This window comes from Enhydra lutris, unplaced genomic scaffold (assembly GCF_002288905.1).
Source record: "Enhydra lutris kenyoni isolate GAN:26980312 unplaced genomic scaffold, ASM228890v2 scaffoldscaffold7, whole genome shotgun sequence".
NCBI classification, from domain to species: domain Eukaryota; kingdom Metazoa; phylum Chordata; class Mammalia; order Carnivora; family Mustelidae; genus Enhydra; species Enhydra lutris.
This window is the reverse complement of record NW_019154091.1, coordinates 14427512-14571690: the sequence shown is the minus strand read 5'-3', so window position 1 is coordinate 14571690 and position 144179 is coordinate 14427512. Positions and strand designations below refer to the sequence as shown.

The 144179-nt window shown below is 38.4% G+C and overlaps 1 protein-coding gene across 1 annotated transcript; it reads right to left on the bottom strand.

The window, feature by feature from the left end:
• Positions 1-34708: 34708 nt before the first annotated feature.
• LOC111142191 (KIT ligand) lies at positions 34709-118087 on the bottom strand. Its single transcript, XM_022495203.1, has 10 exons — positions 117882-118087; positions 84722-84835; positions 72204-72266; positions 57696-57866; positions 54801-54960; positions 54067-54150; positions 44563-44672; positions 43842-43909; positions 42721-42797; positions 34709-35391 (listed from the first exon to the last, which is right to left on the bottom strand). The coding sequence occupies exons 1-9, from the start codon at positions 117894-117896 to the stop codon at positions 42758-42760; spliced, it is 825 nt and encodes a 274-aa protein (XP_022350911.1). The 5' UTR covers positions 117897-118087; the 3' UTR covers positions 34709-35391; positions 42721-42757.
• Between the last annotated feature and the right edge of the window lie 26092 nt (positions 118088-144179).

Here is a 144179-nt window from a genome sequence, read left to right as displayed (position 1 = left end):
TACTTCCTCAATTTTAGTAACATTGATTTTTGCTTTTGTTGTGATCTTCCCTATTCCCAACTTATTTATTATTATCTTCCAGTTTATTAGAATCTAAGCTTCATTTTCTGCTTGTCACCTTTCAACAGGAAAGTACCTGTTCTCTAATGCTGTAAACATCCTCCAAGTTTGTTGGATAACATGCCACATTCTACTCCAGCTCCCCTAGATTTCTGAATTTATCACTAATTTTCACATTTATAGCACTTTATTACTCTCTGGTCTTGTGGCTCAGCCCTGCATTTAGTGTTACAACTGTGGTTTTCGTCTTGGATCATAGTCTGGGCTTTCCATTGTCTGTGCTACCTATAGGCATCTGGATAAATATCTTTCCTAGAATTGTTCACTCCTGAATCCTAGCCTTGCTTCAGCCTTCTAGGCGAAGCCATTAGTGATTCCACCCATCCCCATGTATATGATCTAGAGAGCTCCCTACACAGGCAGAATCCCAGGGTTCATCATGTCAAGTCTATATACTCATTGGACCCTTTTCAATTTTTTACTCTCTTGACTGTTTAGTGGAGATGCTCCATTAATTTCCAAACCCTACTGATTCACATTCTCTAATTTCATTCCAAATTTTTAAATACTCTTAAAGAAATTGCATAATCATCTTGGTTGGACTCCATTAATGTTTACAGTTGTCAGCTCCAATGAGATAAGCAATTCTTTTACTCATTCTTAGTTGATCCCTTACATATGCCTTTTAGTAACTGTTCAAAACAAAACAAAAAAACCTTTATGGTTCTTTTCAAGCCTCTGATTAATAGAAATAACCTACTTTTTATGTAACCCTAGAATTCATATATCTTATAAGAACATCCTCAATTTCACGATTTACTGTTTCTAACATACGATTCTTTCATCATCTTTCTCCCTTCTGTATCAGCTAGGATGACACAAATGGATTCTCTGAAAGAAAAATGGAATTTACCAGAAATTGTCATATCATGTGCCAGATAATAGTATCAATAGGAAGCTTAAAAATGTGGATTTGGAAATCTTCAAGAACCAAGGAAGCCCCAGAAGAAATTATAAAACCGTCTCTTGAATGACAAAAATAGTTTGGTGTTTCAGTCCCGACATCTGGGATGAATCCAGCTGTTTCTAGTCTCTTATTACTCTGCCCAGTATTAAACTTCTGGGAAAAGAACATTCAAGTGGCTTAGTTTGGATTATATAAATTGCTTCTTGGCTAAGTAGAAGTAGGACTCTCAATTACACATCCACCAGACTCTAACTACCAGAAAAGTGATAATTACCCCAAAGGGAATTGGAATGCTCTGAAGAAAGGAAAACTGAAGGCTGAACAACTGAAACACAGCAGAAATCCCTATCCTTCCTATCTCTGAGAAAGAATTTGTTCTACTCTTTTGCAATTCTCCCACTGGGCTCTGATTCAATCCCTTGTAGGATTTAGTCATGACTTTCCACTCCAATATACTCCTTCAAATCCTGGTCCTCTTTGTATCTGTTGAAAACCATTTTATGTTCCAGTCCTACAAGTCTTTCTCCAGTTAACTGTACCAACCATCATCCAGTTAACTGATGTGAAAATTACATTGATAATATGTGAAAAATAGCTCTCCACTTAAGTTTCTTTTTACCTCAGTTGAGCCTATCATAGACTCTTACAATAACATCTTACTTAATTTTTTAGGTTTACTGCTTTCTCTTTTATTTTTAGTTTTTTTTTCTTTTTTTTCAAATTTTTACTTAAATTCTAGGTAGTTAACATACAGTACAATGTTGGATTTAGGAGTAGAATTCATCAAGTAGATTTATCACTTACAGACAACATCCAGTGTTCATCACATCATGTACCCTCCTTAATCCCCATCACCCATCTAGCCCAACCCCCACCACCCTCCTTCACCCCTCAGTTTGTTCTTTAAGAGTCTCTTATGATTTGTTTTCCCCTCTCTTTTTTCTTCCCCCCAACTCCAGTATGTTCACCTGTTTGGTTTCTTAAATTCTATGTATGAATGAAATCATGATATTTGTCTTTCTCTGATTGACTTATTTCACTTAACGTAATATAGTCTAGCTCCATCCATATCGTAGCGAATGGCAAGATTTCATCTTTTTGATGGCTGAGTCGTATTCTATTGTGTGTACACACCACGTCTTCTTTATCCATTCATCAGTCAGTGGACATTTAGGCTCTTCCCATAGTTTGGTTACTATTGATATTGTTGCTATGAATATCAGCGTGCATGTATCCCTTCAAATCTGTATTTTTTTTTTTTAATCCTTTGGGTACCTACTTAGTAGCATAATTCCCAGATTGTAGGGTAGTCCTATGGTTAACTTTTTGAGGAACCTCCATACTATTTTCCAGAATGGCTGCACCAGTTTGCATTCCTACCAAAAGGACAAGAGGGTTCTCCCTTCTCTGCATGCTTTCCAACATCTGTATTTCCTGTGTTGTTAATTTTAACAATTCTGACAGGTGTGTAGTGGTATGTCATTGTGATTTTGCTCTGTATTTCTGTGATGATGAGTGATGTTGAGCATCACTTCAAGTATCTATTAGCCACCTGAATGTCTTCCTTGGAAAACTATTTATTCACGTCTTCTGCCCATTTCTAAACTGGATTCCTTGTGTTTTGGGTGTTGAGTGTAATAAGTTCTTTATAGATTTTAGATACTAACCCATTGTTAGGTATGTCGTTTGCAAATATCTTCTCTCATTAGGTAGGCTGCCTTTTGGTTTTGTTGATTGTTTCCTTCACTATGCAGAGCTTTATTTTTTTTTTTAAGACTTTATTTATTTGACAGAGATCACAAGTAGGCAGAGAGGCAGGGTGAGAGAGAGGGAGAAGCAGGCTTCCTGCTGAGCAGAGAGCCCGATGTGGGGTTCGATCCCAGGCCCCTGGGATCCTGACCTGAGCTGAAGGCAGAGGCCTTAACCCACTGAGCCACCCAGGCACTCCATATGCAGAGCTTTGAAGTCCCAGTAGTTCATTTTTCCTTTGGTTCCCTTGCCTCCAGAGATGTGTCTAGTAAGAAGTTTCTATGGCTGAGGTCAAAGAGGTTGCTCTTGTGTTTTCTGTCTCACATTTAGGTCTTTCATCCATTTAGAATTTATTTTTGTGTATGGTATAAGAAAGTGATCCAGATTCATTCTTCTGCATGTTGCTGTCAAGGTTTCTCATCACCATTCACTGAAAAGACTTTTATCCATTGGATATTCTTTCCTGCTTTGTTGAAGATTAGTCAACCATATAGTTGTGGCTCCATTTCTGGGTTTTCTACTCTTCTCCATTGATATATGTATCTGTTTTTGTGCCAGTACCATACTGTCTTGACCACTACAGCTTTGTAATATAGCATGAAATCCAGAATGAGCATGCCCTCAGTTTGGGTATTCTTTTTCAAGGTTCCTTTGGCTATTCAGGGTCTTTTGTGGTTCCATATAAATTTTAGGATTGTTTGTTCCAGCTCTGTGAAAAATGCTGGTGGTATTTTGGTAGTGATTGCATTAAATGTGTAGATTGCTTTGGGAAGTACACACATTTTAACAACATTCTGCTAATCCATGAGAATGGAATGCTTTTCCATTTCCTTGTGTCCTTTTCAATTTCTTTCATAAGTGTTCTATAGTTTTCAGAATACAGATCTTATACCTCTTTGGTTAGATTTACTCCTAAGTATTTTATGGTTTGGGGCATAATTGTAAATGGGATCAATTCCTTGATTTCCTTTTCTGCTGCTTCCTTTTTGTGTATATAGAAATGCAACAGATTTCTGTATATTGATTTTATAGCCTGTGCTTTTACTGAAATCATATATTTGTTCTAGCAATTTTTTGGTGGGGTCTTTGAGTTTTCTAAATAGAGTATCATGGTATCTGAAAATAGTGGAAGTTTGACTTCTTCCTTGCCAATTTGGATGCCTTTTATTTCCTTTTGTTGTCCTATTGCTGAGGCTAAGACTTCCAATACTATGTTGAATGGTAATAGTGAGTAGACATCCTTCTCTTGTTCTTGAATGTAGGGGAAAGGCTTTTTTCTCAGTTTTTCCTTATTGAGGATGATATTAGTTGTGGGTCTTTTGTAGATGGCCTTTATGAAGTTGAGGCATGTTCCCTCTATCCCTACCTTGTTGAGGGTTTTTATTAACAATGGATGTTGTATTTTGTCCAATGATTTTTCTATATCTATTGAGAGGATCATATGGTCCTTACCCTTTCTTTTATTAATATGGTGTCTCCTATTGATTTATTTGCCAATATCAAACCACACTTGCAACCCAGGAATACATTCCACTTGATTGTGGTGAATGATTCTTCAATGCGCTGTTGGATTCAATTTGTATCCATGTTCATCAGGAATATTGGTCTGTAATTCTCCTTTGTAGTGGGGTCTTTGTCTGGTTTTGGAATCAATGTAATGATGGCCTTTGAGAATGAGTTTAAAAGGTTTCATTTCTACTTTCTAGAACAGTTTGAGAATAGGTCATAACTCTTTTTAAAATGTTTAGTAGAGGGGAGTCAAGATGGCGGAGAAGTAGCAGGCTGAGACTACTTCAGGTAGCGGGAGATCAGCTAGATAGCTTATCTAAAGATTGCAAACACCTACAAATCCAACGGGAGATCGAAGAGAAGAAGAACAGCAACTCTAGAAACAGAAAATCAACCACTTTCTGAAAGGTAGGACTGGCGGAGAAGTGAATCCAAAGCGACGGGAAGATAGACCGCGGGGGGAGGGGCCGGCTCCGGGCAAGCGGCGGAGCAACGGAGCACAAAATCGGGACTTTTAAAAGTCTGTTCCGCTGAGGGACATCGCTCCAGAGGCTTAACCGGGGTGAAGCCCACGCAGGGTCAGCATGGCCTCAGGTCCCGCAGGGTCACAGAAGGATCGGGGGTGTCTGAGTGTCACAGAGCTTACAGGTATTAGAACAGGGAAGCTGGCTACAGAGACAGAGCCGAGGAGTGAGCTCTAAGCTCGGGGTTACCTTGAACCAGTCGCAGGCTCCGTCAGCTCGGAGCGCGGCCGGAGGCCAGGGTGACGGGAGTAAATCGGCGCTGTTCTCAGAGGGCGCACTGAGGAGTGGGGCCCCGGGCTCTCAGCTCCTCCGGGCCGGAGACCGGGAGGCCGCCATCTTCATTCCCGCCCTCCGGAACTCTACGGAAAGCGCTCAGGGAACAAAAGCTCCCGAAAGCAAACCCGAGCGGATTACTCAGCCCGGCCCCTGGTAAGGGTGGTGCAACTCCGCCCGGGGCAAAGACACTTGAGAATCACTACAACAGGCCCCTCCCCCAGAAGATCAACAAGAAGCCCAGCCAGGACCAAGTTCACCTACCAAGGAGTGCAGTTTCAATACCAAGGAGAGCAGCGGAATTCCAAAGGAGGAGAAAGCTAAGCACGGAACTCATGGCTTTCTCCCCATGATTCTTTAGCCTTGCAGTTAATTTAATTTTTTTTCTTTTTCAATTTATTTTTGTTCTTCTGCTAAATTTTTTTAACTTTTACCCTTTCCTTTTTTAACATTTTTTAACTAGTTTATCTAATATATATATATTTTTTTCCTTTTTATATTTTTTTTTTATTGGTTTTCTTTTTTTTTTTGTTTCTTTTTTTTTTTCTTCTTCTTTCTTTTTTTTTTTTTTCTTCTTTCTAAAATGTTTAGTAGAATTCTCCACAGACACCACCTGGTCTGGGACTTTTGTTTGGAGATTTTTGATTACTAATTCACTTTCTTGGATGGTTATCCATGTGTTCAAGTTTTCTATTTCTTCCTGTTTTAGTTTTGGTAGTTTGTATGTTTCCAGGAATTTACCCATTTCTTCCAGCTTGCCAATTTTTTGGCATGTAATTTTTCATGATATTCTTTTATAATTGTTTGTATTTCTTTGGTGTTGGTTCTGATCTCTTTCTTTTCATTTGTGAATTTATTTATTTGGGTCCTTTCTCTTCTCTTTTTGATAAGTCTGGCTAGGTGGTTTATCAATTTTATCAATTCCTTCAAAGAACCAGCTTTTAGTTTTGATGATCTGTTCTAGTGGGTTTTTGGTTTGTTTCTCTATCATTAATTTCTGCTCTTATCTTCATTGTTTCCCTTCTTCTGCTGGCCTTCAGCTTCTAGCTCTGTTAGGTGGAAGATTAGGTTGTGTATTTGAGATGTTTTTGCTTCTTGAGGTAAGCCTGTAATACTGTATACTTCCCTCTTATGACAGCTTTTGTTGTAGCTCAAATGTCTTGGACAGTCATGTTTTCATTTTCATTTGCTTCCATACATTTTTGAAATTTCTTCTTTAATTTCCTGGCTGAACCATTCATTCTTTAATAGGATGTGCTTTAACCTCTATGGATTAGTGATCTTTCCAAACGTTTTCTCGTGATGAACTCCAAGTTTCATAGCATTGTGGTCAGAAAATATGCATGGCATGATCTCAGTCTCTTTGTTCTTGTTGAGGCCTGATTTGTGACTTCCCATGTGATCTGTTCTGGAGAATGTCCCATGTGCCCTTGAAAAGACTGTGTATTCTGCTGCCTGAGGATGAAATGTTTTGAATATATCTGTTGAGTCCACCTGGTTCAGTGCGTCATGCAAAGCCATTGTTTCCTTGTTGATTTTCTGCTTAGATGATCTGTCCATTGCTGTAAGGGGGGATGTTAAAGTCCACCACTATTACTGTATTGTCATTAATGGGGTTTTTTTTTATGTCTGTTATTAGTTGTGTCATATATTTGGGTGTTTCCAAGATGGGGGCCTAAATATTTGCAATTGTTAGATCTTCTTGTTGGATAGACCTCGTTTATTATGATGTAGTGTCCTTCTTCATCCCTTGTTACAGTCTTTGGTTTAAAATCTAGTTTGTCTGAAAAAAGTATGGCTCCTCTGTCTTTCTTTTGATGTCCATTAGTATGATAACTGGTTCTCCATCCCCTCACTTTTAATCTGCAGGAGTCTTTATGTCTAAAATGAGTTTAAGCAGCATATAGATGGGTCTTTTTTTTTTAATCCGTTCTGACTCCCTATGTGTTTTGATTGGAGCACTTAGTCATTTTCATTGAGAGTGATTATTGATAGATATGAATTTTGCATCATTGTTTGACCTGTAAATTTGTTGTTTCTGGAGATTTTCTCTGCTTCTTTCTAGTCTATTGCTTTTGGTCTTTCTTTCCCACTCAGAGAGCCCCCTTTAATATTTCTTGCAGGCCTGGTTTTGTGACCATGAGCTCCTTTAGTTTTTGTTTGTCTGGGAAAATTTTTTTTTTTTTTTTTTTTTTTTGAGAGACAGAGAGGGAACACAGGAGGGGGCAAGGAGTAGCAGAGGGAAGAGGATTTAAGTGGGTACCATGCCCAGTGCAGAACCCAGGACAGGCCTCAGTCTCACGACCCTAGGATCATGTCCCAAGCGGAAATCAGGAGTCAGACACTTAACCAATTGAGTCACCCAGGTACCCCTCTGGGAAAACCTTTATTTCTCCATCTATTCGAATACCAGCCTTCCTGGATAAAGTATTCTTAGCTGCATGTTTTTCCATTCAACATGTTGAGTATAGTATGACATTCTCTTCCAGCCTGTTAAGTTTCTGTGGATAGATCTATCTTCCTTTTTAGTTCAGGGGTTTCTTTTCCCTTGCTACTTTCAGAACTTTTTCCTATCTCAGTATTTTGCAAATTTAACTATGATATGTCTTGGTGTTGGTCTGCTTCTGTTGATTGTGGTGGGAGTTCTCTGTGCCTCCTGGATTTGGATGCCTGTTTCTTTCCCCAGATTAGGGAATTTTTCAGGTATAGTTTGCTGAAATAAACATTCTGTCCCTTTTCCCTCTCTTCTTCTTCAGGGTCTTCTATGATATGAACGCTATTACTCTTTATGGAGTCATTGAGTTCCCCAAGTCTGCCTTCATGATCCAATATTTTCCTCCCCTCTTCTTTTCAGCTTTGTTATTTTTCAAATTTTAATCTTCTATATCATTTATTAATTCCTGTGTTTCTTCCATCCTTGTAGTCATTACAACCAGTTACAATTTTGTATCTCATTTATAGCATTTTTTTATTTCAGGTTGACTAATTTTTAGGTCTTTTTTCTCTGTGGTTAGGGACTTCCTGGTGTTTTCTTTGCTTTTCATAAGCCCAGCTAGTATCCTTATGATTGCTGCTTTAAATTCTGGATCAGTCATATTACTTATATATCTTTTGATTTGATACCTGGCCCTGACCTTTACTTGTTCTTTTTTGGGGATGAATTCCTTGGTCTTGGCATTTTGTCTCCATTGCTGTCTTCTGTATGTCAGGAAAGCCTGTTATGTTTCCTCTTTCTGAGAGTAATGGCTCTATAAAGAAGAGGTCCTATACTGTCCAGGGCCTGGTGCTTCAGAAAGTGTTTCTGGCATATGCTGAGTGCACTCTGTTGTTGTGTTTCAACTGCTCTTTCCTTCAGGTCCTCTCCAGAGTTTGCCTATAGTGGGGAGTGTTTGGACCTTGTCCAGTTTGTAGTGAGTTTCACTAGGTGTGTTTCGGTCTTGCTTATTTGAAGAGGCTAGATCCTATTTCCACTAGAGCAAAGCTTTGCAGAGCTCTGCGATCAGTAGACTCGGTGTGTGCGGGAGGTCTGTGCCGGTCTTCTGGGCAGGGTCCGGCTCTTGCTCTGCCTCTGAGGCACACCTGCCCTGGTAAATAAGCACCTGCAGATGTGGGTGGGGCTGGGTGTAAGCGGCTGAAGCCTCCACTCAGTGCTCTGCTGCTCACTGAAATCCGTTTGTGCTGCTGGGTGGGGAAAAATGATGACAGTCTGTTCTCTGGTCTGTAAGGCGGAGTTTGACCAGTGGCTGTTCAGGAAGCTGTCTCAGGAGAGTGAACAATCTCTCCTCATGTGCCCCACGCAGCCCTCACCCTGCCTTCCCCCTGTGTCCAGAGCATCTTCCCACCTGGGGGCACAGTGCTCCTGGGTTTCATCTGAGGGTTATGGGTTTCAAATCTCCACGTTTTTGGGACCTGGCATGGTGTGCACTCACACTGACCCTCTGGGGTTTTGCTGGCTGTGGCTGGTGCTGGCAGTCGCATGCCTGCTTAGGAGCTTGGAGTTCTTGGGAAAGTGCAGCCAAGCGCCGATGTCCAGGTTAACTGCCCTCAGCTTGTTTGTCTGCTGCTGTGCTACTGAATGGAGCAGAGCAATGGTGTCCACTAGCTCTTTTGTCCCCAGTGTCGCCTCTCCCAAATGCACTCCCAGAAGGGGAACTCGCTCTCCCGTTGTGACCCAGGGGATCCTCAGACGACACAGCTGGCTCTGGGCCGGTCCTCCTTCACAGGAGCACCTCTCTGCTCACCGGGCTCCACCCCAGCTACGAAGATAACTTCTGAAACTTCAGTCTTTTGTTTTTTTAAAGATTTTATTTATTTATTTGACAGACAGAGATGACAAATAGGCAGAGAGGCAGACAGAGAGAGGAAGAAGCAGGCTCCCCGCTGAGCAGAGAGCCTGACGTGGGGATCGATCCCAGGATCCTGGGATCATGACCTGAGCCGAAGGCAAAGGCTTTAACCCACTGAGCCACCCAGGCACCCCATGAAACTTCAGTCTTTGAGCTCCTTTGCTTGTAAAAACTTGAAATCATCATCCTCTCTCATTTTCCCAGTCAGTGGTTTTGGGGACATGTTTGTCTTGTGCAACCCCCTGTGCGCTGCCTCCACTCCCTCTCTCTCCTTCCCCCATGTCCCCCCATCATCAGGGCTCCATCCCCTTTGCGGCACTCAAAAGTCTTTTCTCTCCCAAACCATGTCTCCATACCTCCTACCTTTTTTTTCCCCTCTGGTTGTACAGTTTGTTCTCAGTCCTCAGATCAATTTCTTGGGTGTTCTGAGTGATTTGATCTTTATCTAGCTGTTGTCAGGGATGAGACAATCATAAGGTCCACGCACTATTCCACCATCTTAACTCACTCTACTGGCTTCTCTTATAGACACGGAAACACAGAAATAAGCAAGCTGACAGAAGTCTCAGCCCTCCTGGAACTTATTTTCTAGGGCGGCAAAACAGAAACTAAACACTAACGAAATGGTAAGGTGTAGAGTGATATAAAGTATTATGGAGATAAATAAATCTCAGGAAAGGTGACGGGGAGTGCTAGGGAAAGACTATAATGTAAAAACAGGGTGGTCAGGGAAAGTCTCATTAAAAAGGTGAAATTTGAGCAAAGATTTAAAAGAGGTAAGAAAGTAGATGGATATCTGGGCGGGGGGGCGGTGATCAAGGCAGCAATATATGCAGCATGTTGTGTCAGTGTGTCATGAAAGAATAAGTACACCAAGGAGCCAGGAGAGGAAGAAGCATTGCAAATTAAAATGAGGGCCAGACCATACAAGACCTTTTAAGCTATTGACTCTGAATAAGGTGTTTGGGCAGAGAATTGCTAGGATCTATCTTCTGTCTCCTCCCCCACTTCTCTCTCTCTCTCTCTCCTCTCTTTCCAGTTACTATGTGTGTGGTTTCTTTTCTTTCTTTAATCAAAGTATAGTTGATACACAATGTTACATTAGTTTCAGGTGTACAACATAATAAATCAGTACGTCTATACATTACACTATGCTCACCACAGGTGTAGCTACCAAATGTCACCATACAATGCTATGACAATACCATTGACTATCTTCCATATGCTTTGCCTTTCATTTCCATGACTTGTTCATACGTCTCTTTATAAAGGATCATTCTCGTTGTTGGATTGAAATTAGAGTTTGGTTAAACATTATCACACAATATAATTATTACTTGTTTATTCATCTCAGATCTCTTCCCCCTTTGAGTACAAAGTTATATCTTGTTTATCTTACTATGCTTGTGACTTTTAAGTGTTTGAGAGACTTAACAGGTAATTGTGTATCTGCTGAATTAGTTCCATTTCTTTCATCAGGCATAAGAGAAATGTTTGTATTAAATTCAATCTGAAAAGATTACATTAAGCTTAATTTCATAGGAAAGCAACACTAAATTGATAAAGACAATAGAGTGTAAAAAGGGAAAAGAGAAGAAAATTAACCCCACTTGTAGATAAATAAATATAGGGTGCAGTTTTAAAATAAGGAATAATTTGTCTTTAGGTTTTTAAATGGGTTAAGAGCTAAGGGAGTGCAGAATTCTAGCTTAATCAAATATATTAAGCAAACATCTAGAATGACACTAACTAGACTATCATGGTGTATGTCGCCATTAAAATCAAAGCATTGGTAGAATGTTGGAAAGTTAGTTATTTCTCGAATGGCTGTGTAACAGTAGCATAGACAGATCATCAGATAAGTATCTCATAGTTAAACAAACTTGTCCCTTGAATCTAAATCAAATTATGTGTTTGAGTCATGTGTATTGCTTCCAAATACGAATTTGCAAATTCATTCAATTTTCAGACAATTCCTAGGTTTCACTAAATGTATTCTTTTGCACTGTCATTTGTCTGGTATTTGAAAAGCCATATTCACAAGTTCAGCTAGAAAATATTTATAAGCCCTATGGTGCCAGGCATTGGCAAATATCCTCCCTGGACATGTGCTGAAGGGAACGAGCCATGCAACTGCTTCCCTCCCACATAATCCCTCTGGCTCATTGAAATTGGATGACCTTCCTGGGAACTCTTTACTGTGGCCTCTGTGGGTGCCAAAAGCCCAAGAAAGCTTGCTGGGTTGTTCTCATTCAAATACTGAGCTTGCTGGGTTCTCATTCAGACATCTTTAGACACACTTCCTTCTTGCTCCACGACACTACTAATTGGCACAGGAAACATCCCAGCTTTGTCCATTTTCTATAGAAGTTGGAAATGCTTCTCCCTCACTGTGCTGACAGAATTATATTTTCAATGGTGTGAATGCCCCGGACATTTCAATGATAACTTTGGGAATAAAAATAAAACACATAATGCTGTTAGTTAGTCTTCCACAGTCTCATGCCACAGAATAAGTGGTTACAAGCAAGAGTCCTCAAAACCAGGAGCTAAAGAAATGTGTGCTTGAGATATAGTTATTTAACTTTGATAGAAGCTGTACCTAGTGACTTTGTGTTGCTGTGCTCTTTACCTTAATTGACCCATTTGCACAATTATACATTTAATCTGTTTGCCACTAGTTATAAATAAGAGGTTGTTGTGGTCTGTTTCCAAGGAATTTTTCCATCAGTTCAAGAAAGTGTGTTACATTGCCAAGAGTGAAGAAAATTGTCCTTGTATTTTTCATTGGCTAGGAGCCTATGTCTCCCATATTGATAAATGGGGGGAAAAACATCTCTAATCTGTATTTTTAGGTCTTTCCTGCTTGTAATGGACTTGTGTAGAGTGATAGGCAGAAAGGAGATATAATTACTTGTGAGAGCGCTTGGGCTGGGTGTTGAAATTACTGAAACCTTTTTAAGCCAGTCTTAACATTTTGTAAGTTTGTTTATGTCAAATGGCCAAAGGCTACCTTAAAGTTTTTGCATATGTGTACACATATGTGTCTTCTTTGAATTCAAATAGATGCATGAAGGTTTTGTAAAGTTTTTTGACGCTAATGATCCTCTTTAGTTGTGATATTTCACATTAAATATATTGACATGAGCAAAATCCATTCAAAAATATTGTTAAATAGATTATTAATGTTTTGCTTTGTGTTTCTAATTGCATATAGTGAGGTTTTGGAGTATTCAGTAAGAATAAAATAACAATTCATGACATCACCGTCCTTGTGTTTTAAAGGTCATGACAGGGTGACTGACCAGGTTACTAGTCATACACGGAAAAATCCGGCCATTTCTGGTTTTTACTTCATGTATAAGGTTCATTCATGCTGCCTTGTTTCTAGTGCTGGAAGGTATTTGATTCACTGAAATTCTATGTGCCCACAAAATGTCTGGAACTGTGATAAATACTTGAATGGATAAAAAAAGAAGTAGAAGTCTCCTGGAGAACTATTGTTTAGATCTTTGAATTATGATTTTTAATCCTTGCCAGTTGTTTTGTTGGAATTAACTTTTAAAAGATAGCTTCAAATTTTCCAATTTTCTAATTTTTCCAAGTTTTCCAATTTTATTAATTCTTTCAAATATTTTATGCCTCCCCAGATTAAAGATCCACTAGTTTGTGAAACAAAACTAAAAACAATTTTTAAGATCATAGTAAGTCAAAGAGGCTGAGGCTTGACAAGGAACAAAATGATAAATAAAATAGAATTGACATTTCCAGAAGTAGAGCCAAAATACACATAGGGATTTAGTGTGTGGCAATGTTGTTATTTCAAAGCAGTGGGGAAAGATCAATTATTTAATACACACTGTTGAGACTGTCAGCTAGCCATTTGGATGAAGATCAAGCTGGATCTCTATACAGGATCTCTAATAAATTTTTGGTAACATAATTTTTAAAATAATAAGAGGAACCCTAATAAATTGCGGAAAAATTGAATACAACTTTTTAAATTTATTTAGGAACATGAGATGGGCAAAGTGTATATAAACATGAAGTATCACTTAAAGACTATAAAGAAAAGGAAATGACAGAATTGCTTATGTAAAATTTTAAACTATTTATGCAGAAAAATGTATCATCAAAATGTAAAAAAAAAAAAGGGAAACTGGGAAAAATATACATTGAACATATAATAAGTAAAGGCTGATATTCTAGATATGCAAAAATACTCAGAAACCAACATAAAGGTAACACCTGAAAGAAAACTGACAAAAACATAAACTGTTGGGGCGCCTGGGTGGCTCAGTGGGTTAAGCCTCTGCCTTCGGCTCAGGTCGTGATCTTAGAGTTCTGGGATCAAGTCCCGCATCAGGCTCTCTGCTCAGCAGGGAGCCTGCTTCCTCCTCTCTCTCTCTCTCTGTGCCTACTTGTCATCTCTCTCTGTCAAATAAATAAAATCTTTAAAAAGAAAAAATATATATATAAACTGTTTATCTAAAAATAAATGATCAATAATCATTCATGTCACAATCATGTGCTGAAAACCTATATGAACCAGTATTATTCAATGTACTTAGAGTATATCAAAGAACAAAAGAGACACAAATTCTTGTGCTTGAGTTCATTCTATCATGAGGGATGGTGGTGAAGAGGACAATAAACAGTACACCTAAAAAATAATTATATAATGAGTTGGAGTCATGGTTCCCAAACTATGCACCAAGGCATCTTGAGGTACTGCAGCAAAATTACAGAGGTGATGCAAGTTATCTACATTTTTAGGGGAAACATGGCAGCATCTATCAGAAAATATACAAATTTCTAGCTCAGGCAGCTCAGAGTTTCAACATCAATTCGTGCTAAATTTCCTTTGGTGACATCATATCTTTTTTCAGTGATTGCTGTAATAACCAGCAAATCCCACACAAAATCGTTGTGTATCAGGAAATGAGGATGGTGTTGTCCTTTATGATTCCAAGTGTTGACAAGCCATTCAGGTCCCAACAGGCACACACATCCTATTAAGTAACTAATTATGATGAATTAAGAAAGAAATATAAATATTATTACTTTTTAAAATGGCTATTAAGTTGTTTAGACATCAGTACTGTTTAGTTGTTTGGATCTATCTGTTTAATGAATGGAGTTAGATACATCTTTTGGCTAGAGGTGCTATGAACATTTTTTGAGAAACTAAGGGTACTGTGGACACCTCTATGTTAGAGGGTGATAAATGCTATGAAAAAAATGCAGAACCCCCTTTTTTTATTATAAGACACTCTTATAATTGTTTCTATTTCCTTGGTGTTGGTTCTGAACTCTCTCTTTTCATTTGTGAATTTATTTATTTGGGTCCTTTCTCTTCGCTTTTTGATAAGTCGGGCTAGATGGTTTATCAATTTTATCAATTCCTTCAAAAAACCAGCTCTTAGTTTTGATGATCTGTTCTAGTGGGTTTTTGGTTTGTTTCTCTATCATTAATTTCTGCTCTTATCTTCATTGTTTCCCTTCTTCTGCTGGCCTTCGGCTTCTAGCTCCTTTAGGTGGAAGGTTAGGTTGTGTATTTGAGATGTTTTTGCTTCTTGAGGTAAGCCTGTAATACTGTATACTTCCCTCTTATGACAGCTTTTGTTGTAGCTCAAATGTCTTGGACAGTCATGTTTTCATTTTCATTTGCTTCCATACATTTTTGAAATTTCTTCTTTAATTTCCTGGCTGAACCATTCATTCTTTAATAGGATGTGCTTTAACCTCTATGGATTAGTGATCTTTCCAGACGTTTTCTTGTGATGGACTCCAAGTTTCATAGCATTGTGGTCAGAAAATATGCATGGCATGATCTCAGTCTCTTTGTTCTTGTTGAGGCCTGATTTGTGACTTCCCATGTGATCTGTTCTGGAGAATGTCCCATGTGCCCTTGAAAAGACTGTGTATTCTGCTGCCTGAGGATGAAATGTTTTGAATATATCTGTTGAGTCCACCTGGTTCAGTGCGTCATGCAAAGCCATTGTTTCCTTGTTGATTTTCTGCTTAGATGATCTGTCCATTGCTGTAAGGGGGGATGTTAAAGTCCACCACTATTACTGTATTGTCATTAATGGGTTTCTTTATGTCTGTTATTAATTGCATCATATATTTGGGTGTTTCCAAGATGGGGGCCTAAATATTTGCAATTGTTAGATCTTCTTGTTGGATAGACCTCGTTTATTATGATGTAGTGTCCTTCTTCATCCCTTGTTACAGTCTTTGGTTTAAAATCTAGTTTGTCTGATATATGTCTGTCTTTCTTTTGATGTCCATTAGCATGATAACTGGTTCTCCATCCCTTCATTTTCAATCTGCAGTCACTTGTAGGCAACACATATATGGGTCTTTTTTTTTTTTTTTTAACCATTCTGACCTCTTCTATGTTATGATTGGAGCATTTAGGCCATTTGCATTTAGAATTTTTGTTTAAAGATTTTATTTATTCATTTGACAGAGATCACAACTAGTCAGAGAGGCACACACATAGAGAGAGGAAGCAAAGTAGGCTCCCTGCCAAGCAGAGAGCCTGATGCGGGGCTCGATCCCAGGACCCTGGGATCACAACCAGAGCCAAAGGCAGAGGCTTTAACCCATTGAGCCACCCAGGTGCCCCTAGAATGATTATTGGTAGATATGAATTTGATGCCATAGATTACCTGTAAAGTCATTGTTTATGGAGATTTTCTCTGTTCCTTTCTAGATAGAGCTTACTGCTTTTGGTCTTTCTTTCCCCCTCAAAGAGTCCTTTTTAATATTTCTTGTGGGGCTGGTTTAGTGGTCACGAACTCCTTTAGTTCTTTTGAGCAAAATCTTTTTTTTTTTTTTTTTTTTTTTTGGGGAGGGGGGGGCATTGGAAATAGGTGGGGGGGGGGGGGGGCGGGGAGAGGGAGTGAGAATTTAAGCAGGCTCCATGCCCAGTGCAGAGCTTGATATGGACCTCAACCTCATGACCCTGAGATCATGACCTGATCAAGGGTCAGACACTTGACTGACTGAGTCTCCCAGGAAACCCTGTCTGGGAAACTCTTTATCTCTCTTATTCTGAATATTAGCTTTGTTGGACAAAGTATTCTTGGCTGCCTATTTTTCCATTTCAGCATGTTGAATATATCATGCCATTCTCTTTTGGACTATCAATTTTCTGTGATATATCTGCTAACCCTACTTGTCTTCCCTTGTAAGTTAGGGATGTCTTTTGCTTTGCTGCTGTAGGATTTTTTTCCTTATCTCTGTATTTTGCAAATTTACCGTATGTTTTGATGTTGGCTTGCTTTTTGCTTCCCAGATTTGGATGTCTCTTTTCCCATATTTGGGAGGTTTTGAACTATAATTTGCTCAAATAAAACTTCTGCTCTTTTATCCCCTCTCTTCTTCTGGAAATCCTGTGATATGAATGTTATTATGCTTTATGGAATTGCTGAATTCCCTAAGTCTACCTTCATGAACCAATATTTTTCTCTCCCTCTTCTTTTTAGTTTCATTGTTTTTCATACTCTTATCTTCTATATCATTTATTCATTCCTGTGTTTCTTCTGTTCTTGTGGTCATTACATCTATTTGGTTTTTCATCTCAGTTTTAGCATTTTTTATTTCAGCCTGACTAGTTTTTAGGTCTTTTAAGTCAATAGTAAAGGACTCCATGGTGTCTTCTCTGCTTCTCCCAAACCCAACTAGTAGCCTTATAATTGTTGCTTTAAATTTGGATCAGGCATATTTCTTATACCTCTTTTGACTAGATCCTTGGCCGTGACATTTTCTTGTTTTTTGCCGGGGAGAGGGAGTTTGAATTCCTTTCTTGTTTATTTTGTCTAGGTCTCTGTCTTCTTCTGTGTGTTAGGAAAGCCTGGTTTATTTCCTATTCCTAAGCGTAATGGCTTTGTAAAGAATAGGTCATATACTTCCTTCTCCACAGGAACACCGCAGTGCCCTCTGGGCTCCACTCTGGCCATGTTTCGGACCTCTAAAACTCCAGTCTTTGAGCCAACTGGTTGTAAAAACACACGAATATCAGCCCCTCACATTTGCTTGTCCAATGGCTTTGGGGAAGTGTTTTCCTTGCCCAATCCCCTGTGCATTCCTCTCTCTCTCTCACTTCTCTCTGTGACCAGGCCTCACTCCCCACTCTCTCACCTGTGATTCATTTCTCCCCCAAACTATGTTTCTGCACCTCATATCTTCTGCAAGGTGACCTCTCCCTTTACTTGTGCAATTTATTCTGTCAGTCCTCAGATTATTTCCTGGGTATTTGGGAGGATTTGATATTTATCTGGTTGTGTTCAAGATAAAATGCAAACCTAGGGTCCTGCTCTTACTTCTTAGCTCCTCCCCCATATATAATTGGTTTTATGCAACATCTGACTCTTGGTAAAAACAATCAGGTACATGAGGAGGTAAGACAATAAGATCAGAATTAAATGAAACATATGATGACACAATGAAACTATATCATGAATTTTATATTTTTATGTTACTCATTATGGAAAATTCCAAACATACATAAAAATAGAAAAATAAGGGTGACTGGATAGCTCAGTCAGTTATGTGTCTGACTCTTGATTTCAGCTCAGGTCATGATGTCAAAGTTGTGAGATTGAGCCTATCATGGAGCCCCTCTTTCCCTCTGTCCCTCCCCTCTATCTCTCACTCTCTTTAAAAGAAAAAAAAAAAAAGACATCATAGAAAGAAAAAGGAACACCTTTCTATCTATAACCCAGGGATAACAATCAACATAACTCATAAACCCTCTTTTGTTTCATCTATCCAGCTCTCCCACCTTTGAATTATTCTAAGAATTTGCCATAATTTTTCACCTGTAAGTATGTCAGCATATATCATTAAAAGGTAAAGAATCTTATTTAAAATATGTCATGGACTAAGTGTGTCTCTCCAAAATTTATATGTTGAAGCTCTAAATTCTAACGTGATGATATTTGAGATGAGGACCCTGGGAAATATTTAGGGGTAGATATGAGGAAATGAGGGTGCTGCATTCATGATGGGATTAGTGCCTTTCTAACAGGAGACACCAGGGAGCTTATTCTCTTTCCTCCCATGCAAACACAGAAAAAAGGGTACATGAGCATATAGCAAGATGGCAGCTGTTTACAAGCCAGAAAGAGAGCCTTCTACAGAATCTCACCCAGTAGTCCCAGTAGGTTATTTTTGCTTTTGCTTTCTGTGCCTGAGGAGATCTATCCATAAATATGTTGCTAAGGCCAATGTCTAAAAGATTGCTATGTTCTCTTTCAGAACTTTCATGGTCTCAGGTCTCAGATTTAGGTCTTTAATCCATTTTGAGGTGATTTTTGTTCATTGTGTAAGAAAGTCTAGTTTCACTCTTTTACATATAGCTGTCCAGATTTCCCAGCACCATTTATTGCAAAGACTGTCTTTTCCCCATTATATATTCTTCCTTCTTCTATCATTGATTAATTGACCATATAGATGTGAGTTTATTTCTAGGTCCTCTATCCTGTTCCATTTATCTGTGTCTATTTTTTGTTCCAGTACGATAATGTTTTGATTACTAAAGCTTTGTAGTTTATCTTAAGATCAAGGATTTTGATACTTCCAGCTTTGTTTTGCTTTCTCAAGATTGCTTTGGCTATTCCAAATCTTTTGTGGTTCCGTACAAATTTTAGAATTTTTTGTCCTAGTTCTGTGAAAAATCCTATTGGTATTTTGAAAGGGATTGCATTGAATCTGTAGATTATTTTGGGTATTGTAGACTTTTTAAGAATATTAATTTTTCCAATCCATGAGCATGGAATATCTTTCTGTTTGTTTATGTCATCTTCAGTTTCTTTCATCAGTGTTTTACAGTTTTCAGAGTGTAAGTCTTTCACCACTTTGGTTATATTTATCCCTAGGTATTTGATTCTTTTTGTTAGAAGTGTAAATGGGGTTGTTTTTTTAAATTTCCCTTTCTGCTATTTTATTGTTAATTTATACAAAAACAACAAATTTCTATGTATTTTATAACTTGCAACTTTACTGAATTTATTTATCAGTTCTAATAGTTTTATGATGGAGTCTTTAGGGTATCATGTCAACTGCAAATAATCACAGGTTTACTTCTTCCTTACACATTTGGATGCTTTTTTTTCTTTTTCTTCTCTGATTGCTACAGCCAGGACTTGCTGTGTTGAATAAAAGTGGTGAGAGTGGACATTTTTGTTGTGTTTCTGATGTTTGAGGAATAGCTGTCAGTTTTTCACCATTGAAAATAAGAAGAAATTAATGTTAGCCATGTTTTTTTATATACGTCATTTTAAAAGTTTAGGTATGTCCCCTCTAAACCCACTTTTTGAAAGTTTTTATCAAGAATAGATGTTGTACCTTGCCAAATGTCTTTTCTGCATCTATTTAGATGACCATATTGTTTTCATCCTTCTTGTTAATGTGACTGATTTGTGAATATGAATCACTTTTACCCCTGCAACATATCCTACCTGATTGTGGTGATTTTTTTTTTTTTTTTTTAGTGTATTGTTGTGGATTTGATTTGCTTATATTTTGTCGAAGATTTTTGTGTCTATCTTTATTAGAGGTAATGTCCTGTAATTTTGTTATAGTGTTGTCGTCTGGTTTTGGTATCAAGGTAATCTGCCTTGTTGAATGAATTTGGAAGTTTTCCTTCCTTTTCTATTTTTTGGAATAGTTTGAGAAGAATAAGTATTAACTCTTCTTTAAATGTTTGGTAGAATTCATCTGTGAAACCATCTAGTCCTGGACCTTTGTTGAGAATTTCTTGATTATCAATTCAGTTCATTCCTAGTAATTGGTCTGTTCATATTTTTTATCTCTTCCTGATTCAGTTTTAGAAGATTGTATGTTTCTAGGAATTTATCCATTTCTTCTAGGTTGTTTAGTTTTTAATATGATTTTTTATAATCTCTTATAATTCTTTGTATTTCAGTAGTGTTGTTGTTATTCTCCATATCTGATTTTATATATTTGAGCCCTCTGCTTTTTCTTAATAGGTCTGGCTAAAGATTTATAAATTCTGTTTATCTTTTTAAAGTACTAGCTCTTGTTTTCAATGATCTTTATGTTCTCTTTTTAGTCTCTGTTTCATTTATTTCTGCTCCAATGTTCAATATTTCCTTCCTTCTACTAACTTTGGGTTTTGTTATTCTTTTTCTAGCTCCTTTAGGTGTAAGGTTAGGTTGTTTATTTGAGATTTTTCTTTTTTCTTGACGTTGGCCTGTATCACTCACTATAATTTCCCTCCTAGAACTACATTTGCTATATCTCAAAAATTTTGTACTATTGTGTTCTTATTTTCATTAGTCTCCATGTATTCTTAAATTTCTTCTTTTACTTCTTTGTTGACTCATTGGCTTGTAATAGTATATTATTTAGCCTCCATGTATGTCTGTTTTTCTCTCTCTCTCTTTTTTTTTTGTAATTGATTTCTAATTTCATACCATTGTGGTCACAAAACTATACTTGATATGATTTAGATCCCTTTAAATTTATCAAGACTTGTTTTATTACCCTGGAAAATATTCTATGTGCCCTTGAAAACAATGTATGTTCTTCTGTTTTTAGACAGAGTGCTATTTATATATTTGTTAGGTCCATCTGGTCAAATATATTATTCAAAGCTGCTGTTCCCTTGTTGATTTTCTGTCTGGTTGATCAGTTCATTTATGTTAGTGGAGTGTTAAAGTCTCCTACTGTTATTGTATCACTGTCAATTTCTCCCTTTATGTCTGTTAATACTTGCTTTATATATTTAGGTGTTCCTGTGATAGATGCATAGATATTTATAATTATTATAATCCTTTGTTGGATTGATCCCTTTATCATTATGTAATGCCTTTGTCTCTTGGTATAGTCTTTCTTTTAACATCTATTTTGTCTGATAGAAGTATCTTTACCCCAGCTTTCTTTTTTTGCTCTGTTTGCATGATATATGTTTTTCCATCCCTTCACCTCCAGTATGTATGTCTTTAGGTCTGAACTGAGTCTCTTGTAAGCAGCATATAGATGGCTCTTGTTTTTTATCCATGCAGTCACCCCATGTCTTTTGATTGGAGCATCTAGTCCATTTACATTTAAAGTAATTATCGATAGGTATGTACTTAGTGCCATTTTGTTAGTTGTTTTGTTTTTGTTTTTTTTTTTTAGAAGTAGCTATTTTTTTTATTGAATTATAATTAACGTATGGTGTTATATTAGTCTCATGTACAGCATGGCAATTCAACAATTTTATACATTACACAGTGCTCATCACAATAGTCACCATCTGTCACCAAAAAATGTTATTATAGTATTATGGATTATATTCTCTATGCTGTACTTTTTATCCCTATGACATTTTATAATTGGAAGTTTGTACCTCTTAATTCCCTTTTGTAATTATTCTTTTCTTCTCTTGCTCTCTTCCTTTGTGCTTTGATGGCCTTCTTTAGAATTATGTTTGGATTCCTTTCTCTTTTTGTGTGTGTGTGTGTGAATTTATTATAGATTTTTGGTTTGTGGTTACCACTGGATTCAGATATAACATCTTACATGTGTAGGAGTCTGTATTTGAGCTCATGGTCTCTTAAGTTAGAACACATTCTAAAAAGATTTTTTTACTTTCCATTTCACATTTTATGATGTCATATTTTACATCTTTTATTTTGTATATTCTTGACTAATTTTTAGTGGATATAATTGATTTTTACTACCTCTGTGTTTTAACCTCTATACAGGCTTTTTAAGTAATTAATCTAGTACCTTTACTGTACGTTTGCTTTTACCTGTGAAATTTTTTCCTTTCATAACTTTCTTGTAGTTATGACTTTTTCTTCTCACTTAAAAAATTCTCTTTAACATTTCTTGTAAGGCTGGCTTAGTAGTGATAAATTCCCTTAACTTTTGTGGGTCTGGGAAACTCTTTATCTCTTCCTCTATTCTGAATGATAACAGACTATTCTTTGTTATAAGATTTTTCTTTTCAGTGTTTTGAATATATTATGCCACTTTCTTCTGGCCCACAAATTTTCTACTAAAAAAAATCAGCTGATTACTTTAATATGGTTTTCCTTGTATGTAACTGTTGGTTTTTTTTTTGTTTGTTTTGTTTTGTTTTTTGTTTTTGTACCTTTAAACAATTCTCTCTTTATTGGGGCACCTGAGTGACTCAGTTGATAGGGTGTCTGACTCTTGATTTCAGCTCAGCTCATGATCTTGGGGTTGTGGGATTGAGCCTTATGTCAGGTTCTACCCTCAGTGGAGAGTCTGCTTGTCCCTCTCCCTCTGCTCCTTCCCTGGCTCTCTCTAAAATAAATTAAAAAATTTAATCTTAAAAAAAGTTCTCTCTCTTTATTATTACTCTTTGCCATTTTAATTATTATGTGTTTTGGTCTGGACCCCCTTGGGTTCATCTTTTAAGGGGTTCTCTGTGCTTGATGGATATCTGTTCCTTTCCCCAGATTCGGGATGTTTTTAGCTATTATTCTTCATTTAAGTTTCCTGCCTTCTTTCTCTCTTCTCTTTTTGAGATTGCTGTAATGCAGATGGTATCACACTTGATGATGTCACAGAGTTCCCTTAACATATTTTCATATTTTATTTTTTCTTTCTGTTGTTCAGCTTGGTTATTTTCCATTATCCTGTTGTCCAGATCACTAGTTTGTTCTTCTGAATTTTCTAATTTGCTATTGATTCCCTCTGGTGTATTTTTTGTTTCAATTATTGAATTCTTCAGCTCTGACTGGCTCTTTTTTTTTTTTTTTTTAATATTTCATGAGTTTGGAGAAACTCAATGAGTTTCTCCACTCTTAGGTCCAGTGAATATCTTTATGACCATTTTTTTGAATTCTTTATCCAGCATACTGTTCACCTATAATTTTTATTTTATTCATTCATTCAGGGCATATTCTCCTGTCTCCTCATTTTTTCTGTCTGTGTTTGTTTTTTATGTATTAGGTAGGTCAGTTATGTCTCCTGGTCTTGAAAGTAGTGACCTTACATAGAAGAGGTCCTGTAGGTCCTGTGATGCCCTGTAGCACAATGCATTCTGGTCGTCAGAACCAGGCACTCCGAGGGTTTCCTGCATGTGGGTTGCATGCCCTGTCCTATTGTGGTTGAGCTATGGTTGCCTTCAGCCCAGTTAGCTGCAATGATCTCCTTTGCTTGCTGTGAGCACACTTGGGCTCATTGGTGGGTGGGACAGATGTTCACCCTAGTTCTCTGCAGTTAGCCTCTCTGCCATAATAGCAGGTACACCAAGGCAGGGCTTGCTCCCTGCTGGCAACAAGATGACCAGCTGCAGGAACTACAGGTGCACTGGTGTGTGGGGTTATCTTCTTGCCCCCTTAGCACGGCTTGAGTCACTCTGGTGTGGTGTCAGTCATGGCTGGGGCAGCCTGCCAGTTACAGCAGGTCAGAAGCTGCTTTGGAGGGATGCCTGTTGAGGCAGGGAGTTGGATACAGTGGGTTCATAGAGGAATACTGGGGCAGGTCATGTGGTTCTAACAAGATAGATGGAGGGTGTTAGCACTGGTTCCAGAAAGTGTCTGGCTATCTAGATTGGGGGATCAAAAAGCAAATGGCATCCACCAGCACCTTTGTTCCTGGAGAAATCTCCTGCATATCCTTGCCCCTCCAGCAAATATTCTAAGATTAGTCAATGAATCTCCTTCACATACTCCCCAAGCACTTTTCAAACTGCTGCTTCTGAACTGTGTGTCTTCGGCCAAATTATTTAGTGTGTTGACTTTTTAAGAGGAATGACTCAGTTTTCTACCACCCTTTGGGTCTCCTGGAGTTAAGCATGCTGGTTTTTAAGCTGTTGATGTTAAGCCCCACTGATTTTTAAAGTTCCCAGAGTTGGGCACTTGGTGACTCAGTTGGTTAAGCAACTGCCTTTGGTTCAGGTCATGATCCTGGAGTCCTGGGATCCTGTCCCACATCAGGCTCCCTGCTCAGCAGGGAGTCTGCTTCTCCCGCAGACCTCTCTCCTGTCATGCTCTCTCTCTCTCATGCCCTCTCTCTCTCAAATAAATAAATAAAATCTTTAAAACAAAAACAAAAAATAAAATAAAGTTCTCAGAATTAAGTCCTGCTGTTTTTCAAAACTAGATGTTATAGGAATTGTATTCCCAGTGCAGGTCCCTGATACTAGGGATGCTCAGTGTGGGATCTGGTCCTTTTGTTTTTCCATGCTTGTGATGTCCTTCTTGTTTGTAGTTAGTCCTGCCAGGCCTTTGGTTCCCAGCTATGTCTCTATCCCTCCTACCCTTTTTGATGTGGCTTCCTTTCTATGATTAGCTGTGAAAGGTCTGTTCTGCAATTCTTCAGGTGGTTTTCAGAGTTAGTTGCATGGATGTAGTTGTAATGTATGTGTGTCCATGGGACAAGGTGAACTCAAGATTCTCCTACTCCACCATCTCCTTAAAACTCCTACATTTTTAATAAATAAATATAAAGATTACAGAATCTTTATACCCATTTAATACATTTGAATTAGGAGTTTACAATTTCTCGGTTGTTTTGATGAGCTATTCCAAAACATCTTTCCAGGTTGGAGTTAGATAATATGTCCGAGTTTTCTCTTTTTTTCTTCTAATGTGTTTTGATTTTTTCCTTTGAGTTTTTAAAACTGTATGTTAGATGTCCTTAAAAGTCAAAAGTCCGGGACGCCTGGGTGGCTCAGTTGGTTGGACGACTGCCTTCGGCTCAGGTCATGATCCCAGGGTCCCGGGATCGAGTCCCACATCGGGCTCCCAGCTCCATGGGGAGTCTGCTTCTCCCTGTGACCTTCTCCTTCCTCATGCTCTCTCTCACTATCTTGCTCTCAAATAAATAAATAAAATCTTTAAAAAAAAAAAAAGTCAAAAGTCCTTAAAATGTCATTATGTTCCAACAGCTTTACATTGGGCAGACCATCTTATTACACAAAATCTCTTCAGAACATTTTAAAGTAAGTTTAAAGAAATGCTTGAAGCTGCTTGTGAAAGCCATTCTTAGGAGAATGAAAAAATAAGCCACAAACTGTAGCAAATATGTACAGAACACATATCTAACATAGGATTTGTATCTAAAATATACAATAACATAATAGTAAGGAAACAACCCAATTTAAAAATGGACAAAAGATTTGACAAGACACCTCACCCAGGAAGATAAACAGATGGCAAGTGAGCTTATGAAAAGATGTTCATCATCATTTGTCATTAGCAAAATAATAATGATACACTATTACCCACCTCTTAGAATGGCTAAAATCCAACAAACTGACAATAAAAATTGCTGGAGAGGATGTGGAACAGCAGGACTTTTCATTCCTAGCTGCTGGGATTGCAAAGTGGTACAGCCATTTTAGAAGACAGTTTTGTGTTTTTTACAAACCTAAACATAGTTATACTAGATAGTCCACAAAAATATTCCTAGGCATTTACCCAACTGATTTGAAAATTTATGTCTCCCAAAAAAATGAATGTTTATAGAAGCGTAATTCATAATCACCCAAAAACTGGAAACAACTGAAGATGTCCTTAATAGGTAAATGGATAACCAAATTGTGACACATCCAGATAATGGGGAAAAGTAGAAACTGTAAAGAAAATTAAAAAACAGTGATTTCTAGAGGTATGGGGGAGGTAGAAATGTTGAATACATAAAGCACAAGGGAATTTTTAGGGCAATCAAACAGTTCTGAATGTTCTTTAGTGGTGGGTGTATAACACTACACATTTGTCAAGACCAGTACATTGAGAAACCTAAAACATGTGTTCTCATATACAGATTTCCTGGTTCTATAAACATAGCAATTTTATTAAATTCTATTGTGTTTCCTCACAATTAAGAGGAAAAAATGTATGATTTTGTGTATATTACTTAAAATTTTCTTGTTGGGGAAAGCTATCAAGGACTTGGGCAGGCATTAATGAAAACTGATTCTTCCACCTGTAATTTTACACATCAGGTGACTGTGATGACCGTGAGAATTTTCACAAACTGGCTTCTGCCTCCATTCATTTCAAACCTTGTTTCTCATCCATTACCCACATAATTCTGGTACCAGGTCCATAAGACACATTCACTAGGACATCCTAATGCAGCCTCTGCTCACACACATTTTTTGGTCATGGTGTCCTAGTGAACTGGGACAGTGGTCAATGGGAGTGTTTCTAGAAGCCATTTCCACACCAGAACACTAATACCTTAAAGATAAATGGAAGTGACTGCAAATTTTACAAAAACATATTACTACCTGAATACATTGCTAACTCCTTCCTATCATGTATAAAAAGATCTATGATGTATGAGGACCATAAATTTAAGTTTCTTTAATTTCACAGAAAATCAGCCTCCTGGTGTTAGGAATGTTTGGAAGTTCTCTTTTATTTATTTATTTATTTATTTATTTATTTATTTTCAATTTTCAAGGTAAAACAGCCATCAAGATTATGAGCTAAGAGTGAGAATGGGGAGTGCAGTGAGGGGTCGGGGAGAGAAAATGTATAAAATAGCTATGAAAATGGAAAAGCAAAAGTACTAGAGAAGAGCAATAGACAAGAAATGTAATTGTTGGATCAGCATTAAGACCCACTTGACAGGAAGGACTCTATAAAGAAACGAGTAAGCATGATGGTGTAATTTATACCAGTCATATTTAACCATACAAGTGCAGATAAAGAGTGGGTGGAGAACTATCATTTACCAGGCAAATATTAAGAACTGAGAGGGATCAAGAAGAAAGTATACACAAGAGAGTGATTATGATGCTGGACTGTGGATTTTAACCTGTTTAAGGAGAGGAAAGAGGACATTAAAGATTAACAGTTAGTGGAAAATGGTAGAATCATAGATTGACAGTCCCACTGGATCAAAGGGAGTAAATTGGAAAGATACAAAATCGTGGTCAGAGATGGAATATATGGAATTGAAATATGAATGGGTTACAGTTAACGGCAATGATAAAGTCTGTAAGAAGACCATCAGGCTAAGTGGCTAGGGGGGTGTTGAGAAGTGGTTCATTAGGAGAAAAGTTCCAAGGACCTGAAAAGACAGGATGTTGAAAGGATCACTTACGTGCATAACAAAATCCCAAGAATTAGGACAGGAATACAAATGAATTGAGTGACAGTGATCCAGGGGCTAACACCATTAAGAAATGAGAGAGAGGAACCTGGGAGTTCTACATGGAAGCAACACTGAGTGGCAGTGGATATATAGTCTAATAATATGAGATTCAAATCTGGGAGGGCTTAGGGAGTAGAAAATAAAACCGAAGAAGCAACAAAGAGCAGAGGACCCATTTCTGAACCCAGTGACAGTTATGGAAAGTAAACACCCCCTAACTGAGAGGGCTGAAGAGGTAGATATATTCTTAGAAGAGAGCCTCATATTAATTTTGAATAAGATGATGAAGGAAAAGTTCTAAAAGTACATTGGATGTTGCTAATTATGGACTGGAATTCCAAAGAGCACATATTATATTACGATCTCAATGTCCGTCTGTAATTTTCTGGCCATTATGGCACAGCGGATAAAGGTTTATGTGGGCTGATCCAGAGTGTTACAAATTCTTCTAATAAGTGGAAAAGGTAAGGTTAGAGAATAGTATTATACATATACATGTATACATATATACATACTTAGATACATATACAGTATGCTCATGCCAAAAAGTTCTGGAAGTTAACACCAAGTAGTTATTGGTGTTGATCTCTGGGAGAACCTAAATTCAATGTAAAAGGGAGACTTTGCCTTTAGTTTATGCCCTGCTGTAGTGCAATACTGAAATGTACAATGATATGAGAATTGAAATGTGAATACTTATTGACTCTTTAATATTAAGAAATTGTTCATTTTTCTTAGGTGTGACAAGTGTACTGTGGTTATGTTGTAAAAAGTTATAATTTAGAAATACACATACAAATACTTACAGTTCAAATATTCTTAGGTATTGACCTACAAATAATATGAAGGAGTACCTGGGTGGCTCAGCGGGTTAAAGCCTCTGCCTTTGGCTCAGGTCATGATCCCGGGGTCCTGGGATCGAGCCCCGCATCGGGCTCTCTGCTTGGCAGGGAGCCTGCTTCCTCCTCTCTCTCTGCCTGCCTCTCTGCTTACTTGTGTTCTCTGTCAAATAAATGAATAAAATCTTGGAAAAAAATGTTTTTTAAAATTAAAAAAAAAAATGAAAGGGCGGTGGAGAAGGGGTATAGATAGCAGACTTAGATAAAACAAGATCCTTCAGTAGTTGAGTCGAGTTGAAGCTAAGTTATGCTTACATAGGGTTTCATTATACTACTCTGCCCATTATATATATTTCAAATTGTTCATAATAAAACATTATAGAAAATAATTTATTAGACATTAGGTAATATCTGTTCAGTTCAAGTTTTTTTAATTATACATTTATTATGTATATTAAAATTTAGGGAATTACAGTGGTATAAATATTCATGGTCCTACCCCTCACAATGTTCATGACTTAAAGGGGAAAGAAATCAATTACCGATCCCACCCCTATTCCCCCCTCAAAATGAGATGGACCAAGCAGGGCCTTGTTAAGGCATTTGGGTTCTCTTTGAAAGTAATGAGAAATCATTTAAATGTTTTAACCAGAGAAAAGTAACAGCAGATTTCTCTGAATTATTCACTCTAACTTAAGGAACTGATTGAAAAAGGGCTAGTGATGTGTAATCAGGTAGGAGCTATTTAGTTGTCTAGGCTTATATTGGCAAAAGTTTGCAATATAAACATTGAGCAGAGGAGGCAGAATCAGCAAAGTTGGAAAGAAATGGGTGAAAAAGTATTGTGTCATAAAACTAGGGGATGTGGTCTCAAGAGTCAAAAACCAACCAGAGGTTAAGCAAGATAACGATTCATTGCCTAAATCGAATGAGCCACCATGGTGTTTCATCTCGCCATTCCTCTTCTCAGAAATACACATGGGAAGTTTCCCATGGTCCCTAAGGATATCTACTCTCCTTGTGGTATTCAAGGCTGTGCTCTCATCTCTCTTTCTATCTCTTTTTGTATTATATGCTCAGGGCATGCTGGGTTGTTTCGATAGAATAAGCTAAGAAGTTTTCTTGCTTCTTGCTTTGGAAAGTGTTGCTCAAACTGGGTATAATTCTGTCAAAATTTGTCTCACCCTTGTAAATCTTAGCCCAAATATCAACTCCTCCATAATCTTGCCTAATCTATATCCATTTCTTTCTTGCATGCTTTAAGGACATGCTCCAAGCTTTGCACTTAGGTAATTACTTCAGTGTTGTTTTATACAAAGTACAGTGGTTTTCACATCTTTTCCCCATTAGAAACAATGTTGAGATCAAACAATGTTAACTTAATGGGTCAGGTAATCAAAGACAGTAACTGGTTAATATTTATTAAATTGAAATAATTTATCTCATGTTCATATGGCAACAAAATCTAGATTAATGAGTTTTTGTAGAAAAATTTAATTTTAGCTTAATAAATGCTCAACCATTTTTTTTAAAAGATTTATTTATTTTAGAGAACACAAGCAGGAGGGGGAGGGAGAGAACAAATCTTAAACAGACTCCTTGCTGAGCATGAGTTCAATTTATTGACCTAAGCCAAAACCAAGAGGCGTATGTCCAGTTGACTGCTAGGCAAGGACCCCCCTCAACCATGTTTTAAATATGTGTGATAGCCTTGAGATATCAAACAACAGGGCAAACTTCTGAGAGTGCATAAAATTCTTTATTTAGAACAATAAAGTATATGTATATATAATGTAATTTCAAATTCAACCTGTATAAAAAGGGGTCAGGACATAAACCTAGTTTAAAAAGTACACATATAGTATATACACATACACATCACATTTTACAACCTTTTTTATTTACTTACACTTCAGTCATAATAAACTAGAATAGTGTTGACATACATTTACATTACAATATGCAAACTCCAATCTATGACTGAACTAGCAATATATCTATGCATCCATCTAAATGTTTGAATACTTTCAAGTCCATCGATTTAAAAAATAGTGACAAGTGGACACTATAATCACACATTAATCCGTAGAATATAGAATAAGATATTCTTATTGAAAATTTTTGAGTCTTATAGCTGAGAAATCAAGTAATTGAAAATACTATGGTTTTTAGTTTAAACAATTATCTTAATTATATTTTTAAAAATAACATCATAAGGACATAGTTGGAGATGGCAGTTATAAATTTACAGTGCTTAGGAAACATTTTAGGATTATGAATATCCACTTTAATATAAATTATTTCTAAAACATCTTGTTAGGAAATGAAAGTACCATTATTTTATCTGTAACAAAGGCATTTCCAGACTTGTTAATGGAAAGCAGCAACATCATAAATTGTGTGATCAAACACATAAATTACTAGACTTTCAATCTGAATGTTTATATTTTACTGCCAATCTCACAAAATAATACTGTTTCAAAGACAAGCTGGCTTAATTAAAATTCTTATACCACTTTCAAATTTTAAAATGTAATTTATGGATGACCCCTTTCCAAATGGATTATAAATGATCTCTTGGCACTCAAAAACTTCGAGCATCTTACATTTTGTGCTCTAAGCTTTTAATAAAATGAGAGCATTTAAATAAGCTTAATTTGGTGCAATTCTAAAAGTTACACATATCTTATAGTATCTCTTTCTAAAACGTAATTGTGGTTTTTGTTCTTCAGAGGTGATCCAAAAATGTTTACTTAAGCAAAGGAAAAAGCCATCTCTTGTGTAAATGGTTATCCAATTCACCCTACAGGAGACTGAATTTTACTTTTACTAATGGAACCTATTTACATTATAGATAAGAATAGCAATGACTTTTTATGTTCAAATTGCTTATTCACAGAGATCAGAGCTGAACATTTTATATGGAATAATTCCAGATCTCTTTTATAGTCTTTGTCAGTCACATATCAATAGGGCTCACACCTAAGGCAATGTGACCTCCAACTTCACCATAAAGATAAATAAAAAATTGAGATCCAAAGAGAAGAGGTGACTTAACCAACATCAGTTAAAGCAGAGGGGAGGCTTCTGACAATTTTCCCACACAACCACCTCGCTGTTCCAGACTCTTTTTGAAAAAGATTTCTTAAAGAATGGGTGGGAATGGCTAAAGCCCTCATATTGGAATTACATTTTGAAACCCAAACCCAGCTGCACAAAAACATTAAGAGATAGCCATGAATTCTGAATGCTTTTTCTGTTACTTTCAAACCTCAGTTGAACTAGAATACCAAAATATGCCACAGTTGCCCCAAAGTACTTTAATACTCAAAGAAATGTGTTTAATTCTTATTAAAAGCAAACACTGCATTATAAACACATACTTTCTCATACATTTTCATTCTTCACATACTTAATCCTTTTTTAAAGAGAATAGGGTACTTATGCTATTATCATGTTGAAAAAAAAAACATTTGTCTGACTCATTTAAAAGTGGCAGTGTGGTGAACATGTAAGATTTTAATACAAAATCCAGCAACACTTCAATATCACTGAACAGGCACCATTTATCATAGAGCTGGTCTCTTTATAGGCTTGTGTTCCACCAGAGGTGCAAAGCTTTTAGTATAATTTAGAATCTGCAGACTTCGGAGATCATTTTAAAAGGCAGTTTTGAAATGTTACACAAGAGAACTATCAGATACATGGCACCAATTTAAAAGGTGATTTCATGGTTTATAGTATCAGTTGTGAGTTTTCCATGATTTCTGAAGGATATTCAGCACATGTACTGGATAAAACAAAGATATATAGTTCTATATATATCTATATATATATATTTATCTCAAAGCAGATATGACAATTCCCAAGCAGCTAGCATCCAAAATAATGTTCAGCCTTTTTCTACTGTTCATGCATTTTATCATACTTTAGTGTTTTAAAAATTGATAATTCACGTAACTCTCAATGAACCAATATATTTAATTAGGCAGAATATATTACCCCTTGCCTACCATGCCATATTTCATAACTTGCTGAATTCGTTTATTTAAGTCTATTGATTAGAACCATCTCCTTGAGTGTTAAAACCCAGCTCCTAGCTTTGAGAACAAGTGTTTTTCTTGTACTCTCAAGCCCACTAAACAGCATTTTCTCATGCCTAAGCGATTCGAAACCATTGGTGAAATAAATCAAATTATTAAACTGAGAAGTACCAATTTTCTCAATCTACACCTGACCTACACATATAATTCATACATATTTATATCTATTTTTCTCAAAATAATCAATGTCACACACTGAGACAGGTCCTTTCAGCAAATAAACTGATCTCTGGGTTTATTACTAATCGATTGTATCGGGGGATATTTAAGGGCCTGAATAAGTCAATGCAGTTTCCCAAAGCACCTGGGTTGTATCTTAGAGAAATGACTACCTTTTAAGGAACCCCAGCACTTTAGAGAAGGAAGGGATCATAGAAAGCATCTGGGCTCTTTGGTACAAAAAAAGAGCAAAGGCCACTTCACTGGAGTTGATTTGGATCTGCTTTGAACATAATCTAAAAGCCAACTATGCTAGAAATTCTTGGACTTTTGAAATCAAAGGAAAGCTCACAGTTTTTCATGATTTTTTTTTTTTTAATCACTACACTGCAAATGGTCATCTGAGGGGGTAGAACATGACAACAATGTTATAACAAGAATTAAGTTACAATAGAGAGCTTTGGATTCCTTTATGTATCTGTTCATGATATAGTAAAAGTATCTTCATCAAAATAAACCGTAAGAATTCATTTCAGTCAGATGCTTATTTGCCTATAAAAAAATTGGTAATGGAAATTCACATAATGTCTTAACAACTTTAGTTTAAAAGCATGATGTCCATCTTTGGAATTCTTACCAAATTCACTCTTAATAGGACAAACGCTGTTACATGTTTTTAAATAGCAAACTGACATGTGTAACTACGTAAAGTTCGCTAGTTTTATTTCATAAACATTAATGAATATACAGTGACTGATTTTAAATAAATGGATCCTTTAAGCTGATAATGGTGATTATATGAGAAATAACTAAAATTTCCTGATTCCTTGCTGCCTTATAAAAGCCAAGTAACCTAGTTTTCAATACCCATATTATAATGTGGGTGTGGTTTTCTTAGATACTAAATATAATTTATTTTTACTTTCTCTCATGATGTAAATTGAAAATTGCACCTTCATATATTCAGCAATTTCTATGTAGTCCCTTTACATAACTCTGTAGTATTTTTAGAATATAAACATTTCATAATATATTTTGCAAGCACAATTTATACACTCTGATAGTGGCAGGGGAAAAGGGTGTTGAATGTGTTCCTCAGTGACTGTCCTGATATTCAGTGTTCTTAGCTTTGGGCCCTAAGTCTTTTGGAAATTCTCCTCTCTGTAAAGGCATCAATATTTGGGGGGGGGTTATTATTTTTATGTTTTTATTAAACTTAAACAAAAAACCTAGTTCATTCATTTATTACCCCACCCCATCCCTTGCAACCACCAATCTTTTCTTTGTATATATGAGCTTGGTATTTTTAATTGTCTTTCATTTTTTTAGACTCCACATACAAGAGATCATATGGTATTTGTTGTTCTGACTTGTTTCACTTAGCCTAATGCCCTCAAGGTCCATCCATATTATCACAAATGACAAGATTTCATTTTTAGAGCTGAATGATAATCCATTGTGTGTGGGGGGGTATGCACACACATATAGGTAAATGTACACATACACACATCTTCTTTATCCATTCACTCATTGATGGACACTTATATAATTGTTTCCATATCTTGGCCACTGTAAATAATGCAAAGAACATAGGGGTTTATACATCTTTTAGAATTAGTGTTTTCATTTTCCTTGGATAAATTCCCAGAAATGGAATTCCTGGATAATATGGCAGTTGTATTTTAAATTTTTTGAGCAAACTCAAAATTTTCCATAGTGATGGCACCAATATGCACTTCCACCAACAGGGCACAAGGGTTCCCTTTTTCTCCACATCCTTACCGATACTTACTATCATTTTTCAGATAATAGCCATTCTAACAGGTATAGGGTATCTCTCATTGTGGTTTTGATTTGCATTGCTCTGGTGACTAATGTTCAGCAACTTTTCATTTATCTGTTAGGCATCTGTAGCTCCTCTTTGGAAGACTGTCTATTCAGATCTTCTGCCCATTTTTAAATTATATATATTCTTTCTATTGAGTTGTAGGAGTTCTTCGTAGATTTTAATTATTAGCCCCTTATCAGATACATGATATGCAATCATTTTCTCCCATTCTGTAGGTTGTGTTTCATTTTGTTGATGACATCAATGTTCTAATTCAATACTGGCTCATAGTCATGGTTAGATCTAGCTAACCATGTCCATTTGTCTGGGGGGATACAGGTTTATGTCGAGAAGAGACCGAGATCAGACCCAGACCATTCATTAGCATCTACAAGGCTGACATGTTGCCTACTCCAATTATTTTATCCCCACTGTCTTCTCTATGTAGAGTTGTTGATGTTATTGACATTTGTTTTAAAGTTTTTTTCTGGATCCCTTTGAGAAAAATTATTACCCCCCACTATTCAGGATGAAATCTACTTGCAGAGGCCAAGATAACTATGCACTGCAGGTTGTAACTGAAAATCAAGCTATGTGGCTTTTCAGCAATTAGACACTTCTGGAGGCATGCAAAATGGTGCATGCAGTCTGGGACACGTGCTTTCTCTCCCAACATCAGTTGCAAGTTCTAAATGAGACCACAAGTCCCCCAGGTCCTTAAAATAGAGTCCTGCTCCATGCAAGTTCTTCTTTATAGATGATTAATTCAGCGCCAGTTTCACAGTAAAACACTTTGTTCCAATTTGTGAATCATCCATATAGAGTCATGGGTAGCAAGAACAGATAAAAATGCAGTCTGTCACTCCAGACAGAATATGAATTTGTTTAAAGCTGCTTCATTTATGAAGCAAACATGAACTGTTACCCGCCTAGAGAGGAAAGAAAAGAGAGAGAGGTTATGGTGTATCTGCTTTCTGCCGCCTTTTCATTCTCAATAGCTGAATTCATAGGACTCCATATTGAGTCATAGACTTAAAATAACCGCTTCACTTACACAGCCTAAAAGCACTTGACAAACCTTTCCCCAAATGCAATGACTAGTCACTCTCTCTGATCTTCCTGTTAACATTTAACATTATCTGAAATGATCTTACTGTTTGAGTCTCTCCACCCATTAGAACGTATGCTCCATAAGGACACAGAGTTTTGGCCACCTTTTTTTTTTTTTTTTTTTTTTTAAAGATTTTATTTATTTCTTGAGAGAGAGAGAGAGAGCAAGAGTGAGCAGAGGGGAGGGGCAGAGGGAGAAACAGACTCCTGGCTGAGCAGGAAGCCCTAGGCGGGGCTTGATCCCAGGACCCTAGGATCATAAACTAAGCCGAAGGTAGACACTTAACTGATGAGCCACCCAGGCACTCCATTTGTCTGTCTTTTTAACTGCTGTGCTCCAACACCTAGAACAGTGCCTGACACAAAGGAGATACTCAGTAAATATTCTTTGAACATAAGGATGGTTGAATGCATACCCGGTGGCTTTCACACCTGTTTACCGGTTTGCATACCACAGATTGTTTCCATTTGTGGTAAGAGGGTTATCTTGTAGCCTTGAATTTCTCTAACCAGGCCATGAGAAGGTAGTAGGTAAGGGGAGAGGCTTTGAAAGACCCAGACAGTGTCTAGAGAGAAATGGAGTAGCATGAAGGAGATAACCTTCATGGTTAGTGGAGAAGCTGATCACCACCAACAAAAAGCAGCCTTGTGGGGCGCCTGAGTGGCTCAGTGGGTTAAGCTGCTGCCTTCGGCTCAGGTCATGATCTCAGGGTTCTGGGATCGAGTCCCGCGTCGGGCTCTCTGCTCAGCGGGGAGCCTGCTTCCCTCCCTCTCTCTCTGCCTGCCTCTCTGTCTACTTGTGATCTCTCTCTGTCAAATAAATAAATAAAAAATTTAAAAATAAAAAAAAAGCAGCCTTGTGGTCACTGAGCAATGCTGCTGTGTCAACTGCCCAGCCAGGTTCAAGCCATCGCTTCTCTCAACTGAGGAACAGCAGCCGCAAGTTCACTTTCAGTACTGTCAGCCAAGGAAAGAAAGACAGAAATCCTGGCATCAGATCCTGACAAAGCCTCTGGGGAGGTTCATTTGGCCAAACAGAGCTTATTGTACTTGTTGAAACATGAAACCTAGACATTGTTTCATTTCTTCAGAACTGGTGTTAATCCACTGAGTTTTGGACTCGGCTTTAGGATTTTCAACTTTCAAGTCAAGAATCTATACTTCCTTAACTGTTTTTTTTTTTTTTCAGTCACAACCCCTAAATGAGTATGTATGTTGCTTTTTCTTCCCTACTCAATACTCTTTCTCTTTGTCCTTATCAATCCCAGAATCTCAGTTTTTAAATATTTGAGATCAGTGCAGAGGTTATATGTAAATTGTGTAAAATTCCACACTATAAGTGATAAGAAGTGCAGTATTTTTGTCCAGTCTCTCTAAATGAATATTCTAAAAACCATATTGCATGACAATTTACCAGAGAACTCCAGAAACTAGAGAACCTGCACCTGGGAAAAGAGAACTAAATCCTGAAAGAAAAATTAAGAAACATTAAGAAAACTTCAGAAATCCAAAAAATATAGCAGATATTTTAAAGCTTTATTTAAAAAGTAAAAGGGAATCACACACACACACAAAAGCAAAAGGATATATTTTTTTAAAAAGCTAACAAGAGCTTAAAATTCTAAACTTAAGTAGAGAAGCAAAAATGGAAATCTATTTCTAATTTTGTCCCTAGGGCTCTTAGCAAAGAAAATAAACTTGAAGGTTTGACAACTGTTCTCCCATAGAACAAAAACTACAATTTTTATAATGATACCCTAGATCCTAGCAACAACCTCATGAAATTAGCAGGGTGAGTCATATTATTCCCTTAACTATCTCTGAAAAACCAGGGGTTAAGACAATGGACATACAGCTTATCTAGTTGCAGAGCCAAGTTCTGAACCCAAGTCTAATCCCTTCTTATCCTCTATATTCTAATGTGTCTACAGAAGGGGTTCAAAAACAAATCCTCCAAAGCTCTGGAAATTCTTGGGAAACATCTGGTAAAGAGTCACAGATCTTGCCAAGCCCTGTGTGCCAAATGACTAAACCTGACTCAAGGTCATCCATATTTCAACTCTAGGATCTATTATCTCCTGTCTTAGCTCAGGTCTGCAGGAAATGTCCAGGCTGTGTTTCTTTTGTGAATTTCTCCACCAGCCTAATTGTAATAATTATTTTCAGCACTTACCATGCTGGGGAGTATCATTAAACACTGCTGTCCTAGTGTCTACAAAGTCACACTATTTACAGTCAACCAAACTGGGCGTGATGATGCAGTCCTTCTCCCAATGTCTCAATGAAAATTCTTTGTAGCTGACTCCCAAACCCCAAATCTATTACTTCCAGCCCTGACTATTCTTTGAATCTCCAGTCTAACAGATTCAGCCACTGGTCAGTATTTCTTAACACCCCCTTCCCTTATTTTCTTTTAATGGCACCACCACCTGGTTAGTCCCATAGGCCCCAAATCATCCTTGAATACTACCTATGATGTCAAGCCTCACATTCCACTAGTAACCAAAATGTGGTGATTCTTTTACTGCATATCTCCAAAGTGGTTCATGCTTTCCTATTTCCCTGGCCCTGACCCTAGTCCAGGTCATCATTCTCTCTCACCTGTTTGGAAGGCTGGCTTCCTAGGTAGAAGGAACTCTCTGACTCCAGCTCACTGCTTCCATCCATCTGTCTGGCCACACCAACTTCTCATTACTTTCCCAAACCTTGGCTCTGACTGTATATCACTCACATCTTTTCCAACCCTCCAACATCTCCTTACCTGACTCCATAAAGTATATGTCCTGTACTTGGAATTTTTCAAACTGATGTCCATATCCTTGTTTCTCAGCCTTTTAACCCTTCATGTGTGACTTTCCACTGGGAGTCTAACTAACTGTACAAATGAACTCTTGAACACACTCTCTGCATCTTCTGGCCTCCCTGACTCAGTTTATGCCATCTGCAGTATCCAGATGACTCCTTTCCTATTGCTATTAAAATTTTACCCATCATCCAAGATCTGGCTCAGTATATCTGCCACCTCCAACATCTAGCTTGTGATGAAGCCTTTCTCCTGTTGCTAGTGATTTCTCTCCTTTCAGATAAGGCAACTGTATATGGGTGTACCTGTGTATAGTTCTAGGAGATGCACCCATTCCACACCTATGTCAAGGACACATCCTCTACAATGTAAGCAGTGGTCTTGCCTTTGATCTCTTATTGCATTTGCCTTGTAAGCTCCTTCCATTGCTTTTTAAGTTCATAAACTTCTAGTTTCCTTTTAAAAGTAGGTTATTATGCATATGCCTTATTTCCTTTTGTAGGCATAAGCAATCTGAGGACATAACTCGGTTATATTAAGCTTTCATCCAACCATGTACCTACTTACTAGAGTGTGTTGGAATCACATTTGTGGGAAGAATGAAGAGCAAAATTTTCCTATAAATACTCTTTTATTTCTTTCTCAAATGGCTATATACTGCTAATAAATGAAAAATTCTTGTGGGATGCCACTTATGAATATTTGAAATCAGCTCGTCGATTACATCTATTTTTAACTTTTTGTGTAGATATTTTCATGTTTGGTGTCAAATAGACACCACTCTAATCTATTTTCATTTAGAGCCAATTTCTTTTGTTTCTAGCTCATTAGCTTATAATCTTTCCACCTTCTTTCCTCGTTTTAAAATACCAAACCCTCCTTCTCTTTACCTTCCAATTATGGGTTATTTCATTTAAAGAACTAACTATTCCATTTTCTATTCTAGTACTACAATATTTATCTTAATTTGTTTTAGTTGGTGAAACCTACACTTCAGGGAGAAATCCCTGCCATAATCTGACTCATTCCCTGAACTTTCCCCTTCCTTGTAAACTAAAAAAAATGGCTATAATCCAAATTATATCTACTCTTAAAAATGCATAGCAACAACTGCAAATGACATTTCAATCTTGGTGCTTTTTACTACTGTTTTATTTCTTGGTATATTTCCTCTCCTACCACCTTATATTCTGCCCTCACCAACCTCTTCCTTTATCACACCCCTCTTCCCAAATTATACTTCAAGATCCTTGGCAGGTTTTAAAAACCTCTGCTGATACAGGGACAAGCAAAAGGCTTTACACAATGGGTACTCAGTAAATGACTACACATGATACCTATACATTTTGAATTTAGGGTCTGTAGATTCAGGATGACGAGCTGGATCTTTTGTCTTTTTCTTATCCTTCCTGTGTCTATTTTTGTTTTTATTTTCATAAATTTTGTTCTCACGTTAATGCAATTCTGAGATTCCCATCTTCTCCATTTTCCTTGCCGACAAATATTTATTCATCATTGCATGCACAAAGTATAAGCTCTATAGTTTGGTGGAATTCCAAAATGAAATTCAGAAACAAATCATGCCCTGTAAGAGCTTATGGTTTAGCAGAGGACACAAAACATCTATAAAAGTAATTGTGAAGTCCTATTAGTGTGTATTACATGGGCATTCCATGATGTATGAACTGTCACGTGAAATATAATGAGCTGGCCATAAATTTGGGAAGTCGGCTTTTTGGAGGTGGTGGTACCTGAGTTCAGTCTTGAGAGAGCTCAGTGGACATGACGAGCAATACTTTATGAAGGAGAATGCCACCTCCGATTTCACCACTCATAATGTGTGAGGAGTTAATTTCTCAACAATCGAGAGCTTCGTTTTAAACCCAGCTTGATTCATTGTAAACATGAACAATATTTCACGTTTTAAGAAAAACTGTCATTTCCCACAACTCTCTTTCCCCTCGCTTTGGACATTTTACTTTCCTATTGACCCAATTCAGCAAATTACGTGCACATGCGCACACACATACGCAATAAAAAGAAACCCCACTTTGCTTTCTTAAAGATTTTTAAGATTTTATTTTATTGAGGTAAGAACGCTTCCTGTGAGCTCTACCCTCTTTCCACCTATTTAAGTACACACTACAGCACTGTGAACTATGGGCATAATGTGTCACAGCCGGTCTCTAGCACTTATCCATCTGGCAAACTAATTAAAAAAACGTACTTCAGAAGGACTGTCTTCCTTACTAGTGGTTAAATGTTCATTCAGGGTTTATTCACCCTGTCACACTCTTTCAACAAGCCTTGAGTGAGGGTCTACAACACAGAGGTTACAAGAGAGTCACTTATGAAGGAGAGACGGCAAGAACCAGCCAAGCTCTGCTCCTCTTCCTAACTACGCCCTAGTTGCTTGACTATGGCTGCTTTAACACGCAATTGTTTTCCCTCCTAAACACGTGCCCTGGGTTTTCCCATCATAATCCATTTTCCAAATGTCACAGGACAAATGCCGCAATTAAAAACCACATGATTAAAGACCTGTGTGCTAAAACAGGATCCCAGCGATCAATGCAGTCCAAAACCAAACAGAGGACGTTACTTGAGACTTTAAGACTCAATTAACCATGTAATGTGTGGTTTGTGGATGTCTCGCTTTAGGGAAGTGAAATGGCAGAGAACCTCCTGCGAGGCTCATGTTGGGGTTGAAGGGCAGAGAAATTATTTTTTCTAGAAACCTATGATTTCACCTTGCAGAGTATTGCTCCAGAAAATAAAAAGTATCAAGAGAAAATGTCTACTTGTTAACATTGTTTGACAGAAAACATGAGCTTAGAGAGAAGGTCAGATGGTGAGCGGGGGGTGGGGGGGTGGGGAGAAAGGTGCTGTTTATACTTTGGATAGGATCAAGGACCCAATTAAAGGCCTAATTTAGAAGTCCGTGTAATAGCAGGGTTAAAGGGTTAGAGAAATATGTGACATAATTATTATATCATGTTATTTGCGGCTGTTGAAAAATGTTCTTCAGCTACCAAATTGAGCCCCTGGAGGAGTTAAAAAGCTCTGCGATCCAGCTTCCCTGGGAAGGTTCAATCTGGAGATAAATCTCTGAATCTGGGACAAAAATGAAGTTGGAAGGACAGTGACCTATAAAGCAAAGGCAAAGCTCACCAACAAACCATCTAAGAACCCCAGAGAGTAAATGATCTTCTGATAATGAGGGAATGCAGGGAAAGAACTAAAGCTTGAGGAAGATGAGAGGACACTCATGTCCTGCTCTGATAAATGCCGGGGATCCCAGAGCCACAGCAAAATGAACAGCCAGTTGGCGGCAGAGGTAGAAATGAGCAGAGCAGGAACTGAGGCTGGGTCAAGTTAGTGCCATTCTGGTGCTTGCCCCAGCCCCTCCCCAACCCCACTAATCTGGAGCCTGCAGCTGGGGCCCTGAGAAAGTAGACAGGAGAGCAAACAGGAGAATCCGCGCCTCTTGGCCATGGTTTCTTACTCTTTTCTCCCACAAGCCCTCCACAGTCCTTCACGATCTCGACGGGCATCTGTTTCTGGTTTATGTTTACTGCATCCTGGGCTCTGGACTGGCACAATTATTGCCAGTCATGTGGCAAGCGGCACTTTACCTTGACAACTTTCTTCTCCTGATTCCTAAGATATTTTGGTCCTTTCTCTTTTTCCTTTAAATAGCAAGGAAACATTTTTGGCATTCACTTGTTTCAGCTTCTGAGATACTTTTTCTTTTTTTTTTTTTTTAAGATTTTATTTATTTATTTGACAGACAGAGATCATAATTAGGCAGAGAGGCAGGCAGAGAGAGAGGAGGAAGCAGGCTCCCCGCTGAGCAGAGAGCCGGATGCGGGGCTCGATCCCAGGACCCCGGGATCATGACCTGAGCCGAAGGCAGAGGCTTTAACCCACTGAACCACCCAGGCGTCCCCTGAGATACTTTTTCTATTAAGTTATAGCAGCCACACCTAACTGAAATGGGTTTTATTTACTCTTCCTCTCTTAATATTACTTTAGTCCTAATTTGTTTTTTCCCCTTGCCAAATTTTTTTTTTCTGGCCTCAAAATAGCAAACACTCCACTGTTAATTTTGTGTATACCTCCCACACAAGACGAATCCACTAATCAGGACCACTAATCTCTGCTTGTCTTTCAAAATGTCGAACACACGTAACTGAATTGTGCATATGTAATTCACTGTAACAGCTTCCGTTAACATACTGACATCAGTTTAATAGTCAATTTACTATATTTCGTTTCTGAGTTTAAGTGTCTAAGATGTTGTATCGTTTTTTGAAATCTTTCATCTTGAATTTGAAAAACTTACCAAGGTACGAAAGTAACAGTGTTGATAGAAGCCACAATTACACCTCTTGAAACTCTCTCTCTTTTTCTTGCAACATACTGAAAAACAATGAGAAAAACACTATTTGCTTTTGGACAGAGATTCTGAAGTATACCATGATCTTGGCATTGTAAAAGGCAGTTTTTCTGTAAATACAGTTAGAAAAGGTGACAAAATTGAGTGGGAAGTTTACCTTCATAAACAATACTAAAGAGAAGAAGGAAGACTTTATCTGCTTCAATATAGTCTTCCCAAGTAATGTAAAAATTCTCTCTGCCTATGCATATACACATATTAAAAATCCCTATCTGTACTTAATACGTGTATATGTATATACAAAGGCATGATTGAAGAGAAAGTAACATGCCAAACTAAACTATAACTGGAGGTAAAGCAAAATATTAGTATTTAGGCAATATGGGGTAAGGTAAAAGTGATCAGCATCAGTTATAGTAAATGGAAAGTTTTCAAAACAATTTTTGTGTTTGGCTTTGGAGAAAATATTAAACAGACTGAGAAGAGTTAAGGGCTCCAAAAGCTAGAGGGAAGCCATATATATCAAGGATGCAAAAGAAAGTCACTGCAAGTATCCTGACTAGGAGGTAACCTCATGAACCGGGGTTTACGGGAGAATGAGACAAGGGTACAGTTTAGAAAGGGGAAGGAAAAGCAAGGTTCTGTGGCAGCTCAGCCAAGACATCATAAAGATATGGATGAAGATGATGACTATTGCCAAAGACTAAGACACAGGGAGGAGGAATCAGTAAGTCCTGTGGGTGGCATGGAAATGTGCAGATGAGCCTCCAGAGCCCCGTGATGGGGCGTCCAAGCAAGATTCTGCTTCTTAGAGAAATGGAGCTGAGAGGACCACTACTGATGCCTGAAGATAGGTCAAGAAGATGTGAAGGTCTTCTATAGGTAAGTGGAAATGTGGCATCAAAGCAAGTGTGAGAGGTAGGAAATGTGGATAAAGATCACCGATACACGTTGGGAGATGCCATGCAGAGCAAATAACTTCTTCTTAAAGACATATAAGCATGTGCATGGTTGGTGAAATGGCAACTGTCAAGCTTACTTCTGCACATATTTAGCAAATAAAGTACCTTATTTCATTATCCTCTTCATTAATCTGTATATTTTCAACTGTCCTTGTGAGATTTGGTTGTTTCTTCTGGGAAAAGAACAGGATATGTATTATAAAAGTATCAATGAATGGTATAATATTCAAGAGGTTAATGGTCTCAACTTTTATATTTTATGTCAATAACTCCAATATCAGGGTTCCCCCCCCCAGCATGCAGCATATAAAATACTTCTGCAATAAAAAAATATGAAAGATGCACCATATTATCAACTTTTTTAGGGGGTTGGAGGTGAAAAAGTAGTATCAAATTCAAAAGACAGTTCAAAAAGTTGAATCACAATGATTTAGTGCATTTCAAAATTTTGTATAGGTTTCTGTGAGAAGAGAACAGAAGAAGAGAAATCCAAAAGAGCAGATAACACAATGGCCCTTCTATTTGGCTTTAAAAGCAAATCATAGGATTTGCAACCTATTTCTTCCTTTTTATATTTGCTGCGGGCTATGAAAATCAGTTCCCATTTCTTAAGTGTGCCTTTTCAGCGGGAGGGTTGTCTCCTAAGCATAAGGAATAAGGGGAAAAACCTTTAGATTTAGACTCTATTGAGACTAAGTTAAGGTAGGACCTTTTCTCAGAAAAGGGCAGTTTGGTAATCGTTTATGTAAATCAAGTATGCACAAATAAATACTAAAGTTCATGAAGTTTTGATCAAGGAGAATAAAAAAGGAATAGCAACCCTTACCTTCCAGTATAAGGCTCCAAAAGCAAACCCAATTACAAGAGAGAAGAATGCCGGCAATGCCATGGCCGCCCACTGCAAGTTGGAGTCTCCAAGGGGGTTTGCGGCCTTCCCTGTAATTCAAACAGTGCAGTGGTGAGCAGCACATCCCTGACAGATGCTCTTAACCTGTGGTTGTTCCCAACTGTTGCAATAACGTACTCTTGACCCAGCTCTGTTTAAAATATTTGGAACCCTGATTTTTCCGCGGAGTATTGTTTTGGGACAGCCAGACAAGTCCTTGTCATCTCCAAAACACGTTAAGTTGAAAAATAAAAGAAAAGCCACAGAAGGATCTCTGACGTGACTGATGTTGACACACATGGAACACAGATGACATATTCCTAAAGGTGACTGGTACTCTCGAGCAAATCCATTTTCCATGACTTTATCTTCTAAAACCTTTTTTGTTTTCTCACTCTTCACATCTTGCCAAGAAATTTGGAAGAGGACGTTTTGCAACCCGGATCAAGGTCGGTAGGCGTTAAGCTGTTTTGCCTGCCACAAGTAGTAAGTCATTAAATGGACTTAGCTATTAAAGTATTTTTAGGTACCTCATGCTTAGAGCCATAGCGTTTCCTCATCACATCCGCAGTATACCTTTACTGGATGCCAGAGTGTGGCTGGCTCTGTGCTAAGGACTAAAGGTTTGATTTTTCGGACCTTTTATGTTGGAAAGCCTGAGACCATTAAACACTAAAGAATGGCTGAAAGTACCAGTGTCTTCTCATTGCTTACTCTTAACAGCAAGAGATGGGGGTGGGGGGTGTGTGAGAGAGGGAAAAAACATGTGAGATTAACTTGGGACTCGTTTTGACTTTGCTTAGCTCCTCCGTGAGCAGCAAAATGATTCATGAATTAAACAAAACACATCTACCATCTACCACAAGGGTCTCTTCTCTCTGTCTCCTTACAAGGAACAACCTGGTTGTTAGAGACACAGACACATGTGCCAACCTATACGAAAAGAACCGAAAGTCTTCAGTTTTCTTTTGGTGAAGGGATACATTTAGAAATTATATATTTTCAGCAATTATATGATCAAATGCAAACTAATCCAAGGTAAATGATTGTTTTAGGCTATAATATTATGCAACATTTGGGATATGGTGTCAGCCTATAGTCACCTGTTTAACATATTAAGTATGTAACATAAAAGAACCAAACCACTGTACATGTGTAAACATTTACAGGGAGAACATGAACTTACAGATTTAACCTGAGAGGCCAGAAACAAATCTTATCTACTGCAGAGAAAACAGGAATTGCCCATTTCCCCACCATTTGTAAACTGGGAGCATGGAATTCACTAATTGCAGGACTCCTATTTCCAAAGGGCTCTAATAGGAAGTGTGTGTGTGTGTGTGTGTGTGTGTGTGTGTGTGTGTGTGTGTGAAGGAAGGGTGAGTCATGGGTGCCCCTTACACTTAAGGAAGGGTGATGGGGAGGGAAGTGGGGTCTTCCATTCATATAACTACAAATCACTTCCTTGAGACTAGACTAGCCTATCTTCTGATCGCCCCCCACCCCAACCATCCTATAGCCTCGTGGGAAATAAGTTTTAGGCATTTTAAAGTAGAATTCAACATCAATTCTTTCATCAGAAAAAAAGTTACAACGTGGAATTTGGTATAATCGAAGTGGTACTACCATTATTGTACTAATAGAGCTATTTTAAGGGTTATATCAAAGATTGTGTGTACTAGTCTGGAATTTAACTACCATTTATAAAAGTATTTTCTCTCAGAAAATGGACTCAGAATTATAAGCAATTCTTGACATTTTAGGAGTTTTCATATCACTATCTGTACATAACTTGGCTCTTTGTGGTTGTATTCCAGTAACAAGCCTGAATTCTCCTTGAGGGCCACCGTGCTATTGATGAAGGATAGTTGGAAGACAGGGACAGGCGCCCCCCCACCACACCCCCGGCCAACCCCCCAGGAAGAGGAAACCACCCTTAAAAGGATTTTACCCTGCTGGTGGAAGGAATCCTCCCTTCCTTCCCATGTGACAAAACCCTGACTGGATGACAGGCACTGGGAGGGCTCGTCAGATTGACACAGCCTGTCAGCAAGTCCATAAAAACCCCTAGACTTAGAAACTCCAGTGGCAACCCCTTCGGGTTTCCTCCCACCTTGGGAGCTCTGTGCTATCACTTTGCTATCACTCAATAAAGCTTGTTTTGCTGCCCACCACTCTGTCTGGTCTACCTCTTCATTCTTTGAGGTGGCATGACCAAGAACCATGGGCACAGACGGAGAAAAAAAATTCCTGCAACACTATGGCCCACAGTGTCTATTGGGACTGCTGTGTGGTTATGATAGATTTGACCAGGAGGGATCCGAGAGGGGTCCCCTCATGAAGATATACACAGAGAACAAAGGAAGCTATTAATATTTTTGTCCCCAGACTTCAGTAGAAAACAAAGGAGCTGGGATGGTGCTATGGAGAATTCTATTACATATACTCGGGTACCAGATGTCCTAGAATCAAGGCAAGCAACATCATAAATTCTTCCTGTTCTTTCCCAAAGCCAAATCTTGACTTGAGCCATTCAGACCACAGGAAAGACCAGGGCCACTAGCAACAAGCAGAAGTGGCTTACCAAAGTGAGATACTCCGGGATTCCCCGCTCACAGTCTTTCTCAGGTAGGACAGCCCCTAAAGGTTTTCCAAAGAAATCCATGCTGGACAAGAGACCTAATTAAAGAGAACTCACCCACCTCACTCTTCCAGAGTAGTCACTTTTTAACTACTTTAAAAGTTCCACCCCCAGAACTATGGCCCCAAACTATGGTCCCAGAACCTGACTAACACATTGCAGCAGCCTACCTGCGGGACGGAGAGAGGGAGGGGGCCTCATAAAGACTGGGAGGGGAAACGGACCAGAGGAACTGAGCTTCACCTCCTGGAGGGTCAATATTACCTTGCTTTTGTTATTTCTCCCTAATGCAAAGAGCTTAAGAGCCAGCCTTTGGTTCTTTCCAGAAATACTACAGTCCCTCTTGCAGAGAGAGAAAAAGAATGTTACCAGAAAAGGCTTATTCATACCTCCAGGGCATGACTCCCAAGGCTACCGCTGCTACTTACTGGAGATCAGTGGGATTTGAACTGGGTGCCTCAAGGCCAAATGGTGGGTATTTGGCCCTACAGGTGCCCAAGCTAGTAACAAAGCTTTGCTTTCATGTAAAGATTGCCACATAAAACTTGTAGGGTGAGGAAGCTCATCTGGATAGGATTTGAGTAATCCCACAACCCTGGGCTGTTGTCATAATTCTGTCTCATTATTATGAATGTCCAAAATTAATGGAAACTGACTTGTTTGGTTTGACCAATAATACCCAACATCTGTTCAAATACAGAACACAAAAAACTGTGCTACAATTTTGCTGACCTGCTTTTTCAAATGATTTTACTTACAGGCATCACCATGCCTGTGAACATGGACCTCTTGGTGCTTAGAAAACCTTCAAATCAGTTCCCCTCCTTAATTCAGATTCAAAGCTCATTGCAGGTTGCCGTAAGTACTGACCCACAGCCTTGGTGCACCTAATTATTCTAATAACGATGAACACATATTATATATAAGGCATGGCTCCGAGTTCGTGTGTGTTAACACATTTAAAACTCACAGAAACTCTATGAAGGAGGTACTATCATCCTTCACTTGACTGGCAAGTCCAGAGAGATTAACTTGCTCAAGGTCACACAGTTATCCAAGGGCCAACACTGGTATAGAAGCCCAGGCAGTCTGACTCAAAGGCTGTCTTTTTAGAAGATGTATAACGTAATGTCAAAGTAAGGATAACTTCCGTATCATTTAAATATAGTCTGCAAGGATCTTAAACATTCTTTTAGCTTGATACAAAGGAAATTACTATTATTTTGAAAACATAACTCCTTCTGGATAACTTGAACACTTTTATAAGGGAGAATCATGGCATAATGAGAGGACACTCACGTCTCAGGACTCCTTCATATAGACTGCTCCTCCAGCTAGCACGACCACTTTTTGGGATTTTATCCTGCAAATTTCACTTCAAATTTCCCTGGCCATATCCCTCCAAAAAGTCTCACCTTCTTTATGCTACGACTAAAAACATTGACATACTTCTATTATAATATATATTGTAATATATATATGATAAAAATACTAGGACTTTCTCTTATAAGAAGGTAAGCTCTACAAGAGCAAGTCTTTGTGCATGGGTATCTAAGTGCCATATTGATGAGTAACGTCTCCTGGCAAAAAGCTGCAAATTATGCAAGATCCATTTTTTTTTTTTTATAAAAAGGAAAAAAGGAAAGCAAAATAAAAAAGAAGGCTGACCATTTTGTAATAAAAAAAAAATGAATAGGTGTTTTATATTCAATGTCTTTTGAGGTAAGTAGAAAAGACCTTTGCTTCCATCCATGGTAATAGCATATTAGCCTTCCCAACCTAAATAACTGTTATATTAAACAAATTACCTGAGGTAGTTACTTTCATACATTAGTCAATAGGTAGCTCAAGAACATAATCCCTAAGAGTAAAAACATATCTGGTGAGGCCCATGATTGTCTTCATTTTCTGGCTGGGAGGTATGGAAGATAGAACCCAAGTAGGGTTCAGTAGTTTCACAGAAATAAGGAATCAGAGACTGAAGTTCAGGGATGCAGATGTGTCTGGAGTTTGTGGGGCAGGGTTATTGGTGGGAAAGGAACCGTGCAGAAAAGGAGCACCAGAAATCTCTGGAGGAACCTCCTTAAGTCAATGGTTAAAAAAATAAGCTGTACATGCAAGGAAAAGACTTCACAAAGCCTGGCAATAAACAATATCTGGGAAGCTATGATCTTGACTGTTGATCAGAGACAAAGGAGCTCTGACAAGCCAGAATGGGGAGATTTTCTAGGCATTCAAGAGCTACCTTAGAAATTCTATGCCTTAGCAATAAGCCTACGTTCCCCCTTCCCTCTAAGAAAGCTTAAAAACAAGACAGGGAAGGAAAATAAAGATAATCTGCCACTAATTGAACTGCCTATCTGTACAAAACTCAGAAGTCTCTAAAGAAATGCTATAAAATCTACATTCTCATAAACATAATATCCACAATATCCAGCATGTATTCAAAAATAACCAGCCACTTAAAGGGAAATGCGACCCATAATCAGGGAGTTGGGGGCCGTCAACACATAACCTACCCTGAGATGACCTATATGTTGAGATCAGGAGATGAGAATGTCAGAGATTCAGAACAACAGTTGACCCTTGAACAATGCAGGGGTTAGGAGCACCAACCTCCTGCACAGCGGAAATCTACATGTAACTTTGACTTCCCTAAAACTTTACCAATAGGCCACTATTGACTGAAAGCCTTACCAATAACAAACAGCACGTATTTTATACGTTATAACTATTATATATATGAAAATAATCTAAGGAAAATGTTAAGAAAATCATGAGAAAATACATTTACAGTAAAAATCTGTTTACAAGTGGACCCATGTGGTTCAAACCCCTGTTGTTCAAAGGTCAACTATACATCCAGGGGCCAAAAAAGTAAATATCATAATGAATATGCAGATGGAAAATCTCAGCAGGAAAATATACAAAGAATTAAACACAAATTTTAGAGTACAAGCTTAGAAATGAAAAAATGTACTAGATCCAAACCCATAGAATGTATAACACCAAGAGTGAACCCTATGTAAAATAGGCACTTTGAATGGCTATGATGTGTCCAGGAAAGTTTATCAGTTTTAACAAAGGTTAAATATTCCCTCTCTATGGGGAATACTGATAATAGGAGAGGCTGCACATGGGTATGGGCAGGAGGTATGTGGGAAATCTATGTACCTTTCCCTAAATTTTGCTATGAACCATAAATTGGTTTAAAAAAATTAAAAAACAATTGTATTGGATGAAAAAAAATGTATTGGATGAAACGATCGGCAGCTTACAGATGGCAGAAGAGCCAGGAAACTTGAAAACAATAAGTAGAAATTATGCATTTTGGTGAACAGAGAGATTGGGGAGAGAAAAAAAATCTGAACAAAACATCCATAATCTGTGAGACAAGATCAAACTACCTAATAAACATGTGATTGCTATGTGTGTGATTAAATATACTATGTGTGATTCCTTTTGGAGAGGAGAGAAAATGAAGAAAAATATTTGAAATAGTTATGGACAAATTTTTCCCAAGTTTTGGGGAAAATACAATTATGTATCAAAGAGGCTTGACAAAACGCAAAAGAAAAAAAATACAAAAAAAAAAATCCCAGTCCTAGGCACATCTTAGTCAAACTACTACACAGAAGAAAAACTTGAAAGGCAGAGGGAAAAATGACCCAGTACATATTAGAATATAAACTCTGGATGCCTTTCTCTCAGAAACAATAAAAGCAGGTGACATTAAGTGACATCTTTAAAGGACTGAAAAAAAGTTCTGAAAACCCAGAATTCCATGTCCAGTAAAAAGCACCTGCAGTACTGAAGACATTTTTTTTTTTTTTTCTTAAGTATGCTCCAGGCCCAGCACAGAGCCCAATGTGGAGCCTGAACTCACAACCCAAAGACCAAGTCCTGAGCTGGGATCAAGAGATGGCCACTAACACACTAAGCCACCCAGGTGCCCCCAGGGACATTTTTTAATTAAAAAAAAAAAAAAAAAAAAAAAAAAAAAAGATTTTGTTGCCAGTAGATTTATACCACAGGAAATACTAAAGGAAGTTCTTTAGACTGAAAGGAATTAACACTAGATGGAAAGTTCGGTTTACAAGAGGGAATGCAAAGTTTAAGAAATAATATATGGGTAAATATAAAAGACAACTATATTCTTTTGTTTTTTAAAAAAGACATAGGATAGCTTAAAGCAATAATTATAAGACTATTGTGAGGCTTATAACCTATGTAGATCTATATGTCAACACAGCACAAAAGATGATTCTCATATTTTTTTCTTAAGTGCTACAATATTAAGTAGAACACTGCAAGATGTATACTGTAATTCCTAAAACAACCACAAAATAATGCAAAGAGAGCTGTTGAAAATAAAATTAACAAAATTAACCCAAAATCAATTGGGAAAGGAGAAACGAACAAATGAGGCAAATAGGAAATAAAATGGTAGGCCCAAATTCAACCATACCAATAACTGTATTAAATATAAATGGATAAAATACTCTAATTAAAAGTTAAAGACCGCCTAGCTGAAATAGCAAGGCCCAACTATACACTGACTACCAGAGATGGTCTTTAATAGAGACAGTAGGTTGAAAAAAAGAAAGGTATACCATGAAAACAGTAAGCATTAAGAAAAACTGGCTCCACTAACACAGACAAAATACACTTCAAGACAAAGAATTCTAGCAGAGATAATGATGATTATTTCACTAACAATATAAAGGTCTGTTAATCAGGGAACCCATAACAATAATCAATCTATAACCACCTAATAATACAGCTTCAAAATATGAAGTAAAAAACACATAACCAAAAGGAGAAATGGCAAAAACCACAAATAAAAGATTTTTAATCTTCCTCTATTAGTAGTTGATAAAAAAAATTAGACAAAAAACTTTAATAAGCATTTGGAAGATCTGAACATTATCAGCCATTTTGATCAAATTTTAGAATGCTACACTCATTATTTGAATGATACACATAAGTTTCAATAAATTTTGAAAGATTACAGTGTATGTTTTCTGACAATAGAATTTAGAAACCAATAAGATATCTAGAAAAAATACATATGTTTAGACATTAAGTAACCCACTTTTATATTACTCATGAATTAAAAAAGAAATCACATGGAGAATTAAAAGATATTTTTGAAGAAATGATAATGGAAACAATATATCAAAGTGTGTGGGATGCAACTGAAGTTGCTTACAAGAAAATTTATAACTTCAAGCGCTTCCAACAGAAAATTAGAATGGCTTAAATCACTAATCAAACTTTTCAACCTTAAGGACTTCAGCTACAACTTAGCTGAACAAACTAAGCCCAAAGTAAAAAGAAGGAAATAAAAAAGATGAGAAACCAATGAAATATAAATTAAGAAGCCAAAAGTTGCATCTTTGAAAAGATTAATAAAATAAAATCAGTAGTTAGTAAGAAAGACCTTAACTGACTAACAGTCTCTTTCTAATACTTTTCAGATCTGATGTGTTTTGTAATTCAGAATTTTGAGATTTTAGAAGATTCTGTCTTACAGATATTGTATATAATATCCTCAGCAAAGTCTAGGTAGCATGCTGTGATCAAACACAATATTTCTATAGTGAAATCTATAAATATTCACTCTTAGAAGGAGAAAGACTATAAACAGCCTTATCTCAGTTTAGGTCAGGTCAGGTTTTTGGTGCCAAAAATTCCCAAACAAATGGATTTTAGAGGTTTTTAAATTTTTTCTGAATTACAGAACTGGTATTGTGGATTTGTACTAAATTGATTATTCCTTTTTATAGGTAGGTCCTCTCTATGTCCCTGAACATATGACAGTGCCCCATTACTAAGTCTTAAGGGATAACTTTCTTAACTAAAATCATAGGATGAGTTTTTTTCCTTCTACAGCTTCCATGAAACTAGAGGATCAGAATACTTAGTAAAATCCAATGACCTTTATAACGACCTTCCCTGTATTTGAAAGGAGGACATTAGACTACCAGGAAATTGGGTCCTTAGTCAAAGAGCACAGAAATTTAAGGCAAAGAAGCATATTCTCCTCTAACATAATTTTATAGTAAATAAAATCATCAGATGTACAAATATAAAATTGTAAATACTGATATAACAAAACAAAATATCCTTAGAATTCTATACAACCAACATCTGTACTTTCAATTTTAAAATTCCATTTTTGTCAGACAAATCCCACAACAAATATATTAAGTTGACAATGAATAAAGCTTAAATCATATTTCTAAAAGTAATTATATGACTTATTTAAAACAATCTTAGCAAATTTTGGCCCAATACTCTAAAGATCATCTTGGGTTGTAGGGAAACCCATTTCTACAAACCTAATATTTATTTACTTATTTAAAATTTTTTTAAAAAAAATATTTATTTATTAATTTGAGAGAGAGAGTGCGCACACAAGCGGGAGGAACAGACAGAGAGGGAGAAAGAATCTCAAGCAGATTCCATGCTGGGCGAGGAGACCATGTGGGGCTTGATCTCATGACCTGAGCCAAAACCAAGAATCAGACGCTTAAGCAACTGAGCCACCCAGGCACCCCCAAATTTTCATTTAAATCCTAGTTAACATATAGTATAATATTGATTTCAGGAGTAGAATTTACTGATTCATCACTTACACAGAAACCTAATATTTAATTCTCAGGAAGATCGTAACAGGAAGAACAGTAACAGAACAGTATTAATATTATAATTAAAGAAATTTCCTTTAAAGCCCATGCAATACTCCCATAGGTGCTAACTGGAGCCATGCATGCATTAAATCAGACGTATGTACTTACTATTACTGCTACTGCTGTCATTCCTAAGGGAGCTGGCTGCAACAGGGGGTAACATAAATGGTTTTGTGACACTGACTCTGGAATCTAAATAGAAAGCAATAATGTGTCAGTGTTGCATGGTGATTTACAGAAATTACAGAGTGTGCAAAAGGTTGAAGTGCAATACCAGAGTACTTTCAATGTCTGCTTCCCAAATTTTGATTATTCAGATCCTATTTATTTCTTACTGGGTCCTGTTCTATTTTTATTAAGAAATTCATCACAGTCGCCTTACAGAGCAAAGATTCATTGCCTGCATACTTAACAAACATAAGTAACACAGATTTTCCCAATGGGAAAACAAGTCTCAACACTGAGTAACTGGTAAAGATCAGAATTCATGACTCAGAGGTAGACCTTAAGGAAAAGGCTTGAAAAGGGGACATTAAGAAAACTGGAGATGAAGGGTAACACACACTACATAATACGAGCAAGTATCAGATAAATCTACCTCCCATATTGTTTACCGACAGAAAATTCCTATATTTGAAAATGACAAGTGTTGCTTTGGTTTGAAAACCAACAAATCAACTGATCACTTCTTTCATGCCATTTATATATGTCTTCGTGTTAGACATGTACACATACATCTTTCTCTAGCTACACATATTTGAGTCAGAGGTAGATTCTTACCTATATATACAAGATTCAAGCTTGCTTTTCACATTTGAATTGGAAATGCTTATTTGTCTTACCTTTTTCAGGACTTAATGTTGAAGGAAGCACACATTCACTAGTTTTAGATGCCACTATCTCCAAGTCCTTGAGGGCATCAATGGATCTGTTAAAAATTCTGAAGAAATCTTCAGGGGTAAAATGCCTGGGTTCTGGGCTCTTAAATGATTTTTTTACATTCTGGAAGAAAATAGGATTATATTCTTCAGATAGTTGACAGATCTAACTGATGTTGAGGTAACAGACGATAAAAATGTCCCCCAAAGACGCAAGTAAAACTAACACTTTTAGACAACTGTCTTAACCTACATAATTCAAACTGGTACTATAAGATAGTGATCCCATCCACTTTGGTCTGGGGCTCAACTCCTGATAAAGGAATGAAGTGGTGGTGGGGGTAAGGTGAATAGAGTATCAAAACAAAATAATGTTAGCAACAAATTAGAGACACTGTTCTTTAAAGATGCTCATTAAGATAACGATTCTTCTTTTATTTTTTATATTTATTTATAACTTTATTATATTATATATTTATTTATATATTTTATTTTTATATTTATTTTATTAAAATACCTTATAACATATGCTCTAAATATATTTCATTTATATATTATACATTTATTTACCTATTTATATATATTTATTTTTTTAATATTTATTTTATTTTAAAAAATCCCTCTTATAACACATGCTCCAAATAGCCCCAAATTAAAAAGTCAGATAATACTAAATAGTGGGAAGAATACGGAAAAGGGGGGCTCTTATATATTGGTAGAATACTATAACTTGGTGCATTTGGTATCATCTGGTAAGGTTGGACATGTGCCCATTCTGTAACCCAGAAATCCCACTTTGGGTGAATGCGCTAGAGAAGCTCTTGCACATACATGCGAGGAGACATACAAGAAAAGTTCTTAGCAACAGTGTAATATAACCCTTAGATCAAACAACAGAAGAGTCGTTTAACCGTGAGAGACTCTTAACTGTAGGAAACCCACTGAGGGCTGCTGGAGGGGAAGTGGTGGGGGATTGGGTAACTAAGTGATGGGCATTAAGGAAGGCACGTGATGTGATGAGCACTGAGTGTTATAAGGAACTGATGAATTACTGAACTCTACACCTGAAACTAATGATGGACGATATATTGGTCAACTGAATTTAAATTTATAAAAAAAAAGTGTTTTAATAAATATCAGTATATTAAGTCCATTCTATAAGCAGGAAAAACTTAATTTCAGCTATATGCCTCAAAGTGGATATATCTTATAAACATAATGCTGAGCAAAAGAACCAAGTTATAAAAGAAATAAGTATGATTAATTTCTAGAAATTCCCCAGGAAAGCAAACCAGACTGTATTTTAGGAATTCATACATGCATGATTGTCTATAAATAAAAGTAGGTAACAATAACACCCCTGTAGCACTTGCTATGACCCACACTAAGTGCTTTATACATGTTAACTCCATCTCCAAAAACAACAGAGAAATACCACTTGGGTTCTAGCCACAGTGTCATGATTAGCAAATGAATACTCTTCAATATCTGGGATGCTCTTCTTGACATCACCATTTACCTAATACTTAACTCATCTTTCAAGCCCCAGTGGTGGATTATTTCCTTCACGACATTGCTCCTCAGATGCCCTACTTTTTGTGACCTCTACCTCTTATCACTGCCATCAGAACCCTATTTGTACGACTATGATAGAAAAAGACATGTTAATTCTAAAATGTCATAGACTGTAAGACACACTAATTTAGAAATTAAAAAGCAAAGCTACAGATGTGATGAGATGTAGTGAGGAGGCTCTTAGTACGGTAAGAATTCCGAATGTGAACACGAAGGGGATGAATATTGGGTCTTACAGAGAAATTGGAATTTGGAGAAGTATTTAAGTTTTACACTACAGAATGATATCTAAAACAGATTTAAACACCTAGAAGGCCTGTAGGGCAGACAAAGAATTGTGAACTCTATGCCAAAGCAGGTCTCCCAAGACCTATTTTATTATGGATGTGGTATTCTAAAATAATAATAAAAATGTTTATTAGGATTTATTTTGCCAGACATGGTACTAAGGCACTAATCACAGATCATCTAATGTCAGCTCCATGAGATGGATCCCGTTACTGTCATTCTAGGGATAAGGAAAGTGAACACAGAGAGGTTAAGTTCATAAAGGTAACTAGTGACAAAGTCAGAATTTGAACTCTAACACATCATTCTTAATTTCTATACATTGCCTCGTCAATATACTTCAATCTCACAGCCCTGCCAGGCCCACATTCTGAAGCTGGTGACAGCTAATCATCAAATGGCCTGGCGAAGGTAAAATTCACTGTTGTGACATGATTACTATGAATAGGGTAAGTCTAAATGTTCGTTATAGGCAATTTTCCTTTTTTTTTTTTTAAAGATTTATTTATTTATTTGACAGAGACCACACGTAGACAGAGAGGCAGGCAGAGAGAGAGGAGGAAGCAGGCTCCCCACAGAGCAGAAAGCCCGATGTGGGGCTCGATCCCAGGACCCTGGGATCATGACCCAAGCTGAAGGCAGAGACTTTAACCCACTGAGCCACCCAAGTGCCCTGGCAATTTTCCATTTAAAGGTAAATGAACATTTGTAACCTAAAAGGTGAGTTATGAGGACTTCCCTCACAAAATAAAGGGCTATTTTTTTTTTACATTGTAGTGTGAATAAATTTTATTTTATATTAAATGACATCTAAGCCTTAAGTTATATTCCAGGATTTCAGTGTGACTATAACCACCTATTTTCTGTGCTCACCTTGAAAAAGTTTTTTTAATGGAACATTTCACAAATAAAAGACCCACCCACCCTTGCCACCCTCAATCAGCATAGGTCTTAGAGAAGAGTAGTAAGAAGCCATCCCAAGGAATACAAATTTACCTCAAATGAGTGTTCCTCCATGCACTCCACAAGGTCGTCCACTATTTTCACAAGTTTGTCTATGATAGAGTAATTACTCAAGCCTTCAGAAATATTTGAAAACTTGTCCAGAAGATCAGTTAAGCTGACTGACAACTGTTCCACCATCACTCTTATCCAACAATGACTAGGCTGCAAGAAATTGAAAGAAAGGAAGATAAAGGAATCTGTTATAAATACAGTAAACTTGGAGCATCCTTCTTCAAAGATATCAATGTTTCAGTCACTGCTGGACAAAGAATTTCCTTATATCAGAACAGGTCAGCTCTTGTGTTTTGTTTAACTCAGATGTAACATCTGCTTCTAAATTTGCAAATGAATAAAGACGTGAACAAAGTACTGATGGTAAAGAATGTTGCTCTTTTGGGCATCTGAGTGGCTCAGCTGGTTATGTGTCTGCCTTTGGCTCAGGTCATGATCCCAGGGTCTTTGGACTGAGACTCCCATGGGGCTCCCTGCTCAGTGGAGAAATCTTCTTCTCCCTCTCCCTCTGCCTGCTGCTCCCCCTGCTTGTGCACTTTCTCTCTCTCTGTGTCAAATAAATAAATAAAATTTTAAAAAAAAAAAAAAAAAAAAGAAGTAGAAGAAGAATGTTGGTCTTCCATGGAAGTAAATTAAAGATGGAACCAAGTCTTACCCTTGACAAGGTTTACTCACTTTACTCACTCACAATGTTCTTAGAACAGTTTTAGGCATAGAGGGAGTTATCAAAAAAAAAGTCAAAAAAAAGAAAAAAAAAAAAAAGAAAAAAAGAAAGAAAGATTGTAGGAAAGAGTCCTAGCCCTCAAGGACTTGAAGTCTTTTGGTGAACTGGAATATGAAACAGTGGATTAAAAATAGCTTATTTTTCCAAAGTGCTTGATAGATTCTAAGGCCTCTTCATAGATAAATTCATGTGGATATTTAAAAAAACAAACAGCCGTGGCAGGAGAGTGGTCTCAGAGAGAAGCACTTTTGTCTTAGCAGCAAGTCAGCTACATAATTTGTAGAGCCAAGTGCAAAATTTGTTCAAGAATGAATAATTTGTTCAAGAATGAATAATTATTAAGATGGTGACAACATAGCATTAAACCAATCATGGAGACATGCCCCTGAAGCTAGTCTCACCCATTAGGTTAGAAGTTCAAATCTGTACAGTCAGGTAAAACTGGGGTTCGATTTGGGCTGAGAAACTCCAGACAAGCTGCATAAAGTCTCTGAACCTCTCTGTAGAATGGGAATAATAGAACAAGTTAGTTGTGAGAAGATAATGCACATAACTTGAAAGTAAGTTTTATGAAGGCAGTATTTTTTTTTTTTTTAATATGGCCTAGAACTGTGTCTCTGGCATGGGAAAATTGCTCAGAAACTATTTGTTGAGCAAATGCATGAGTGAATAAAAAATGAATGAGAAAAAAATACTCTTGTGTCAGGGGTCTACACTTTCTGTAAAGGGCTAGGTAATCTGTATTTTAGGCTTTACATACCAAGAGATGAAAATAAAGGATATTATGTAGGTGCATTTATAGAGAGAAAGCAATTTCTATAAAACTTATTACAAAATTAAAATGTAGTTACAATAATTAAATATGTCTTTTGCATTAATAATCAAATTTCATCTCTTGTGATATAGGTCTACCAATAAGAATGAAATTCTTTATTTTGGGTCAACATTTTGTTTAGCTGGGTTTCAAAATATTCTCTATTATCAAATAGACGGTGAATGTTCATCTGTAAAAACCAATCTCAGCTGACTGACCATATAAAATTAGGCAGTGGATTGGATCTGGCCTATAGTTTGCCAGCCTCTGTTATAAATGGCCCTGGGCCAATAAGGTTTAGATTCTTAGGACAAAATCTCTTTGATATATTAAAACCCATTCTGTTTTTTAAAATCAGTGTAACATTACTTAAAATAAGTTCATATACTTTGTATACTTTAACACTATGTTTTCTTCTTTAAAGATCTTTTAAGTAGAAGCTCTGAATTTTTTTTTTTTTAAACTCTGCTAAAATATAACAAATGAGAAAAATAAGATTGGGGATAGCTATAATTGCCTTGGTTTATAAGATCCTAACAAATTTAAAATAACTTCTGCTGTAATAAAAATATTATAAGGAGTAACTGATGCCATGTAAAACGAACCAAACCACTAGATTTCCCTTCTTACCAGCAGAATATATCTATGGGGGAAGGCCAAGTAATTTATCCTAAATTATACAAGGGGGCCGTCTTCTATTCATTTAACAGAACAGTTTTAATTAATATAACACAGCCAAAAAGGAAACGGGTTTATCTACAAATTGGTAAGCCCCAATTCCTGGAAGCACGAAATGTCATTCAAAACTTTCAGAAGTGTTGGCTCTGGCTACAGAAAAGTAGAATAAACAAACCCCCAAATGGGAATTAGTTCAATTAGGCCATTTCACTCAACTCATCAACCAAGTTCTCAAAGACTATGTGTTTCCAAAGTATGTTCGGAATGGATTCTTTGTTTTGTTTAATCAGTGCTTATCTCAAGCACATGTAAGTTCACATTTGCATCATTCACAGCTCTCTTTCCAAAATGTCACTCTTTCCTTTGGGACTGAATCGCTCTCCAAGTCTCCCTCCATTTAAACAGTGATAATTCCCTTTTAGACAGTCAGCCCTGTCAGCAAAGGGCAGATTTCCTAGGTTATGGGATACAGCAGAAACTGCAAATAACTGTTTGAAGAGTATTTATATGGCGGGGCAGCCTTCCCCAATTAATTCATTCTGTTGTAATTGGGCAAATTTTTCTGTGGCAAGCAGATTCTAGGTGTCAGTCTCTTTAAACCCTGTCTTCACTCCACTTTATAAATATGCTTGTCTATCCTTCCCTCAAATCTTCTGACATAGAAAAACCAAAATCAAATTCCCTTATTCTGAACTAAGGTACTCCTTTAGTTTCTGCAGTCTTGGCACCTTAAGTGAACAGGGTTTTTGTTTTTTTGTTTTTTTTTTTTCTTTTTCTTTTTTGTGGTTAAAGTAGAAATGATTTTGGTTATAGGTTTCTTATTTTTAAACCAGGGAACTCTGGGGTGCTTACTGCCACCATTTCTGTCTATCTCTATTTTCAGCTGAACTCTTTGTTTCCATTCTGTATTTAAGTTCTTATTTAGCTATGACAATGCCCTCACCGCCACCCACGGTCCCCCACGGTCCCCAACTTTCACATACCCAATCAACAGCTGAAGCAACCAACTTTTCCTAGCAAAATTTTCTAGCCTTAACTTATAATTTCTTACAGTTAAATCCTGGAAATCTCACATCTAATCCTAGCCCAAAACTTGCCCTTTACAAATTATGAAGAATTCTCTGCTTGTTAATATGAACTTCTGTACTACTACACTACTGAAAAACACATTTCTAAACATCTTGTAAATTGTATTTCATTCATTATTCATTCTCGCCAAATTTCCTTGTGAAAAAAACTGTATAATCAATTTAGAGTTCTATCTTTTCATTAATTTGCTTAAAGAGTCACATGTTAGCTTTTTAGGATTCTTGGACTTATTAAAGATAGCTCTGAGGCTGAAACAAAATTAAATATCAGCCAGTTTTGACCTGTCTGCAAGAAAACCAGCTTTGACTAGATCATATTTTCTTTTTAATTAAATATAATAGTCAATGATTTGCAAAGAAAATGAAACATAGGAAACTCATCATTTCATTTGTAAGATGATAGATCTGCTTTCTGACTCTTCTAAGATTATGATTAAGAAACAGGATTGAAGGCTGTAAGTTTCCCAAATGTAATTTTTCCCTTTGCCTTAATAACAGGCATTATTATCACTATTCCTTAGCTTTCAGAAACCATTTTAAGCTTAAATAGTTCTGTATAAATATCAACTCACAACATTCATCAGAAGAATGTAAGATACAAATAATGTTCTCTATTTTACTAGCAGAAGAATGTGAAGAATTAGGAAAGTTGATAAAACCACACAGGAGGCCAAAGAAGTGAGGTTAAGAGGTACCTGTCAAATTCTTGAAGTACATATAATTTAAAGTTCCATTCCTACATATACATACAAAACAAAACATATTCCTTGCTTTGAAAGGGAAAATCTGCCTGGGTTTTCCTTAACTCCAGACTCTCAATTTCTTATCTTCTTTCCTGGTAGCTTCTGTCTTATATTTGCTGGGTTAATTACAGCAACTCTGGCTAAGACTACTGGAAAAACATGCTTTCAATTCCTATGTAATATGCATCATTCTAAAATACTAACTGAATCAATTCATCAGTAATTCTTGACCTGCTACCATGCCATCACCACTGAAGATTTGTTCAAAAGATTAAAACTTCCTGGGGCTCCTGGGTGGCTCAGATGGTTAGGCATCTGCCTTCGGCTCAGGTCATGATCCTGGGGTCCTGGGATCAAGCCCCCTATCGGGCTCCCTGCTTGGCAGGAAGCCTGCTTCTCTCTCTCTCCCATTCCCCTGCTTGTGTTCCCTCTCTCGCTGCATCTTTCTCTGTCAAATAAATAAATAAAATCTTAAAAAAAAAAAAAAAAAAAAAAGCTGTAAACTTCCTAAGGGATTTTAAAGTACCATGACCAAGTTAATGATTTAACTAAATGATGAAATAAAAGGTATAAAAACTACTATACTTAAAAGCATTCTAAACATAACTAGGAATAGACTGCTTCCAAAGAACAATAATGAAAATATCTATGCACATTCTAAAACCACACAAAAATTTAAAGTGGGTCCTATATGAGCATATAAAATAGATACTATATGATATGTGATATAACACCTCTGCAGTCCCAGAACTGATACATTCAAGACCCTGGATGAAACTGGGTGCTTTACAAACGTCCTGGGGGACTTGCTCAGTCTGGCATGCCTTTTTCTTCTCCATCCCCTCCTCCTTTCAAGAAATTGTTCTGGTTTATAAACTAAAGGAAGTTTACACATTATTCTGCATCAGTCTTAGATGCACAGGGAGTCTCTAAGAGCAGGCACTGTTAGCTTTCACTGGACAAAACATACTATAACATTTCTTCATGCATACTTGGCGCTACTCTCCATTTGGTAGCTCTCAGTATAGAGAGACCTGTGGCCTTCCTTAGTGGTCCTAACGCAGGTATCTACATTGTGAGAGTTCCCTACAAAGGAGCTGGGATAATGACTCCATTAGTGATTCTTAGGGAGAAAAGCCTTGACTCATAAACTGTGAGTCCTCTGAGGAATATCCACAGCGTGCACCCTTTCTTCTAATCCATCTAATCTGATTACCAGCCTTACTGCCCAGGTAGATTGTTTTAGTTTTCTTTGCTTTAATGTGTGTGTGTGTCAAACCTCAATCTGGTCAGAATTAGAGGTATGAATGCCCAAGGCACAAAGCATTCCTTTCTTTCCTCTTGTGCTTCCGGCATTGACCTCCAGGCTGAGAGATCCAAAGAACGTAGAGCCATGCCATTGAGAATTACAACAGTTTAGATCTGGAAGGAATGCTGAAGACCACCTGCTCCAGTCCCACCAATTTCAGAAATGGGAAAACCAAGACCTAGAGCCGTGAAGTGGTTTGTTCAAGGTTGTACAATAAATGTAAAACAGAAACATGAGAATGCCAGGACTCACCTAGTTCTTTCATCAGTGGTATAAAGCACGTACAGTTGCGGTATTTGCTTTCCACAAAGGTGACCATGAGTCTTACAGTCTCGCATCTGGACCACGCATACTGGTCCTTCGACTCAACTAAGAGATCTTTGGGGAATGGAAATGGCTCTTTCTGCGTCAGTTCAATGAATTCAGAGTCCTACTGATGAAAATAAATTTCTCTGAGCCAACTGTCACACCCAGACAGCAAATGCCAATCGTCTTTAGTGGATTTTATTCTCCTTCTAGTATTTACCCTTAGGGCTGGAGAACACAATCCCCTGCTACTCTCAAACATTCCATGGCAGGCAAATTTCAAACATTTCTATAAAAGCACTTTGCAAAACTGTGTGCTCTCAATGCTGGTATGGAATCTCTAAAATCTTAACTACCTTTTGGAGGAGCTGGGTTTTGTCATGATTTATTTTGGTCTTCTGCCTAAACAATTCATTTGGGTCTTCAGTATTCTCTTCAGGCATCTGACTCTCATGTTCTTGCTTGGATTAAAGTGATGTAGAAACCTCAATCTGATTAAGCTGGTAATCAGTCCAAACACTATAAATACGTGTTATTTCCCAGGGCAGGCCTATAAATGGTCTCTGATCCTCACCCAAAATGGCACAGTGACGAAGGAATGGCATGGCCAGGTAGGGGCAGAAATGATGAACGAGAAGCTCACTGTCTAGTCCCAACTATTAACACACTGTGGTTTTTAGTCAAGTCACTTAATCTATTCAGAGCTTCATGTTTCTCCATAAAATACAGGGGTCTGTCTAATCTGTACTAGCCAATACAGGGGGTTATTAGTCCCTGAGGCTACTTACCACTCAAACTGTAGCTCGGCTGATTGAAGCACTAAAATTTTAATTTTACTTAACTTGTTTAAAGTAAAAAAATCAATACAATTCAGTGACTGGAGGAAGTGTGTTTTTGGGGTTTTTTTTTTTTTTTGAAGATTTTATTTATTTATTTAGAGAGCACATGCAAGCTGGGGGAGGGGTAGAGGGAGGGGAGAGAGAGCATCTCAAGCAGACTCTGTGCTGGGCATGGAGCCCCACACGGGGCTCGATCTCACAACTCTGAGATCACCACCGGAGCCCAAATCAAGAGTCAGATGCTGAACTGACCGAGCCACACCAGCTGCCCCAGGCCTGGAAAACTTTTAAGTATATTTGGAAAAACTCAGGTATATGAATCTGCACTTTCAATTGTAAATTTTATGAAAATCTAAACATGGAGTAAATATTTTTGATGAAAATTTAATATCTGCACTGAAGTGTGCTATAGGTGTGAAATACACAGTGGATTTTGAATATGAAAAAAGTTAAAATATTCCATTAATTTATTTTGAGAAGGTAAAATGTTATTTTGGATATATTACAATAAAAACTATTTTACTTATTCCCCTGTTCCTTTTTACTTTTTTTTTTTAATGTGGCCACTTAACAATTTTTAAGTATACACATATGGCTTCCATTATGTTTCTACCAGACAGTAATGGTCTAGCTATTCTGAAGAGTGTCTTCGTATAATCACTAATTAAGATGGGTCCTGTAGTTTGAGTACACAAAAGAGCTACTTAAAAATAGTATTTAATGTTATATTTTATTCATTTAACATTTTATACCTATTCATTAAAAAAAATACTTTCTTTTTATATAGGAAGTAGAAGTAGGTAAGTACAGTATCTACCTGGAGGATTTAATCTGTTTCTATAGGAAGTAATTCTAATCCTAGGGGTTGAGCCTCAGGATCCCTACCAACAACTAGGAAACTTGCCCAATGGCTTGACTGGATAATGGTAGATCCTCAGCCAGCTGGACCAATCAAAAAGTCCCTCCCCCAAGCCAGTAGGTAACAGATACTAAGCCGTCTCTGAGCAGCACCACAACTGCAGATATATAAAGTTGGGAGTCTGGGGTAGCTACATTTCACCAGGTGACTGGAACACAAAGAAATTCTGCACAGACAGAACAGCATAAGGCAGAGATGCAGAGACTCAGAGAGAGGAAACGGGAAACCCGGTAGTTTTCCAGTCCTGGCTGGAATCCCTTCATGAAGCCTGGCCACATCCTTGCCCTTTTACTAGAATGCTGTTCTTCAGAATCCTTATAACTAGAATTTTTTTTTTTTTTGCTTTCCTTTTTTTAAATTTTTTTTTAAGATTTTATTTATTTATTTGACAGAGCGAAATCACAAGTAGGCAGAGAGGCAGGCAGAGAGAGAGAGAGGAGGAAGCAGGCTCCCTGCCAAGCAGAGAGCCCGATGCGGAACTCGATCCCAGGACCCTGAGATCATGCCCTGAGCCGAAGGCAGAGGCTTAACCCACTGAGCCACCCAGGCGCTCCTTTGCTTTCCTTAAGTTTCAATTCATTACTGTTGGTGAGAACCAAAGAACTCTAAACAAGTAAGATGGACTCCTTTAACATGTGGAAATTGGGACATATTTTGACAACAGTTAAATGTTTATTGGTGAGCAGTTTTTTGAGTAACACCTACCTCCTTGAATGGCAAAGAAATACAGAGGAGTGAAAGATTTGACCCCTAATCTTTCCTAAATAAATCCCTAAATAAAAGAGTAAAAAGAGAAAGCATGACAAAATAATGGTAGCATCTAACAAATGTATATATCCTATATCTTGGGCTTTTCCGATCTTATTTCTCACAACACGTTGAGACAAATACATAACACATACAATTTTTTAAACAGCTCTGTAAGCCATATACGATCAGGTACTCAAAATGAATAGGTATCCAAAATGGACAAATTCTATAAAAATTCAGAGAAAATCAGCTAAAAGGTAGGGTCCACAGACCAGATATCATGTTGGTGTTACTGACCACCGTGTCTCCCCGAGTCAAGCAGAGCAGGGGTAATGCACGTGCATGGGGCTGGTAGAGGGTTTTCCACACAATTGGAACCCATGAGGACGTGGGGCTGGAAGCAGGTTTGGAAAGGTGCCACACAATGTGGGTCTCAGAGGCCTGGTTTCAGAAGCTCCTTTTTTCTGTTTCCTAAGAACTCTGGCATTCAAAGCATAGAAAGAGGGAAGGGTAAAACAATTAGGTGTGTGTTTGCTTGTTTAATCAGTTGTGTCTACTCAAGAAGAGTCAAAACCTCAAATGAGAAGTCCTGGAATGGCAAGGGTGATGGGAAGAGCCCAGAGGCAGCTGAGCCCAGCAAAAGAAGGCAGGAAGACCAGAGACTTGGAATCCTGCACACCTGGGGCAGGCGGCTGAGGGGAAAAGGTGGCCTGGAGGATTATGGTTAGAATGAGGTTACATATTCCCAATGATTTCTTTGTTTAACCTTGCTTTTAAAAACAATTAAAAACTGGGCGCCTGGGTGGCTCAGTGGGTTAAAGCCTCTGCCTTCGGCTCAGGTCATGATCCCAGCGTCCTGGGATCGAGCCCCGCATTGGGCTATCTGCTCAGCAGGGAGTCTGCCTCCCCCTTGCTCTCTGCCTGCCTCTCTGCCTACTTGTGATCTCTATCAAATAAATAAAATCTTAAAAAAAATAAAAAATAAATAAAAATAATTAAAAACTGACATGACATATAGTAAAGAATGGTTTAGGTAAGAATCATCAATACATGCTAAATTTTGGGGAAAAACTTTGATGAGGAACTGTGCATGGTCTTAAAACATCTCCCTCAAATATTGCTCATGCATTGCTAATGAGTAAATACATAGAACTAATGGAATATCTTCACCAGGGGATCTGTTTAAGCACCTTGAGGGGAAGATGGACACTGTGTGCCTCTGGGTGTGATAATCTAAAGATGTTTCATCACTTATGTAGCATCATGGCTTCAAATGCATAATCTAAATATAATCATTAAGGAACATCAATCAAATGTTTCAAAGAAACACATATTACTTAAAGGGGACGGTTGTGTTACTTTAAATTTTAATGTCACAGAGACAAAAGAAAGGCTGAGGAGCTTTTAAAGCAGAGTAAAGAGACAGGAGATATTAGCTTACACAAGCTTAGTGGGTTTAAAACAGCACAAATTTATTATTTTACTGTTCCTGAGGTCAGAAATCTAACACAGGTCTTACTAGGCTCAAATCAAGGTGTTCATGCAGTCTGGGTTTCTTTTAGGGGCTCTACAAGAGAATTCCTTTCCTAGCCTTTTCCAGCTTCTATTTTAAGATTTTGTTTATTTATCTGAGATAGAGGGAGAGTAAAAGAGTATAGGCTAGGGGACGGGCAGAAGAAGAGGGAGAAGCAGACTCCCCACTAACCAGGGAGCTCTGGCTCAATCCTAGAACCCTGGGATCATACCTGAGCTAAATGGAGACACTTAATCAACTGAGCCACCCAGGAGCCCTGCCTTTTCCAGCTTCTGGAGACTACCTGCATCCCTTGGCCGGTGGCCCCTTACCCTGTAAGGACCTATTTTATATTTTTATATTTTAGCAAGAGGCTTTCATTGAGGTTAAACAAAAACCTTGTTGTTTAACCCTTAAGCTGTCCCTGCTCGCCGTCCCCCAGGGGATTCACTTAAAAACAAGTCCAGGAAAAACAGCTCTAGGTAACAAAGCGCAGATACAAGGGTAGGTCAAGCCAGGTGGAGACATCGATCAGTGGAGGGATGCATACTATCTCCCTAGCTACCAAGGAGTATGGGCCCCCGCCCTTCGGGAGCCTTTTTGGCGCCAATGCTAATCAAGGTGTAATAGGCTGGTTCAAATGTCTACTGGGTAAATTGTAATTCAATTGGTCACCTAGCATCACTGTGGAGTTTCCCGTGTGTGTTACAATCTCGTTGGTCACCTGTGCGTGGCCAGGCCCGACCCCATGGCCTTTGCCCTTAAAAGCTAGTCTGTGAAACAGAGAAGGGTCGCCCTCTCTTGTAAGAGGTGCGTCCCCGAACGTTCGGTTAGATTCTTGATGCTTGGTGCGAAATAAAGCTTTGCTTGACCTTTGCTTTATATCAGTCTCGCTCCTTTAATCAGGGACCCGTTATTGGGGCATAACAACCCCATTTTCAAAGTTAGCAGTTCAACATTTTTTAATCATTCTCTCTGGCTCTCACACTCTTGCTTCCTTCTTATAAGGATTCACGAGACTAGACCACACCCATCTGGATAATCCCAGATAAACTTCCCATCTCCCAAATCCTTAATTACATCTGCAAAATCCCTCTTACCATGTAAAAGATATATTCACAGCCTGGGACATCTTTGGGGAGCCATTATACTGTCTATCACACATAATGTCAAAAAAGGAAATCATTATCCTATATTGGATCTTGTACTGGGGGAAAGAAATACTTAAAAAAAAAAGGAAATTTTGATAAAACTGAAATACAGCCAATAGATTTAAACATTTTTCTTATTGCTAAATTTATTGAAACTGACAACCATACTGTGGTTATGTAAGAGAAAATCCTTTACTTAGGAAATACACACTTAAGTATTTAGGGATAAACAGCCATTAAGTATACAAGTGACTCAATGAGTTTAGAAAAATAACACACACCTGAGCACAGAAAGCAAGCATTTAGTAAAGCAAATGAGGCAAAATGTTAAAAACAGATGAATATGGATTACAGTTTGTGAGTGTTCTTAGAATATGCTTATAACTTTGCTGTATATTTGAAATTATTTCTGAATAAAAAGTTAAAACTGATGAATCTATAACTAAAACTGATACTTTTTTCTTAACTCAAATACTATAAGCAAGTCATAGTTTATCGTATTTTATAAACATTGAATGACTACAGATGTGTGACACAAATTCAGCAACACAGTTTTTGGTCTTTCTGTGGTAACATTACTGGTGAGTGGAAGGATCAGAAATGTTTAGGATTTTAAGTTAGGATTTTTATGGTTAGTGACTTAAAATCCTAACGGTCTGGCAATATTATAGTTTCAAGAGTTTAAAATAGAATTGGTAATTATCATCAGATTTAAACACCAACTGGTTGGTCACACCCTGCTATCTGTGAGAATCCGCTAGGTAATTTTCTAGGAGGTTTCTTAGAAAAGTAGCTCCCTAAATATTCAGGAGTATTTAGCAGATTTTAAAGCAAAAGTATGACAATGAACTGTATTCTATTCTAGAGCCTTCTGCCGGGTGCCTCAGGCAGAATTTTATTGCTTTGGCCCCAGAAAAATCTTTCTGGTATCCATTCTGATTCCTACTCTGCCCTCTATTGTTTAGAAACAAAAGATAAGGCAGCTGGGACTCTGACCCCTTACAAATCATCACTGGCCTCTCCACTGGGAAACTCCTCTGGTCTTGGCAGAAACTCACGTTTTTAAAATAAAGGTAAAACAAAGCCTAGGACCAGTTTCTGCCCAAAGCCTTCTGCATGGGCTTATTTTTCTTGCCAATTATGGTAGCCAAGAACAAAGTTTCTCCAGTTGTGCCAGGACAGTATGCCAAGATCAAATAATAGTGGACTTTTCTCAATTACAGAAACACGAAAAAAAATGTGGCAATGAATCAGCTTTATTTTTACAAGTTTGGCTCTTGCTACCACCAGCCCATACTGAAAACTGTGATTTAGCATAATCTATGATTATACCAGCACAAAATAATCTATTTTGTTATTTTCAGTTTAACATTAAGAGCTGCATGATTTCTTTGAGTCAGTTTGGCAATCACACAACTAAATGCTTCTCCAGTCAGGGCAGAGTACATCTTTATTACTTAAATGTTTCACTTAGAACACCTTCCCTTTGGGCGCCTGGGTGGCTGAGTCAGTTAAGTGTCTGCCTTCAGCTTAGGTCATGATCTCAGGGTTCTGGGATTGAGTCTCACACCAGGCTCCCTGCTCAGACTGCTTCTCCCTTTCTCACTCCCTCTGCCTCTCTCAAATAAATTATTAAGAAAAATAATAATAAAAGATTAAAAAAAAAAGAAAAGAATACCTTCCCTTGCCCTTGCTATTGTAATTATTTAGATATTCATATACTGTAACCCAAGGTTAAATGTCAGATGACCTGAAGTTTCTTTTTTTAATGTATTTTTAAAATTTCTTTTCAGTGTTCCAGCATTCATTGTTTATGCACCACACCCAGCACTCCATTCAATATATACCCTCCATAATACCCACCACCAGGCTCACTCAACCTCCCACCCTGAAGTTTCTTTTTTAAGAGTGTCACTTTTTAGTTGTATAACCTTCAGTGAAATATTCTTGCAAATCTCAGTGTGTCATTTGTAAAACAGAAATCACACAGATTATGGTGGCTATCTTGCCTTCCTGGAAGGGTTTTACTAAACATCCAAGGAGATAAATATGTGAAATCATTTTGAAAATTCAAAAAAAAAAAAAAATCACATTATAAAAAGGCCCCTTTCATCCCCCTCACTTTGCACACAAAGCTAGGTGATGTGTTTGTTTCTTAAAGTATCTGGTAAGGTGCTGACTCCTCTTTTTATCCTAAACAAATGCTGTGCTTGTTCCCTGAGTTACTGAATGATTAGATTAACTTCCAGTCTGCTATGATTTTACATTTCTATCTCCAGAGAACACCCCCTAATTCAACGGGACAGACACTGACCTAGACTTGAGGCTATCTGGTTCAGCATGAAGAGACACGTTCTAAGGAACTTTAGATAGCTCATGCTAACTTAAATGCTTACTTTCTTACGGAAAAGAAATAGGCTTTTGACATTCTCTTGAAATGACAGCCTTAGAGTCTGTCTTTGAAAGACTTTTTAAGCATAAGCACTTAGCCATGGGCTTAACATAATTCAACTGGTAACAATGGATTGACTGGCTAATCCACAAAAAGCATGCAAAGCCTGAGATAGCTTGCACCAAGTGGGTCTGTAGTAAGTATTCCATCAGTCATGGAAAGAGGTCTACTTGCAGAGTCACCCAAATGATTTTAAGTTTAACTCAAAGAACACAACACAGCAGTTAAAATGAATCAGCATGGATCAGCGCCTGTCAAACGTGTGTTGCAAAACAGAAGTTGCAAAGTGGTAAATATGGTATAATTCTATTAAGTATGAAATCGTGCAAAAATACAGTAACTTCTGTATGAGTACAGATTTGCAGTAAATGGAAAAGAGCAGGTGGGTCTACTTCGTGTTGTTGCCCTAGCACAACCCCAGAGGACGCTATCCTTACACCAAGCCATGAAAACATGCAGTGGGATAAAAATTCCAGCTCAGAAGACTTGTTCCTAATAGTCGAATTGTGTATAAGAACAAAGTGGGGATTCGTGGAGACAAGAAAGAGGTAATACAAGGGTCTTTAGTAATATTTATAATGTCTCACTAGAAAATAGATTTGAAGCAAATACTGTGCCATAGTAAGGTTTAACAAGCTACATGGTGAGTATGTAGGCATCTCTATGCTTGCAAGATTTCTTCATGTATGAATTCTGGTAATTTGTAACCAGAAAAATAATTAAAATTTCTTAGTTGCAGTAATAAAAGCATATTTACAATCGTAACCTCCTATTTATATTGTAAATTTCTCAAAATCTATTGACTAATACATGGTGGTCTCAAATTAAACAGGAAAAAGACTTATAAAGGATCTTCGCAGAATATGTAAAGAATTTGCCTAATTTCACACTCAAGCTTTTAGGAGGAAGCTACAGGAAAGAGAAATCTGTGGCTAGCTCTAAGGAAGATGATCTTATTTACTTTAGAAGTAACAGGACTAAGACAACATGTACTGAAAAGCTTACCCATAAGTAAAGTTTAGCAGTTACTTGAGGATAAAACAAAAATAAAAACCATGCAAGCTGAATTCCAAGGATACTTTCTTCAAATACTGAGCATTAGCTAACTTCTAAATGGGCGATAATTCCATGTCTCAATAGAATGATCCCATCCCTTTAATCAGCTACTAAAAAGGAACTCAGAAATGTACATTTTACTCACCAAAACATCCATCCCGGGGACATAGTTGAGGGCTATCTTATAGTCTTTTGGAAGATTTGCCACCTACAGAGACAAGAAAAGAAGGGGAAGAAAAAAAAGGAAAAAAGTCCATGAGAAAATTCATATATAGCAATTAATATTGTTTTTAGTGGGAGAAAAATACATACAAACCTATTATATTATTTTTAAGTTATCACTGCATTTCAATATTTACCTTTTCTTGATTTTCTTTTGTAACCAAAAGCACTCTCCAAAAATACAGTAATAATACAAGTCTTTTAGTCTCCAAATTCAGTAATAAGTATAATCCAGTGAGTTTTGGAAACATCTAAATTTCAGTTTCTATCTGTGGTCTTAGAATTCTCTTCCAGGAATGTTCTACTGTTTCACCAAAGAATCAGTAATACAATGTTTTGATTTGGTTTTTTTGGTCAGCGGTTCTCAAAGTGCTATATCACCAGGGAACCACTAAAAATGCAAACTCTCAGGCCACATCAGCCCTACTGAATCTTACTTAAGTCCTCCAGGTGATTCTGATGCAAGTTTGAGAACTTGATCCTAGGAAAAAATGTCAGTGAAACCTCAAAAGAACACTACTACTCATGAAATGCAAATGCTTTCTAACTTAAATAATTTGTAGAGATTCAGTTCTGTGAGATAACGTAATCTATTTATATAGGCCTGAACATTAGAAATGTCTCAAATGTCTACCTAGCTTCTTTTAAAGACTTTTTAAAAATATCTAACATGTTTTCATCAGTCACTGTGGCATGTGTTGAACAAACACCTGACCTGGAACCAAATCTAAATTCTGTACTTTGGGGTTTTGTTGTTGTTGTTTTAATTTTTCTTAATTTGTTTTTATTTTGAGAAAAGTCACAAATTCTTTTGTAGTAAGTACAGAACAAAGAACTTTTTTCCCTGAACCATTTGGAATTTATTTGGTAATTTGATATCCCATTATCCCTTAATACCTTATATATCTCATACACAACAGTCATACCATGATCAAAATCAGGATAAATTCTGTACTTTGGTTTCTTTGTCTCATCTATAAAATGGAAGATGAAAGTACCCATGTCAAATAGCCAATTTACAAACTGAGATAACTTCATGTGCTAAACACATCATAGATAATCCATATGCTGTATTAAGGGATATACAGGCAACTGACTTCCCAGGTACAGATCCTGGCATGTCACAGAGTGCTAGGTTCCCTTATCTCCTCTCCCACATACAGCACCAGCTCTCTCATACCACCACAAATGCAAATTTCCAGCTACATATAGCCAACAACTGATTTAGACCATTGGTCTTAAGACAAAATATGGTGTAAAAAAAGTGATTTTGTACTATTACGTCTTCAATAAGTCTACCTTACTTTTGCAGATTTTCCCCTTCATCCTTTCTCTGAAATCTTTGCTCTTCCCCATATTGAGCTAGATCTAGCTCATGCTCACTGGACCAGGTCACCTCTGACAAGTCTCCCATAACACAATCTGTAGGCTTCTTCCTGGCCATGCCAATAGCTTCTAGAATCTGAGAAAAATTTGGTGAGAAAGGAATATAGGCAAAGGCCCAAGTGAGTCAGAAGGAAGCCAAGGTAGTAACTGATCCCTCTGTGCTTACGACCATTCTCCCTCTAATGGTACCACCTCATACTCATCTGAGGCTCAAGCCTAGTATTTTCTCAATATACGCCAGGTACTGTGTTCAACAAGGGCTTATGTTGCATGATCACATCCAATCTTCCAATCCCTGTGACATATTATCTCTATCGAACAGACAAGGAACTTGACGCTCAAAGAGGTCAAGTAACTAACCAGACCACAGTTACTGCTTGTAAAGTATGGACTAGAACTCAAATCTCTGACAGGAGAGCCTCCCTTGCCACTACTGTTCTACTACATATTTCATCTGCTCTCTGCTCGTTTGTCCTGGGTACTTTCTTCCTCTCAGTCAAATTTCCCACCAGGCTTCTAAAATTTCTTTGTCTTTGGATCTTCATGCTCATCTTTGAAAAGCAAAATGACCCAGTCATTTTATGTAAGCCCTCCTGGCAAAGACACAGCTGACACTTCTGTGGGTAGAAACACTGGAATTAAACTGAGCAGCAACATTTTATTATGTCATGAACCAACCGTGTAAACTAAAGCCATTTCAGATGGAGAAATGTGACAAGAAGTGGCAGGTGTTCTGAACATCACCGGCTTGACAATCTAGCCCCTCCTTAAGAATTTATATATCTATCTACCTATATAAAACTGACAGATTTAGTATTCAGAAAGCTAAGGACCTGAGCATACATAAACCTAGTGAGCAGAAAAAAATGTAAGGGATATATGGCCAACTCCATTTTATTAGTAATTTATATATAAAAATCAGTTGAGGGGTACCTGGGTGGCTCAGGGGGGGGTTGGGCTTCTGCCTTCAGCTCAGGGTCCTGGGATTGAGCCCCGTGTTGGGCTCTCTGCTCAGCAGGAAGCCTGCTCCCCTCCCCACCGCCCTGCCTGCCTCTCTGCCTACTTGTGATCTCTCTCTCTCAATCTGTCAAATAAATAAATAAAATCTTTAAAAATACCATCAGTTGAAAGAAGTCAGCTTACTGAAACACACTGAAATCTCCATACCTTACACTTGGGGGGCAGTATATAATAATAATTTCTGCTTAAACTGATTTATTAAGATTTTAATTTCCAATGGGATGAAAATACTATTTTTGAAAAATGCTCTGCAATTTAAAACAAGTTTTCATATATACAGTCTTTGTTATAATCTCATGAGATATATACTATTAAGCCTATTTTATAGATGAAGACATGGAGGCACAGAGGGGCTAACTGGTAGCAGACATCAGGAGTTCCCGATGGAGGGAGGATACAAACCTGGTCCTCCGTGCCTGGCTCAGCACCGTCCTCTACAGAGCAGTCTCCTTTCATTACTCTCTTGGCTGACATTGGTTCCTTTCCAGTTACATTTGGAGAAGAACTTAAGAAGTCAAGCTGTAGATTTTTATGGTTGCTTCATGAATTATTGTATGACTTTCTAAGTGCTTGTAGTGTGTTGAAGAGCCCTCAGAGAGCACAGATAACTCTGTGATCAATTCAGCTTCTTTGATATATATTGATCATTACAGAAAGTCTGTAGAGGGAGGGAGCCTTTGGGATTTAGAAGATGTTCCTTTCAGTTAGTTTGATGGAGGAGTCATGGCACAGGTTCTGGGGACATACTGTTAGATCCAGGCCCTTCCGCATGTTAACTCAGATCTTGGCAAGTTACTTAATCTGCTTTAATTTCAACATGTATAATATGGGAATCATAACAAAATCTAGCCAGTGAATTTATAAAGACTAAATAAGAACTAAAAACTCATTTAAAACACCTGGTGCTTAAGCATGGTATGTACACAAAGATGAGTTTATATTAAATGCATGAGAGTGAGACATTCTAGATGGAGAAGGGGTCATATGCAAAGACAAAGACATGGGAACGCACAGACCATGGGCAGAAATATCAGGTTCCGGAACGTAAGAGACAGGAAATATGTCAATAAAACCACATTAGAGAAGGACTTAAATGTTGGGCTAAGGAGGCCAAATGGGAGGCAGTGAAGTTCAGTAGGACACGTTCTACCACCAAACCCCACCAAGTCACTTCTGCCTCATTTCCTCTCTGACGAACTTTTACCACTTGTCTGTAAAATAAAGGGAGTGAACTAGGTAATTACTAAAAATGTAGTCTGATCTACCTTTATCCTGGAAGTAGTGGTGCTATACTGAACACAGAGGGATCAGGACAGTAAATTCAGAAAGACTGGTCTGGAAGGTATGGACTGGACCAAGGATAGAACAGAGGCCAGGAACAGTTTAGAAGACCACTAGAAAAGTGCTAAACATGAATTAAATATTTATCTAGAGACTAGAAGCCAAAAAACCAGAAATGAGGTTTAGATTTGAGGGAAGTAGCCTATTGGGAGGGTTAAATGGATGAGTAATCAAAACTATAGATTTTAAAAACAAATCCATTCTGGCAAAATAAGTTCAGGTCAAAAAACAAAAAACAAAAGGGAAGTGAGTTGATGGTGAATTTTGCCAAAAGCCAAATTATCCCAATGAGCTTTTGTGGTTTGGCATATGAAGATGTCGGTACTATGCTAGATTGTAAAATGCACAGAACTGCAAAAACAAGTCACCTTATGCTGGGCTCATTCTACCAGATGGGCCCCATTGGGTATCTTTAGGATTGATCATACTCGGTGACACGGGGAAGCACAGAAACAAAACCAAGCACATAAGGGAAAAGCATGCGGAAATGCTGAAAACTCGGCCAAGAAAAAGTCTTTTGACACCAAACAGATACCGGCTACATACCAGGTCCTAAAGGTATTTGGACTCAGAAGAAAAAAACTCAAAGGGAGAACACTTAATGCCTTCTCTAGATCACTAATCTAAAATCTTTGGATCTCATGGTTCAAATGTCATTGAGGTCTCTAAATTTCATGCAGGCAGTGGCTTCTTGGACACCTTTGCCGAGACCCTTCCTTGTCTCAGTTGTTTCTTCTCAGTGCAAGGGAAGAATCAAAATACAGTAGCAGTAACTCCTGATTCCCTTGGTACTATACATAAGACGTTGTGCCTAAGTGCACGTCTCTGAGGAAAGAGTCCACAGTTTCCAGAGTCTCATCAGACCCAGATAAGCTTAAGAATCACTGCTTTGGGGGGCGAGAGGGGAAGAGTATCTATGCTTATATTTAAATATCCCACTCACTCATGTATAGCCGCTTAGTGTAATGCTGGTTTTCAGAAATAACGCAGGAAAAAGCTTTTTGCTTTTTTAGTTTTCCTTATAAGTCATCCTGTTGATACTAACAATGCAATGCAACAAGACAACTGTCTTTAGTTCTCAAAGGTGTTTGTTTTTTGATAACGCAGAGATTTAAAAAAAGAATTAAGATGACAATTTTACAAGACTTTTCTGAGTCTTTTCTCAGTGAAAAATACCTAAATAGTTAAAGGACTCATCTCCCTCCAGAAATAATAATAAAATATTAAAAAACAGATTAAAAGAACATCTACAATATGATCACTTCTTAATGATAAGATGACTACTACCTAGGAAATAAAATTCCTACAATGATAATTCTTAAACTGCAGTTGACATTTAAATCTTAAATTAAGACATTGTATATTATAAGCTAGGTTCGTGTGTTCCAAAGACTGGTAGCTATGGGTGTGAACTTCTCCACTCAGTTTCCTATTCCCAGGTAAGGACGGTCAGGTTACTTATCACTAGGTCTCAGCTTCCTAATCAATAAACCAGGGGTAAAAATAATTACCTCCTAGGTTTGTAATGATTAAAGGACAGAATCCAAATAAAATGCTTTGCATGGTTCCTAGATACTCACACAGTAACCACTGCTTTAAAGAGTCAAGGAGCAGGAGCCATAGTACCTAAGTGATTCATCCTATGAAGGAAGAATGACTTTCTTCTTCAAACTTAAGACTCCCGGGCACCTGGGTGGCTCAGTGATTTAAAGCCTCTGCCTTCAGCTCACGTCATGATCCCAGGTCCCGGGATCGAGCCCCGCATCGAGCCCCGCATCGAGTTTTCTGCTCAGCAGGGAGCCTGCTTCCTCCTCTCTCTCTGCCTATCTCTCTGCCTACTTGTGATCTCTGTTGAATAAATAAATAAAATCTTAAAAAAAAAATTAAGACTCCCACATCTGGTAATATAACAGGACATTTGTCAGTTTTTACAAATATTATTTCTGATACACTTCTGTCCTTTATTTGAACACTACAAGTTCAAAATTTACTTTCAAATATAAATGGAAAGTTCTACTAACTGCAGGAGAAGAAATTAAAATGCTAAGTGTAGCCAACTAATAAAAATAAACTTTAAAAACTATCCAACTGTCAAACCATTATTCTTCAAAGGTCCAAAATAGAAAAGGAAACCCAACCCCAAAAAACTGTGAGAAACCTCTGCTTTTATTTAGTTTATTTGTGAGAGAGAGAGAGAGAGAGAGAGAGAGAATGAATGCAGGCACAAGTTGGGGAGAAGGGGTGAGGGAAGGAAGAAAGAGGGAACCTTAAGCAGGCTCTATGCTCAGCTCGGAGCCTGACTCAGGGCTCAATCTCAAGACTGAGATCATGACCTGAGTTGAAATCAAGAGTTGAATGCTTAACCAAATGAGCCACCCAGGCACTCCAAGAGATCTCTGCTTTTATTTTATCTTTTTTTTTTTTAAAGATATATTGAGAGAGATAGAGAGAGAGAAAGAGCATGGAAGTGGGGTAAGGGAGAGAGGGGGAGAGAATCAATCTGTGGAGGGCAGAGCCAGCTGTAAGGACTCGCTCTCATGACCATGAGATCATGATCTGAGATGAAATCCAGTGTCAGAGGCTTAACTGACTGAGCCACCCAGATGCCTCTGACATTTCTGCTTTTATTTTATTTTTATTTTTTTACTAAAAGATTTTTTTTTAATTTTATTTATTTATTTGAGAGAAAGAGACAGAGACAGAGAGAGAGAGTATAAGCAAGGAGGAGAGGCAGAGGGAGAAGCAGACTCCCTACTGAGCAGGGAGCCTGACTCAGGTCCTGGGATCATGACCTGAGCCAAAGACAGCCCCTTATCCAACTGAGCCACCCAGGTGCCCCTGAGATTTCTTTTAAAGAGAAGCTATACTTAGAAAAGCTTAGAATTCATCTAGAAATGGAAACACTGAGACTCCAAAACTTCATTTTAATGCTGTGGTAATTCTATTTGAAAAATATTGTACTTGAAGAAGAATAAAAATCAGAAATTATTCAAAACTGTCCAAAGTGAAACTTATTTGAGGTAATTTTATATCTCCCATTATGTTAAACTCTAAGAGCCATGTGTTAAAATAAGTGCCTATCAAAAGACCAGGAAAACCATGAATTCCTGAGTTTTAATTCTGTTCTGATTTGTAGACTGACCTGGAAAAGACAGAGTAATTTCACCTTTATAAAATTGGGCTGGGATAGCAACCTGCCTTAAACATTTTGAGGAAGAAAAAGAATTACTCAATAGATATTTAAAACAAAAAGATTTTTAAAAAGTAACATAGTCACCTTTAATTAAATTCCCCAAATGAAAGAAAACTATGATTACAAATGAAGGCATCAGTACAAAGAACAAAAGGAAAAACCAATTTGAACTATTTCAATAATTGGATGCCTCCTTCTGTAACACAACCGTTAAATCTGCAGCCTCATTGTCCCACAGATCACAAATTTTAAAGTTTATTTCATCTCTTCCCAGATCCTTGACCCTTTCCTTAGGTAGGTCTGAGTTTGCCATTTAAAACAAGTCTTACAACATTTTTTAGAAACAAAGCAAAATGTTCTATAAATAAATGGAACTATTATGCTGAACAAACATGCCAGAGAGATTTCAAATGAAAACCATGGGGACTGTAGGGGCCGCACAAAGTGTCCAAGAAGAAATTAAAAGAACAACAACAAAAAAATGACAGTAAGGTCATAAATCATGTACTTCTGTGACATGAGAATCACCCCAAGCAAACAGACTTCAGGTCTCTGGGCACAATACCAGCTGACACTTAATACAGAGAAGGAACTGGTAGAGACTGCAAAGAAAGGATTTCAGTCAGAGAGATTACTGGGCGCACAAGGTAAGAAAGGTAGGCAACCTACTTTGTTTCTCTCAAACAGAATGTACCAAGGTTATGCGTATAAAGCAAATCCCTCTTGTTCTATGTAACCTCCCTGAGTCAGGGCATTACTGAATTATTCTAGAAGATTTGAATTGACAAAGTATCATTATGGAATTGCCCCATGGTACTTTAGAGAGAGGCCGTGATTCTCTGTATCTGTGGAACTCAGAAGTCACTCACATCACTGAATTAGATTAATGAGTTTAGGCTAAGGATTAGAACACAATTTTGTTTTGTTTTTTTTCTGTTCCCCCCAGCCCCAAACAAAAAAACCCCCACATTAGAGGTATGATTGCCTAAGCAGTTCTGACACTTACATGCAGATCCCTACCACCCAGGACGCTAGCTGGAAACACCCCATCTTCACAAGCTGAGACTCCGTATCTCTGCAGTGGGAGCCCTGACAGCTGTACTTTCAGTAAGTACCCTAAAACACTGCAAACGAATGATTCTCAAATGATACCCTACACGTGTTGGTTTATAGCAGTGACTTCCAACATTTTTTCAGCTGATTCTTTTTTCCACATCAAGTCTTAGTTGGAAATCCAGAGACACAAATGAAGGCTGAATGGCTGTGTGAGCTGTAGGAGCCAGTCTGAAAACTACTGTCATAGAAGGCACTGCGCTGGTAACGCGGCCCGGAGCTGGGATTCACCATTCCTGGGTCTGTTTCCTTATTTATTAACTTTTTAAAGGTTTTATTTATTTGTCAGAGAGAGGGGAGAGAGCACAAGCAGGGGGAGTGGAAGGAAGAAGGAGAAGCAGGCTGCCCGCTGAGTAAGGAGGCCGATGCAGGACTGGATCCCAGAACCCTAGGATCACGACCTGAGCCAAAGGCAGAGGCTTTGGGCCACACAGGTATCCCTCGGTTTTTTGTTTTTTGTTTTTTGTTTTCTTTTTTTAAAGATTTTACTTATTTATTTGATAGGGTGAGAGAGAGCATGAGAGAGGAGAAGGTCAGAGGGAGAAGTAGACTTCCCATGGTGCTGGGAGCCTGATGCAGGACTCCATCCCTGGACTCTAGGATCATGACCTGAGCTGAAGGCAGTCGCTTAACCAACTGAGCCACCCAGGCACCTCTATTTTTTTAAAAAATAGTTTGTCCAGATTGTTTCTAAAGTCCTTTTGAGCTCCAGGATCCTCTGATCCCACAACACCACTTCTACCACTACTAACAGCTAGTATGTAGCAGGCACTTGCTGTGTTCCGAACACTGTTCTACTGATTCAATCCTTATAATCACTCTATGATGTACTATTAATCTTAATACTGATAAGGAAACTGAGGCCCAAAGAAGTTATATAACAATAACTGTGATAAGAAACATCATATATACATTCTTTTATTTAATCTCTAAGACAAAATTGGAATGTAGAAATTGAGATTCAGAAAGGTAGTTATTTAAGGTAAAAAAGCTGGGATTTAAATTCAGGTCTACCAAATTCCAAAATCCATTCCTTAACCAATATATCGGCACAAGTTGGTCCTACATGAAATTTTTTAAATGGCATCCATGTATCAGGTATTGTGATTATGTGTATTAGTGATATGCATTTATATTTTTATGGAGATGATTTATCTCCCAAACTAGATTATGAACATTTTGAGGTCAGGGATTATTCTATTTCCTACTCTATGAAATACAGGTTGCGAATTATGTAGGTCTTTATTCAATTAGAAGTCAGCTGAGTCCTATTTTTGGGGGGAGGGAGCAGGAGGCAGAGAGAGAGGGAGGGAGACTCTTAAACAGATTTTGCACCCAGTGTGGAGCCCAACATGGGGCTCAGTCTCCCAACTCTGAGACCAAGACCTGAGCAGAAACCAAGAGTCGAACGTCCAACTGACTGAGGCACCCAGTCACCCCTGGTGAGTTCTATTTTTTATTAACTTGATTTTTTTTCAATAATCCAAAGTAAACACACTAATTTCATTAGATCAACCCTTGAAATTAAAAAATTTTCCTGAGTCAGTTGCTGGAAGGGAGGAAAAAAACCCTCTTTTTTCAGTCTAATGATTTCACATTTGCCCTTGGGGTGAGGATTTATCCTTTAGTGTCAATATTAATGAATATCCCAGGCTCTTCTTAATCTGTAATGGTTCTTGCCATTTTTCATTGTATCAGCAGACAGGTAACAGACTGAGAATAAACAGATGGTCAAAGACAAGGATGGAAAATCTTGGAAGGTGCTTGTAATATCTACTTATGCCTCTTGAAAATACTGGTTCAACATTTCACAGGAAGTAATGCTCATTAAGTAGTTTTCCTTAAACACTTTTCCTTAAACACAACATTAATTTTGGATATGCTTGGCCTGTGGTCAAATATACCATCATCTTCCGACTATAGTTCATCGCCAATGTACTTGACATTTGCTCCCTAGGATAACTGCAGATCTCCATCGATCATCCTCAGTTCCACAGTTATACCCGCAGACCCATGAGAGCTGTAATTTGCCCGTTGTGAACTACTTTAAGCATATTTTTGAGACTCACATTAATCTGAGATCCCTATAAATTTATGTAACATAGATAAAGCTAGTCAAAATAAGAACTGGGACTAAATTAGGATCAAGACACTTATGTTATGTCTCCAAATTTTGGAGACCCAACAGACCACCTAGAGCAGTAGCTCTTAAATATCCTTTCAGAAATTTCTTTAAAATGTAGATGCCTGGAGCCCTTCCTCAGACCTGTCATTGTATTAGTTTCTCAGAGGGCAGCCCAGATACCTTTAATTTTAATAAGCACCACAGGGGACCATAATGCTTACCATGGTGAAGCACATCAGGTCTTCCTTCACTAAACAAACATTTAGTGAGCAACTTTTTACCAATATAAAAATTATAATATGAGCATATATTTTCTCTTTTTAATATTTATTTACTTACTTATTTGAGAGAGAGAGAAAGCAGAAACAGGGGGAAGCGGGAGAAGCAGGTTCCCCGCCAAGCTGGGAGCCCAATGTGGGGCTTGATCCCACAACCCTGGGATCATGACCTGAGCTGAAGGCAGGTGCTTAGCTGACTGAGCTACCCAGATGTCCCATATTTTCTTTGCAGTATAGGTCATAAGCAACTTGAGGGAGAGGTCCACGCTCTGCAGTCTTTTAAAACGAAATAAAGCAGGAGTGTCTGGGTGGCTCAGTTGGTTGAGTGTCTGGCTCTTGGTTATAGCTCAGGTCATGATCTCAGGGTTTTGATATGGAGCCCCACCTTGGGGCTTAGTGCGGTGTCTGTGCTTTGTGCGGAGTCTGCTTGAGATTCTCTGCCTCTCCCTCTGTCCCTCCCTGTACTTGTACTTGCTTCTCTCTTAAATAAGTAAATAAAATCTTTAAGAAACAAAAAACTTTCCTCACTTGCTCCCTAAGACCTAGCGGGGCATATAGCAGGCAAATGCTGCTTTGGTTCGGTCACCAGCCCCTCAAATAAGATGTGCTGGTAGATCTTCATCACAGAATACTGCATCACAGAATACTTTTTAAACTTGGATCCTCTGGGCATCCTTCTAAGGAATCCACCTAAATTGCGTGCGTGTCTGTGGTGTGTGTGTCTGTTTCTAACTGCATTGAGGCTAAGTTAGAAAGACTCGGACCACAGAATTAAGCTTCTGTTTTGAAGTTTGGCTATAAGCCCCAAATAAAACATAAACCAGGGGGTGCCTGGGTGGCTCAGTGGGTTAAGCCTCTGCCTTCGGCTCGGGTCATGATCTCAGGGTCCTGGGATCGAGCCCCGCATTGGGCTCTCTGCTCAGCAGTGAGCCTGCTTCCTCTTCTCTCTGCCTGCCTCTCTGCCTACTTGTGATCTCTCTCTCTCTGTGTCAAATAAATAAATAAAATCTTAAAAAAAAAAAAAAACAACAAACATAAACCAGGAAATATAGATCAAGAGTAGGGAAGACAAATATCTCAACAAATACAAAATTCTTTTGTCCATATCATGACCTTTATTTCTTCCCTATGTTTGTATCATCTCTGTGCTCTAGACAATTTTCAAATAACAGAATGCCACTTGGTTGCTTTGAACTGGGCACTTAACAAAAATGCTTCTCTAAGTGTGCTCACCCTGAAATCACACCTAGTAGCTCAAACGGGCATGTAAAATCTCCCCTAGATCAGGAGAGCTGGGAAGAATGCATTCCAGATGCTGTATTCTCTCTCTCGTGCCATGGTATGCATTTTAAGAGAAACATGGCACGAAGCTAGTCGTGACCAAGGGGCACCAGCATAAAATGGCTTTTGCTGAGAGATGAGTTCCAACGTGACAAATGTGGGAGAGGAGTCTGTTCAACATTTGGGTAACAAATCACTCCTCCAGCTATGTTCCCAGAGGGAGCACATACCCACCTACATGTGATGGGGTCTTCATGCTGTTGAAGGGGGAGATTGGCCATTTCAGGTCTTTTCTGTTAGGCTTGTTAGAGAAGAGAAGGAAGGCATATGGAAGGGAAATAAGACACTGAGAAACCCACTAAAGAGATAATGGGGCACAAGGTTGTATGTCACATCAGCACACAGAAAACTCTCCAGTGTCCTTCACTGCCTGTGATGGAGATGAAAAAAAAAAAAAACAAAAAAAAAAAACAAGAAACAAAGTCACCGCAGTGAGGCACCAATGTTACCAATAGATTCTCCTTGATCATAAATATCTCCCTGCCTGCTCTCTCTACACCCTTTAGAATAACTCATTGATTTCTTTCTTCGTCTTAGAAAAATACTAAGTTGGGACAAGAAAAAAATGAAACCTTTTTCAAAAAAAAAAAAAAACAGAAGAAAAACAAAACAAAACACAGCTATTGAAAGCATTCCTTACTTACCAATTTTGTAACGTCTTTTACATCATCGGTCACACGGTTCCTGCAGATCCCTTTAGTTTTCACCAGAGGATTAAATAGGAGTAGTTGAAGATAAATGCAAGTGATAATCCAAGTCTAGATGAAAACAGAAAGATTGCTGGTGATGACCAGTTAACAGCTGTAACCACTCAAGCTATTACATCTTATACCTTAATGTGGAAAAGACCATCTACATTTAAAAAAAAAAAATGCTACTGGCTTATATACAATCCAATGTTGAGTAATTGAAGTATTCTCACCAAATTTTTAAAAACTACCAGTTAAAATGTGGTTTGAATTTTTCATTTCTATGACATTACTGTTCATTTTTGTTAGAAGCCTTCTAGAGCCAATTTCCTAATGGCAATTAGGAAGGAACGTGCAGCAACATGTAAAAGATCTACCACTTGAGGTGTTTTCTAAAAACTAGGAATGTATAAAATTCATACCTCAAGGCACCAAAAGAGGCTTTCTATACTTTACGTGTAGACTGCTTGGCAAGTAGCAGCAAACCTGAGCAGTGCTTTAATTTTAATAGTGTAGGACAGTACACCAAAGTGAGGAAGAGAGATGTATTTTTAGATCTAGGACAGGATTTAACCTCATTTATGAGACATCAAAGGAATCATTGTTTTTAATCATAGATTTTTAGCCATTTACTAGGGGGAAACATTTTTCTTAGCAAATAGGAAGACATTCTTGAGCCCTAGTGTGAGGTCATCACACACATACATGTGCACTTACACATGCCTCTCCTTGAAAATAACGCAACCATGTTTTATAGTTACTTTTATTCAGGACTTATTTTTTCTTATTATACTATAGTTGAGGTTTTTAAGAAATCAGGCATCCAGTTCTCTTTTTTTAGTAACTTGGTAGCCCGTAACATAGCACCTTATATATTAAAAGTTCTTAATAAATATTTGCTGGATGAATCAGTGATGAAGGTAAAAAACAGTCTAATGTTTCAAACTCAAATCCATTTTATTGAGCAGATATTATGAGACAGAGACTGTGCCAGTCACTAGAGAAACAAAGGTGATGAAGGTGCCCTTGCAACTCAGAGGCAGATACATAAATAACGTGCACACTCTGTGACAAATGCTTTGGGAACACAAAGGCAGAAGCAATTAATCCATTAACCTTAGCGAGGAGAACCCTTGGCAGGAAGACCGTGCCAAGAAAAACTAGAGAGAAAATGTGACTCTGACTGGCTTCTGGAGGACAAGGAGTCTGCAAGAGTTGACAAGGAAAGGATAAGCATTCCAGGAAGACAAACAGCATGAGCAGAGGCATGAAGATGTGAAGATACCCTAAAATGGGAGAGTTCTTTTATGAGTTAACATGCACTTACAGCATCTTAAAGTTACACAAAGTCCATCGGCGCATGGTTAGAAATCCTTCCTATTTATGCAGTTGCCATGTATTTTTTAAAAAACTGGATTATTTTCCACTAATATCTGCGCGCTAACTAGATATTACACTGCACCAAATGATGATGGCCATTTACTGAGATTTCTGAGACTAGATGCTCCCTACATAGATAATAGTGGCTTGTAAACAAAACTCAAACCCTTTCATTGTTTTACCAATGTGTTCTCCTAGTTTGGCAGTAATCCCGTTTAAGTTTGGTTAAAGCTCCTTTCAGCACTGTGGGGTCACACTCTTCATAGCAATGTCTCCCTTGGAATGAAATGAAGACTAAATTGTGCAAATGATTTCTTAGAAGAAACCAGGATGTTCTTTGATAGGTGGATAAATAAACCGTGGTATATTGGACAATGGAATATTACTCGGCACTAAAAGAAACGAGCTATCAAACCATGGAAAGACATGGAGGAAATTTCAAGGCATATTATTATTTAGTGAAAGAAGCCAATCCAAAAAGGCTACACATGCTACGATTCCAACTATTACGACTTACTGGAAAAGGCAAAACTGTCAAAACAGCAAAAAGATCAGTGGTTGCCAGAGGCTATGGGGGAGGGATGAATAGGTGGAACACAGGGTTTTTAGGGCAGTGAAAATACTCTGTATAACAGTAGATATGTCATTATCCCCCTGTCCAAACTCACAGAATGTACAGTACCAAGGGTAAACCCTAGTGCAAACTATGGACTTTGGATGATTAAGACGTATCCATGTAGATGTATCAGCTGTAACAAATACTCCACTCTGGCCCTGTGTAGGGGCAGGGAGCAAGGGGGAAACCTCTGTACTTTCCCCTCAATTTTGCTGTGAACCTATAACTGTTAAAAAAAAAAATGACTCTGGGGACACCTGGGTGACTCAGTTGGTTTAAATATCTTCCTTCGGCTCAGATCATGATCCTAGGGTCCTGGGATCAAGCCCCACATTGGGCTCCCTGATCAATGGGAGCCTGCTTTTCCCTGTCTTCCCACTTGTGCTCTCTATTGTTATCTCTGTCTCTTTCTCAAATAAATAAAAAAAAATATTAAAAAAAAAATCACTTTGATTGCTGTGGTGATTGCTGTAGGATAGCAATAGGTAGAAACAGTCCAGTTAGGGGCTCCTGTTATAATCCAAGCAAGAAAGGGTTGTAGCAATGCATTGACCAGAAGTTGTGAGATTCTGGATATCTCCTACAGGCTCAACCACTAAGATTTCCTGATAGCTGGAGTGTGATTTGAAAGAGTCAAAGATGACTCCAAGGATTTTGGCTTGAACAAATGGAAGGATGGTGTTGCCATCAACTGGTATGGGGAAGGCTGAGGGTAGAGAAGGCCTGGAGGGAAGATCAGGAGCTGAATTTTGAGTGTGCTAAATTTGAAAGGTCTTTGAGATACCTTAGGGAGGGATACTAGGTCATGATATTTGAATCTGGATTTAGAAGGGAAGTTGGGGCTAGATATATAAATGATAGCCTTTGATGTATAAATGGAATTTATTCATCATTCAAAAGAGTGGATGAGCCCATCCAGGGAGTGAGGACCAACAGAACAAAGAACAAAGAATTGAGTCCTATGGTGCTCTAACTGGAAGAGGTCTGGCAGAAGATTTAGAACTCACAAAAGAGCTGGGGAGCTTGAGAGAGAAGCCAAAGGAATAGGAGGAAGCCAAGTTTAAAAAAAGAAAAATTACCTGGGGGAGGAGGTCAAACTATGTCAAATACTCGTAATAGGTCAAGTAAGAGGAGAACAGAGAACTGACCCCTAGATTTGACAGAAGACAGCTCACTTGTGACACTAACAAGAACATTTTGCTGAAGTAGTTATGGCAAAAAGGCAATCTGGAGTGGGTTTAAGAGAACATTAAACTAGAACATTAAATTAGAAACTGTGAATGTGACAGCTCTTTTAAAGAGTTGTCCTTCAAAGGAGAGCAAATAAACAAATGAATAAAAAAAAAAAGTGGGGTACTGATTGGCAAGGACTTGGGGGGGGGGTTTCTCTGTAAGCTGACCAGGCTGTCCGTATGCCTATGTGGATGACACAGCAAGAGGGTGCAACTGGCAACGTGGGCCAGAAGAGAGGCAACTGCTTGAGCAATGTTCCTGCAAAGGCAAGAAGGAGTGAGATCTAGCTGTCAATCACAGGGCCCAGCTTTAAATAAGAGCCTGTATAGTTCATCAGTACTATCAGACAGGATGTCTAAAAACGTGAGTGCAGACACTGGTGGTGTTTCAACAACGCAGTGAAGAATAGCTACTATTTACTGGACATTTATTATGTACCAAACATTTTATATATCTTCTCACAAACTAAGCTTCATATATCCTTATTTCATTAAAAAAAATTTTTTTTGAAGATTTTATTTATTTATTAGAGAGAGAATGACAGAGATCATGAGCAGGTGGAAGGGTTGAGGGAGAAGCAGACTCCTCACTAAGCAGGGAGCCCAATGTGGGCTCTATCCCAGGACCCCAAGTTCATGACCTGAGGTGAAGGCAGTTGCTTAACAGGCTGAGCCATCAAGGTGCCCTTTAAAAGATTTTTTTCTTAAGATTTTATTCATATATCCTAGTTTTAAAGGTGAAGAAATTGAGCTACAGAGAGATTTGGGGACTTCTAAAAAAAACAAAAACAAAAACAAACAAACAACAACAACAAAAAAAAAAACAGGTCTTTCCAATTCTAAATCCTGTCCTCTTTACCACCCCATACTATCACAGCATTCCCACAAAGCTCAGATCACTGGTCATGACTACAAATAGCAGAGCTCTAAAACTTCAATAATTTTTTAGATGTCAAGCGTATGGAGGCAAGTATATTTCATAATCCATGCCATAGCACAATATTCTACATTTCTCAGGCTACCATAATTTTTAATATATGTTCCATCACAGTTTTAAAAAATATCCTAATACATACTTAATAATAATTGCAAAATAATCTTCTCGTTTTTATAGGAATGTTTGGCCAGTGCTAAAATTAAATCTGTTCGTACACTCACACATCTCTGACAAACTTCTATTTCCTAAAGCACTTTATTTTAAAGCTGTTAAATAGATTTGTAATTTATTTTCGTATATACCTAGCTAGTAGTATGGGATATTCGCCTTTTGTAAAATTCAACAATTCACTCTGCCGTAACTAAACATTAGAACAGAGGAGCCATCATGGGAGTTATGTCCCTCATCAGTACTCTCGTGAGAGGAGAGGGCTGAAATGCAGAACTTACTTCTTCATATCGGAAAGTAATCTTTCAGTATTATTCTGTATCGATTACAGACATTTTTTCTAACATATAGGACACACATTTCCTTTATTTCTGAAACAGTGGGTAGAAGTATTAAACCTTACTTTTTTGATGATTCAGGTTCATGATACAAAAGACTACGTGAAATAAGATAAGCCAGATGTAAACATATTGTATGATCTCACATGTGGAATATAAAAAAGAAAAGGAAAAAGAAAAGAAAAGGAATAAAAGGAAAAAAAGTCAAATTCATGGTAACAGAGTAGAATTAAGAGTGGGAGTTACCAAAGGCTGGGCAAGATCCAGATCAAAGGGTACAAAATTTCAGTTATAAGATGAGTAAGTTCTGCGGACTTAATGCACAACACTATAGTTAATAAGACTGTATTACATACTTGAAATTTGCTGTGAGTAGGCCTCAAGTGTTCTCAACACACACAAAAAGAAAGGGTAACTGTAAGGTGATAGTTGGATTGCAGTCAGTTTGTGATGTACACTTGCCTTAAACATCACATTGTACACCTTAAATACATAGGATTTTTGTCAGTCGTACCTCAATAAAGGTGGGTAGGGGAAGAAAGCATTTCAGGTATGTGGTTGTGACCACCTTCCTCTAAGTAGCTCCAAAGTACTGTATTTGTTTGAAAGACTGTTTTTAAAATTTTATTTTTTGTTGGGTTCTCACTTTACCCGTTTCTCCCAGGCTGTCAGGTCATTCCTTGCAACATATTATACTGTTAGTATGCCTATTTCTAGCTTCCTGTAGTCTCAATGGCAACACACAACACATGGCCCATGGGGGGCTGAGTCCCATAGGCACAGTAATGGCAAAAAGATGGCCACACCCTAATTCTTAGAACTTGTGGATTTTTTCCTTATAGGACAGAATGGACTTTACAGATGGGATTTAGCTGAGGACCTTGAGGTGGAGAAACTGCCCCAGATTCCCTGGGTTCAAAAGAATCCTATGGCTCCTTACAAACAGAACCTTTTCCAGCTCTGGCTAGAGAAATGGAATAAAGGAAGAAGGGCAAACTGCGACATCATTTACTTGCCATTCCCGGGAAGGGATCAGGAGTCCAGGAATGCCAGTGGCTTGTAGAAGCTGAAAAAGGCAAGGATCAAAGTCTACCTGAGAGCCTTCAGGAAGGTATATGGTCCCACAGACACCTTGATTTCAGCTCCGCAAGCCCGCCAACTTTGGATTTCTGAATCCCCAAAACGGTAACATAAATTTGTACTGTTTTATAAGTCACTAAGTTTGTGGCAATTTGTTATAGCATCAATAGAAAAATCAGAGCTCAAGAAACTTTTGAATGAATTAATGGATGAATGGCATAGTATTGCAATGTCCAAGCTTTCCTAGTAAGGAAAATAAACTGCCCTTGTCAGTATTCTGGGCCCCCAACCCCGCTTTAAGCAAAGCAGCTTGGCTTTTTTTTTTTTTTTTTTTTCTGTTTTATTTGTTCATGCTTCTGGGTAAGATTTTATTTGAACAAAGGTTTCCAGGGCAGGAAAGAAAAAAAAAAAAAAAGAGAAGAAAAAAACACATGCTTTTGAAAACCGGTTGTGTGATGGCAGAGAGCAGAACGTGGATCCAGAAAACCTCTGAGCCCCTTACCGTGGGACCTCAAAGAAGCCAATTAATCCTTTGAGGCATCTGTTTTATCAGTCTAAAAGATGAGAATGAGAATAATTTTTGCCTAACCCACTTCATGCAGCAATGGTGAAGATCAAATGAAAAGTTTTCAAGTCACAGGAGCTGTGCAATTATTTGTTGTGTGGTTTATGGGCTTGGGATAGTCTAGGAAACCAGGGAAACAAGGACTTTTCAAACTCAATAAAGGAGGGAAAAGGACTTTATAGAGTCAATCTTGCAGGAACAAAGAGGATGCTCTTTAGTACACGGATATTTTGACACGGATTTTGGATTCAGAACCTTTTTCAATTTATTTCTTAGTTCTCAACGGTGTTTAGCTTCAGTTAACAAATGACTTCCAATTAACTGAGGTAATTACCATGTATCACCAAAATATTTATCTTTGTTTTCTCCCTCTTCCTCTTTCTCTAATTTCTGGAAACTCCAACAAGGGTACACAGGTGCCTAAATGTGGGGGGGGGGGTGCGCGCGCACACACCCTATCGGAGATAGAATGCTGAAGCAAAATGTCCCTGTGTTTGTGACTTCTGCTCTAAAATGTATCTTTTCAGTTTGGGCAATCATCTCACTGTTTTTTTCCCCCCTCTAACATTCTCTGCTTCTGCCTATGACATTTTTCTCTGGCTACTTTGTTTTAACGTCGTACAACTTTTCTCTCTAGGTCACGCTCGTTGTGTGATAACCTCTCATTTCATGATAACCTTTCACTGCACAGACACACCAAACTAATCTTACTGTTGGCAGTTCTAGATTTTTTTAAATTTAGAGGCGTGCGTCAAAAGTGTCCCCCACATACTCCCCACATCACACACAATTCCGATAACTCTTTCATTGCTAAAAATTGCCTTTACATTATTCACATGATAAAAAAAAAGAAAAACAATAAGATGTCTGGTTGTGCTGCTAGAACTAAGCCATACAACAGAAACGGTTTTGATAGCGGGAAGAAGTCACAAACATTCACACTCCATTGTGAATGACAGAGCAGATCTTTTTCGGGGAGGTTTTAACAGTGGCAGATAGTTCTAAAAAGATACTTTGAACAAGAGGGGCAAAGTGACAGGAAGATGAGGCTGGAGACCCTGAAAGGCAAAGGTCTTATTAAGGTCTCATGTTTGTTAAGAATCCGTCTCAGCAGACCCCAGTGGGATAGTTACCCAGTCACCAGTTTTTTCTGAACATAAGAACCTTCCTTATAATAAAAAGCCACATGGCAGGAAAAGGAGCTGCAAATTCCTCCTAAAGCAAACTAGTTACTTGATCTGAACATGTGTGTGTTATAACACAGAAGTTGCTTCGCAGATTTCTTTCTTTTAGTACAGACGGACATGCAGGTAGCCCAAGTACATCAGGGGAACATAAGCTGTTTGAGATATCAGAAGATTCCAAGTTTCTAAACTTGGAGGAAGACAACAACAACAAAAACCAAACTTTTCTCTCTATGAACTTGAGAAATGATTTTAAAATATAAGTGTTGCCAGGGCCCACATTAGACACTTCCCAAAGTCGGAAAGGTAGAGGAGTGTCTGTGTAGCTTGTTTTCTTTAATACACAGACCTACAGAGTTGTATTAAGTCTGCCCCGAACAAAACAGCGGCTGCTGCCAGAAACAACATTCATCTTCTCTTTAATCGTGAATGCCGGCTAGCGAAGCTGGCAGTTAGTTCCCTTGTAGACCAAATGTGCTTTGGAAGCAGGCCAACTGGCTCAGCTACCCAGAACCAGGAAAGCAATTCACCAAGATATGGGTATAGTAATTAGTCCTGAGTTCAGGTCTTCCGAGGTCATATGAACAATATCCTTCAAAAATAACCTTAATGTAAACCAACAACAGATTCTGGTTCAGGGAAGAAGCATTTACTTCTATGGGACTTCTTTCTTCAGATTTTTAATTTTTAAAAGATATACCGTTACACATTATAGAGAAAATAGCTAATCATCCCTACACAGACTCAAATTCTTCTCTAGCAATTGTCCAATAAGCTCAAAGGGACAGAGGAAACAGGTAGCAGTAAAATTTAGAAAATAAATCTGCTACCAGGAAAGCAGATGTTAACAGGATAGCTCAGTGAAACTCAAACCAGCTTCTTCAAGTCGTTTGGTGCCCTAAAGTCTTGAGAAACGACATGTCCGCATCTCTCCATGTAGATCCTTTTGTGAAGTGAAATGAAAATATTCTAAAATATGGATGATCCCTAAAATACATGGTGAATATGATCTACTAACAAAACCTGAACCACCTAGAAATGAATTGTTTCATATAAAAAGATAGGCAACCGCTTTAATGTAAACAGTAAATTTAAGGATTTCACTGGGAAAACAATGAGAAAAGTTACCCATGATGGTCAGTCCTTACTGTAAATGTAAACCCTATTTAAAGGGAAAATGATGGGGCGCCTGGGTGGCTCAGTGGGTTAAAGCGTCTGCCTGGGATGGAGCCCCACAACAGGCTCTCTGCTCAGCAAGGAGCCTGCTTCCTCCTCTCTCTCTGCCTGCCTCTCTGCCTACTTGTGATCTCTGTCTGTCAAATAAGTAAATAAAATCTTTAAAAAAAAATAAATAAATAAAGGGAAAATGACTCCCATATACTGACATCTAACTAAGGGCCACACCTAGGAGCAGCTTGCAGATAGCATTACCTGTAACCTTCCCACCAACCAGAGTCTGCAGGTAAATAAGACATGCTTCAGTGAGATTAAGTAACTTGTTTAGGGCCGCTCTGCTAGTCAGTCCCTGGGCTGGGTTCAAACCAAGACCTATACTATATATTAGAAAGAAAAATACCCATTCAGACAGATAATAAAACTGATTTCAGTTGTATTTAATGAACTATTCAATTTTACCTAAAATATCTATGCAGTGGATGGCATATAGGTCCACTTTTTTTTTTAAAGATTCAATTTTTAAAGATTTGATTTTTTAAAGAATCAATTTTTTTTAAAAAGATTTTATTTATTTATTTGATAGACAGAGATCACAAGTACATAGAGAGGCAGGCAGAGAGAGGCAGCAGCTCCCGCTGAGCAGGGAGCCCAATGCGGGGCTCGATCCCAGGACCCTGAGATCATGACCTGAGCCGAAGGCAGAGGCTTAACCCACTGAGCCACCCAGGTGCCCATGGAGTTACAGTGTCAAATTACTACGAGGTTGGGTAAACAAGTTGTACAGGTAAATCAAGCTACACCTCACTAGAGCTTTTTAAAATTTTTCATAGCTAGAGGGAAGGGAAAACAACAAACAAAATGAAGCATAAGTGGTTCCTTCTGATAAAAGCAAAATTGAGTACTTTCTGATTTCTAAGAAAAGCTGCCTATTCATCTAAGAGACATTTATGGAACACCTGGTAAATATGTAAGTATAGAAGATAATAAAGACAGAAGATACTGATTTGGGCCTCTGGGAGCTCAAACTACTAGAGAACACTGCAGGGAGAGAGGCAGGGAGGGGACGGGCCCAGGAGGGACAGCTAAACCTGACGTTGGGGAGGGGGAACTGAAGGAGGGGCTCAAGGAGGGCTCCTGGGAGAGGACCTGTTCTTTAAAGGTGAATCACAGTTAACGGATCAAGGAGAGCAAGGGTGAAGACCCCTGACAGAGGAAAGAGCTGGTGCCCACAGAAGTGAGAAAACAAGGCATTTTCACAGAACTTCACATTGATGATATGACTAGGGAAAATGAACTTGAAGGAATCAACAACAGAATAGATGAAGCTAGAGAGATAGGCAGAGGTCCTTCCAATTTTTCTAATTGATTTGGATTTTATCTTAGAGACACAAGGAGCTCTGGAAGGACTTTAAGCAGAGGAGTATCAAGATCAGATTTATTTTAGAAAGGCTTATCAAACATCACCATGAAGGATAGATAGACTGGAGGGGTAGGGAGGTCACCAAAGTCATTAACTGGGGCAGAGGCAGTGGTAATGGAGGGAAATGGGTAAGTTCGAGAGGTTATGGAAGTAGACTGGGACTTGGCTGACTGACAAAATGTGTGGGGTAAAAAGGAGAAGAGTCATGAATGACCTCAAGTTCCAGTTTAGATGACTGGGTAAGAAGTCCTGCTTTTCACCAAGTCAGGATAATGTAAGAGAAGTGATAGCTGGAGACTATAAGTTATCACCCAAAACTCTGCAGGACAGATACCACATCTGAGGAGGAGAAAGAACTACCTGAATAGATGAGACAATGAGAAGCCAAGCACAGGAGAGGTAAATCAGCTGACTGTGGGATCTGCCGCCACCATTAAAAGAAAGCACAAAAGGGCAAATGTGAACAAAAAAAGAAGCACTAAAAATTGTCAACCTTGGGGTGCCTGGGTGGCTCAGTTAAGCGTCTGCCTTCAGCTCAGGTCATGATCCCAGAGTCCTGGGATGGAGTCCCACAGGGGACTCCTTGCTCTGTGTGGAGCCTGCTTCTCCCTCTGCCTGCCACTCCTGCTGCTTGTGTGTTCTGACAAAAAAATAAAATATTAAAAAAAATAATAAAGATGTCAACCTGACCATTGCCGGAAAACACCTCACAGAGCAGACACTGACAAGGATCAGTTCTGTGGGACTGAGAGAACTAGGAACCCATCCACAGTGGGTGCACGGGGATAAATGAGTGGGGGGAATCGCAAGGGTAATCCAGAACAGCTTGAAAAGGAGAGCAAGTAATTCGGAAAGGCTAGGGTGTTAACTTTGGTCTTGGTAGAAAAGAAGGCAGCTCAAAAGCAGTGGGGCTATCATGATAAATTCAGCCTTTCTCTTTCTTCAGTGGCTAACGAAAGCCAGGTAAACTCAGAAGCTTTGCCACGGTGTGAAAATCTGTGCAATGAACTACCTCAGGTGAGAATCTAGGGCCCAGGTGTTCAAGTTTTGTTATTACTATTTTGTAAGACACTTACATGACAGAAGAAGCATTTATGCCAGCAGTAGACATTATTTCATTAGAAACAAGCGTAATATAGGTCATTAGCTCTTGACAAATACAGCAGTTCTATAAAAACACAGCAAGGGACTTCCCCTAAACAATATAATCTGCTCTATTTTAGGGAGATACTGATGACTAATTTTAATCATTTTTATGAGGAAAATATGTAACAAACCAGACTACTCTAGAAAATTGGTGGGTACCAGTTTAATGTTGAGCCTAGATTTACATATTTGTTGCCAATTCTTTTTGCAAGTAAATATATTTTCGAGGAAATAGGAGACAGGCCCCCAAAATTGGCCAAAGTATAGGAATATAGCAAACAAACAAACAAAAACAACATGACAGTTCTGAAATGCACATCGCCACCCTCAGAACCCCATGGGCACTGGTTTCTTTTTGGATGGCATTGTTCACTACCACAATAAGCGCTCTGAGCACTGTACCTTTCCAAAAGAAAAAAAAAAAAAGTATAAAAACATAAATTCTAATTCGTACTTTTTCAACTGTGTGACTCACTTCTGAAAGTGTGATCTCATGTAAATCAAAAAGCTCTGAAACTTTTTCAAAATCCATAAAATCTTTTGCATTCCAAACAACTGAGAGATGGAGAAATAAATCTTAGATCCTGTTGCTCTCTGATCCCATGTGCTGAATCTGGACTGAAGGACTGAACTTCCTAGAACTTCTTGTGTTTTTTGTTCTCCTATGGTTGCAATTAAATGTGTTCAGATGTCTTGTCAGATCAGCTACCAAGACTCTGACAAGTTTGATCTCTCCAGGCCTTTTAAGTTTTAAAAAGCTTAATCTGAGGAAGCACGCTCAGGAAATCTCCGAAATTTTTTCCCCACCTAGGCTTTTTTAATGACATTAAAATAAACTAAATCTTTACACTCGGCTTTAAGTGCTTCCAAACAGCATGAAAACCAGTGGGGGTTAAAGGCATGAGCTAAAGCACACTCACAATCTTGATCATTTTCTCCATCACATCACATGGCAAACCCGATTTGCAAAGGTCACGGCCTAAGCATTCCTGATTACTTAATGTGTGCTGGACACACCAAATTGCCTTTGGTTAAGTTGAATAAACTGTTGAAACGTTCCCCCCTTTCACTCAAAGGGCTCTAACTGAAATGGGGAGTCAGCTGTCTTACCTTTAGAGGAAAGTGTATAATCATCTGGGGTTGTTTACTGAGATTGCAGATTCCAGCATCACACAGAACCTAAATTTCTGAGAGTGCATCTCAGGAATGTACACTTTTAACAAGCCCTCCATGTGACTTTTTTTTTTTTTTTTAAGGTATTCTTGAAAGTGTGAGACAGGCTATTTTAGGTTCTCCTAGCTCAGGGGTACTATATCATTTGGGAAAACAGAGAGGTCTAAAAAGGTATACAAAGTTGCATTTGGTTCAAGGGCTACATATTAGATGCTCCTGATTTAGAGCAACTTGGAAAAAGAAAAGGGAAATGTAGTGAACAGTGTAGGAGTAGTGAGTGTAGAGAAAACTGGGAATTGGCTCTTTCGATTCCCACCCAGCCCTCTCCTAGTATATTCTCCTCCTCTGTGGTGGCTGCCAAACTTCTCCTGCTCCTTTGCAATTAGCTACAGTTGCTGCGATGACTGGGCCAGTCAGGTACAGCCTACAAGACTGATAGGGAAAGGACAGTCTTGAGAAAAGAGCTAGATGCTGGGCATGCATTTTGCTCATATAGATGGTAGCCAGAGCACAAAGACCCTTCAGTCAGCACCAGTAACAGCTTCCAGCACTAGCTATAACAGTTTTAAAGACAGCAGTGGACTTAACTGGGCTCTAAGTGACCAAAGTATTCTGGAAGTTTAGCCTCCTCTTCTGGCCCCTCCAGTGCAAATACATTTCATCATTTCCCCCCTCTGTTTAGCTAGAATGGATCACACCGCATGCACCTAAATCCTAAGCAATGCTAGGAGAAAAGAACCCAAGTTATTAAGCATTTATTTCTCATAAAGTTTAGTCTAAATTTTGTTCGCAATTTTCAATTAGTGTTTCAAAATTCAAATTGTAAGATAAGCATCTTAAAAATTTTTTTAAAAAAGGAATTTTTTGATTGGCAATCCATGAGAATGTTAATGTAATTCTACTACCTAAAGCACAACAAAGCACTTATCTTTGACATGCCTGGGACATGTTCCTTTGGTAACAAGACACTTCCAAATGCAAGTTCATTGTTGATGGAGCTAATGTTTAGACCAGAAAAACATCAGTAAAGACTTGGATTCAAATCCTAATTCCATCACTAATGTGCTGTAACCTTGAACCAATTATATAAGCTCTGTGAGCCTCAGTCTTCTCTTGAGGATGGCATTTCTTTGGGTTTTTGAAACGATTAAATAAGACAGTGTTATGTAAAGCACCCACAAGATGCCTGGTACATGACAGATCACGACACGACTGCCATAGTTATTTAATCCTTATTACTAATCCTTTAGATGTTGAAGTCAAAACTAAAAGTTGTACTAATAGTGAAGGTCACATTCCATATATGCTCTGCTTCTCTGTGGATGAAAGAGCAGAACAGGAAGAGGATAAAGAGGTTGTGAATTGCCCCTGGGCTTGGATTTGGATCAGCTCTCCCAAAGCACGCAGGCCCATCTTGACCTGGTGTAAAAGTGAGGCTGAATTGTTTGGGTAATGGGTGATGCTAACCTCAACAGCAGCGTTTCAAAAGTCTACTAGAGCTTCAGTAATAAATTCAAGAGAGTTCTAGAAAATCCCTGTTTACTCATGCACAGAGAAGCCCAACTTTGAATCTCTACTCTGCCACTGACCACTCTTATGGCCTTTGAAAAAGTCACTTCATCTTTCTCTGCTTTAGTTTCCTCACCTGTAAGATGGGCCTCATCGTAGAACCTACTTCCCAGGCTTGTTGAGGGTGGAAAGGAGCTCTAGATGGGAAGCACTTGATAGAGGACCAGGAAATAGCACACCCCCATCCATGTTTCCATGGTTATTATCATTGTCGTCATTCCAACCATACTTAGCCCAAGCATCTCCAAACTCAAATCATGGTGGTTCAAGCCAAAACCATGGGCCCCATCCTTGATTCTTCCCGTTCCCCTATTTCCACATCCAGGCTGTTATGTACTGCTAGTTCTACCAGCAAAATCAATCTCGCAACATTCACCTTTCTCCACTTCCTCCTTTACCGCCACAGTACAGGCTCCACTCCTGCCCAGAAGGCTTTCAAGGGGCCCTTAAGTAGCCCCCTTTGCCTTCATGCTTGCTACTTAACAAAAGAGTGGTCCTCTGGGATTATAAAACAGCACTCACTGCCTGCTTAAAATCTCGGAATACCTTTCTATTCCATTTAGGACAACAGGCAAGCTGCTGATCAAATCCTACCAGAAGTCCTACCAGGTCCTATTCAATGTAAACTTGCCTACTTCCACACTCATATCTTAGCACATGGTCACTTGGGTTTAGGAACTGGGGCACAGATGAGGTCTGGGTAATGTATGATTCAATTATCAGCAAATGGTGTCCGTATTCACACAACGGAATTGCAACATCACCCACCAGTTTTGTTTATAATTTGTCTCCCACATTTGAGTTGGAGAACCGTGCATAAGGCCGGTACTTTTCAGGGCCTCGCTGTTCTGGCCAGAGTGGGTAGAGCAGGGCAGAGTACAGAGAAGTGTCTCATAAATATTTTTTAAATGAATGAATGCAGGATAAACAGAAGAGTTTCATTCAACAGTTGGCCATAAACCACGGTCACGCTTCTTCCTCTAGGGTTCAATAACTGCTAACTCCTAATGACAAGTTTGAGTCATGTTGCAACATTCTCTTAATTATTCAAAATGGGACATCACTAAAGGTTTTTTGGGTTGAACTTTGAGCCATTTTCTCTCAGCCCTTAGATACTTCTCTAGTTCATGAAAATGATAAAGTGAGATATCAAACCAAGGGTAGACTGTAAGCTCCATGAAGATAGCAACAAAGTAATTTTTGCTATTATATTTCTAGCCTCTAGCACAGTGTCTTGTATAGATGCTAAATAAATCTTTTTTAAAAAAAATTGAGAGAGAGCTCACATGCACAAGGGGGGGGGCGGGTAGGGATAGAGGGAGAGAATCTCCTGCAGACTCCCTGCTGAGCACAGAGCCCAGTGAGGTCTAAATAAACAAATTTTAATGAACAACTAGTAGAAAAATGCCTTTCCTAGATGTGGCTGAAGTAGGATAATAGACCAAAGTGCTCACCTGCCTATAAAATCCCCAGAAGCCCCCCTCCAAAGGAACTAGGTAAGTTCAATTATGAAGTTACTTTCCCTTATTGACCCAAAGGTATTAAAACAAAAACCACAACCAAAAAGCCCCCCACGGATCTGGACTGTAGGCACTTTCCTATAGTAAGTTCAATGGAAGTCTTCGAGAATTCTACAACTCCGTACTTCATTTAGAATTCAGAATATGACAAGTACAAATTTCTCCCTGTCTCCCCAATGAGTTGCAATCCATCAAAATTTCTAAAGCAGCCAATTAAAAAAAAAAATTATTCATGGGGATTCTGCACTGGGAACACATGCAGAGAAAAGGATTTCACTTGGGAGAAGACATGTTCAGAAGTGATGACATTAGGTCAAGCTTTTAAATGCTAATCTTATCCCTTCCCAAAGCATTGGTTAATTTATCTAGTGGTCATCCATTACTAAAGCAGGCAAAAAAAAAAAAGAAAAAAAAGTTCATAGAACTGATGGTTTGTTTGTTTTTGTGATCCAGATCCATTCCTAGTTTGACTAAAGAATAAAAACGTTACCTTTCTTCAGAGTAACTGAGGCATACTATTACTGCTCTCCTCTCCCATCACTTGGACGCAAGAAACAAAGTTGCATGCCAGACTACTCATCAGCTGACTCAAATGACACTCTCCCCCGCCAAAATAGGCCTCAGTTGTGCCTATTAGTGTGAAAAATGCAATAATTAGTGGCAAGCTCTTTTATTCCAATTTTTCACTATGATGTTCATTAAATTATACTTAGCAGTAGAGGCTCCAAATTCAATAAAGAAGATGCACAGCAGAAATTAACAAGACCTTTCCAACATATCAGGTTGTAAGTATTGGCATCACAGATTTTTACAATGTTTAAAAGGCTTCTGAGTTACTCTTCAAAGTAAATGTAAACTATTTTGTGTTTCAAAATTCTCCTTCAAGTCTCACTTGGAAGCTTACTTGATAATATTCCCTAGATTAAAAACAAACAAACAAACAAACAAACAAATGCCACAGAAGAATATGAAAAATGTACTTTAAACTCTCAAGTTCTTACTCTAAATAATGCTGGGAGGGGGGAAAAAAGGAAGTTTCTTCTTGGGTCAGCAAAGAGGGTGAGTGGGTGGCCATGGCAAGATAATCCTTTGGGCTTCTTTTCAAAGCAGCTGCTTTGCTGGGGAATCCAAGGACATGGGGGAATGAATGTAAACAGGGGGATGGCTTGGGTAGCACAGGACTCTCTCCCCATAGGGGGGAAAATGGGGATCTACTTCCTCAGGAAGTGAAGAGAGGACTGTGTGAGCAGCACATCCAGCTTTAAGTGAAACTGAAAAGACATGCTTCAGCTGCTGTAGGATTTAAGTGCCAAATCTGCACAAATAATTTTGCACATCTACTTCATTGTTTAATTTTTGTGTGTCATCTCTCATTTACGGAACTTTTTGGAGCTTTCGTTTGCAAATTAGGGCAGGCGGTAGACTTTGCTCTTTGTGACATAGTAATGACTTAAAATCTGAGAAGTTTTATAGGTTCCAGAAATGTTAAGTTTTTCGTTCTACATCCCAAACTGAGCTTAACTGATATAAGGAAAAGAAAAAAGAAAAAAAGAAAAAGAAAATAGACCATGCTACAAGGTTGCCTAAGTTTAAAACTTCAGAACTTGGAAAACTTGGCATCAAAAGCGTATTGGGAAGTTTTAAAGTACACTATACGTTGCTGCTCCAGCTCTGTACAGTTGTGTTCCATGACATGGTAGATTCTCATCACAGAAGAATGTGAAAACTTCACTTATTTATCCTTCTCCGACCTTCCTCCACACATAAAGAGATCTTTGATCTTAAGCATTGAAACATCATTTTTTCCTGAATTCCTTAACCACACCTGTCTTAAATTCTTAAATACTCAAAATGAACCATCTAAAGCTTCTACGGTCATATTTGTCTTCCTTCACTTTTTTTTTTTTTTTTTAAGATTTTATTTATTTATTTAAGAAAGAGTGAGAGAGAGCATGAGAGAAGAGAAGGGCAGAGGGAGAAGCAGACTCCCCATGGAGCTGGAAGCCTGATGTGGGACTCAATCCCGGGACTCTGGGATCATAACCTGAGCTGAAGGCAGTTGCTTAACCAGCTGAGCCACCAGGGCGCCTTCCCTCACTTTCATCGATAGAGATGATACACATCAGTGTCTGAATCTATAGGATACCCCGTCCTTGTCTACTGCACCGGCTAATTATTAACTAGTACAGACTATGAAAAGAAAATATGAAAGGAAGCATCCTGAATGTGGGTAAGGTGTGGAAGAAGAATATGTTAACTCTATTTACAACAGATGTATTCATTACTATTACATATCAAGAAAAACACCCTAGCTAGGCAATACAAGGAGATGACAAATACTGATATGAAGCAAAGGCTTAGGAACCAACAGACCAGGTCTGAAGACTGACTCAATGTTAAGATGTGGAATAACTTTCTCAATCTCCCCAAGCTCATATTCTTCTTCTGCAACGAGTAATATCTATATTACCACTATCATAGATGGAGAGAACTGGGGGAGATAAAGTGTGTATTTTCTTCATCAGCAACAGTATTAGATCTAACATCTTTTCTGGCTGTTAAACCTTCTATACATCTTGAATTAGTAGACACTTACTGGCACTTGCCATTCAACCTATTGTATTACTTCCTTAAAGATGGCCAGCAACTTAACCACATTTTCCTCCCCCACCTGTTTTAAAATCCATGGTCTCCATGCTCTTCTACAAGCCTAAGTAGCCCACTTTTCTCTCCAAACAGAATTATGTTTGAACAATGTATGTTTGTGTGGGCCAATGCTGCAAGAAAGGTTATACGCATTTCTTACTGACATCAAAGCATAATAGTAACGTTCTAAATTTCTTCCTACCTTCCCAATCACTCTCCCTATTTCAGCTGAGGTCACACATGAACTGAGGTGAGTAGGCATAAAGATGGTTAAGTACCCAGATCCACTCTTAGACTACTGGTAGGTGTTCAGAATGCAACATCTGATCATAGTTTGGCTCAGAAAATCTTTGCCAAGATTTTGGTGCTGCGCTATTAACAGGAGATACCAATATGAGGCAATTTATCTTGGTAGACAGGTAAGTAAGAAGATAATTTCAGTACAGTGTTTTCACACTATATGATTTTTTTTTTAAGATTTTTTTCATTTCTTTATTTGAGACACAGAGAGAGGGAGAGAGCGCATTGGAGGGGGCAAAGGGAGAAATGGACTCCCCATTGAGCAGGAAGCCCAAAATGGGGCTCAATCCAGGACCCCGAGATCCTGGATCTTAACCGACTGAGCCACCCAGCCTCCCAGTATGATTTTTTTTTTTTAATGTATTTCTTTTAGAGAGAGAGAGAAAGCATGAGAGTGGAAGGGTAGGGCAAGGGGAGAGGAAGAGAAAGAATTTCAAGCAGACTCCCTGCTATGCTTAGAGCAGAACACAGGGTTCGATCTCGTGACCCTGAGATCCTGACCTGGGCTGAAACCAAGAGTTGGGATGCTCAACCAACTGAGCCACATGAGCGTCCCCATTTTTTTTTAATGCTATGAAAGTACAAGGTCAGATCGCTAAACACAAGGGAAGTGGAAATGAAGAATAAGAGCAAACAATCATCACAGAGAGCTTTGAGAAGAGCAATCATCTCAGCTGGACAATTGGAAGATGGAAGAAGAAGGGACCCACAGGGCCTTCAAGGCCAAGTGCAGTCTGGTGGGTGCATCCCTGTACCACTGTATGTTGTTCGATGACACTATAATAAAATGTACTACTCAGAGTACTGGAAATAACCAACAACCAAATAAGAGAACCCTGTATAGAATGTTGAGGGTTTGGATTTTATACTGCTCATAATGAAAAGTCAGGGGAGGGCTTTAACCAGAGCAGTTACATAGTGAGACTTCCTCTAATCACTCTAGATGATGCACATTAGAACTTTTGAAACAACAGAAATCACCATTTGTTTTGTTGGATAATGAAATGGGCACCCCTGGAAGGAAGGACTAAAACACCAATGCCACATGGTTGAAATCAAGACAAGATCTTCAGAGTTAGCAAATTCTTGTTCTGATGTTCCTGCAGAACCCCTCAAATGCCAGGACACAGATTTTCAGGGAAAGATGCAAAACTAATAAGCTTCCTTGTACTCCAGCTCTTCTCCTCAATCACTTACAAAAATAGTATAATGTCAGTGTTTCCATCCCATTCTCCTTTGAGTTTGAAATTAATGGACCTTATATATATATTAGCATGTAAAAGAAATTTTTCTCCTTGGTTTCATTGTCTTGTTTCAAGTTTTTGTGTCAGATCTACTCTGAACTGAACCCAAAATTACTTCACACATTTCTACATTGGTAATTTAATCACAGAGGTAGTGATGATCAAAGATTCAGTCAAGAAACCTCTAGAAATGGCCTCAAGATTATACAATGTTAGAAAACAGGAGCTGTTTTCAGTCTTTCATAAGTGCTTTGAACAAGTCAGTGCTTTATCAAAAGGGAACATAATAGTTATCATGTTCTGTCAAAGAATGTAATGCTTGTTTACCTAAAGTAATGGACTGATAAAAGTAACTTGCATCTGTCTTGATTGACACAGAGTTTGTTTGGGGATTAACCTGGACAATCCAGCCCTTACTCTTGAAACACAATTACCTACAAGAAAATAAAACTTGAATTCACCCTGAAAACACTCCTAAACTCCTGATTCTGACACACGTATTAAATTCAACACATGCTGGGGCGCCCGGGTGGCTGAGTGAGTGAAGCCTCTGCCTCCTGCTCAGGTCATGATCTCAGGGCCCTGGGATCCATCCCCTATAAAGCTCTCTGCTCAGCAGGGAGCCTGCTTCGTCCACCCGCCCCCCACTGCCTCTCTGCCTACTTGTGATCTCTGTAATAATAAATAAATAAATTTTAAAAATAAATAAATAAATAAATTCAACACATGAACCAAAAAAAAAAAAAAAAAAAAAGGTTTTGAATGCAAAAAATGCATTTTGCTTGAAAGCAACCAGCATTTACCCAGGTATTTGGTATGGTACTAGCCCTTTGCGTGTACTGGCTCATTTAATCTTCACAATCGTCCGAGGAATTAGTCACTATTATAAGTTTTATTTTACAAATGAGAAAATCAGAATACTCCAAGAATTAACTGAATCAAAGTCATCCAATCTGAAAAGGTGACTCCAGATCCAGAAGTTTCCAAAGCTATCAACACATGCTATCAAGTTGCTTCAGGATTATTCTGGAAGACATTAATAAACACAAAGCTTTTAAGGATTTGGAAAGTTTGAATTTTTTAATCACTCAAGGCTTAGAGTAATAATATGACCTTAGGCCCCTGAGTAGAACAGCACAGTCTACAGAGCACCACTCTAATAATTAACTCTCTCTCAGACACAAGCTTGTGAGGTAGTCAAGCCCTATGTCAGTTAGCATCCTTAGTTACATTGGAGGATGCTGATCCTCCCTGATCCAGACCCCTTACTAACCTCAATTTACTGTTACACAATCCTATTTCCCATAATCACCCATAATAATTTCTGCTTTTCAATGACAACAGATTTTGAAATTATTATAGCCACCACACAAATGGAACACACTGAAACAGTACATAGTCTGATATATACTGATCTTTTGCTGGTAAAATACACCCGGAAAGATTACAGATACCATCTATCAAACATTGGTTCTGGGTCAACCAACTTCCATCTATTATCTCATTTAATCTTTGTACTCTTTCAACTGCATACTATTACCCTTATTACCCCATTATACATATGAGAACATCAAGGCCTAGAGAAAGAATGTTCATAACATGCACACTGTCTCGGTGAATAACAGAACTAGGACTTGGGCTTCATTCTAACTACAAAGTCTGTGTTCCTTCAGGTGTCTTTGAGGCCAATGAGTCAAGCACTTTTGCACAAACATAATTTTGTGTTTAACAATACAGTAGGAAAATGTGTTAAGACTGGAAATTATTTATTGTAGTGTGATTCTACGAGTGACAATCACAAAGCAGGTACACAACATACTGTTTCTAAGTTTAAAAAGTGAGGAAGGGGGAAAACAAGGAAAGGATGGGGGTTGGAGAAAGGAAAAGGGAGGAGAGAGAGGCAGGAAGGAAGGAAAGGTGCTAAGAATTATTATTGTACAAAGAGGAAATTCTGGGTAAGAAAACGTGAAGTCAAGCTGAATAATTTGCCTAAGATCCCCCAGCAAGCTAGAGTCAAAAGCCAGAGGGAGAGCCCTGGAGCTCAGACACACGCATTCTTTCCAGTCTCCTTCAACAAAGGGCTATATTTCTGCTGATGCTGAAAATGACTTCTCCCAGATACGGAAATTAGGAAATCACTCACCAGTTCATGGAAAGGACTCATGTTCTGTCCCTCCAGTTCCAGGTGTAGCACATAGTTTAGGAATGTAGACTCTGGTTTCAGACCACCTGGTTCATAAAGCAGCTCTACCTTGTATTAGCTTTGTGACCTTGGGCACATGATAGAAAGAAGTAACTCTGCTCCTTGGTAAACTATCTTGTGATTACGATTATGCACATTTAGCTTTTTTTCAATTTTTGTTAAAGTAGGGAATGAAAACAATCAAATTATTCAGGACTAAAGTGAATCTGAAGCCTGACTTGTCTGGATGAATGGCTTCAACTTTCCCTTTCATGTGCACAATGGAGACCTTGCATTAGGAAAAGTCACGGATATTGATAAACTTACCATTTGTTTAATGCTCATGATAATAGCAAACATTTTACTTAGTATTTCCAATGTGCCAAGCACTGGACTAAGGGCTTTTTGTGGATTATTTCATTTATGCATAACCACCTTTGAGAAAGGTACTATTGGTCTCCCTGTTTGGCAGATGGGGAAACTGGGGCTAAGGGTAACCAGCTTAGCCAACCAAAGCAGGTCCGCTAACTGATGTCTTTTTTTTTTTTTTAAGATTTTATTTATTTATTTGTCAGAGAGAGAGAGAGAGAGAGAGAGCGAGCACAGGCAGACAGAGTAGCAGGCAGAGGCAGAGGGAGAAGCAGGCTCCCCGCTGAGCAAGGAGCCCGATGTGGGATTCGATCCCAGGACACGGGGATCATGACCTGAGCCGAAGGCAGCCACCCAACCAACTGAGCCACCCAGGCATCCCTAACTGATGTCTTTTTGGTTCATCACACTTCTGTTCTGTTGTCTCCTTCACCTGCTCTCAAATGGTTCCTTCTAGCTAACGCTTTCATTTCCAGTAAAGTATTGTCAAGTTACCCAGTGATACTGCTTATAAAGGTACTCTGACAGGCATTTGTTTAAACAGTCAAAACATCAACATAAAAAATTATTTTTACCATTCATGCACTTGAACTGAACGGACAAGGAATCACAAAGCAAAGGTCACAACTTAAATGGCTGGTAGTTTTAAAAGCCAGACATAAGCATAAGGACATTATTATTAAATAGTTTTCTAATATGATCGCAGCCACTTAAAATTGTCTTCAAAAATAGCATGAAAGAGGGTCAGAGCAAATTGATTACAGTAATCCCTGATGCATTATCTTTCCCCCAAGAAGTTTTTTTGAAACACAATTTAGAAATATTTTAAAATCTGCCCTCTGCCAAGAACCATATCGTTTTCTTTGAAAGACACTAAGGATTTGGCTGTAATTCTGAATTCCATAAAGTAAAAGGCATTTTTAGAGCTTCCAAGGGGCCTTCCAATGAGGCATGCATTTTATGGCTAAGGAGACAGGAGTGGAAGAGGCTGGGGACCAAGTCCAGGCTCCCTAACTTGTGGGGGTCTCATTACTCAGCACAACCATTTACACTCCTGGGTGGTGCAGAGGCGGTGCTGGTGGTCAGACGTACCGGTCCCTCATGGGGAAACTCAGCTTGGCCTGCTCTCAGTCTTGCCCATGTAAAATTAAAGGACATCATCGACACGCACACACAAGTGCAAGCCTTTCAGATAGCATGGCTACGTACATTTATACTGAAAGATGGGTGCATTCTACTGCAGTCGTTAGGAGGAATCTAGTCGTTAGAATTAGGCAGGCTTGGTTTGAAAACCAAACTCTTCCACTTACTTGCATCTTTTTCTTTTAATCTTGGGCAATTTTTCTTAATCTCTCTGAATTTTAGTTCCCTTATTTGTATAAAAAAAATCAATCTCTCTCTCTTAACATTTTCTTCTCTCTTCTTCTTCTTCTTTTTTTTTTAACTAGAATCAAATGAGACTTACCTGTGCAGTGTGTGGCATGGTGCCTCATCCGTGCTGAGCAGCCAGATACTAACTTATTAACAGTCCTATCACTTCCTACTCAATAAGCTATTCTTTCTCTTGGAAAGCAGCTTGTCTTTTGGCCTATTTTGTATAACTGTCTCCTTTCTCAGGAAGAGAAGAAAGGTAAAGGAGATCAAATTGGGGGAAAATTTTGTTGAATTTACTGAGTGCTTATGAGTGTTAAAAAAGAAAAGTAGATAATATATAAACAAGGCAGTTAAGCCATCAATCTCTAGGGATTACTTTAATTCATTTGTTCAGAATGCAAGTCTTATAGCCAAAGCCAGGTATGGTTAATAATGAAATAATTTTTACAGCATGTGGATTTGCTGTAACACTCCAGGATTATTCTAGCATAGAATGAAATGATTATCTACTAAGTGGAAGTCACTGTGCTATTAGGCACTATCCTACTTAATCATCACATCAATACTATAATAGGTAGTTATTTCCACACCCATTTGAAAAATCAGGAAAGTAAAGTGCAGAGAGAAATACTTACTACAAGTCATATAGAGCTAGTAAGTGGCAGAACCAATAATTTATTTGATCCAGAACCCAATCCACTGTTTTCTACTTTCTTGCATGGTCTCCCATTTGGGTTAGTAAATGACATTGCATGTTCACTGAAAATTAATGCTGTAAATGGTGAGCCAACTAGCCCCTCCAATCACCAACCAAACACATGTTTGTATAATGGACATGTTTTCTATATGGTAGTTAAAATTTGCTTTCTGTTTTAACAACAACAACAAAGGTTCTTAAAAATATATCAGCCCCTAACAACCTGAATCCAGTATCCAGTCATTCCACAACATTCAACATGTATTTACTAAGCATCTAGGATAAGCCACTCTGCTAGGCAACTAGAATCATGAAATTTTTGTTGTCTAAATTAATATCACTGGCAGCTCTTTTAATATCTGAATCACTTTTCTCTTTTGATTCAATGTTCCTATAAACAGAATATGTATCTTTTTTTTTAAGATTTTATTTATTTATTTGACAGAGAGAGAAAGAGATTGCAAGTAGGCAGAGAGGCAGGCAGAGAGTGGTGTGGGGGAGAGGAGGGGAAGCATGCTCCCCGCTGAGCAGAGAGCCCGATGATGCGGGGCTCTATCCCAGGACCCTAAGACCATGACCTGAGCCAAAGGCAGAGGCTTAACCCAATGAGCCACCCAGGCGCCCCAGAATGTATATCTTTGAGGTACTGAATAAGCCTCATGGATACACTGGGGTTGAGCCAGCTAAATCTCTTTGGTTGCTAGTCTTGGCCAATAACCACTTGGAGTTGGCAGAGCAAAGACCTTATCTCAGTTTCCTCATCTGTGAAAAAACAGTACCTACCTCCCAGAAGAAAAGTTCTATGAATTAATCAATCTTGGAACAGTTTTCTACTAAGTGCCATTTTGGCATGATCTTCGCATCAGGGTGATTTGATTTTATAAAACAGTGATGGACGCTATTTAAAACAGCCACACATTTAAATGTCAAACACTGGACACATAACTATAATAAATTTCCTTTCTTCAAGCTGAATCATTTGTGTGTGACGTTTCTAAAGAATTAAAATAATGGTCAAATCAGTTTGGGATTTTAAAGTGTATTGAATTGTTTAGGAGTAAAAAGATCCAGGTTTCAAATAGTTGGGGGAAGTCTACTATTTTCTGAATATTGTTAAGACATAATACTATGGTCATAGAACATCATAAACAAATATGTACTAGAATCTTAAAAATATTTTCCCGGGCAAGAGTTAAAAAATGAAAAATCTTAACAATTAAAAAAATAACTATTATAATTGATGCAAAAACAAGAATTATAGGAACCCTATTTTGTAGCCCTGTGCTTTTCTACATAGAATTTATTTCATCTAATATTAAAAACACTATGCTAATAACCTGCTTTTCATTTTTCATGAATGTTTTCTACCTCCCTTTTATTCCTGCATTTCAGTGCCCATTTTGGACCACCTGGAGGCAGAAAGCACCAACCACTCCCCTCTACTGTGATAATTTATCTTTCTAACAAGCAGTCGAATAACATGTGTTAGTCCATCCTCTACTTAATGGAACACATCAGAAATGCCTGAGCAGGGCCAAATAAATAGAGTAGTTTTCTAAAATCACCAGATCCAAACTAAAGCAATCACAGGAAGTTTTAGTTGACCATCAAAAACCTAAATCCCTAACGTGTTGACGGTTTCAGAAGCATTAAATTGTAGGTTGACACAGAACCATAAATACTGATGTGTAACTGCCAAGGCTTGTTTTGTAATCCTTGGGTTTTCGAGATCACATTAGAAATCATTTCATATGAAACCTCGCCACCCTTCCTCCCTCTGCCCTCATCCGAAGGTCTGCAGTGAATATAAATTTTGATAGCCATCCATATGGACAACATATCCCAGGAAGAAGGCAAGGCATCTCTAACACAACCACTTTCTCTGCAACACTCTTCTTGGAAATCAAGGAATCTGTGTGTTTTCACAACACAGTTGCTTAGGAGGGCATTGAGAAAGGGACCCCAAGGAGATGGTAGAAAACTCAGCACAAGAGAGAACCTCGCAGTAAATAGCCACCATTAAGTTGTCATTGCTATAGGTGAGCTGGTTACTACACCATTCAAACACTTGCATTAGAAGAAAGAAACCAATTATAAGAGGTGTTTGCATACTGGAGTTTAGTCAAGGCACTTAAATGGAAAGGTCATTGGCTTCAGAGATTTTACGTCAAGGTAAAAAAGAGGCAAAAGTTCTCAGCACCCACGGGGCTTTTTGTTCAGAAGATGAACTTTCGCTCCTGAAAAGGGTGACAGAGTGCGTGTGTATACAAGCAAACACAATGGCCCCCTCTGGGCTGTGCTCTTTCCTCCCAAGTCTGCAGGGGGAGGCACATTACACAGTGCAGATGCCCTTTCTGTAAAGGTGACAGAGACTGTGGCTTACTTTTTCAAGTGATCAGGGGCGGTGGGTTTGCACTTTTTCTTGCCTTTTACGCCCTTTCCCATGGGAGCAAGGCATCCTTTGCAAGGTGACTGCTGGGTTTTTGAGCTGCTGTCTGTGCACCAGGAACAAAGAAAAGAAACCCTAAGGGCCACCATGAAGACCACATTCTAATGGGCAGCACTCAAAGCCCTAAGGCAACAGCTACACCTGCAAAGTCAGGGGCTGAATTCCTGCATCCTAGTAGCTGGTCTATAGCTACTGTTACTTGCTTAACTGTCTGCATCCCTGCCTTTTGTTTGTTTTAGTAGGTAGTTCACTTGACTGAGGGCATTTAGAGGAGACGAGCATTGGCATCATTGTCATGATTGTATTTTCTGAGAAATCCATGGTCCCTTGTTTGGAAGAGAGGTCCACCTGATCTTCTGATATTCTCATGTCAACAAGAAAAGGACTGTCGTGGCTTCTGATCGCTAAGGAAAACCTAATGCTGGCTACCAGGCTTGCCCCAACCCTGAGCTAACGTCAGCTTTAGAGAGAAGCTAAGGAAAGAAGGCAAGCAAGAGGTGTTCCAGAGACTGTATTAGATCTGCAAAAAGCCAGGGCAAGGAAAGACTCAGCCAAGGGTCACCCACAGGAACTATCTTTTCCCTGAAGCAAAAGGGCTGTTCCCTCTTTCAGCTTCTCTATGTCCAGCTACACACCCTCCTCTTCACGATCTTCTCAGGATTAACTCTAGGGTGCAATTCACAGATAATACTACCACTAGAGACTTGCCTGTAACTTGCCCATGACTTGCCCAAGACTTGCCCAAGCCTACTAAGACTCAGTGATGGGCACTGAAGCCAGAGCCGCACATAGGACCCATTCTTCTGATTCTGCCCACTAATACCTCTACTGTATGACCAGATTCTCTCCATTTTCCACTCCCTGCACACAGATGTTGGCGACTGCAAGAGCAGCAAAGAGGAGCAAATACTGGGAAGCATTCATGACCTTTTGTCAGCTTACCTCCTCTAGCTGTCTGACCTTGCCTTAGGATTCTTCCTCCCCTGGAGAATTTAAAGATTAAGAAGAAAGAAAGATCCTCTTCAACTATGGATATGGCTAAAATAGGAATTATAAATAGCATTCTTATTATAGAGAATTATCAAGTAGAAGATAGAATGGCCCAAAGTACAACATCTTATACTTAAATCTCTTTCACTTCTCCCCATTGGCTGGTTCATAATCATAAAACAATGGTTATAATTTGTATTCACACCAAAGCAATGGCTACATTATTCTCGCAAATCAAAGGAAGGAAGCTTAAATGCCATGTGGTTCAAAACTATTTTACTAGTATCTCAGAAATCAAAAACTTTAGAACTGAAAGGCACTTAGAAATCACCTACTCCCACCTTCTTTTTACTTTACAGTTGAGGAAACCAAGGTTGGAAGAGATTAAAATGCCTTCCCAAAGTCATACAACTTAGTATCTGGGCTAGCAAAAGAACTCCATCCCCTAACATCCAAGTCAATGTGGCAACCTAGAAAAATAGTAAAATGTAGCCAAAAGAGAAAGAGAGCTACATAGAGAACAGTCTTTCTTTAGATGACATACATTGTGATTTTAAAAAAAGAACCATGAGGCCTAATTATAAGAAAATCAGCCACCTCCGCCCAACTCCTTTTTTTTTCTGGACAGAAGGAAATAGGTAGAGATGAAATAATGATAATTTTCTCAAACTCCTAACGCTTGTAAACAGTTTTTAGTATACACATACTTAAGTGAAAAGGCAAAAACATCTTGCTGCATCTATAAATTAGTAAGCTACAGTCAATGGTTTCTATGAGATGAAGTCTATACAAAATAACTCTGGAAACAGTGTAGATTATAAAAGCATCCTGGCCTTCCCTCAATTTGTTGTATAAACTGTTCTGACTACACAGGTGACTAACACCAATAAAAGAGTCTCTTGCAGCCACTTGTGATTCATGTACTGGAAAACAAAGATAAAGTATCATTCCTCAGATTCATATCCAACTGCTTTACACCCTAATTTATAAAAGGGAACATTAAGGTAATCAAGGAAAAAAAAACCTCACAAACTTGCATAATGAAAAAAAAAAAAAAAGTCTTTGCACGTTGCCTGGTAAAGATACCCTGTAGAAACGAATGTGTGGCCTCCCTCAGAAAAGCAAGTAGCCTTTAGTCCACAATAAACAGAATCACACCAGGGCAACTTCACAAGAATGTGGAAATATGGAAGTGAATCAGATATGGTAATAATACTTCCAGTTCCTATCTTTATTTTCAATTCTAAAGCTCTTATTCTGTTTTACCTTTAAAGAAAAACTTTAAAGGATTTAACATGGCTCATGCCACATAGTGCCTTTGTTTTCACACAGTCCTAGTTTGATGTGTGTTAATTACAGTCTATAAACAGATAACAACCTATAATGGGAGGCACTGAATCCATAGATCCAGATTTATAAAAACTTGGTCTCTCTGTTTTGCTGGTTCAGCATCATTTAGATGCAACAGTCAGTTTTTCTCGGGCTTATAAATTGCTGGCAAGGAGATTCTCTTCTCAGGGACAATAAATTCTGATTGTACTATAGCAAGGAACTGTGCTGGGATAAAGACCAATAAAAATTTCTGTTTAATCCTTTACAATCATCGTATGAGAAGAATCTTTATAACTAGTTGATAATCATCATATAGATTATAACCTGGAAATCCTAAGAAGTTTAACCATTTGCCTGAGGGTCATTTGTCTTACCAGTGGTAAAACAGTTATCAGAATTTAAGTCTTCAAAAGCAAGAGCCCACGATCTCTCCATAATAGCTTAGGTACTCCCTAGACACGGATGGGGAAGGCCCATGCAGTGGGGTTCAATGGACCATGCAAGAAACTTTCCTTCAATATTCTGACTAGCTATTTGGGCAGAGGTGTTTTTTTTTTTTTTTTTTTATGTTATTTATGGTGATGGAGGAATTTCAGTCACTTATCATTAAAGGAAAAAATGTGACTCACAATTGCTATCTTCAAATCGGTAGTTAGACATAAATAAAAAAATTTAGCAATTTTAATTTGTTTGGCTCAGGCTCTCAGATTTCCATATGGTTACTTTCCTTGTTTTCTATTAAATGTAATTGACTTAGCACTTGACTTTTAAAGTCTTGGCAGAATGTATCAATTAAAAGTATATAAATTAGAATTATTCAAAGCACGCATTCCAAATTGAGTGACTTTAAGGACAAAATTTAGAAATGCTCTTTTCATAAATGTTAATTTTTTCTAAAACTTGCATCATCACGCAGATGACAAATTTCATAAAGAGGGTATTTTCTTTGGAATAACAAAAACTAACAAGCATTATATTTGTTTCTTTTCTAAGAACTAATGTGTGCCTAAAATGGCCTTTCTACACTGTTTGCAAGATGAATTTTTCCTGTCTTGGTATTTCTAAAACTGACAGCAGTCATGAAAACTCTCACAAACCATCTCAAAACTAAAATATAAGTACAACATTGATAAACATGGCTCCGGGCCCATTAAACTGACAGCTCCTTTCTAACCAGTCTTGCCAAATAACTGCACAATTGTTATTTAATATACCAGTGTATCAGAGCATTACATTGAAAAAACAATTACACATTGAAATAGATGTTCCTTCTAAGCCAGAGCCACAATTCTCTTCTGAAGATTTAAAACCACACAATATGAATAAAATAGAAGCAGAAATCTGAAAAATGCAAAGCACATTCATTTCTGTAGGTTCATGATTCAATTTATTGTTACAATTGCTCCTAAGGACTATTGCCCGTGTAATTCTTTTCCAAATACTGAAGTCCATCACTCAAGCTAAATAAATGACAGAATCATTTATCAAGCCCCAAGTGGTTGTTGATGGAATTTCCACACTTATTTGGCTCGAGTGAAAAGCCAAAATGCCTGTGTGTCCCTGGGATTCTTGGAGAGCTTATAATTCAAGTTAAAATTTATCACTATTATTACTATTATTAAATTCTCATTTTGTATCTTGGGTAGTGGAAACGTACAGAACCAGTTGCCTTGTGATAGAATTCTGGTATGGATACCATATTTATAAATGATTACTTAAACTGTTGAACATTAATAGACATTCCTCCCTGGCAAGGATATCATTAGATGCAGTAGAAAAAAAAAAAAAAGACCTTACTTATTAATGTCTAATTTCCTTATGCTATTCTCCATCGACATATAATTGCACAGAAAATTTCTTTCTAACTTCCAGATTAGGAAATTTAACAATATGAAGAAGGATCTAATCCCTCTCCCCTATTTCCATGATTTTATTTATTTCCTACTATTTCCAAGTGTCTTCCTTTGTAGTGGCAAGAATGTGGAATTGCTAGAAGTATCCTTAAAGGAAACCTTGAAGGTCATTAGAGCCCAGGCAATGAATGCCTTCATTCAACAAGGGCACTGCCCTCCTTTGCCTGCAAACCCTTTAACATCAGCAAGATCCCCCAAGGGCTTGCACTTTAACTTGGTTGGAGCAGGTCACATTTCTAAAATACTTAGCAGTCTCAAATGTCCCTGGTCGGCAGCACTGAGTCACTAACGCCACCACGTTTCAGGCTAGATCGACCTCTTTCTAGTTTTCAATGGAATTATTCCATGTAATCCGATTTACACAGCCATTTAATCAAAGCGAGAAAGGAGATTAGAGAGCTCACATTTGTTTTGCAAAGGAAGGGTGCAAGGATCATCAATCCTACTGACTCTCAAAGTGACATGATAGTCCATCGTCTCCCTTTGGAGTGTTGGACATTAACCTGATCTGGCTCCTGTGTTCTTGTTTAAATAAGAAGGTTTGGGCTCCCCCCCCACCCCTCCTAAACTAGAACATAGCTATTTCTCCACTGGGTCTCACCACTACCATTCATGTGAGGAGATGCTCCTAGAACAAGGAATTGGTCCCTTGCACTTATTATTCCACAAAGCAGAAAGCTTGCACCAGTCAAATAATTACATTAAAACTTTTCTTTCGGTGCCAGTCTCTAACATTTGCATTTCAAGAGCACAGTGCGGTGATCCTGGGTGTGGTGTTCAATGCTTTGCCGGTAAACTAATCCGCTTTCCAGAGGAACCTGTGCTCTGCTTCTTGGTCTCCGGCAGCCGCCCTCCAGACAGCACAAACCTCCTTTCCGCCAGGAAAGATCCCTTTCCCCTGCCCTTTCCACACCTGTGCATCGGGCTCCATTCTTCCTCCTTCCTTCTGAATGTGTACATTTCTCAGGCCCACACATCAATTTAAAATAGGATACAAAGCAATTCATTCAGCAAAGCATTTTCAGCACAGGGATACCTTCATCTTAAACAGACGATTTGGACAAATTCTCAAGTTTCCTTTTACCCCACCACTTCCACCCCTCGGAATTGCAGTCTCTGATAGATCCTCCTGGGGGGTGAAAGGGCAGCTTTACCCAATTCGCGGCAGACACACAGATAAATCCCTAAGGGGAGAAGTGGGAAGAGGTAAGAACTGCAGTGGAGAAAGGAACTGTGGGTGGGAGTACCGTGGCAGGCCTTTCCAAACTGTAAGCTAGATAGTTGCTTCAAGGGGGAAAAAAAAAAGTCTAATTGTACCCCTGGGCGGTGCTTTACTCACAGTGTTTATGTATAATGCACAATTTAGCCGCACTGGGAATTACCTCAATAACTATCATTAGAGGTGCCTGTTTAAAAAGCAAAACAAAACGACAACAACAAACTTTTTTTCTCTCTTCTGTAATGGAAGAAGGTGGGTGCACTGTGGTGGTATTACCCCATCGATGGCTCTCTGGAAACTCACCCAGAGCCGCAAACCTGGCAAATATCGCGCAGAGCCAAGTTTCCGGGGCTGGCGGGCAAGTTCCCCGCCTCGCGGAGCGCCGCTGCTAAGGAGCTCCCGTTGGCTCCGCTGCACCCGAGTCCGCATGAGCCTCGCGCCCACCTACCTAGGCGCTGCACAAAAACCTGGGTTTGAGAGTGAGCGACCGTGGTGCTCTGGGAGCTGTTTTGTAATCTCCCGGGATCCACGGGAAAATATCTCCCGTGCAAAGAAATGCCTTCCCGTGATAACTCTCCTGCCAAAGAGCAGCAGATCCTTCCATTTTAAAGGAACTGCGGTTCCCGACTGACAGCTCCAAACTTAAAGGCTTCGACTCCAAACTTGACACGAGCTCCGTCTCATCGCTCCCACTCCTCTCTGGCTCACTCGACCAGGGCGGCTCCAATTCGCACTCCACGCCCGCCTCCCTCGCACCCTCTTGGCTCGTCCCGCGGGAACAGCCCCACACGCCCCGGCAGCCGGTACGGAGACAAGCCAGCCTCACCCCCGCCCACCCCGGGCTCCGGGAGCGATTTTCTAGGAGAGCCGGCAAGCTCCCGGTGCGCCCTACTCACTTGTGTCTTCTTCATAAGGAAAGGCAGCGCTGTGATCCAGCCCAGGCAGCGGTGTGGCGACTCCGTTTAGATGTTCTGGAGCTCCAGCATATTGCACGAGCAGCGGCGGCAGATAGTCCACGCATTGGGTAGCCCGAGCGCAGCGCCCTCTCCACGGCCCGTGCTTCCCGCGGCGCTCCTCGTCCTGGCGCAAGGCGGCAAGTGAAGCTCGGCCCGGCGCGCCGCCAGCACTTTTATACCGGTCCCTCCCGCCTGCTCCGGACACGCCTCCTTCCCTTCCGGAGCCCCGGGGAAGCGAGACGCTGCAGGGGCGCGGGGGGGAGACCCGGGAGGGCGGCCAGAGCGCGGCCAATGCCCCCGAAGTTGAACGAATCAGGCCAAGCGCTTCCTCTCGCCAGGCCGCGGCGGGCGCACACCAGGGGGAAGCCACGAGGGCGCCGAGGGTGAAGCTTAACCTGCAGCCGCAGCTCGCACCGCGCGCCGGGTGCTGCGAGTCCCGGCTCGGCCTCCCTGCTCCGCCAGGATTCACCTGGCACCGCCCGGGGACAGACGCGCGCTAAGGAGAGCTGGGAGCTCCCCCCTTTTACACTGAGGCGGTTCGCGAGAGGAGTTCACTGGGTGCCTAGCAAAGAATTCACCCCGCCCCGCCTTGGGGACGGGGGTGGGAGAGCTTAATTGGATCTGTACTTAGGCCATTGTCCTACCCCTCTATTTTTTTTAAAAAAACAATTTAGTGAATGAATATTTATAATTTTAAAAAGAATTGTTGACTCTGGGTTAAGTATTCTGAGGGAGATGCTATTTTAAGAATGGTTTCCTGCTGCTTCTTTAGAAATTAACATCAAAAGAGAAGCTATAGGTTATTAAATATGCAGGTCGATAACAGCAAGTGTTTGAAAGTTGTACTTTTTTGTTAGAGATATTTTGGAAATCAGAAAGATAATGAAAAAACTGGTAGTAGCTAACATCATTATGTGATTAACTTAATTACATACCAGGTGCCAAGCAAAGGACTTTTGGTAGATTCTTTTGTTGAATCTCTCCCTCAAACCTATCATTTTTTTTTGAAGATTTTACTTATCAAAACTATCATTTTTATTCCCATCTTATGGATGACAAAACAGAGGCTTAGGTCAATTTTCCCAAACTACAGCTAGTAAATGCTACATTTTAATTTGAATCCAGAGTCCTCTGGCTCTATAGCCTTTAAAAAAAATACTTAGAACAAGTATTTTATTGCCTCCGCAAAACTCTACTATTTTTGTTCTTATAACTGGAGACCATTAAAAAGAATTGTGTTAATTTTTTAAAACAAAATGTTAATCAGACGTAACATCAATAATTTTTTTGGAAAAAGAATAATGTATAAATTTAGGAATTAGGTATTTTAATGAGAGTAGGATTCAAAATTTGCATTATTAGCTCAGTGTGCCTTTGTTAACAAATAAATATGCCAAACTTATAACCATGAGAGCAGAAACTAGGTAAAATTTGAACCTCACTGAATTAGTTTTCTATGGCTGCTGTACCAAATAACCACAAATTTAATGGCTTAGAACAACACAAGTGTATTATCTTACGGTTTGGAGATCAGAAGACCAAGATGGATTTCACTGGCCTAAGTGTTGGCTGTGCTGCATTCCTTATAGAAGCTCTAGGGCAGCATTCCTTGTCTTGCCTGTTTCAGCTTCTAGAAGCTGTCCACATTCTTTGGCTCATGGCCTCCTTCATCTTCAAAGTCAGTAATAGTGAGTTGAGTTCTTCTGGCCTCAAACCATTCTGACTTTCCCTTTTGTCTCCCTCTTTTACTTCTGAGGACCTTGTGGATAATCCAGGAAAATCTTTCTATTTTGGAAAACAGGCTGACGGGGTGCCTGGGTGGCTCTGGGTTAAAGCCTCTGCCTTTGGCCCACGTCATGGTCTCAGGGTCCTGGGATCCAGCCCCGCATCTGGATCTCTGCTCGGCAGGGAGCCTGCTTCCTCCTCTCTCTCTCTCTCTCTCTCTCTCTGCCTGTCTCTCTGCCTACTTGTGATCTCTGTCTGTCAAATAAATAAATAAAATCTTAAAAAAAAAAAACTGGCTGATTAACAATAATAACTGCATCTTAATTCCCCTTTGCCATGTAACAGAGGACATTTACAGGTTCCAGGGATTAGGATGTTGCCATCTTGGGGGGGGGTGTCATTATTCCGTCTACCACATTCACAGAATAGCAAACAAATTTGGGGACTTGGTATGTCACTGTGCCCTCCTTCATCAGGTGGTTTGCTCCATGTGGCTGCCCCTCCCAATTAGAAGAATACATCCCTGTCCATAGTTATGAAAACAAATATTTGAAAAAAAGGACCACAAGAAAAGTTTGTAGTATTAAATGATTGTTTTTACTTTCAATTAGAATCGTGTTGCAAACCACTTTAAGCAGAAGTAGAAAGAAGCCTGAAAACAGAAGCACATATGACAGTATTGGAAAACCATTTAATTAAAGACTCCTCCCAAGTAATCCCAATTTTAACCAGCCCTTGCGGGTAATTTTGTTATGCCAAAATCTTCCAAATACTTGCTTAGACATTGTGCATAAAGAATCTACACTCCTGAATGTCTTACTATATGCTAATAGAATGGCAATTGAGTATGAGAAAGGTTGTTTCAGATTCTGCAGCAGGCTCTATTACCTTGCCTCAAATTGTGGGTATAGCAGTGTGACATGCATAGCTATAAATGTTCCCAAGATGATTTTAGGTGGTGCACAGATTAATATTTTTGTTTGTTTTATCAAATGATTATGGATTAAAATGTATATATTTTTAAATGTATACATATAGAATATGTATATATATCACATCAAACAGATGATTCCAAGTTGTTTCTTAGGAAAAAAAGAAGAGTCAATTTAAAGACAGTTTAATGTATAGTATTAAATAAATAATAACTAGTACTAAGGGAAGGCATATGTGACAAAAATAATGAAGTTGGTAGAATTACAAAAACAGGCAAACATCAATAACCATATTAATTTTATGAAACTAATAAGAAGGAAGGGCTAATAAATTAGGCCAGGTTTAAAGAAACCAGAAGGTGAACCTCTCAGAAATTCAGGTGATTTCTTTTTATTCAACTAAGTTATTCATCTCAGTACTCAATATATTCACCTTCTACATTGTACTCTCACCCTCCCTTTCTTCCTCCTTCCCTTCTTTGTCCTTCTCTGTTCTGTCTCCTCCTCCCACCTGCACAGCTCAGTGGCTCTAGCTACATTTAAATCATCATTGACTCTCTTATCCATAACCATATCTTCTGTTTCCTTCATATTGATGCACCACAGTTTTGCTGTATAATCATGTTATTTGAAATCAAGTCAAGAGAATAAGAAGCAGATATCTAAGAGATTAAAAAGAGCTTGTATGCAATTCAAAGATTTTCCAGCAAGCTCATGGGGAGGTAAAAAGTGGGTCAGAAAGACTGAGATCTCCCTTAAAGGCAGCACGCCTTTGGAGGAGACACAGACAGGTATCCAGTCCCTTAGCAGAAGGAATCCAGGAGCTACTTAAAAGTGAACAAGTGTCAGAGCTATGCCCTAAGTGGATAAGAGATACAGGGAATGTTTTCTTGCAGAAATAGTAGGCTCCCATTAGGGTTCAGGGAGTTCAACATTTGGAAGAAAAGTCTCTCCATGATAATCTTGTCTTTACTTGCATTCTTTCAATGCTACTTTGTCCATCATGCTCTTTTTGATTAATGGTTGGAAACAGTTTATGTTTTTCAGTTTAACATTTGTTGTTGTTAAGAGACAGGTTTAATTTAGTAAATAAGTCTTGTAAGTCTTATCTCATTCATTTGAAACATCTCTTGTTCATTCACCATTTTGTGACTGCCCTGTATTAGATACAGGTGTTTTCAGTACCTTTCTTTAAAAAACAGACACCCCAGACTGAAACTGTTATGGTCTGACCAGGCCAAACCAGAGAGATGCCATCCATTCCCATCTTTGGGGGTAATGGAAATGTAGAAGGACAAGAATCACTTTTTGATTATGTAACTTCCTCTGCTGAAAACTCTTTGGTGACTTGTCATTGCTCTTGGGATAAGGAAATAAATACCTTAGCAAAGGCTTCATGGCTTCCAGGGTCCAGCCCCTTGCTGCCTTTCCAAAGTCAGTGCGTTTTGTACGCCCCTGCTCAGACACGGGCCTTCTTTCTGTTCCTCATGATTCCTTTCAATCTCAGAGCTTCTGCATATCTCCTTCCTTTTGCCTCTGCTTACATCACTTTGCTCAACCCTTTTCTCTTTGCCTAGTAAATATCTTTTCATCTTTATTAGGTCTCAATTCAATATTCTCTATATTCTCTTCCTTAGGCAAGCTTTCTCTAAACTCTGATTCAGTCAATTCCTCCCTTAATATAAACTCAAGTATGCATTCCTTCTCTAGTGTAGCACTTACAAAGCTGCTGCAGTTTAATATTTGTCTGGGTGATTATTTGATTAAAGTCACTGACTATGCCTGTCCTCACTCGTTATTTTATCATCAGTGTCAAGTCCAGTGAGCAGAACATAGTGAATCTCTTAATACAGTTCTAATTAAGTTACTGATGCCAGACATGAGGCAGGGATTGTGCTAGGCCCTTACTTTATGCTATGTCACTAACTTCTCACAACAGTCATGTAAGGGAGATAATCTTTCTATTTGATAGATAAGGAAACTGAGAACCAACAAGGCAAAGTAGTTTCTTAAAGGTCCTTCAAAGAGTTAAGGAGAAAAAGCATTGCTCTAACCCAGGCATATGGACTATGGTAAGCATTTATTATCCCAGCACACTTTCCTACTCTTCTTCTCTGCTATCAGCACCCCCACTTCTTTCCAGCAGAATTCATAGTGGATTACATGTCTTTCATGAGGGATTATAATTCACAAGGCTCTGTACCTCACCCCCTGCCTCTGCAGCTCCACATAGGGGTTGGTGAGATAGGAGTACTACAGCTAAAATGGACCAGTTAGCATCCACTGTGGGACTTATCTACTGAAGTTGATTGGAAAGATTACCTCTTTCCTGTGGAATTGCCGAACTATAAAAATGTGAATCTTCCCCTATCCTTATAGGTGGGTGATTTTTACCAGCCTTAGAACTGATGAAAAAAAAAATTATGGAGTATTCTTTGAATAACCCATATTTTTGGGTATTCAGGGAATATCATCAAACCCATTTGTTTAGTTCATTTTTTCCTTCGTTATGGAAAAAAGATTAGTAAACATTGCCGAGGATACTAAATACTTAAATTATTGGTAAACTCTTCTGTGAAATTCTAGAAATAATATTAATTCAGAAAGTTCTAAATTATTCAGTGTTTTCAATAAATATTGATCACTTATCAAATGGAGTTTGGCAAAATAAAAGAATTAGTGCTTCAAGGAGATAATTATAATACAGATAGATCATTATCCTCTACATCTATCAAATAATCAAGAAGATATTAGCCATTATGGCCCAAAGAAAACGTGGTATCAAGAAATTCTAAAGGAATAATCTTATTTAAACATTTTAGTAGGAATATGAAAGAAAAGAAATCCAATGGATCTTCAAGAAGGAATTTCCTGGCATATTTAAAATTACTAGTTTAATTTTATAGAAATAATTCATATTATTTATTCATCAATTTGACAAATATTTTTGAATACCTCCTGACGACTAATAATTTCCTTTTAAAACATCATATCCATTTCCATTATCCACGGCCCTACTTCAGAGTCTCATGAATCTCACTTAAACTGTTTCAGCAGATCCACCAATCGTCCTCCTGCCCCTGGTCTTTTTTTATTCCAGTCCATATCAACTTCACTGCCAACATTTCAGTAGCATCTGTAAAAATCTAGTCACACCACTTCACTGTCTATAAATGTATTTTGATTTTCAGTACCTACAGAATGAAATCTGAAATTCCTCACAATTTGGCCACAATATTTAGAGCTGCCTAGGTTCATTTGCTGTATTAGCCACTTTCATTCAACTAGCCATATTGGACTTCTTAACATTTTCTCTTTGACACCATTGTTCCTGAGTTCACACTGTTCCTGCAATAGCTTTTTCTCTATTTTCTGCCTGAAACCTCCTTTTCATTATTCAAATTCTGATTCAAATAACACTTCCTCTTTGAAGCAGAGTGTCTGTTCATTCTTTATAACCTTAATTAGGTTTATAATTAATGGGAAAATTAATTTGTAATACACGAATCCTCACTCAGTGAAGGAGAAAAAGATATTGTTCAAAATGAAATAAGTCAGGTGTACCTGGGTGGCTCAGTTTATTAAGCCACTGCTTTAGGCTCAGGTGGTGATCCTGGTGTCCCGGGGTTGGGTAACGCATTGATTCCAGCTCCATGGGGAGTTTGCTTCTCCCTCTGACCTTCTCCCCTCTCATGTTCTCTCTCACTCACTCTCAATCTCTCTCTCAAATAAATAAATAAAATCTTTAAAAACAAAAACAAAAAACAAAAAACAAAAAAAATGTGATTAAGTCAAAGAATAAAGTGAGCTGTGGGAATTTCATGGGAACATTCTAGAGAGCAGGGCTTCATAAAACAACTATGTTTTCATGTCATTGTGTTTGCTACTAAAGGTTTAACGAATGTTTTTTGACTCAAAATTTATCTTCTAATAAAAGAGGTATAATTATTTCAATTCACTTATAAAAACATTTTGCTTATCTTTTTCTAATCCTTAGAGATTTCAGAAATTTATTTCACATAGTTTTTATTTTTTGTTATTTTTTTTAAGACTTTATTTATTTATTTTACAGAGAGAGAGAGAAGGAGAGAGCAAGCACAAGCAGAGGGAGCAGCAGGCAGGGGAGAATAAGGCTTCCTGATGAGCAAGGAGCCCGATGTAAGGCTCTATCCCAGGACTCTGGGATCATGACCTGAGCTGAAGGCAGAAGCTTAATGGACTGAGCCACCCAGGTGCTCCAACACATAGTTTTTAAAACTAGAAGACAGTTTTGATAAATGTAGTTTACAGATGCAGAAACTGAGGTCACAAAGGGCTAATCTGAATGAGGGGCAGAATCTACATCTCCAGAAATGACTTATGAAACACTAGTCCAGAAGCACTACCTCTAAGGAATCAAGATCAAAGAGTAAATATGCCACCTTTATTTATAGTAGAGTGATTTATTATTAATAAGAAAATGATTTAAAGATTATTCAGAGAAGGATTTCTAGAGAAGAAGAAAAGTTAAAATTGATTTTCTAAATATGTGTATTCTGGGAATACGCTTTTCTATAGTCTGTACTCCCAGAACATAGGACACTGTTGAACATACATATATTTTAGATGCTCAAATACCATGAAATGTTACAAATTTTATATATTTTACCAGAGCTCCCTCTGCTCTGCTCCATGACATTTTAAAAATATATGTCTAATTATACACTTTTGCATAATTTTCCTGGTTATGACTTTCATGTGTGTCTCATAACTTTTATGTATACTAGATAAATTAATTAATTTATGTTGGTGTTTTGGCAGTGATGTTACGTTCTTCAGTTATCTGATTTTAAAAGAGATCTGTGGCTCCAACAGTAGCAGTGTTCTTTTCTATCCTCTTCTTTTGAAATGTGTTCTCTAATGAATCACTTAAATGAGAAGTTTCTAGAGCATGGCTTATTTCCTAATTGACACTTGTTCTGCACAGCTTTTGAACGGCACTGTTAATAACGAGGGCAGAGATATAGATCAATATACTACTTTATAAGGCTCTATGACAGGATATAATGCAACTCCCCTCGTTATCTCTTTCTCCAAAAACTATAAACAGGGAATGCCAGAGAAGCTGTCACATACTTGGAATTTTTTTTCTTTCTTTCTTTTTTGGGGGAGTGTCTTTCGGTGATAAGGAATGCACTTGACAGGAAGGTGGCTAGGCGGCAGATAACTTGCCATCGTGGGTTCCATAGTCTGGAATAAGCAGTGTAGGTTTTTTTTTTTGTTTTTTGTTTTTTTTTTTTTTTGGTGGATGTGCAACTTAATTAGACAAGTAGCAGATTTTTCATGTCTCTCTCAGCGTCGTCAGACCACTTATCAAGTTTGGATAAAAGACATTTGTTCACAATGTACCTCATTGTCTGTGTTTTCCCTCAGCTAGAAACTGACTGTAATGACCCCATCTTTAGAGGTTATGGGGATCTTGACCAGTTTTCAACCTATTCTCCAGAGGCCTTGAGGAAAGAGAGGGCTTTCAGAATCTTGAGATCCAACTTTAAAAACGGCTCCTAAGCCCCAGACATTGTCATCACTCATCACATACACCAGCCACCTTCACCTACCTTCCTTTTCTTTATTGTTTCCATTCAAAGCTGCCATTTCATGCAATGATGGCTCCTATGGCAAATCCAAGATATCACCTTTCTTATTCTGAAGACCACACTCCAGGTGAGACTGTGAGATAGTTAATAAAAGTAAGGTTATTGTTGTCCTAATAATTAATTTTTTATTATATAATTTCTTTTCACTTGTAAAGAATGCATGCTTAAATTGTACTGATTATTGCTGTGATACTTTTCATTTACCTTAAAATATGTAGGATGGGGGTGTGAGTGTGTGTGTGTGTGTGAGTGATTTAATTGAAGGTACATTCCCTAGGTGCTGTAAGCACTCTACTGAGGAATTTCAGTCCAGGGCTAGCCAGCTAGCTTTCTAACTAGAAGTTCCAGGCTCTAGAGAATACTAATGCCACCACTTTTATTATCTATATCTATATCATACAAATCTACCTTATTTATAGATGTTGGAAATGTGTTAAAAATAAGAATGTTAGATATCACTCATAGCACACTATATGGCCAAATAATTTTTTTTAGGCAGGACAAGGGTTGCTTATTGACTTAACACCATTCATGTAAGAAAGGCTCATTGATAATATTAAAGCTCTTCGGGATATATGGATTGGATAAAATTGTTTTAGAGGTATAGACACAAATAGGGTATAAGAATTCAAGGAAGTCTGCCTTTGGCAGTGGAAATGATACCCTCAACTTGAGCCATAAAGAGACTGATTCCAGTCACTTGTGTGGGAGGATTTCTAATGATGTGTCTATCTTGAGTAAATATTTCATGCAAGGTGTTAATAAGATCACTTAACTACAAAAAGTTGGGACTTTATCAAGCTTTAAAGAATACCTGAGTTGTGTTTGTTTGTCAATGTACTGGTCTGTATGTGTTACAGAATTTGGTCTGTGATTTGCTTTCAGTATGATCTGGTGGCTACATAACATACCACAAATAACCTAAAAGTTGTGCACATTAAATTGGCTTTAGGTCAGTTCATAACTGTTTATGGAACACTTACCAAATGCTGAGTACTTTGTGTATATTATTTAATCTTTATAGTGATCTATACAACAATCCTTGCAATACTCCTAACAAAACTGTTACTTTTTGGTTTTGGTAAACCATCTATGTATAGGGTGCTGTTAATCCTTGCCATTATTTGGAGAAAGAGAAGCAAGATGATCAAATCCACCTATAAGGTGAGTATGATTACCCTGTTTTACAGATTAGGAAATTGAGCCACAGGGAGTTAAGTGAGTACTGAAGGTAACCAAGCTAGGAAGTGACCAATCTTGGATTTAACTTGGACCTGAGTGACTCTAAAAACCTATCCTTCTAATCATGATGTTTTACTGCAACTGTTAATGACTCGTCTTGTTAAATAGAAGAATTTATGGACTAAGAAGTAAGTTAAATATTTCTGATAATATAGTATTTACATTGTAGAGTTTTTTTGTGCGGTCAAAAGGTGGAAAATAACTTGTCAAGTCCTAGGGCATGCTGGGTAGCTGTCAGGACTATAGGATAATTAGTTACCTTTCAAAGGAGTACCTTCAGCGTGGAAAATGTCCTTAAGGACTCTGATTCAAATGACTGATTTCATGACAATGAAGGGCCCTGAAAGCGGAACAAGGATCTTTTATGTAGAGCAAAGGAAATAGGCTAGCACTGAATCTTTTCAGAGCAAACATTGGAAGCTGAAGATTATCTGTGCTGATTTTTACCCTAATCCCCATTATTGGGTTTCTGGTTACCTGACCTTAGTATAGCTTGAACAATATCATCTCTGTAACCTTTGTGTTTCTCGGTTTATCTTGATCACCTATCAGTGCAAAGTGAGAAGCTGCCTTTCATCTGGTTTCCAATGGTGCTAACTAGAAAAGGAGAAACTAAAAAGTTTGCATTGAGCAGAAATAAAGTAGTCAAAGTATTAAAGCACCTGACGGTGAATCTAAAGAAGGTATTTGAAGAAGGAAGGTTTCCTAGGGAGAAGGTTCACTAAAGAATATTGGCACCGTAGGACATAGCGAACAAAGAGGGTTGACTAAAATCTTGACTTGCAGTGGTACGAAGTTTTCCTATCTGAACTTCAAGAAAGAGTTTTTGTCAATTAATCCTTATGCTGAAGCTGTTCTCCTAAATCTAATATATCAAAGATCTGGCATCATTAAGGAAGATAATCCTAAGAACTCTTAACAATATAAGCAAGGCTAGTTAAAAAAAAAAAAAAATAGGTGTAATGCTACATAAGTTTTCCTTTCTGTAAAGAAAATAGAACAGGTTTCACTTTTGGAGATCAGCTAAATCAGGTGGAAGAACAGACAGAGGCTTTGTAGCCAAAGAGGGAGGAGAAAATGAACAAGGGAGATGTAAAACACAAAATGATTTATTTACAGTTGTTCATTAGATGAAAGGAGGAGGCGCATTTTACTTATCTAACGTGCTTCATTTTTTTAGTGGAAAGAACATTAACTTTTCAGTAGACAGATCTGGGTTTAAAACCCGGCTTCACCAATTTCCACCTGGGAAATTTAGAGGAGATTCCTTAATCTCTCTGAGCCTCAGTTTCCCCAGAGGTTAAATGGAGATTCCAGTGTCTGTCTCCCAACAATGTTGGAGTCTGTATCTGTCACTAATCTTCCATTTTTGACTTTGGTCAACTCACCCTCCTGAGCGTCAGAAGCTCCATCTTTAAAATGGGAATAATAATGCTTTCTAGCTCCAACTGAGGGGAAACTCTGCACATGTGGACCAGACATATAGGAATGATGCTCTTGGTAGCTTTTGTTCCATCAAACCAGTATGGAAATGACTACCTAATAGTGGCACTTTAAAGATTAGATAGTAATGTATTTCAGATCCCTAGTTTATGGTAGCCAGCCGATAGATGGTACATAATATGCATGCAGTAAGTAGTAGAACTACATTATTAAATTCACACAAGATCTATAGGTGACATTGGCTTACTCAATACTTCCTTTCATAGAAAAAAATACATGCCATACTAGACAACTTATGACACAAAAAATTTCTCATATTTAAATTGTGTTCTCCATTTTTTGAAAGCATCATCATATGTTAATAGAGAATAAACATACATCATACTCCCTCTTTTTTTCAGAAAAAAAGGTTGGGATCCAGAGAAATTTAGTGATATTTACCAGAGATAATACGATTAATTAGGGAGTCAGGTTTGGATTCTGGATTCCTGAATTCCATCCTAGTGATCTCCTCACTATACTGCATTCTCCCTGTTCTGTGGGTCTGGCACACCTTTTTAGAAATCCTCCGCTATGACAAACTGTAAAAGCAAGAAAAAAATAATTAAAATAGGCTAGTCTATTATGAGTTCATGATGTGTTGATATCCTTGGCTTATTGTTTCAGTTTTTTAAATGTAAAAAAAGAGATAATGAATTCTCTGTAACATTTAGAGAGGAACAGAGAGAACACACTTTTGCTAAATTGAGTAGACTCGTGCCACTATCAATTTTGAGCCTTGACCTGATTTCAGACCCTTGAAAGTTGAAAATTAGCAAAATGTTTTGCCATTTTTCAGAAACAAAGATCGAAGCTTTTAAGATCACAAATCAAATTCATAAACTTTAGATAGCTAAGGAAAAATATTTTGATCCACAGAGAAAATCCGAATATCAACAAAGTTATTTAATTTTCCTTGAAATATGTCTGCTTATAGTACATGGTTACTGAGTACATATTGTTTAAAAGCATTGGATTTGTAAGAATCAAGCCTAAACTGAGTTAGATTCCTTGATATAGCTTATCTTGCCCAACTAAATACTTGACTACTTGATAACATTTTCTTCGCATTATTAGAATACTTCTAGAAAGTATCAGAAATATAAAGCAATGGTAAATGTAATATACTATTTCAGTTCAGTCCAACCTAGAATAACTTAATTCAACCTATAATAGACTAAAAGAGTAGACTCTCTAGAGCATAATGCTGGCCCTAAGATAACTAAGGTCTTTGATGAATTCAATGTCTGAGTTTTATGATAATAAAAGCATATAGTTATTCACTTTTATTGATCACTTACATGCCTCAGCCACTCCACCAAGAGTTTTGCACATGTTTTCTTATTTAATACCACCCCCCCAACATCTTTTGGAGATATATTAACACCATTTTATAGGTAAGAGAAGTGGCTTAGATTAGGGAATATATCCAGGGATACACAGCTCAAAATAATTTAATTTATTCACCTAATTCATATCTTAACACAAATATGCAGACACAAACCAACTTACTTATGCAAGTAGACACAAACAATTGCAACTTAAAAAAAATTATGAATATATTTTTCCTACTTTAATTGAAGCAAAGGTGTTTGCTGTTGTTTCTCCTGCCAGCCTATGCTTAAATAATGACTGTATGATAGTAGCATCAGCATTGTACAGAAAAGGCAATGCATCTGTGATCACGGAGGAGTGCAAACGCCTTTCATGGCCATTAACTCAATCTTAAATGCTCTGACCCTACCAATGTGCTTTGTTCACTTTTTATGATAAATTAGAACCAAAATGATATTTAAATTTTAGGTTGACTTCATAATAATACCTCTCCTCTTAAACCATACTTGTGTTAGGGAATCATAGTAATAGCATGCTTTGAATATACTCAGAACTGTCTTTTTAAAAAGGATCCCAAACACACAAGGCCGGAAAGCCTCAGACATAAGTGCATGAGGGGCAAAGGTATAGGAGGTAAACTCAGAGAAACATGAAATTTTAAAAAGAATAGACTCCCCCCACTGCCCTGCCCCCATTTTATTTAGTTTTCAGATGGAAAACTCTTGATAGAATATTTAGAAAAATAGAGATATCTAATTCCAAATAGTGGATTGAGTGTATTAATTTATTAGGTTGCTGTAACAAAGTACCACTGATTAGATGGCTTAAACAACAGAGTATTTGCTCACAGTTCTGGAGGCTGGAAGTCGCTTTCTCCTGTGGCCTCTCCTTGGCCTGCAGATGGCTGCCGTCTTGCTGTATCGTCCCATGGTTGTCTATCTTTGCATACATACATGGTATCTCTTTGCCATGTCCAAATTTCTTATTATAAGGACAGCACTCATACTGGATTAGGGCCTATTCTATTGGCCTCATTTTAGCTTAATTACCTCTTTAAAGGTCCTCTCTTCAAATAAAATCACATTCAAGCTACTGGGGATCAGGGCTTCAACGTATGAATTTTGAGGGAAGACACAATTCAGCCCGTAACAGTGATCTTTAGCTGCAAAGAGCTGAGTTCTTACAGATCTAGAATTTCCTGTCTCTTTCCCAAAATGTTCACTGTAGATACATTGAGCACAATCTAATTTACTAATAAAGTAATTTTCTTAATCTATTAAAAATGATATTCCTTCTTTTCTGTGGGGTCCCCATTACGTTGTCTGGGTTTCCCTCATAAATTAAAGGGAAATTTCCACAATGGAGCACTAGATGTCCTGCAAATGAAGGAGAGGAGGACGTGCTCAACTTCCTTGCAGCAAGAACCCACTGAGGTGGCACCGACCTTGACTTCTAAACAGCGCAGTACATTATTAGGGGGGTAGTAGGGGGAGGAAGTGATGCCATTACGTCATAAATCTGAGGGGAATGTGGGAGAAGCTTCTGTGGGCAGCTCATGCCCTTGTCGCCATTGAAAACCCAGCTGACGTCAGTGCCATAGTCCCTGGGAATACCGGCCAGCGAGCTGAAGTTTGCTGCAGCCACTGAGGCCACCCCTGTGGCTGGCTGCTTGGTTCCTGGAATCTTCCCTTGCCGGATCCAGGCCGACTCCGAAAACCTCGACTTCCGGTGGTTCCCAATCTGAGGACGCAGCACCGGGCGCTCCCAGAGGCCTCCCAGGTCAACCGGCCCGCCATGGTGCTGCGGAACACAGACACTCCTGTGCTGAGGTGGACACTGTCACCTCCTCAGCGGCTTTGTTGGGGTGGATGCTGGCCCGGAAGTTGTGGTGGATGATGGCCCGGAAGTTCCGCGCATGCAGGGCACCGCGTCCGTGAACCCCCGTGGAAGGTCGTGAACCCCCGTGGGAGGTCGCACCCCGTCTGTGCTTCTACAGAGATCCTGAAGGGACTGAAAAGGAGGGGCGGCCGCGACTGAAATGGCTGTGCCCGAGATAGAATTTCCGGGTGAATGGACTGCTCCGCTTTCCAGATTTACTCCCAACTCAGCCTGAGGGCCCAGGCAGGTGAGAAGGCGCGCAGGTGTCCTCTGCATCTCTTCCGTGGTTCTCTGCTGACCTGGGGTCACCAGCCTGCCCCTGAACGTTGGACTGCGGCGCCACTGCTCCCGCTCCCGATTGGGAGGAACAACCACCCAGTGGTCTTAAGCTATTCTTCCACACACTCTTTATTTTTTAACACGAAGTTAAATCGTTTTTCTTCTTAAAGACGTATCTATTTATTTGAGAGGGTGGGGGAGGGGCAGAGGGAGAGGAAGAATCTTCAAGCCCACTCCTTGATGAGCGCGGAGCTGGTCGCAGCTGGTCCGAGGCGGTCAGGAGGCTCCCTGTCAGGACCCCGAGATCATGGAAAAGTCGGTCCCTTAACAGACTGCGCCGTCCAGGCGCCCCCCTCTTCTGCACACTCTTGAACAGAAAAATGGAAATGAGTTTCATGAAGAAGAAACAGTTTCCAAAAAAAAAAAAAAAAAAAGACATTCCTGAATTAGCTTTAGTAATATATATTATATCTGTGTGTGCATATATAAATACACACATACACAGAGGCAGGGCGGGGAGACTGCAGTGGTTATAGCTACCTTTTATTCGCTCACACGTTTACAACCAAAAGCATGCATCCATTTAGTAACCAATTAGATGTAACCAAGTGAATAACCCAAATCACACATTTTCACCATGCTAAGAGCGTTCTTTTTAAGAATGCATTTGATTAAGTTTCTCTTTTAGGGTAATTTACAATTTCATGTTACATTAAGCCTGGTTTTTGGATATATTTATGTAGACTAAAATAAGTTATCTGCAGTTCTACTGAGTTAGAAGTTACCCCAAGTACATTCCACCAAGAGCCTTGCTGCTGTGGACTAAATCTTCCAAAAGTGGCTGTGACAAGTTTTCCAGTTCCATACACTCTTGCCAGTTCCCAGTCTAGAGGTGAAGTCTGTGTCTCTGCCTGTCCCCCACCTGCCTCTTTAAAATTTGGTGGGCCTTTGTGACTGCCTTAATAAACAGAAGCAGCAGAAGGGATATGATGGGACTTCTGAGAACAGGTCCTAAAAGGCTACATGCCAGTTATTTTTATTTATTTATTTGACTATTTTTAGGTAAATTCTTCAAATATGTTGGATTTTTTAATGTTGCATGTAGTTTAAAATTTTACTTTATTTCTTTTTAATGATTCATATAGTAAATATTGATGTTCTCATCTAATACATCTGTTGGCCATTCTGTAGAGAATAGCCATCTGTTTTATTGTGGAGGTAATATCTCATGAATCTTGAATCATTCTGTTTACTGTCTTAAAGTATGACATAAGCAAGCATAGCATACTGAAAAGTTCATCAATATGTTGGGTGTTATTAATTATAAACATTTTACTTTTCTAGATCAGTTTCTTCATTTATGGAAAAATGGGAGGTTATACCAAGTCAGTATATGACCATGAAATTACCTTGGTAAAAATTTTTTTTAACAAGATCCTTTTATGACTCTATGGTTAAAAGAATTTTTGCAGTGGGGCCCCTGGGTGGCCTAGTCAGTTAAGTGTCTGCCTTTGGCTCAAGTCATGATCCCAGAGTTGTAGAATTGAGTCTCACATGGGGCTCCCTGCTCAGTGGCAAGTCTGCTTCTCCCTCTGCCTCTGCTCCCTACCCTGCTCATTGTCTCTATCTCTCAAAAAAATAAAAATTTAAAAATTAAAAAAAAAAAAAAGTTTTAGGAGTAATTTCTAGTTGTTCAGTTTCTTAATGTAGGAAGATTTCAAACTCAGTAGGATTACATTCAATTCTTAATCATCATCAATAATGGGAGCAAGATAATAATTCAAAGGGGTGAATAATCTCCAGATTTTGTACCTTTTCGATTTCAATGAGTTCTGCATTATTTTGTCTATTGTTATATAGTCCTAATTATTCTTTCTCATTGAGATACAAAATTTAGTATTAATTATAAGATCCTTATCAACCATATACAGTTCCATCAAAAATTTTTTTAAAAAGATACACTTCTCATATGATTTAGTCATTCTGCTCCTCAGAGAAATGAAGGCATATGTCCATACAAAGACTTAGATACAAATGTTCACAGCTTCTTTATTTGTAGTAACCAAATAATGAAATCCAAATTTCCAATACGTAGATGGATAAACAAAACATTTTATATACATACAATGAAATACTACTCAACAATCAATAAAAACCAACAAGTGATACACATAAAAATATGGGTGGAACTCTTATTAAAATAATTATATGGAATGAAAGAAGTCAGACAAAAAAAACAGAGTACACACTGTATGAGTCCATTAATCAAAATTCTAGCAAGTACAAAATAATCTATAGGGACAAAAACCAGATCAGTTTTTGCCTGGGGACAAGTGGAGAGTGAGTGAGAGGGATATAAAAATATATGGGAAACTTCTGAGGTGATGAGTATGTTCATTATCTTGACTAGTCTGATGGATCCATGAGAATACACATATATTAATACCTATCAAATTGTACACATTAAGTATGTCCTTTTTTGTGTTCCAAATATACCTCAAAATAGCTTTAAAAATAATATAAAAATATTTAAAAATAAACAAGAGGTATGTGAGAGCTATGTAAAGAAAATTTTAATACTTAAAATATATGTGCAGCATCTGTGGGACATTTAATTAATTCTTGGCAGAATTTTTATGCCTCTAGTGAATGGCATGATGAATATTTCAGTTTCTTGTTTTAATGATTACATAGTTTTTGAGTTTTTTTAATAATGACTTTAATTTGAAACTAGATATTTGAACAATTAATATACATCTGTGCTCATAATGAATAATAATACATAATTTAAAAATTCAAGCATAATTAATGTTAATTTATTCTACAGAAATATTCAGCTTTCTGTCTTGTTGAAATTGTTGTTTTCTAACCTAATTTAATGCCAGTCAATTACTCAGCATAAATGTTTGAACCACATTGTGGTACAGGTTGTGGGTAGTGAGATAATGTAAAGAATCAGAGAAAGTTTGAAATCAGACAAAAGGGTAAGGACTCATGTAACTATATCAGAAAGTACTAAATACTTTTAGAGAATTACAGATAAATAATTACAAAAAGAATGATTTTAAAAAAATGAAGAATTACCAAAACAAAAACAAAAAACCCACCCCAGATGAATTCCTGGGGCAACTCATCACTTTAAATGGATAAGTATTGCATTTCTATAGATCACTTGTGTTTTGAAAGACCAGGGATGTCCAATGGGAGAAAGGTTGTTTGGGATTGCATTTGAAGACAGGATAGAATCAGGACATTAGGATTTGGTTTGGAGAAAGAATATTTCAAATGAAGGGAATTATGTGTGCAAAAACAGATGGCTAAAAATGCCAGATGCCTGTAAAAAATTTTGACTGGTTCAGGTTGGCTTGAATAGTTCTGAGTGAGGGCCAATACTTGGAGTATAGTTGGAGAGGTAAATTGAGATTAGATCATATCTTAAACACTATTTATTTGGTTAGGCTTGAGTTGGTAAGCTACAGGGAACCATCAAAGTTGTTAAGCATTTTCATGTCATGATAAGATCTATATTTTAGGCAAATAATATGGCAACACAGCATAGGAGAAGTTGTAGGAAAGAAAAAAATTTTTTTGCTCTAAATAGTTTTTCATTTTTTAAGTAGTCACCTATGTTGTCAAAAGATACTTTCTTAAGCAGATAACATACTGCCTTTATTAGGGGGTGCCAAGAAAGAGGAGTTAGTTATTAGAAATATGATAGGTTGAATAGCTAGTGACTATACAATCCACCTGAAGGCTCTGGCTTACTTATACTCTGATCATACTGTCATACCAGGTCATACTCTGGTTGAAAGGGATATGTATCTCCCCTACTGGGGCAGGTTTTGGCTAATTATAACTCCTGTGCTGAGACAGCGTAAGTTAAAAGAGACAGGACTGTGAACCTGGCAGACAGAAAGGATCACATAAGCGTGATAATACGTCTGCAGATATTAGGTAAAACAAGGATCAGCATGCAAATTTAAACTAGACAGTGGATTAGAAGCAGTCATGGGGGGTGGTGAGGGAGGGATGGGGTTGGGAGAGGAGAGGAGAATTTGTAGCATGTGCCAATTTCCCTGGTGTAAATACTCCTACCACAGTCAATTTTAAGCTACCAAAGTAGGATCAACAGGCTCACAAAATTTTTGAAATTGAAACAGTTCATTCTTATGAGCCAGCATGGGCCATTTCCATCCCACTACCGCCCAGCCCACTACCACTACAGAGATTTGTAACCCAGGCAGGGAAAATAGACCAGAGATCAGGGAATTAGGCAAACAGACTAGGCAAGAAGTTATCTGAATCCAGGCAAGGCATCTGGGTGATATATACCAATATCATCAGCAAGAAAAAGCTGGTTATATTACTGAAAGTTATATGAGCCGTGAGCCGTGGCCTCCCTCTGTTCTTTTCTTTCTTTCTTTCTTTCTTTCTTTCTTTCTTTCTTTCTTTCTTTCTTTTTTTTTTTTTAAGATTTTATTTATTTATTTGACACACAGAGACACAGCAAGAGAGGGAACACAAGCAGGGGGAGTGGGAGAGGGAGAAGCAGGCTTCCTGCAGAGCAGGGAGCCTGATGTGGGGCTTGATCCCCCTGGGATCATGACCTGAGCTGAAGGCAGACGCTTAATGACTGAGCCACCAGGCCCCACTTTGTTCTTGTCTTTAATCTCTGTGGGGGTAGGTCGGAGGTAGGTGGAGGCAAACTGGAATATCTACCCGAGTTGTGAGCATCACATGGCAGTCATGGTCTTCTCTCTCCTGGACAGTTAGCATGGGTTTGTGGGTCATTAGTAGGGCTTTGGCTCCTCCTTTTGATTAGAGGCTTCATTCTTAAGCTTACAGCTTGGCAAGTATGGAATAAGAAAAAGTAGTCCCTGAAGAAAAGCATTTCTCTATCTGATAGTGATGTGCCTGCTTCTAGCCAGTTTTTAAAATGAGATAATTTGTACAAAAGTCTTTCAGCCTATATCTCTCTCTCTCACTCAGATGTTCTGCCTTGCTTAAAGCGAGCTATCATTCCAGGTGACACCATTCACAAATAAGGTATTATAAGAATATTCTTTAGCTCACATTCTAGGATAGGGGGTTTCAGTGTTTAAAATCTTTGAAATTATTTTCTTTCCAGAAGAAATTTACAACCTAAATAATAATAAAAAGAATGCCAAAATGACCTGATAACTGTAGTTTTCATCACTTAGTAAATATTTTCAAAATAACTGTCCTTAACATACCAATATTTTTTATGAGTTTGGCCTCTGTGTACAGTTTTAGTTATAGTATTCCCATTGATAATTTCTGCCAATTAGAAGTTTAGGGAAACCCAGAGAGGCTTTCCTGAATGTCAATAAAACAATTAAATATGGTATTTAAAGGATCCGAATTTTGTTAAAGATTGAAACTAAAAATTTTATTAGAATATTCCCTTTCCTTTCAAATTTTTTTTGTTAGTTCAACTAAATATTATTTATTTTATTTTATTTTAAAGATTTTCTTTATTTGAGAGAGAGAGAGAGTGAGATAGAGCATGAGAGGGGAGAAGGTCAGAGGAAGAAGCAGACTCCCTATGGAGCTGGGAGACTGACGCTAGACTCGATCCTGGGACTCCAGGATCATGACCTGAGTCGAAGGCAGTCGTCTAACCAACCAAGCCACCCAGGCACCCTGAACTAAATATTATTATGCATATAGTTATAGAAATAGTGTTTTCTAAAGATACCTATCTGCCTTATACCATAAAAACTGTTGACACAATTTTAAAAAATGGTGTATATACATACATAATTATGTAGAATCATCAGAAGTTGTGGAATTGGAAATAGTTTGTGGTGGGGTTCTGTCTCCTGTGAAGGAAAAAAAGATAATAAATAAAATAATATAAGATAAACAAAAATTTAAAATATTAATTTAAGAGGCACCCTGCCAAGCCTACTCCCCATTTCATTTTTCATTCCATAACTCTTAACCCTGCTCTATTGCTTTCCCATGCTACCAAGTCTGTCTCCACCTGGCTGAAGAGTTCAAGTCCGAGCCTGTCTCTGATAATGTCCCTGAGATTCCTCTCCAAAGTCCTTCCCAAGGCACTAGGGCTTCAAGCTTTCTTTTTTCTTGTAAAGTCCAGAGGCTCTCCCAAAAGAAGCATGAACTTAGAGCTGCAGGCCCAGGTCAGCAACATTCGGTCCTGCTCCTTAAGAATCCACACACTGTGGTGGCATGCTATCGGCCTCTTTGTGAGTTGTAAGCTTCTTTGTTTACCACAGCATTATATACTGTTTATTCCACTGCCCTGCCTTTTCTTTTTCCTGAGAAGGGCTGGGGAGGTAGGTTTGGTATCCCGTTTCCCTTGAATTTTGTGAGAAGCCGCCCCTGGAGTATAAACTAGTATTATGTTACCCTAAGCCATTTCTTGGCTTTCCTGTTAAGAATTGCCTTCCCCCAAACCTTTAACCAAGCTTCATATACTCCCTATCCACTTTTCAGCTTTATTTCCCTCCCTAATATCCATCACTGACTGGAATGCCTTATATTCTACTTCTCTATTTGTCTACAATTTTTTTTCCCACCAGAATGTAAATTGCAGAAGATCAGGGGTTATGTCTGTGTTGTTTACTGTTGTGTCCCTCACACCTAACTCCATGCCTGTACACCGTAGGTACTAGACAGTAACTGAATTCATGAATGAATACAAGAATGAATGAATAAACTCTCGAGGGTAGGGTTCAGAGCTGGTAATAGGGTCAAAGCTGTGGCTTCCTAGTAGCCAGCTTCATAAGAAATAAGATGAACATAATTTCCATGCATGGCTATTTTTTATTGTAAATATGTGCTTCATTCATTCATCTCTTCACTTAACAACAAGCATTTGTTGAGAACCTTTTGCATAAAGGCATTGTTCTGTATGCTGGAAGTTGGTGCAGAGTTCTAGATTAGTGGGTCGACTAGGGTAAGTAAGGTTCAGAAGTGATGTGTGTTATTATGATATACTTTATGGATGCTTAACTGACATTCTGGCTGAAGGAATACACGAGTGAATGCTAGAACAAGCGTCCTGATAGAGGTGGATGTAAAGCAGGAGCAAAGAATCTGTGAGTGCCTTTAAGCAGGTTGTGAAGAGATCTCTGCAGGCATGGAATTACTGAGGAAGATTCATTTATTTGATATACCAAAGGAGTTGTTGGCAGTGGTCACTCTGAGCTGAGGGCACTAAATGGTCAAAAATATAAATGAGGAAGAATAAATCACTTGGGGAGAACTGCTGAGTTATTTGTGACCGTAGATTGGGAATGTGGATTGGGGTAGGATTAGAAATTATCTTACGAATTTTAAATTTTTGGGCACCAGGGTGGCTCAGTGGGTTAATCCTCTGCCTTTGGCCCAGGTTGTGATCCCAGGGTTCGATCCTGGGATTGAGGCCTGCATCGGGCTTTCTGCTCAGCAGGGAGCCTGCTTCCCCCCCCCCCACCTGCCTCTCTGCCTATTTTGATCTCTCTCTCTGTCAAATAAATAAAATCTTAAAAAAAAATTTTTTTGAATTTGTATCCGGAAGCTACTTAAGGTTATTAAGTGAGGAGTGACATGTATTTTTTGAACATTTTTGGTGCAAAATATTTGGGAATGGAGGAGGAAGGAGATTTCATATAGAGATGCCTCGTAGAGAGCCATGACTTTGGTCCAAGTGAAGATGATGAGGACTAGGGCGACAGCCATGAGAGCAGAGAAGAGGTAATAGAGTAAATAAATATTTTGGAGGTGGAATCCATAGGATTTGAAGAGAAGAATAAGGACTGGCAAAGTTTCTAATTCAGGGAACTAATATATTGTTTTATCTTTAACTCATATAATTAATACATGGGGTAGAGGGAACAGGCTTGGTGGGAAGTTGGGGAGGGAGACACCAGTTTGCTATTAGACATGTCATGTTTGAGTTGTGAAATGCTATTAGGAAGATGACCTCTGGGCTCAGTGTAAAATGGGGCTGTAGAAGAAGATTTGGGTGTCATTGCTGAGGCTATAGGATTTTATGAGTGCCATCAGATAGAAGGTACAAAGCAAGAATAAAAGCACTCCTAGGATGGAATTCTGAGGTACATGAATATTTAAAAGGAGCTGGTAAAGATGGAGAATAAACACTCAGTTTCACCACAACCAGAGGAAAGAGAAAGGAGAGGGAGGGAATCTTAGCAGAAGGATGAATCATCAACCAAAAACTGCTGCGAAAGTCAAAAGAATGAACAATTCAGAGTTTTGGGTGACCTTAAAAAGAGATATTTCAGTTGGGTGCTGGAGGTGACAGCAAGACTGTGAGGTCTACAGAAGGTGAGAAAGCAAACTGAATGTTCTGCCATTTTATATGAATGCCCAGCAGCATCCCCTGTCGCACCCTCGGCCCCGCCCCCTGCAACCCTTTCCACAGAAACAGATTTGCAGTCATGCAGGGCTTACAATAAATGGACTTAATTTAGTATCTTGTACTCACATGAGAACTCTTTAATAGTACTCACGAGTTATACAATGTAACTGCAAGTCCTTTCCTTTTCCTTTAGCACCCTCCCAGATGCTTTTTATGACTGAGGAATACCACTTACTGAACGAAATGTGTTGGAGGAAGTGAGTGAGAAAGTGTTCATTTCTGAAAAACATCAAGAGTAGGTGCTCTGATTACCAGTAGCAGTTACCGACCCTGAGAAGTCCTTGACTTACATTTGATTGCTTTTGAGCTGATGATAGTAGCTTCCGTCACCTATATGATGAAAAAAATTGCTGAGATCATTTTAGAAGCAGAATTTTCGTCCAAGAGCAAAAGGACAGAAAGAACACACCTACCTATGTATCTGTGTGTGTAAATGTATAGAAAAATCTGAAGGGAGTTGTTAGCGAATAACTTTGGGTGGGTGAGTGAGATTAAGGAAGGGACTTTTTATTTATATTCTTCTGCACTATATAAAATTTGCAGTCAACATCTATTCATGTGTTTCTTAGGCAATTCTTTTTTTTTTTTTTTAATTTAAATTTTAGTTAACATACAGTACAGTATTTGTTTCTGGAGTAGAAAGACTCCTTTCCACAACTACCCCACACAAAATACTAAACAGAGTATACAGTGCATTGAGGGTCTAAACATCTACTTGTTAACAAGTTAGTTTTAATCATAAGCCTATTGGTAAAGGGAAAAATGTGAGCAAGGGTAGAATATGTATGTATGTATGTGTGTATAGATATATTTAGCCAAATTTTGGTGTTCTTTTCAGCAGCCAAATGGTACAGTACACTTTCCCAGAGTGTAGTCCTCTTGTACGTGAGTCACAAGGAGGTATGCCATAGAAATACAGATTCCTAGGTCCCACTCTTGATCTACCAAATAGGATGCTCTGAGGGTCAAATCTGGGAGCTTGCATTTTTTAAAGAATGCTTTTGGCAATTCTCAGGTATACCAACATTTGAGGATCATTGGCACATACAAAAGAGTACTAACTTGGGAATGTGCAGGCCTGTTTAGGTGGCCTTGCATAAATAGTTTATCTTCTCTGATACTCACTTTCTCTTCTGACAGTTGGCATTCCCTCCCAGTTCTAGGATTCTGTGTTAGATTGTAAGCATGACATGGCACTGTGAAGGAGAAACTTACCTGTAAATAAATCTCTTTATTATATTGTTTAGAGTTGTGCCTGTTCCCACCAAGTAAGATAGATGCCTTTAGTGAAATTGTGTTTATTGTTTAAAACTTTTAAAATCTGAGCTTATCAAACCTTCAGATGCTTATCTGAGACAGGAGTTCCTGTGGGTAATGGTTGCGGGTGTCAGCCATGGGAGGAATCCTTGCCAATGTACAGCAGTCATTAAAATTTCTATTATTTGTCCCTATGGGGCTGGTAGGGGAAGCACGAGTAATGAAGGGAGTGCTGTAAATGTAAAGAAGTTTAGTTTCTTAATGCTGGAGGTTATTGAAATTCTAAGTTTCCTTTAGTGGTGGGTGTGATCTTTCTCACCTCCTGTCTTTGTATAATAGCTGGGTAGTCAGACCTCCTGCAGGCTTGCTTTGCTCTTGTTCTAGTTCTTTGGACCAGATTCCCCATCTGCTGGCCAACAGTGATTGAAAGTTAACTTGGTGGAATGACCTTGGAGTCACACCTTAAGATGAGAAAGCAGGAGCAACCAGTTGCCAAACATCAGGACAGAAATTGTCTCTTCTGTTGATCTTTTTTCTGCATCTAGACTAGAGAATAAAAATGGTAGAAGGTTTGCTATACTTTTGCTATTTCACTGTACAGAAATTCATGAGAATTTCTTGTTTAAAATTACAATTGTTAAGGACATAAAAATGTGGTTTCTCTGTTTTGTGCAACACTCTACTCAATTTGGTATAGCCTAGTATATCATAACCATAACAAAAATAACCACATGCGCACACACACACACACACACACACACACACACACACACACATACAAACAACACCCTGAAATTTCTTAATGGTGTTCAGGATACCAAAGTCCCAGTTGCATTTTGTAAGACACTGTGTCCCTTCTTGGCTATGTTTCCTTTTCTTTTCTAGTGCTGGAGCTATTGCCCTCCCTTTTTCTCTCCCTCTCTCACCTGTTTTCTCTCATTCTTCCTTCCTCCTTTGAAGACTGCTGTCTAACACATTTGAGACCCAATAGTATTTTTTCATAGACTGCAGTGATATGATACATGCAGTATGGCCATATTTTACTTATTTATTTGTTTGTTTATTTTTAGTGGGGCCATATTTTAAAAAGTGCCACTACTTATGAATTCTATGGCAAGGGCAGATTGAGGGGAGACAGGTTTCAGTTTTAAGTGGAGACTCTCCTTTTGTTTGGAAAATAGGGCTGCTGCTTATGACAAGGCAAAGTCCAGAGTAGGTTGGGCAAGGTTTGCATAAAGAAGAAAAAATACAATGCTACCTAATGGGAAAGGTGGCGTTCTTTGAGTAAGCAGGCAATTCTGAGAAATTGTTAGGCTAACTGACTACTTCCTCTGGCTGGTGGATGATAGGGAAAGGGGACAGCGGTCACTGGGGGATGATTAGAAAGTAAAAGACTTTGAGTTGCAGAGATCTAAGGCTCAGCCCTGGAGACCAGGGAAAAAGGAGGGAATTTCTCATGAAGTGTGGCCCATCCATATGAACTCCAATGTTCATAGCAGCAATGTCCACAATAGCCAGACTGTGGAAAGAGCCAAGATGCCCTTCAACAGATGAATGGATAAAGAAGATGTGGTCCATATATACGATGGAATATTACTCAGCCATCAGAAAAGTTGAATACCCAACTTTTGTATCACCATGGATGGGACTGGAGGAGATTATGCTGAGTGAAATAAGTCAAGCAGAGAGAGTCAATTATCATATGGTTCACTTACTTGTGGAACATAAGGAACAATATGGAGGATATCAAGAGAAGGAAAGGAAAAATGAATTGGGGGAAATCAGAGGGAGAAACAAATCATGAGAGACTGTGGACTCTGAGAAACAAACTGAGGGTTTTAGAGGGGAGGGGGTGGGGGGATGGATGAGCCTGGTGGTGCGTATTAAGTAGGGCATGGATCGCATGGACCTCTGGGTGTTGTACCTAAACAATGAATCTTGGAACACTGCATCAAAATATAATGATGTATTTTATGATGACTTACATAGCACAATTAAAAAAAAAGAAAATGCAACCGATTAAAAAAAAAAGTGTGGCGCATGAACTTTAAGAGCTCAAATC

Excerpts from the sequence above, each read along its gene's own strand:
- LOC111142191 (XM_022495203.1), bottom strand. Across the intron at positions 72,267-84,721 it reads TAAAAGACGTTACAAAATTG|GTGGCAAATCTTCCAAAAGA; the intron begins GTAAGTAAGGAA and ends TTGTCTCTGTAG. Across the intron at positions 57,867-72,203 it reads TCCCCGGGATGGATGTTTTG|CCTAGTCATTGTTGGATAAG; the intron begins GTGAGTAAAATG and ends AATTTCTTGCAG.